The sequence below is a fragment of the Phodopus roborovskii genome, unplaced genomic scaffold (genome assembly GCF_943737965.1).
Source record: "Phodopus roborovskii unplaced genomic scaffold, PHOROB, whole genome shotgun sequence".
In the NCBI taxonomy this organism is placed as follows: domain Eukaryota; kingdom Metazoa; phylum Chordata; class Mammalia; order Rodentia; family Cricetidae; genus Phodopus; species Phodopus roborovskii.
In genome coordinates, this window is record NW_026126482.1 from 10,218,727 (window position 1) to 10,362,376 (window position 143,650).

A 143,650-nucleotide genomic window follows, 5' to 3' on the forward strand; every position below is an offset into this window, starting at 1 on the left:
CTTAAGAAAGAGTTTATTCTGGTGGGAGGTCAAGGAGGCATGAGCTTGAGGTATGTGCTCATTGGTACCCACAACCTTAAAGCTGAGAGTGATGAATGCATGCTGAGGTTTCTAACTCCACTATAGGGTCTAAGATCTCAGTCAGTGGACCGTGCCACCTACAGTAGCCAGGTCCTTCCATCTTAATGGAATTATGACAGCTGCTCAGAGGCCTGTCTCCCAGGTGATTCTACATTCTGTCAAGATGGTAACTAATCCCAACTATCACAGGCTTTGTGCACACACTGATCTTATTGGCTTCCTCTCCCTGGGATTCTGCTGCCACGGAAGGCTGCATCTGACTGTGCTATATCCTCGTGACAGTGGACTACTGAAGAGATGAATGGGCTACTGGAGAGATTTAGAACTGTGTTTTCCTTTGGTTTCCACCTATGTGTTGGATATTGTTTGAGTCTGACTTGTTTCACTTAGTGTGATGATCTCTAATTCCAGTCATTTTCCTGAAAATGACGTATTTCTTCTTTATAGCTAAATAAAATACCATTGTGTGTGTGTTTATGCACGTACACACACACACACACACACACACACACACAATTTCTTTATCCATTCATCTGCTGCTGTACCCTAGGCTTGTCCTATTTCCTGGCTATTGTGAATAAAGCAGCTATAATCAGGAATGTACAAGTGTCTTAGTCAATGTTCTGTTGCTGTGAAGAGACACCATGACCACGGCAACTCTATAAAGGGAAGCATTTTACTGGGGCTGGCTTACAGTTTCAGAGGTTCAGTCCATTATCATCATGGTGGGGAGCTTGGCTGCACACAGGCTGACATGGTACTGGGAAAGAATCTGAGAGTTCTACATCTGCATCCAGATGTAGGCAGCAGGAAGAGAGAGAGCCTAGGACAGGCTTGTGCTTTTGAAATCTCAAAGCCCCCCAGTGACACACATCCTCTAACAAGGTCATACCTTCCCCAACAAGGCCCCTAATGCCACATTCTCTAAGCACTCAAATCTATGAGCCTAGGGAGCCATTCTTATTTATTTATTTACTGTTTAGTCTTTCTTTTTTTCTTTTCTTTTCTTTTCTTTTTTATCTTTTTTCTTTTCTTTTCTTTTCTTTTCTTTTTTTTTTTTTTTTTTTTTTTTTGAGAAAGGGGTTCTCTTTGAAACAATACTGGCTGTCCTGGAACTCACTCTGTACATCAGTCTGGCCTCAAACTCATAGAGATCTGCCTGCCTCTGCCTCCCAAGTGCTGGTATTAAAGGCATGTGCCACTATGTCTAGTATTTTTTGTTGTTTTTTAAAAAATGACTTTACAAAATTTTAATTATGAGTGTGTGTATGTATGTGTGTATGTGTATGTGTGTGTGTTTATTTGTGTCTGTGTGTGTCTGTGTGTGTATGTGTGTGTGTATGTGACTGTGTGTGTCTGTGTGTGTGTGTCTGTGTGTGACTGTGTGCCTGTTTGTGTGTGTATGTATGTGTGTATTTGTGTGTGTGTGTGTAAGTGTGTGTGTGTGTGTTTCTGTGTGTGTATGTGTGTGTCTCTGTGTGTGTGTGACTGTGTGTGACTGTGTGTGCCTATGTGTGTGTCTGTGTGTTTGTGTATGTGTGTGTATGTATGTGTCTGTGTCTCTGTGTGTGTCTGTTTGTGTGTATGTATGTGTGTATTTGTGTGTGTGTGTAAGTGTGTGTGTGTCTCTGTGTGTGTGTCTGTGTGTGTATGTGTGTGTGACTGTGTGTGTGTGTGTCTGGGTGTGTGTGTGTGTGTGTGTGTGTGTGTGTGTGTAGGTATGTACATGTGAGTGCAATGCCCATGGAGGCCAGAAAAGCAGTAGGACCCACTGAACTGGACTGAGTGCTGCTGGGAAGCAAACTTGGGTCCTCTGGAAGATCAGTATGAGCTTTTAACCTGTGAGCCCTCTCTCAAGCTCCATCTTACCTCCCCCTCTCCAAGGGGGGTAACCTTCAACTTGCTATGTAGCTGAGGGTGACTTTGAACTCATAATCATTCTGTCTCTACTTTTGAAGTGCAGGGATTATGTGTGATGTGTATGCCTCCACATCCCTTTTATGTAGTGTTACAGATCAAACCCAGAGCTTTATGGAATGCTAGACAAGCACCCTACCAATGAAGCCATGTACTCAGACCCTGTTCCTCTGAAAAGATCTCAAGTTTTGCCACGAAAGTTGCACTCAGATCTTCTTGCTGTGACCTGTTCCTGCAGGAGCAGGAGAACTGATTGACCACTATGTGACATGTACACAAATAATGAGTGCAGCACAGTGTCCTCTCGGTCCCGTGCTTCCCTGACAGCATGCACTGTGATACAGGCTAACCCGGTATCTCTCTGATTCTGTGGTAGTGGTTTTGTGACTCGGGCGTTGACATTCATTCACACTGGTGACCTGCAGAGTTTGGCGATGGATAACTGGTCATGCATAGCTCAAGTTTAGAGCTTGCTTAGCACATCTTCATCCTCATTCCTTCCTGATTCCCATGGCTCTGCCCCACAGCTGTGTCAAGCTGGGTACCAATATGCACATCTCCTTTATATCAGGTTTCTGAATCTCTTTGAGTTCCCAGTTGGTTTGCTTTCTTGAGTCCCTCCGCATCAATGTGTCTGTGAGCACAGATGGAGCGCTCTTGTGGTCACATGACCTCAGCAGAGTAGGGCTGCTTGTTGCTTCTCACAGCCTTCTTGTGCAGGAGCCTCTCTGGAAAGGAAGAGAACCGGGTTGTGTCTGTCCTTGGAAATCTAGAAGCAGCAGCTGCTCCCTGTTATTAAAGACACAGCAATCAAGAAAAAGAGAATGCTATTATTGTGATGTGGTCTGTGCTTTATTATTCTGCCTACTGATGATAAATGAGGCTTTAGACTGGCACGTCTGCTTAATAATTCAGAGAAGATTAATCCTGAACAGCCCAAAGAGCTGTGGTTATTTGAAACAGCTTCTCAGCTAGCATTACTCACTTTTTGCCCAAACAGACACCTTTGGCTCCTGGGACCCAGGGGAAGGATCAGGTCAGTCATTTCTGATCACCAAACAATCCCAAGCACACACTGTAAATATTCTCATGCTGCCCACGCTCGGACATGCAAAGGACCACAAGTGCTGCTTTTAAAGTGGAGGTTACTTTTCATGTGCTAGCAGTTAAGGACAAAAGCATCTTCTAAACCGAACTTCAATGATCTTGTAAGTTACTGTGGAAGCACCTGATGGGGCTTCTGCACTGCTTTTAAAATAGTTCATTGGATGCATGAGTTCTGTGTTTGGATGTGGGTTTGTTGGAGTTTCTCCAGGTCTCCATGTATTAAAATCTACTCCCCATTACAAGAAGTTTTGAGGATGGAAGCAATCCTACTATGTTTTTATAGGAGGAACCTTGCGAGGTAATATAGGATCAGATAAGATCTCTGTGTGTGTGTGTAGGTGTAGGTATAGTGTGTAGATGCCCACTCCCTAACTTTACAAAATGAATCATAGCAAATAATGTTTCTGATGCTGTGTCTCTATTTTAATTTATTAAACTTAATTTTAATTATTTCCTTTTTAAGGCAGGGACTCATGTAGTCTAGAAGGGCCTGAAACATGCTTTCTTAACCTTGAATGCCTGTTTCTCCTAAACCCTGAGTGCTGGGCTGACAGACATGTGTTCCACCATGCCTGGCTTCTACAGTACAGGAAGCAAAGCAGTCAGGGCTCTGTGTGCTAGGTAACACTGGACCAACTGAGCCTCATCCTAGTTTTCTTTTCTTCTGAATGTCGACTGGGTACTACTTTGTCTTAAGAATACCCAAAAGTAGCTACACACTTTTAATCCCAGCACTTGGGAGGCAGAGGCAGGCTGATCTCTTTGAGTTCGAAGCCAGCCTGGTCTACAGACCAGAGTTCAAGGACAGCCAGGGCTACATAGAGAAACCCTGCCTCAAAAAACCAATGAGCAAATAAACAAACAAGTAAATAAGAATACCCAAAAGTCAGCTGTCTACCATGACAGGCACCCTGCATCAACTTCCAAGCAGCAGCCATTCAACCATGGGACATAGGACAACTGTGCAGGAAAGCAGGGGTTGTTGCTGCTCCCTGCTGCAGCTGGATAGGAGCTGAAATCTAGAAGAAGCTCCTGTCAGGTCTGCAGGGCTTCAGCCTAGTTTAATCAGTGTTCTAACTTACAGACAACTGGACAAGTGACTTCAGGGGATGGCATATGCAGAATGGTTCCACAGCCAAATGACACTAAAGCCGCCGATGGAAAGAAGGGCTGACTTGTTTCCTAAATCATCGATACATTCTGTTGCTTAGAATAAAACCAGGAACACAGAACCTAGTGATCCCATAAAGGGGATCTGAGAGGTGGAGAGTAAACATGTCCTATTGGCCTTAGTTCAAGATAGGAATGTTTGTGTGCTACAGTGTAGGCTAGGAGAATTAAATGATTAATTAATGAGTTGACAGTATTGTGGTTTGCATGAAAGAGACTTCATTTTGATTGGCAGCTTCATCCTTGCCAGAAGCCAAAGGCCAATAATGTTTAGGGCTCTGATTCCTGACTTGCTTCTTAAATGATTTTAGGGCTGTCTTTCCAGAGGGGCTTGTTGTGTTAGAGAAACAATAAAGGCCCACTAGGGAAAAACTCACGGTCAAGAGAACAGAACCTCTGGCCTGGGTGGAGACCCAACATTACATTTGGGTGTGGTCAACCACTCTGTAAGGGGACCACTCTTGGCAGCATTGTAAGTCTGTTTTCTTTTCTAAACTAGTCAGAAGAGGGAAGCTTCTCCTTTTTTCCTTTCTAGTCTTTCCTAGCATGCTTTCCTGGACACTTCTAGCTTCCTCAGCAGTTTGGGCTTAGTTTTTCTCTAAAGCTTCCTTCCTTGCCATGTGGTTGCTTCTCTGTTAATCCCACTGGTCAAGGATAAGACCACTACCACAGTGTAAAGCCAATTTTGAAGCAAACAAGAGGTGGGTGAGCTCTGGCCAGGTCCATACTCAGGTTCCTGGAAATGGCACAGAATAAAATATGGTAAGGGCTTAAGAAGGAAAACCCATAATTCATTGCATTTCCCATAAGGTTCAATCAAGGGCGCATACCTCCTAACTTATTTCCTGCCTATATACCTTCTGCCAATTGGGTGCAGATGGGTGCACATTGGGTGCAGATGGCTCAAACAAACTTGTTTAGGAGAGTGGAAACATGTGGCTTGTTATCTCCCATGACCAATAGTTTTCAGCATTTCAGGAACTATCCGTCCTTGGGCAAGGGACTTGCAGATCAGGACACTGTTGTTTCTTCTCTTAGGGATAGAAAAAAAATATAAAGATATTAATTGCAAAAGCAGTATATATACATGCTGTTCTAGTTAGCTGAGTCAAATTGACTCAGCTTCAATTGAGGAATTGTCTAGACCAGATTGGTCCATGGGCATATCCATGGGGGATCATCCTGATTGTAAACTGATGTGGGAGGACCCAGCTCACTGTGGGCAGCATCATTTGTTGGGCTGTGTAAGGAAACTAGCTGAGCATGAGCCTGTGAGCAAGCCAGAGATCTAGCCAGCAAGCAGTGCTCAACCATGGTTCCTGTTTCAGGTTCCTGCTTTGGGTCCCTGCCTTGACTTCTCTTCATGACAGACTGTGACCCGGGAGTATTAGATGGCATGAAACTTTCTCCCTCTAAGTTACTTTTGGTCAGAGTATTTTTTTTACAAGAACACCTATCTCTCTCTCTCTCTCTCTCTCTCTCTCTCTCTCTCTCTCTGTATATATGTGTGTGTGTGTGTGTGTGTGTGTGTGTGTGTGTAGCTAGGTATATTCAAGAAAAATCTATAGGTAGAGGAAAAATCGAAAAAGAAGCCCTGCTATGTTTCCTAACCCCAGTGTATATTGCATTGGCTACAGCTATTAGATCTCTTAAAAATAATAATAGCAGCTACTCTTAGGATATGTGTCCACATATGCCTTTGATCCTGCAGCACTGGGAGGTACAGACAGATTGTCTACAGCTACTTGAAGTTGGTTTTTAATCCTGACTCTGCAACAGTTACCTTAGTTTTGCAAGTGTATCTTTAATTTTGTTTCATTCACTTAAAAATGTATAAAACAATATAGTTTTTAAAAAATCTATAGGGATGTGTCTTAGTTAAGGTTTTTATTATTGTGATGAAAAAACATGACCAAAAGCAAATTGGGGAGGAAAGGGTTTATTGGGCTTATACTTCCTCGGCACTGTTCATCATCAAAGGAAGTCAGAGCACGAACTCAATTGGGGCAGGAACCTGGAGGCAGGAGCTGATGCAGAGGCCATGGAGGGTGCTGCTTACTGGCTTGCTCCTCATGGCTTGCTCAGTTTGATTTCTTATGGAACCCAGGATCACCAGCCCAGGGATGGACCACCCACAATGGGCTGGCCCCTCCCCCCATCTATCACTCTACCTGCTGAGTGTTTGGAAGACAGCTGTGCACCACCACACTTACTTTATGTGGTGCTGGAGATGGAGCCCAGGGCTTGCTTCTCCAGTACTCCGTGAAGACCTAATTGAGCTAAGACGCTTCCATCCTTTGCACAGTCTTATACCCATTGAGAGGTGAGCCCTTTTGTGTCTCCACATCACCAAATAGTGTTTTAAAAGTACCCAATAAGTCACACCGAGCTTTTCCTATTAAAAAAGGAAAAAACAAAAACGAAAAACCCAAAGACAAAAACAAAACATGTTTTCAGGCCAGGCTTGGTGGTACATGCTTTTAATCCCAGCATTTGGGAGGCAGAGGCAGGAGGCCCTCTATGAGTCTGAGGCCAGACTGGTCTACAGAGTGAGTTCCTGGACAGTCAGAGCTGTTACACATGTCTCAAAAACCAAACCAAACCAAAACTTCTGTCCCCTGGGGTGCTCTCCCCACTGCAAGGCACTATTTTTGTAGCACCCTCTTTCTCCCCCCCCCCCCCTTGAGATAGGGTCTCACCAAGTAGCTCTGGCCAGCCTGTAACTCTCTAAGCACACCAATCTGGACTCCAACTCAGAGACCTGCCTACCTCTGCCTCTCCAGTACTGAGATTAAGGTGTGGACCGCCACTCCTGGCAGCTCCAGTGCTTTTAACAACAGTTTGCTGCAGGCATTGTAAGTGCAATAAGGATAACAAGAACAAATGTGTTTGAGAACATTCTCAGATAGCGGAAAAATGAGCATGTAACAGAGTGGAGGCCAGACTGCAGGCAGCTGGCCCCTCCCCTGCAGGAGCACCATGGAATCAACAGGCTTCATCCTGATCTTGCAGCAACTCAGCCTGGCTCAGCAGTCCTGTACGGTCATTTGTTTTTGTTGATGTGATGTTTGTGAACAAATGCTTTATTCAAAGAGGCAATTATGGGCCTGGCACACCAGCCCTAAGAGAGCAGCACTTCAAAGCCTTGAAGTAGATTCTATCTGTTGGTTTGGGAGACTGATGTCTCAATAGTCAGCGAGAGAGAGAGAGAGAGAGAGAGAGAGAGAGAGAGAGAGAGAGAGACTAACTGAGCTGTCATCTGCTGCTCTATTATGAAAGCAGCAGCTTAGACATTTGAGATGGGAGGTGGGGGATCACGGAGGAACTTTGCCTGATTTGCACTGGGCTCTGTAGCTGCTAACAATGTGACTGTTGACAAAATGCTTCTTATGGTTGCATGTGAGCATGTGAGGCAGGGCACGTGTGAGCACAGATGGTTCAAGCTGCTGGCACTCATTGCATGAGGCATTGCTACAGACGGGGTCTAGTCAGGGCACAGCGGTAGGTCAGCAGGACTGGCTGAAGGGAAGTGGGGAGTCAGCCCTCTGCTGTGTAGTCTCTGTTGGTGTACACCTTGGCAGGTTGAGAATGATGGAGATGGAGTTCTAAATAACCTCTCATACTGAGCTATGACTCTCCCAAGTGCAAGGAGCGAAACCCTCACTGTGTGACTATGAAGTAACTAAGGCTGGGAGGCTCATATGGGTAGAGCCCGACTGTAACATTGTTTGCCCCAAGTTAGGTCTAGCCACTTGTCTTCAAAAGAGCCAAATAAGAGTGGAAAGTGGGGAGCTAGGCAGTGGTGGTGTACATCTACAGAGAGGGTTCCAGGACAGCCAAGGCTATACAATGAAACCCTGTCTTGAAAACCAAAACCAAATCAATAAATAAACAAAAAATAAAATTAAGGAGGTGGAGTTGGGGGAGAAGAAAGGAGGTTCATTTGGAAGAGGAGCTAAGGGCAAAGATCCTGGGAAGCCTCAAACACAATCTAGATGGTCAAGGCTATGACTATTTAAACAGTCCTGTGAAGGTGTAGTCCTGCCATATTATCTGGGTTTGAGTCTCGTCGTGTAAAGTTGTCTAATAGTTGTAGGGACTGCGTGAAATCTCTTTCTAGGAGTCAAGGTTCCACCATGGCCCAGCACCCTTTCCTTCTCCCAGCATGCGACTCCTTAGGGAGAAATTTCCATTTCTTTGGAATTCCATTTCAATCTCAAAGTCAGATTGAAAGACAGGAATCCTCATCTCTGCCAGGCCTGCTACAACAGGACTGCTGCCCTTCTAAGCAGAGGGTGGGGCACCAGGGACAGACACATACAGTGGAGGAGTCATGTGGGGACACAGTGAGAAGGTGGCCATCTGCCATCCAAGAAGATAAGCTCTAGAAGAAAGGACTCTGCCAGCACTTTGACCTTGGATTGCAACCTCCACATCAACAAGGAAATAAAGTCTGTTGTTTAAGACACCTGGTTTGTGGCAGCCAGAGCTGAGTGGACACCCTGTCCTGCCCCCTTTACAGCACAGGACAACAAAGGAGTTAGAGGACAGAATATAATTCCCCCCACCAGCACAAGGGACGATGAATTCCAGGGCTATAGAAGGACAGGGATCCAACCATAGATCTCTGGCTCTCTCGCAACAGAAGAGAGACTCTATCTCTTTTAGGAGAAGCAGGAGGGTGTACTCAAAGGCATATTCAAGTAGGAAGGGTAAAGAGCAATAGGGTTGGTTTCTAGACAGAGCTTTGTGGCCAAATCCCACCCTTTATTTGTTGGGGTAAGTGGGGGAGATGCCATATTGTTCTCGAAGCGTCCAGGTACCTCTTGCCTTTCAGTGAATCCCATCTCAATAGACACATCAGAAGCTGAAAATACCCTCCTTCAAAACTCACTGAACACTTCTCAGGTGCTAAACTTTCCAGCTTGTCGACATGGCACTTTGTCCAGTCTTGCTTGGGTTGCCATGATCCCAGGCTGGGGCGGGTTTGGGGGGGGTGGGGACGTGGAGGGGGATGGGAGGAGGCACATTGTGGGGGGGGAGTTATGCTGCTGCCAGCCTTTAAAAAGACTCAGTTTCAAAGCTGCTTGTTTGTTTGTGTGTGCGTGATTGCATGTGGAGGAGGCCAGAGACCTTACTCGGTGTTGCTACTTCACCTGGCTGGTTATTTGTGCCCTTTGAGATGTTCTTTGTAATAACCTGTAGTGGATTTAAAGCACTTTCCTCGGTTCAGTGAGCGACTCTGACAGAAGACTGTCCCAGGGGAAGGGTGATGGGATCTAATGCAGAGCTGGTTGGTCAGAAATCAGGGAGGCTTGGGAGTTCCATTTGGAGGCCAAGCTGGGCAGTGTAGGGTGACCTCATGTAAAAAGCCTACTGACCAAATAAACAAATGGGGGGGGGGTGTTTCCCAGCACAATGGAGTCTTGTAATTTTATGTTGCCTCTGCATCTGTTTTAAAGATTAATTTAACTCTTTTATTACTGAGACAGAGCCCAGTCACCCTTATACTTGGTTTCCAGTTCTGCCCCCTCCCCCATTCTTAATTTGGTTCATTCAGATGTCTGTCTTCCATATGGGACAGCCCACGGCACTGTCCTAACCCTGTGTGGATTGCCAGGTATGCGGAGATGAACCCTCTGATCACAGTGGGATTCAAACAGGGGATTGCTTTAAATCCACCAACTAGAACTCACAGTGTCACCTGGCTCTCACCCTCAGTCAATCTCTCTCCCTCCTTCCTCCCACTGGTTGGCCTCCTTTTCACCCCTGCGCCTCCTATCTGCCTAGAGACTTCCAAACCAAACTGGAGAAACCACAAGTGGTAACACTAACAATTTCAACACTTAGCAAAAGAAACATTGCTATCAGAAAAAGGATACAACTTAACTTTAAAGAGCAACTTCCTAAGTGGCACTTAACAAAACTCACAGTGGAGGCTGTCTCAAGGTCATGGTCATAGCAGAGGCAGACACTTGCAATCCCACTGGCTCTTTCCTTCTGGATACAAGCCCGGCAGGTGGAACATTGAGGGTGCCAGACACAATGTGTTATATCAGAACTGTATGGCCAGAGTGTAATCTACTAGTCTGGGAGGACTGGAAATACTCTAAAGAGACATTCTGTCTCTCCCTTTAGCTTTCGTGAAATAAGTCCCCCCCCCCCCCACACACACACAAGGAATCTCATGCTGGGAGAAGGAAGACTGAATCTGGGTATTTCCCAGACAATGCCAGGTTAACAACGGGAGCAGGCACACATTAGCCCGGACTGCCTGGCTATGCATGATTTTGTCTCTCTACTTAAACTTGAACTGAAGGACTGTAGCATTATTGAGACTCTTCATCTCTCTTCCTCGTATGGACATATTTGAATCAGTCTCCCATTTCTGCTTTAAACTATTAATTTCAGTGATTTTAATTGGCTTACTGAGGACACGTGGTGATGGAGCCTGGTTTGTTGGAACTCTGAGGACACAAGTACCTACCCCTTACAATCCAGTAACAGTGGTACCATTTGAAGACACTATTCCTAAACTGGCTTTCTCTGAGAGGAAGCTGGAAGAAGCCAGATAGCAGGAACGTCTCAGAAAAGGCACCCTAACAAGTAAGTATCTTCACAGGACTGTCCCGAAGTCTTGGGAGGAGCCCTAGGCTCAGAACTGCAATTGGGCCTGAGCTCTGGCTGAGCTTTCCTTGGGGTGGGCTCTTGTTGGGACACTGTCCTCCAGGAAGTCCCATAGGTGGTTAGGAGGGCCCACTTCCCTATTTGCTGCTTTTCCCTTCACTAACAGGCACATCTAATGACAAGCAGAGGTTCCATGTTGAACTGCACTCTCCATCAATCAAATGTGAGGGAATAGAGCAAATTTGATCACCCTTCTGCTCACTTAACGCAATGACCCTGTGATGAGAGTCATTAATATTGGAGCCTGAGGTCCTGGCAGCTCTGATAGACTAGATTCAGCCACCTGTCTTTAATAGGCCAATTAGAGATTAGCTCAATGTGTCCCCATTGGGAAGAGGAACAAAGGGGTCCTTGTCCCCCAGTCCATCTTCAAGGTCCTGATACGAGGTTTAGGTTTAAGTAGAGGACAAGGAGTATATCTAGCTAGATAGTCCTGGTCAAGGCTAGGTTCCACCCTTCACTGACCCATCATTATCTCCAGTCTGTCCTGCAAGGTGGTCTGACAAGTTGTCACAATTGTGTGACACCGGTCTGGAGAGAAGTTCCTCCTCTGACTGGCCTCAAGGCTCCAAACTGCCCCGTCCCCACTTGGAATTCCGGAAGGAAATTCCATTTGTTTGTGGGTTTTTTAACAGTCTGATATCCAAAGGGATGGTTACATCTTTAGAGTATCTTCCTTACTGCAGGGATGGTCAGTCACAACCCTAGACTATGGCCCAAGGAGTATAGGGAGGCAAATCCTTCTGGAACTTGAGAACGAGTGTCCCTTTAGCGTATCCACAGCTTTAAAGATGTCTCTTCTCTGTGGTGGCAAGAGAGTAATGTCACACTGACAATACAGACCTGGTCCTCGGTAACCACCTGGGCAAAGAGGGCCTGGGCGGGGCCAGACAGCAAGGGGCGGGGTCAGGACGCCAGATACCCGTCGTGCGCGTGCGCGTTTTCAAGCGGGGGCGGAGCCTGGCCGCGGGCGCCGGCTGTAAACAGACAAGATGGCGGCGGCGGCTCCGGGCGCTCTGGGCGCCCTGAGAACGGGTCGCGTCCGCCTGGTGGCCGCGTGCTGTGCACGGCTCGGCCCGGTGGCCTGGGCTGGGAGGCCCGCCCCGAGGAGGGGCTACAGCTCCGAGGTGAAGACGGAGGACGAGCTGCGCGTGCGGTACCTGGAGGAGGAGAACCGAGGTGAGCTGAGGGCAGCGCGGGCGAGGCCGCGGAGGTCGGCCCGGCTGTCACTGGGACCCGAGGGGTACGGTGGCCCTCCCGGTTCAGTGCGCACGGCGATGCTGATCGCGCCTGGGGTCTCTCCAGCCAAGGTCAAGGCCGGGGGTTTTAGTACTGGGCCGGGGTTGCTTCTTGCTGTGTAATAGCTCCTTGCCACCTCAGGCGTCAGTGCAGCGGGGATGCCTTTTATTATGCGAGAGACTCTTAAATTAGACGCATTATTTTTTTCCTTTTGCACATTTTACCTCGGCGAGTTAGTTTTAGGGGACTGCTGCACTCCGCTTAAAGAATTCTGGGCACTTTATTTATTTATTTATTTATTTATTTATTTATTTATTTATTTTTCCTCGCTGAGCTTCGTGGGGGTAAATACAAGATATTCATTTTGTCCTTGGGCTCCCTGTTCTGGGTGGAGACAGTTATATTACTGCATGACAGAGGGTGGGGAGCGATGGAAAGGTAAGATGTAGAGGAATAGTGAGGAAGTTTCTTCTAGTTGCAGTGTTGGCTTAACTATAGGGTGGAGAAGGTGGGACAGGGTATTGCCCAGGAAGGAAGAGAGGACCATTCATTGCATTTTGACGTCCACTCACAGATTGCTGTCATCTGTTACGTACAAGTGGAAAGTAAGTCAGGATGACTGTCTTTTAAGAAGCTCTTCCGTCTATGGAAGGCCAGATGATGCTTGCTTAAAGGCTTGCTGAAAACCCTGCAGGATGCAGGGTTTATCTCTCACTGTGTAACCTAGGCTGCCCTGGAACGTTAGATCCTCAGACTGGAGCTCTGGGATCACAGGGTTGAACCGCTGAGCCCACTCCAAGGCATTCTATAGGCAATGGAAACTGAAGGTTCTGCGGCAGATTTCCCTGCTCTCCAGCCATCGAATGTGTCAAGCAGAAGGATGAGATGAGATGGTTACCGTGCCCCATGAATAGGTAGTCTGTGCAAGATGCTCAGGAGTATGGGGGAGGTCATTGTGTTCCTTGTTCATTTAAGCCATCTAAGACAATGAAATGGTCAAAACGATGGAGATACGTATTTGGGAAGCCACAGAGACAAGTCTGGTATGGCAGAGTAGCAGGAAGCCTAGCTGGGAGCTTAGACAGGCCTAGAATCATAATCATAAAAGCCTCGAATGCCAGTCTTTTAGGTCAGCTTAGTTGTGCTGGTGTTCCAGTTAAGTTGTATGCTCCAATGGTGGTTTACTTATGAAGGGTTTGGGAATATGGCTAGCTGTATGTAACAAATCCTGTGTGCATTCGTGAGTGCATGTTCAACGCAGATCCACGCAGAATATCTTTAAGTTAGGATGTGATCAGACCACAGGGGAAGGTAGCGCATGGAAGATGCTTTTGATAAACGGAAATATTTTCCATCTATCTCAAATGTAAATGTTGGAAATTAGGACGCCTGGGCCTTAAGCATGCTTTGAGGCTTGGCAGAAATGACAGTGCAGGCTTTGCTTTGTTATTTATTTATTTATTTATTTATTTTTACCACTGAGCTAACTGTAAGAAGTGTAAAGGAAACAATGAAGGATGGGTATCACAGGATGGAGTCTCTAAAGGGTTGGTGACATGGGGTTAAGAGAGACACTGAGGCAGATTGTTGTTGTTTTAGTTACTAGAGTTTTGCCATGAACAGACAGACAACAAATAGCATGGCAGGGACTCAGGAGAGTTCGGGTCCTGGCAGCAGAGATGCACAGCTTTGAGGGGGTTCTGAAGAGGAATCAGGGCGTCTGAGGCAGGAGTGGTGGTCTCCTGCAGCTCTTTGGGGGTGGCTGTGGTTTCACAGCAGGATCTTGTACCCAGGCTAGATGATTCCCAGACAGGAGGTAGGGAAAAGGGTGTGGCTCAGACTGTGTTCACCACTACCCGCTGTGATGTAAACTCACCCCTTCTTCAGGCGAGCAAAAGCCTGTGCTCTCAGGAGGGTGCCTGGTGGTACCCAGGAGAGGGAAGGAAAAGGGGCAGCTGCAGGTACTGTGGCCAGAGTGGATTATAACGTCACGTCCTTAAGATCTCCTGGTGGTTTTGTCAGAGTGGTGGGCCCAGACTTTGGTCCTCTCAGCCTTTCAGGAACATGAGAACCCTCTGGGACCAGAGAACACCAAGCTTCGTTTGTAATGTTTAGGCCAGTGACAGAGCTAGGTGTGTGCAGAATACTGCAGACTTGCAGCTGTTGTCAGGGCTGTGTTTGTGACTTGCAGTGGGGTTCCTCAGAGAGTCACATCTCCCTGGTGTTTATTTCTTCTGACGTCTTTGTCCATTCCACTCAGTTTTAGAGTAGCCTAGTGGTCTTGGCTGGCAGTGTGCTGTCCCCTCCCCCCATCTTCAGTCACCCTCCTTCCCGGCTTACTGCTTACTCTTCATGCTGATGTGCTGGGGATCTTCTGCTTGTCGGCCTTCTCCTCCTCTGGGCCGCCTCAGCCCGAGCCCTGCAGCTGCTCCTTACCTTGCAGTTCTGCAGCTCTTGCTGCTTAGGCTTCTGCACATGCCTCCTGGAATGGCTTCTCCCTGCCCCTAGGAACTTTTCTGTAGTGTGGTAAGCTTGGGCTAGCTATAATATGGCCCATTTTGAAGATGTCTTTGTGAAACTGTTGGGACAGTTTCCAGCAGATAGCACCAACAAGCAAGTGAACAGAAGAGTCATTCTTGATGTACCCTCTCCATCCTTCACTCTAGATGCAAAGATCTGATGAGAGACTTCTTTGAAACCTTCCATGGTGTTTATTTATGCCAGTTTTATCCATGATAGGCTGGTAGACACGGCAGAAGTCTGCTAGCACATCTTTCTTCATGTTCTAAAAGCTATATTTCCATGTATTTTATGAATGTGTGAATTATCTCAATAATAAAGTTACAGAGTTTTGAATTATTGAGGTATGATTGACGGGCTACAATATTCAACATATACGGTACATCTTCACAGTTGTGCTTGCTCAACAGAATCCAAATTTAGATCATTTTTACTTTTGTTTTTTAAAAAGATTTGTTTGTGTATATATACACGTTTGTGCATGTGTGCCTATTTGTGCATGTGCGCACACTGCTCGCTGGAGCTGGAGTTACAGCAGTTTCGAACCCCTTCATGTTGGTGCTGGGAACCAACCTCTGGTCCTCCTATAAAAGCAGCAAGTGCTCTTGACCACCAAATCATCATCTCAGCTTCAATTTTAGATCATTTTCAAAAAATCAAACTCAATACCTCTAGTCATCTATAGGACACTTAACTTGCTCTCTTTCAAGACCCCCTGTCCCCCAGGAAAAAATAAAAGGGGACCATGTCTTTGTTGTCTCTATAAGTTTGTCTACACTGACTGGCCCTGTTTTTGCTTCTCTTGTTATGTTACTTTCGTTTTTCCAACTTCTCATTGCTGATATGTAGGAATCCTCTGGAGTTTTGTTCATAGACATTTCATTGTGTGCTTTGATAACTTCTTTATTTGTTCTAATACTTTCTGCATTCCCCATATATGGCATGTCGTTTGAAAGTGTGGCTTTGCTTTGTTGGGAATGTCTTTTTCTTGCTAATTTACACAACCTGATTTACTTCATGCTACTGCTCTGGGTCTGTGGAGAACAGCGCCCAGACTTTGCTCACCCAGTCTGAATCAGTTGAGGAAGCCTCTTCCATTTGTAGATGGAATTTTTATTTTGTTGAATTTTATCAAGCACTTTTTCTGGAGTAATCTTGTTTTTTCTTGCTTAGCTTGCTGGTGTAATGAATCACTTTAAAGGCTTTTCAGTAATGTCCCACACCTCTACCCTGGAGTAAATCCCATGTGGTTTTGTTGGATTTGATATGCTTGTATTTTATTTACATCTATATTTAGGAGAAATATTGGTCTTTAGTTATCTGTTTCTGCAATCTGTATCTGGTTTGATGCTAACCTTGTAGACTGAGGTAGGACATAGTCTGTTCGTTTCTATTTTTCACAGAGCCTGTTGAGAATTGCTCAAGTTCCTTGGTTAGAGGCTTATCATATTACCCATCTTTAAAAAACACCCTTTTGGGGGCTAGGTGGATGGCTCAGCTCAGGTGTTAAAGTGTTTACCATGCATATGTGAAGACTGGAGATTGGACCCTCAGAGCCACCCAGACTCCAGGCAGGCTTGGTGTTGTCAGTATTGTGATCCCAGTGTGTGCAGGTAGAGAGAGGGAATCACAGAGCTCAACTAGACAAAGCTGGCAGGCTGGCTCTGGGTTCAGTGGAGAAAGTGCCTCAATGTAGAGGATACCTGATAGACACGCACACACAGATGCACACATGCACACATGCACACATGCACCATACAGGTACACAAAGGCACACACAGATACACACACATAGATACACACATGTGCACATACACATACACACGGATACCCACATGCACAAAACACACATGCACACAGATATACACATGCACACATGTGCACATACACACAGATACACACACGCACACAGATACACAACAGACACACATACACATGCACACATATACATGCATACACGTACACACATACAGATACACATGCACACAGATACACACATGCACACACGTGCGCACATACACATACATACATGCACACAGATACACCCATGCACACATACACATACACACATGCACACAGGTACACACATGCACACATACACATACACACATGCACACAGATACACACATGCACACAGACACACACACACCCCTTGCTGTCTGGTTGAACTTTTTGTGCTGATTTTTGCTTTTCCACCGTCTTTGATTCTGCCATTGTTTCTGTTGGTTTTCATCTCTCCCTTCCTCTACATTTAATTTGCTGTCCTTGTTCCATTTTATTTTCTTTCTTTTTAAAAAATTATTTAATTTGTTTAATTAAAAATTTATTTAATTAAAAAAAAAAACATGTGCACTGGTGTTTTGTCTGTGTGAGGGTGTTGAATCCTCTGAAACTGTAGTTACAGACAGTTGCAAGCCACCATGTGGGCGCAGGGAACTGAACCCGTGGAAGAGCAGCCAGTGCTCTTAACCACTGAGCCATCTCTCCAGCCCTCACTTTCTTCTCTCTCTCTCTTTTTTTTTTTTTTTCTTTACATAGCTTTGCTGAATAGTTCACCCTGCCTAGAGCTGTGATCTTGTTCAGCCTCCTGAGTGCTGAGATTACAGGAGTCACTACTGTGGGTTAAGGGTTTCCACCCTCAGTGCAGTCTGTCCCACTGATGTGTCCTTGAGCTTGAGAAGAGGGTAAACTGCTGTGGCTGGGTGGATTTCTGCCTTCGGAGAGTAGTCGGGGAAGCTTTTGCAGTCAGTGAGCACAGCTGCAGCTGGGCCTGTGTGGGTAGAAGTGATTTACAGTCTGCACTGGTGTGGGGTGTGGGCTTATCTCTTCCCAAAGCTCTGTTGGTTCTTCTATGAGTACGAGCCCATTAAGGAGTTTGGTAGATGTCTTGGAGGAGCAGGATCCCTGCATTATGGGATGCCCTTTTCTTTTGGGAGGCTTTTCCTTGCTCCGAAGTCATCTTTCTGAAATTATATACCAGCTCTAGCTTTCTTTGATTAGTGCCAGCATGATTTACCTTAAAAACAATAATAACGTGTATCTTTAGAGCCAGCCACTGGGCCTTGCTCAGTATGCACTCTGATGAGTTTGTTTTTTTACTTATTTTTAGGTGCTGGGCCAAATGTAGGGCTGAATTCATGCAGGGCTGAATTCATGCAGGGATAGGCTTTCCACCAGCTGAGCCCTTTCTCTGACCCCTGGTGATCTCTTTAGGTCTTTGAAGCCTAAAGTTACTATTGAGATGATTACTATGTATCATGTCTGTGTTTCCTGTTGTCTAGTTTCTTCACCCTCACCCCATGGTCTTGTGTATTTAGGTGTTAAGTGTGTGCCTTTTTTGGCCTCACATAAAACACAAACAAATTAACAACACATTAAAAAAAATCTATCACAACCAGGTGGGGTTTACTCTGGGGATGCAGGTGTGGGTCATTATTGAAAAGCATTTAAAGTGATTCACACCAGCAAGCTCTGTAGGAAAAAAACACAATTATCCCAACACACGTAGACAAAACATTTGACAAAATTCATCATGATGGAAACTCTGTACAAACAGAAGGATGTTCCGCTACGGATCTGGGCACCAGCAACATCAGGACCCAAAGAATGGGGGGTAGAGAGCCTCACTGAGGAGTCAGCAGCCCTTCAGCTGCACCCCTTGGTCTTCTGTATTCAGGGGTGAAGGTGTGTCCTTTGCTTTTCCCATGAACACCTAGCCATACTTGCATGTCTGTGTACTTCTGCCCCACTGACTTATACTGTTTTGTTCATGTTGCACTTCAGTTACTTTGATGACTAAAATGGCTTTTGTCTGTGCAGTGACATCCAACCCGCACCTCACTGAAAACAGCAGGCAGGCCCTCTGCACACCTTCACTCCTATTTCCCTGTCTGATGGCTTGCTGGCTGCTTTCTCCTCAGCCCTGGTCACTTTTTAGTATTTTCTTGACTTGCTGCATTGCTGCTTTTCAGGTGGATTTAGCACCACTGTGTTCAGAATCAGCTTGTGTTGAGTAGCTGGGAGGGAACTGTTACAAATTACGGCTTACTATATAAGGAAGTGTTTAATTTGTTTAACTGTACTTTTCCAATTTTCAGAATTGTAGGAAGTGTCTGCCGGTAGGATTTGCCCAGATCTTTCGAGGAGTGTCACTTGGTCATCCTTCCAAATGTGATGTCTTCCCCCAGACAGCTTTAAAAACACCCCCTCTCTGCTCCCTTCCTACTAGGTTGTTTCTTACGACTATTTGATTTCATCTTTTAGAGAATGCTTTTTATGGTAGTGGTGTTTTTCATGTGCTTTTTGTTTTTAATTGTTTCTCTCTTAATGTATTGTTAAGTTCCCTTAAGTTGCCTATTAGAAAAGTTGATACAGGGCTGGAGAGATGTCTCAGAGATTAGGAGCCCTTGCTGCTCTTGCAAGGAACATGATGTGGTTCCAGGACCCACTTGGAGGCTCACAACTTCCACAGCTCCAGTTTTGGGGTTCTGATGTCCTTTTTATGATATCCATGACACCAGGCATACATGTGTACAAATATACATGCAGGCGAAACACCCATACACCTAAAGTAAACCTAAGCAAATTTCAAATTGTTGCCTTTCTCGTGCACATCTCAATATTAAGAATCACAGGCACTTGTGTGTTGGACTTGTGGATTGTGACTCCCTTTGGAGTATTTTCCAGACTGTTGATTTTATTGTGGGTATCAAACAGGTTATATCAGTAATTTTCAGTGGTTTATTAACAAAATTTTTTAGTAATAATGATTAAGTTGGAAATACTTTTTAAGTAAAAATATACATCTCCATGATAAAAGTTAAAAAAAAAAAAAAAAAAAAAAAAAGCAAGGAAGCATGCCACATTTTCAGGCACTTTCATCAAAGTGTCTTTAAACCTGCCCTGAGTTCTGCTGTGACTCACAGCATTTCTGGTTATGCTTTCTGAATTACTATCCTTATTTTGAGACAACATGGAACATCAAGTCCCCTTTTGTTTCACATCAAAAGATGTGGCGGCTGGGGTGTAGCTCAGCTGGTGCAGTGTTTGCCTGGCATGCAGGGAGCCCTGGGCTCAGTCCTCATTGATGCAGAAGGTGGGCATGGTGATGAATCTGTTACACCCCTTTCCCCCCCTCCTCCCCACTACATAGTGAGTTCAAGGCCGGTCTGAGCTACTTGACATCCAAGTTGTTTAGTTATGAAGAGTTGTGTAGTTAGCTAATTCAGTCACCATGAGTTTTGTGGTGTATGATAAACCTGTATGAACCTCACGTCTTCAGTTTACCAATGGTGTAGTGTACCGATGGTATAGCTTCCCGTTGTCTTCTTCCGTGATCCTTTCTAGAGTGATACCCACAGATACCTGCTGGTGGATTTTGCTGATCTGTTAGGTATGTCTCCATCCAGCTGGCAGTCAAGATTAACCACCACACATGCATGGTCTACACTGAACTCCTGGGCCGTTGTCCAAGTGAAACGTGTTTGTCAGTTATAGTTAGGTGTTCTGTCTCAGCATGGACTCCATTGGTGGGTTATGCTCTGGGTTTCTACTGAGACACCACGATTCTCTATGCATTCTTGTCGGACCTTACTTCCCTGATAGACTTAAAGTCTGCTTGTTTTGCTGTTTCTTTAGTTTTTACTCCTTAGGTCTGAGTGAAGATTTCCAGTGCTGGGCTGCGAAGTGGAGTTCCTGTTCTGTGGTTTGATGCTGTAACCAAATGGAGTTCTTTTCTAAATTTAATTTTAGATTATTCATTGTTAATGTATGAGGCACAAGCATTGCTGCATTCATTAATTAGCTCTGTACCTTTTTGTGTGTGTGTGTGTGTGTGTGTGTGTGTGGGTTTTGTGGGATTTCCTTCATATATAATCATGCACCCTGTAAGTAGGCAAAGTTTCTCTCTCTCTCTCCCTCTCTTCCTCATCCTCCCTCTCTCCCTCTCCCCAAGTTGCCTTGAGCTGAAGACAGGCTTTTCACCTTGGCCTGAAAGGACATTCTCTGACCTGCACTGCCTTTCTTCACTTTGGTGCTCTTCTCTCCCTGGCCACGGTCCCTCTGTGGCTGCTTTGTCCTTTCTCCTGGGCACCCTCTGCTCGGAATTCAGTCCTTGTGTTACTTTTCCTCTTGACAGAGTATCTGACAGTCATGGTGGAGGTGAGGAAGGGGTCATTTTGGGCTGGTGGTTTCAGAAGGTGCATTCCTTGGTGTTTAGGGCCCATCATGCCTGTGGGCAGAGCACCATAGCGGCAGGAATATGTGGTGGAGGGAGCTGTTCACTTCATGGGGACCGTGAGCAGAGGGAGGGAGGGAAGGCAGGAAGAAACCAGGGTAAGATAAGATACAGCTCCCAAAGACACCACACTCGGTGACCCATCTCCTCCAGCCAGGCCCACCTCCCACCTTTTCCCGTAATGCCATCATTGTACTGAGACTCCATCAAGGAATTATTAATTCATTCACTAGGTTGCAGCTCGTTGGAGTGGTCACAGCCACCCGTAGAGGTGTGCTTTACTAGTTCTCGGCATCTGTCCAGTCAAGCCTTCCCTGTGCATCCAGCTCTGGCTCATCTCAGCAGTGTCTGGGGGAGCCTTTCCTCAGCCTTCTTTTGCCCCAGGCTGTGTCAATTTGGTTAGAGTCAGCATGCACCATTCATGTTGGTATGTGTTTAATGGGACAGCTGAGTACTATACTGTGTCCTCAGCACATCTGGCCTGAGTGACTAAAATGTCTTCACATGGAAACTGAAGCTTGAATGCATGTAGTGGCGCTAGATTTAGGTGTGGCGCTAGATAGCTACCTACTTGCTAATGGCACATATTTGACCTCTCCAGGATAACTGGAACAGAATGGTGGCCACCTGTGGGGTTGCTGTAGGATTAGTGAGCTAGTATACCCAACGCTGTGGGCCCTGGACTGCAGCCTTCAGTCAGTGCGGGTGTAGGCTTCCCAACCTGTCACAGTCACAGTCCCCTGCAAGCTTTTCTCCCATCAGTGTTTGGATGTGTGTAGTTTGCCTTGATTTAAGTGAAAGTTTGTGCTTAGGAGAAGGTTGAGTGCAGGTTGTATAGAACTTCACATCTACAGTTAAGGCCATCAAATCCAGTGGTGAATTTTGTGTATGGGATCGGTTTTAGAAATTTGGTCTGACAGTTGCAGCTGGGATGGAAAGCCTGGGTTCAGATGAGAGTTTGAGAAAACGGAGAGTGAGCAGGGAGAGCTTTTGCTTTAGGGGAAAATAATGAACTTTGTTTTATTTGGGTTGAGTCCACATTGCTTGTAGCTGTGAATGGAAGTGTCATCGGGTTAAGTGTGCTGGGCAGAGGTCGGGAGGAAGCCTGGCATAGAAGTTCTAAGACTCTTAACAGCAAGGAACAGTGAGCTGCCTGTGGCTGGAGCAGCAGCAGGAAGTAGGTAGGTCAGAGGCCTGCGTGCAACAAGGCTATTACTTGTGGACCACTTACTGGACGATGATGAATGCAGTTGTGATTGCTGGTCTCTACTGTGCCCTCCTAGTCTTACTAGTGATTCAAACCCATAAAACCTGCAGATTCCTATTGTGTTGCTTTCAAGGAGAAAAGTTGAAGGGCCCATGACTCTCAGATTCTCCCCTGAGAATGACATATTAAGAAAAATAAGTGCTTGCTTTGAAAAGGAAGCTATAACTGTAAAAATAAAGACCCGGCTTTGTAAGAAGCCTTGATGAAGATGGCAGATTGGTCACATGCCAGGCTAGTCAGCTATGCTCTGCAGGCTCCCAGTGCACCCCACTAACCCACGTGTGTGTACTTTTCTCCCCTCCTTCACTAGGAATTGTGGTGCTTGGAATAAACAGAGCTTATGGGAAAAATTCAATCAGTAAAAATCTTCTCAAAATGGTGAGTGTGAGAATAAGCTGTTTGCTTCTAATATTAAGATACTTTGTTGACACAATTTTGAAAATGATATTTTTTCCCCTTTTTCTTCTTTCCTCTTGCTACTTTGGTTCAGTTTTCAAAAGCTGTGGATGCATTAAAATCAGATAAGAAAGTTCGGACCATTATAATCAGGAGTGAAGTCCCCGGGATATTCTGTGCTGGTAGGTAAAATAATCTGTTATTGTTTTAGATTTATTTTCTGTATGTGTATGTGTGGATCCATATGCCATGTGTGTGGGTACCTATGGAGGCTAGAAAGAGAAGGCTGGATCTCTTGGGGCTGGAGCTACAGGCATTTGATGGAAACTAAACTCCCTTGAAAGAGCATCATGAGGGCTTAACCACTGAACCATCTACCCAGCTGAGCCATCTACCCAGCCTCCTGTAAGGGAGTCTTACTGTCAAACTGTGGGCTGGTCGCATACTTCCTCTGCAGTGGTCCATTCTCTCTTAAGATATTCTGTGGTTTGAACTATTACCAAACACTCATTTTTGTCTCCCTTTTTACAGTTTCATAAGAAAAGATTATTCTCAGTCTATTAGCATTGGAAACACACTTTGGCAACATGTGGATTGTTTTAGGAGTTGAAAAAAAAAATGCTTGGCGCCATTAAGATAATTATTTGTGGTAAATGAACAATCCTTGTGAAACTTCAGTGGGAGAAACCAGGTCTCAGGTCACAGTGCTCTGCTCTGTGCATTTGATTGCTCAGAAACACTCGAATGGCAGTATGTGCCTTATTACAGATACTTGGGTGCAGGCCTGAGCTCAGAAGGTTGCTGTGTGTGCAGTGCCTTCCAGCCCGTGAGTGTGCCTGTGGGTCACAGTGTTTTCACACTAGTTACATGGTTGTGCTTTCTGTCAGTGCCACATTTCCCCAGAATTAGAGGTTGTTATCTTGCAGTTTACCTCTGAGGCCTGGGGTGGAATGAATCTATTTCCCCTAGTAAACAACCGAGGCGATCCTAACCAATAAGCAAGCAATAAAACTAATGTTTTCAGTAAAATATGGACGGGGTGATTCCCCTAATCATTCACGGGAACCATCTGTAGTGTTTCATTCATCGCACGAGTGTTTATTTAATGAGAAGTAACTGCTGTGCCTGGGCCAGCTCTGAGAACACAGGGGATATTTACCGTTCTTTTGGAGGCTCATGCCCTTCACGGTACTCATCTTTACAAGCCTGGCTTCACCCCAAACTACTGTAGAATTTTATGGGATTTGGGCACATCCAGTACTGATGAGTTATGTTTTGACCAGTAAGGTTTTACTACTTCCTTAAAATGCAGCATACCTAAAAAGGTAACATTTTACTGAGTGTGTAACTCAAGAGGATGATTCCTGCCTTTACATATGGGGACCCATTTCAGGCTTCTGTTATCTGTGTGCCTGGGAAGGTTGATGGGATGGCTGGTTCTAGGATCTGTCCCTGCAATTCCTTGTTCTCCCAGAATTCCAGTGTCTGTGGAGCTGACTGTTGTTATAGACAACTGCATAGTGTTTACATGCAGCATCCCCCCCCCCCCAGGTACTTTAAATCATCTCTGGATCACAGTACAACAGCTGTGGAAATAGTGGCAACATGTCATTTAGGGAATGCACACAATGAATTCAGGTGACATTTCCCCCACAAATGTCTCTGTCTTCTCGCTTAGCTGAACTGAGGTTGTGGAATTCGTGAATGTAGGAGACTTGCAGTGCACAGGCCAAGCCTGGTTCCTAGGAACTTAGACCCAGAGCATTTGTTAGGATTCTTAGCTTGTGACCTTCAGGACTAGCTACAGTCTGGGGTGGAGGGCTATGAGGGAATGGCTCCGAGGCCTGCTGGAGCTGTAGGGCAGCTGGTTGGGAGTGTGGAGTGCTCTAGGGCTTTTAAGGCACAGTGTCATGAATTCTAGACTGGAGATGGTGACATTCCAAAGGTAGAGCACTTCATGTAAGCACACCATCCGCTGGTACTGACAAGCCTCCTGATTGCCCCACGGTGATTATTCTAGCCATCCTTGGCTTCCTCTTTGTCCCACATCTCTGGGTGATACTGTCTGGATGAGACTGGTGTTTTGGTACAGTTGTCCATTGCAGGCTATGCAAATACAGTACCATGCACTCACTATTTGTCATGTTAAGTCAGCCTGATTGCTTTATTCAGAGTTAATCTACTATCTGGTTTATGTATCTTAAATGTTTTGCACAGTCAGGGTATTCACATTTTAATTCATAAGTGGTTTTTGTTTAGTTTGGCTTTTGTTTTTCCTTCTGTGTTCTGTCAGATACTCAGGGTTTGTACTACAGACATTTTTGGGGGCAGTTTGTTTATTGTCCTAATCCTCGGCTTTTCTCCAAAGGGCATCCTTTTCATAAACGTATTTGAGATAGTCCAGATGCTCTGTTTGTGAAATACAATTCTGGGTCACCAAAGACATCTAATTGAGAGAATATGTAAGCTAATATAATTGTAAAGTCTTAATTTCAGTCAGCTGTGTTTGTTAGTTATTCAGCATGCACCTTGTACCCCACCAAAGCCTCAGTTACCTATTCTGGAGTACTGGAGACAATAAAACCTAGGATCTCTGCCCATCTGGATGCCCTTTGAGAGCTCTGCCTGTCTGCCCCTCTGGCTGGCGGGGCACTCATCTCCCCCTCCCTGTCCCCTATTCTCTGCTGGCGCCTTGTTCATTTCTGAGGACTTAAAGCATCTGGAGTGGTCTTGCCCCTGGTTTCTGGAACACAGGAAGCTGTCGTCTTTGAAAATCCTGTTTTGTGGTCTCAGGACCCAATCTGACCCTGCATGCATTTACCCCAGCTCATCCCTCTGACTGCATTCATTGACTGTGTGTTTTTAGGGGCTGTTGGCTTGTGTCTGAGACCATGCTCCTGTTTACTGACAGTGTTCCCAGCCGTGGGCATGGTTTTCCCTCCTTTTCTCCTAAAAACTGTGTGAAAGCGGGGACTTACTGCATGCATTATGGAAAGGGTCCCCGCATAACATCAGTGCTTGGGCTGGGTAGTCTTGACTTCCCCTTTAAATCTCTTCTGTGGAGTTGAAACTTTATTTTACTTACATTTCAAATCAGAATTTGAAAAGCAGATTCTAGAGCAAAATAGTGAAAACGTATATAAAGAGAAGTCTTGTTGCCTCACCCTCCATCCCGTTCCCCCTCCTCCAATAGGCATTATTCCATTTTTAATTTTTCTGTTGTATTTCCTTACTAAAGCACACAGATGTCCACGTGTAAATGTGCCAATTAGAATGTTAAGCAGGCACTTAGGGTGATGGCCGAGCCACAGTGTGGGATGCTAACATCGGAGAGGGTGCATGCAGATATCTCTGGCGTTACCCCACCTGTGTGGACTGGGAGAAATACTTTATCTTGAAACTTCATGAAATGGCAAGTTCATTTCATGGTATTAAGCATATCTTTGATGCCAATTACTCTAAATAAAATACAGAGTGTATTGGCGTGTTTTTCTGTTTTGATAACTGAAATTGTGGTGGTAACAGAGTTCCTGAATTGTTGCTCAAACTGATGACGGGAAAGGCAGTGACTGAAGTCAGATAAGCCGTGTGAAGCCAAGGGCCTCTAAGAGTGGGTGCGTGGTGAGGAGTTCTGATACTCCTGTGCTTTGGGCGGAGCCCAGGGCTGTCCTGTCCAAGACCTTGGTGGTTTTCTTTACCTTGACTTCTGACCTAAGACCTTAGGGGAGCAAAGCCCCCTAAGCTCTTTGAGTCCGTGTGCTTACCTGCTGTCCCAGTGGCTCTGCAGGCCAGGCACATTGTGTGCTTCCTTGTAGGTTAGAGCCAAGCTTGTGGGCTTGTGGCTGGCCTCTTTGGAATGTCACCAAGAGATTTGAGGTGGGGGGGGGGAGGCGTGGGGATCAGCCCAGTGTGGCCTTGTCTCCTGTGCTTTACAGGACTTGTATATTTGATTTTAAAGTTCATCTCCATCCCCCCCCCTTACACATGCATAGTACTCTAAAGTCTATTATTTGTAGATGTTTAAGATCTGTTCAGTTTTTAGTAATGTCACCTTTAATGAAATTATGGAAAAATTCTTTAGTCCAGGCAGCAGGACACATAGAGGCTTCCGGGAGCTGGTCCCTGTTTGTCCTTGTGAATGCCTGGAGCTGTTTTTACCATCATGTTCTGAAGTGAAAAGGTAGCTAGCTTCGCCCTTGCCCTGTGGCAGTTTCTGAACAGATGACACTCAGTTCTTGGTAGCAATTCCTCTGTGCAGGAGTCTAAATTGAGTGTTTCACTGTATGACACCAGTGTGGGTATTTTCCCCCAAAAGCCAAGGTCGTTTTGCTTCTGCTTTTGAATTCTAGTAAATTGTGTTATGACTAAGGACTCCTCACTAACATCGTCAGCACACGTTGTTAAACGCTGTGTGTTCAGATTTCATGACGGGAATAGAACGTGGGAGTCTGACTAATGAAGAAATCTATTTAAATGGTTGCTTCAGTCTTTGGCTGTTGCCCTGGTGTGTTAATATAGTCAGGGCTGTATGAGTGAAGGGGCACAGGGTAATTCTGCTGTTTTCTGTTACATGCAGATTTTTACATAAAACATTGCTAAATATTTCAATGAGGCTGTGAATTACTTGTGATGACATTTACCACTTTTAAGTGTGTAATTGATGCTTTAGCCATGATGATACTCGTGGTGTGCTGTGCCCATTTGCATAGCTGTCTTCCCTATGTGACCCCTTAAAAGGCTACTTTGTCTCCCCAGACAAAGGTGTTTGGAACACTGCAGGGGAGGTCATTTGTGTCTGGCCTGTTTGCTTGTGTGCTCCAGTGATTTATATTTTCCTGTTGAGCATTGCTTCCTGAGCTGCTGGCTTTCTGCTCAGCACATGGTATTTGCCTGAGGGTTTTACTTTTTAATTTTCTGTGGACCACATTTTCACCCATCACTGTAATGAAGTAACAGAGATGGTGAACTCTGAAGGAGGAAAGGGTAATTTCTGTTCAGAGTTTAGAGGTTTCAGTTCCATGCTTGGGGGCCTTTGGTTGGGCCTGTGGCAGCTCAGGGCATCATGACTGGGATGGTGTGAAACATCTTGGAGAGAGGTTCACATTTAAACTACAGTGGTTTCTGGAACATTCACAGAGAAGTCTTTGTCAGTGTATGGTTTACCTCTGTTGGGCAAGTACTCAGGGATGGGGTTACCAGGTCTTATGTAACTATGCCAACCATGTACAAGGTTCTCAGTTAGAGGTCAAATCACAAACAAAATGGGACCCCCTCCCAACTAAGAAGTGCTGTGTGTGTGTGTGTGTGTGTGTGTGTGAGAGAGAGAGAGAGAGAGAGAGAGAGAAAGAGGAAGAGACAGAGAGTGTGTCTGAAGTCTTTCTCTCTCTCTCTCTCTCTCTCTCTGTGTGTGTGTGTGTGTGTGTGTGTGTGTGTGTGTGTGTAAGAGAGAAAGAGGAAGAGACAGAGAGTGTGTCTGAAGTCTCTCTCTCTCTCTCTCTGTGTGTGTGTGTGTGTGTGTGTGTGTAAGAGAGAAAGAGGAAGAGACAGAGAGTGTGTCTGAAGTCTCTCTCTCCTGCCCTGAGTCCTGCTATGCATCCTGCCACACACATGTTGCCACTTGGCATTGTGGCTTTAGTCTGCATTTCTCTAATGAGTCTGAGCATCTTGCCTTGTGCCTATTTTTTTGTATAATGCAACTTCAGGTATTTTCTCTGTCTGTCCCTCCCTTCTCCATCACTACTTCCTCTTTCTCATTCATTGTTTCCTTCTGCCCTGCTCCTCCCTACCTCCCTTCCTCCTCCTCATTCATCTTTATAGGTGTGGTCTCCCTGTGTAGCTCAGGCTAGCCTTGACCTCATGATTCTCCTGCCTCAGCTTCCTGAGTGCTTGGATTGTGTAGGTGTGTACCACCGACCTTGGCTTCCACAGTTTTATAGAATGCCTCTTTACTGAGTACAAGTTCCTTATTTATATTTGAAAGAACTATCTATTCTTATCTATGCTTTACAAGTATTTTTCCCCACTCAGTGGCTTTTCTTTTTTCTTTACAGTTTGTTTTTGGCTGAAAACTGATATCAAACATTGTTTAATGATTTGCACCTCTCTGGTGGCTGCTCCAGAGTTACAGCTCCTTCTCCCAACTCCTAGTGCTTCCTTCCCCTTGGGCCTGGGATGGACTCTGAGTTAGGTGTCTGTATAGTGAAGTAGGGGTTGAAGTGTTTAGGGCACAGTAAAACTGTGTGCAGTTTCACTTTGGTTCTCTGTATAGAGCTCCTTGAGACCATGAAAATGCCTGTGTTTGGTCAAGAGGTGGCCTCGGCAGGGCCTCTAAGTGGACTAGAGGGCTTGATTGGTACCCTTGCCTTCATCTCCTAGCAAGTGGATAGGAGCCAGAAGTTGCCTTTAAGTCATTCATTATAGGTGTTTGTGAAAAGGGCCTGCTTCAGGAGACTCCTCCCCTGGAGCTCATTCATGTGGTGAGGGCCCAGCAGTGAAGGATCTGCCCGCTCCCTTCTGTGGCCTCCTGTGCTGATCTGTTTCTGAAGGGCACCTTGATTGTAGTAGAGTTGGGCATTGCCTGAGTTCTTTGGTTTGTTTTAGCGAAAGAGTTTGGGCAGGGCTTTGAGGGAGACCCCACATTTGCATGCTGGTTGGTCAGAAAGTATGAATTTGTCTTGTGATTGGTGTTTGAGGGAAGACGATCTTGGGTTGACACCTGTGTGTGCTAACTTTGGGAGCTTGGATCAGAGTTCAATTGGATTGTTGGGTACTGGCTTAGCCAGAGAACCAGAGTATTGGTGCAGATCCCTTTGAGATGGCCAGTGTAGACTGTCCAGTTGATAGGATTTAGAGCCACCTGGGGTACTAGTCTTCAGGCAAGCCTGTGAGGGATTATCTTGATGAGGTTAATTGAGGGCTTGTGTTCATCCCTCCCTGCTGCCTCTAGCTGCCCCCCAGTACTTCCCTGCTTTTAGAGATTGTGCCCTCTGACTGAACCAGACAAATCCTTTCTCCCTTAAATTGCTTCATCCAGTTGTTTTGTCACAGTGACAAGAAGACGCCAAGAATGCCCCTTCTGCATCTGGAGTCAGGATTTGGACTTGCTCATAGGAGCCAGAGTGTCACTTACCAAGGAAGGTCAAGTTGCTCAGGGCAGCAGGGCAGGTGGGAGTGGGTGAGGGTGTAACGCCTCTACAGCTTCTTTGGCCCTGTCACTCTCCTGATAACACCAGGTGTGCTTACTAGCAAGTCCTGGGCTTAGTGGTATTAGTGGGGATCTTACGTCCTTGCCCATTGGTGATTGGGCACTCACTTTTAGTTCAACACCCCTGCTCATCCCATGGAGTGGGGTGGGGCTGAAAGCGCTTACCATCTAATCACAGCTTTCATTTTCTGGTGACTAGTCCAGCACCGAAGCTGTGTCCTGTCCCAGGAGAGTCGCATGATCAACATACCCACCAGCGTGGTTGGGAAGGACTGCTTTGAATAACCAAGGGCACCGTGACTTCAGAGTTTAAAGTGAGGGGCTCTCTGTTCCAGAAACTTGGAGTCAGGAACAGACACAGTTTTTTATCATTCCACATGTTGTTATTTATTGATCTTTATTTGACTTATTTATTGCATAACCATGCCCAATTTTTCTAGCAGCCATTTGCTGAAACAACGTTTTCTCCCCATCGAATTGTTGAGAGACTTCACCGAGTCTCTCATGAGATGCTGTGTGTGTGAGTTGTAGCCAGGTTCTCTTTGCTGCCCCATTAATGAACTGTCCTAGTTACTGTGTGATGGGACATTGTATTAGTTTATTTTGTTGCTGTTACCAAACACCTGGGAGTGTATCATTTGAAAGGAAAAGAAGTTCATTTAGTTTTGAAAGCTGAAAGTCAGAGTTCTGGCAGCAGTCAGGTGTGGTCTCTTGGTGAAGGTTCCCTTGCTACATTACTTCCTGGTGGATGATGTTATAGTAGTCCAAGCACATGAGTGCCAGGAAACCAGAGAGCTAGTAAGAACCACCAAGCTCGCTGTTTTATCCCACCTACCTCTTGGAAACTAACTGGTTCCGTGAGAACTGTTTGTCCTTTGAAGCTGTACCCCAGTGATCAGTGCCCTCTGGGCTGGCTCCTCTCACAAATGCCCAACACCACTTCTAAGCACCACTACATGTGGGACCCGGCTCCCCAAATATGAGCCCTGGCAAGGTCAAAATTCCAAACCATAGTGGCCATTTGGTTGAATTTATTTTCACACATTGTGTGTTTGATGCTATGGTAGGTGGTGTTTCTTTTTAATTCCACTTCTAGTTTTTTATTCCTAGCATATAGCTGTCCACACCACTGGTTCTCTTGATGTCTGTGTGAAACTCACGCTTTAGATTTAGGAGCCTTTAGTTGGAGAAGCTCGTTCATTGGTTATAGATAGTCACAGTATCTTTGCGTGAGCTTTTCCAGAAGGTTTGCCTTTCATCCATCCTTACTTCTTGGATGGGGCTTTGGAACAGGTTGAGTCAACACAGTTAGGCCTGTCCTTGGTCCTGTACTTGACCTCTGTGGAAGGCTGGGTCACCACCAGCCAGCTTGCAGCTGATGCTGTCAAAAAGAGAGATTAAAGACAAAAACAAAATAAAAAACCCTCATGGGTGTGAATTTCTAAAGATGTCTAAAGAGTTTCGCTTGACTCTTTAGACAGCTGGGTTTTGTTCACCCTGCTGGTGAATGTTAGGGAGTGAGCCCTGGAACAAGGCCTCTTGGTCATGGTGCATTTGGGCAGCATGGGTTCAGTAGAGTCATGATTTGCTAAAGCAAGGAGTAAGTCTACAGTTAGCTTCACCAGGACAGCTTCCCTCTCCAATGCTAGGGTCACACCAGGCTCAGAACGCTGCTTCTGACTTCCTGGAAACGTATTATGTGAATCCTTAGTACTTCTTCGCTGGTTGGTAAATTTACCAAGGAAGCTGCCTGGCCCTAGGTTTCCTTAGTGGGAAGATTTTTAACTGTGTATTTCATGTCATTAGCAGACGTAGCACCGTTCCAGTTACCTGTTTCTTTTGGGAGAACTTTGTTGAGTTTGTGATTTTTTTTTTAAGTACATTGTTTTGTCAAAGTTTTCAAATTTATTAGCATCAAGCTGTTCCCAGTCCTCCCTGTGCTTTACTGTCTGTGGAGTGTGTAGTTACTCACCGTTTGTGTTTTATTTTAGCGTCTCGTGCCTCCTTCCTTAGCTGTAGGGCTGTAGACCTCACCCCTGTGCTGCACCGGTTTCTCTTTCTGCTTGGTGGTGGTTTTTTTTGTGCCAGGGTCTTCACCTTTGGTCTGCATGGTCTTTAACTCTCTGTGCTCTTTCCTCTGTCTCCCAAGTGCCGAGATTGCAGACACGCCCAGCTACGTGCCCACCTTTTTTTTTTTTTTTTAACCTTGATAAATTTTGTCTCTTTTTCTTAAACTATTGTCAAAATAGTCATTTCACCTATCCTTTTAAAAAGCTAGTTCCGTTGCCTTTTTTTTTTTTTCTTTTCTTTTCTGTTCTGTTGGCTTATTTCTCTATGTGCTTTGGACTTAATCTTTCATTTCTCTTAAGATGGAAGGTCAGATCTTGCATTTGAGGCCTTCTTTTATTGTGTGACCTTTCACTGTTAATGTGCCTTTCCTCTCTCCCTTTGAACACGCCAGGATTCCATTAACTCAGGACTCCTGTCGGTTCCAAGGAAGTAATTGATTGGCTGTCATTAACTTCTAACTCTGTTTCCATTTTCAGCAAACCTACTGAATTACTGTCCTAGATTTTGTACATACCGTTTTCATAGCACGTAGGAAATACCTACTAGTAATGACGTTGCTGGCTCATCTCGCCTTCCACCCCTGTTCACTCAGCACTCCCCGCCCCCCAGCCCAAGTGATCTAAGCAACACTGCTCCTGCCCAGCAGCGCTGTCTGGGTGCAGGCCCAGGCCCTGACCTGCCCTTGCCTGACCTCTGCTCTTCAATGCACAGGGCCCCAGCAGATGTAAGTTGCAGATCTTGTGATGGAAGGCTTTCCTGCTTCATCCCCTGGGTCCATGTAAGTAAGATACAGTGCCCCCTAAAGATGGAGGCAGGGGAACTTCAACAGTGTAAAATGATACTGGGAGCCAGAAGTCACAGTCTTACAAACAGAGGGCTCAAGCCCACAGAAAGCCAGTCTCCGGAAACTGGGAGGGGCATAGATACTTAGCTTACCTACCCTGGTGTCTCCAGAATTAAAGTCCTGCCAGCCCACCTAGAGAAAATGGGTGGACGCATCTCCTCTGTGGTCCCTGCCACAGAGTGTTAGGTTTCATGTGCTCTGGCCACACCCTCTTCTGCCCTGAGTCCTGCCTGCCTTCTCTATCATCACAGCCCATGGATCTTTTTCTCTGCCAGGCGAAGCTCATTTTCTTCCCTAACTCAGTGCACTAAGTGATTGGAAAGTGTTGGCCTCAGACCCTACACCTTAGTGGGGTTTCCTAGCCACCTAACCACCCATTTTCCTTCTTCAAAGTTGATTGATGCTGTAGAATTGGCAGTCAAGTTAAGAGCACTTACTGCAGTTGCAGAGCAGCTGAGCTTGGCTCCCAGCATCCACATTGTCCTCTTATCTACCCCAGTGTATGTACTTGCCTCACATGAATTTACCTGCATGCCTGCGCACACGCGTGCGCGCGCACACACACACACACACACACACACACTTGGAAAAAGTAAGTTCATGTTACTGTTGAGGCAGGGTCTTTCCCTGCTGCTGGAGTTCATTGATTTAGTTTAGCTGGTTGGGCAGCGAGCTTCGGGGATCTTCTGGTGCTCCCCCTGTTTTGGAAGTGTGGTGCCAACTCAGATTCTTGTGCTTGTGGGACCTTCCCACTCCACACCTTACTGATTTATAGCTTAGAGTAGCTTGTTTGTAATATGTTGATTGTAGTGGGGAGAGTTCACAACACTGAAACATACAGTCCTAAAAATGTAGTTTTGAAAGGTATGTTATTATCTCCCCTTCGGTGTGGTTGTGTTGCCGTCTAGATTTAGTTTCCTCATTTCATTTTATTTTGAATATATAAATATTAACTTGGTTTCAGAAGTTAGAGCTGAAAAGGTAACATCTTAGGAAATCTGAATTCTTACTGTTGCAGCTTTACTTTTTTAAATTCTTTAATGTTTTCTGAGACAGGGTTTTACTGTGTAGCCCTGGCTGTCCTGGAACTCACTCTGTAGACCAGGCTGGACTTGAACTCAGAGATCCACCTGCCTCTGCCTCCTGAGTGCTGGGATTAAAGGCACACACTACCATTGCCAGGCATGTGTGTTTACTTTTGTCAGGGTTAGGGGTTAGGATTAGGGGTTAGGGTTAGAATCATTCCGAATTCCTTCCCAGGACTATGAAGGTGACCCCTGTGAGTGGGTGAGTGGGAATGGGTGAGTGGGACTCTTTCCAGGGAAGCCCTGGTCAGTGTGCCTGTGGGCGGGGTAATTCATCTTGTGGAGAAGGGAGCCCTGATGTAGGACGGTGAGATTTGGGTGGCTGGCCAAAGCGGAAGTTGAGAATGAGGGCACATTGGGGAAAACCGCAGTGCTGTCCATCTTAGCCTTGAGTCTGGTGGAACCCTGCACCACAGCTGCTCTGTGCTCCAGCTGGGGCCTGCCTCAGGATTTCGTTAGACAGTTTTGTTAAAGATGAAGACTTTCTGTTTAATTAGAGTCTGGAGTGTGTGTCCTGGAGGAGATCCAGGCAGCTCATTCACAAGTGTTGCTGGAGATCTGGTCGGTCACCAGGTCCCACACCAGAAGGTCCCTGAGAGCCTCGCTTTTTCCTTAGCGATATCTGCTTGCTTTCTTTTACTTCATACTGTCTAGAAATTTCCTCTAATAACCAGTCTAGCCTTTAGGACCTCTACTGGTCAAGGTCACCCCCCCCTCTTTAAAGATATTACAAGAGTTTACAAGAGTTTATGTAGCAAAAAGTTCCATATATGCTGTACTATCTCATAGTAAAACAGGCCATTTTGGGGTGCAGACTTGGACCTCTGTGCTGAAAAGCCAGTTATTCCTAGGGTTCTAACACTTGCTTTTGCCTCCTGTGGCCACTGTCCCAGTGTTTTCTGTTGTCCACTAGTGCCAGTCTCCACACACCCCATTTACAAGGTTCATAAAGGGGTCAAAGCCCCTCGGTATTCTCGGATGATGCATACCAACATTTGATTTCAGTGATAACTTCTTGTCCATAAATCTCTTCACCTTGGGAGGATGGACCCTGTTCATGGCAGCACTTGGGCAAGTGTGGGCTTGGCTGTGAAGGAGGGGCAGCTGTGACCACAGGCCCTGCGGCTTATGGTGACATCTACAGAGGGGAGATAGCATTTCAGTGGAACCAAGTTATCACTGTTTAACTGACATCTGGTAGGTGATGAGCTTACAACATCCTGCAACAGAAAAAACTCACAAGTGGCCCAGAAGTGTGGCCATCAGGTTCCTAGAAGCTAGTGACTCTGAGTTGGGTCTGGCATGCCTTCACAGCCACCAGAGATTCTAGCACCTCCAGGCCTCATCCACGTGTGCTCTGTTGATAGAGTATGTTTTTCCTACCATAGGCCAGAGCCTTCAGGCCACTGGATTAGCTAGCCAGGGCCTACCCAGGGGGTGTCTTGGGACTGGGGGCTCTTTATATTCATACTCGTGGTTAAAGAACAAGGTAAGCAAATGGGAGCGAAGGAGGGGAGGGGATGGGAAGGAGGTCCCTCCCCTAAACTGTCTACCTGAGGGCCCAATTTGAGGGCTGGGGCAAACTGTGGAGTGCTTGTCTGCCATGTACAAAGCTTTGCTTTCTTCTCATAGTGCATTCCCATAAGCCCAGCAATTGGTGGAGGCAGGTGGTCACAAATTCAAGGTCATCCTTGGAGCTCAGCAAATCTGAGGTCAGCCTGCGCTTCATGAGACACTGTCTCAACAACTCAAAGGGAAGCCTGTGCTGAGGTTGGAGGACATGTAACATTGGGAAGGGGCCTAGAGATTCTTGTAAGTTTCCATTTCTGAGTTTTGTAAATTTTATTTACTTCCTGAGTCTGAAGAGCCTCCCCAGGAGGGGCTACTTCAGTTCTGTTGCCAAGCAACAGAAATGTATGGCTCCTGTGCATTCTTTCCTAAACTTCCCAGCTGCTCAGTAGGTTACAGGGTTGAGCATGTTCTTTCTGAGTTGCCCTTCTTCTACAAAGGAAGTCAGTTCCAATCTGTGCTTTATTCTCCAGGGAGAGGGAAAAGCCTTTGAGTTCCTGAGGGAGGCCTTACAAGTGTGACACTGGACACTTCACTGGGGTCCTTATTCTGGTGATTGCCAGTCCTCCACTTTTAGCATCACTTACAGTATTGACATGGCCTGTCAGGTATTTCTTGATGGCTGTATGATTATTTCCCCCAGCAATCAGTTGAAGGGTCCTGCTGTAATAAAACTCCTTCCTGCTGTACTGTGGAATGTTTTTCTCAGCATGAGTCAAATGGAAAGTAAACCTTGCCTCATTTTAGCTAGAAATGGTTTCCATACAAAGAAAACGAAGAAGCGAGACAGTGGGGAGATGAGATAATGAGAAGATGGGAGATGGTCCCCAACAAGATGCATTTTAAAACACAAAGTTACACTTAGTCTCCAAGAGTTACTAGGTCTGTAGTTTCTATATGATGTGGTCAGCTGTATTAATAGTATTGGTGATGGAATTCAATCAGGAAGAACTCTCATTAAAGCTACAGGGAATTAATAACACTTTAGTACATGTTGGCTGGCAAAGAATGTGATGGAGTTATGAGTAAAGATTTCCAAGCATCAAGCCTGATTGTGTCAGCAAATTTTTAAACTGCTATAGTGTGACTATGCTTTGTGGGGAATTTAGGCTGGTGGGGATGCCACTGTGCTGGTGCTGGTGGCCTCTCTAGATTATTGTGTCTTGGCAGGGGAATGCCTCTCTTCCAGAAAGGGTTCATTCTGTAGCATCGAGGGCATCTTTGCTGAGGGCAGGCTCTGAGCAAAGGGGCCTTGCCTGGTCCTTACACTTCCTGCGGGCATAGTGGGCACCATGCTGCAGTTGTCTCTGTTGCTGTTTCTCCCTTTCCCTCTGTTTCTTGATACAGGTAATTGATTGTGGTATCAGCTATTGACAGAGGCTCTGAAAGTTGCTTAGCTGTGATGATGGAGCTTTGTCACTTTCCTTCCTGACATATTTCCTTGATATACTTTGGGGGCTTCCTTGCTATGTGAGTCAACAGCTTAGATGGATGGATGGATAGAATGATAGATAGATGATAGATAGATGGTTGATAGATGATAGATTGTGTGTGTGTGTGTGTGTGTGTGTGTGTGTGTGTGTGTAAACTGGCATGCATTGTGGAAGTTGGTTGTCTCCTTCCATTGGGATCTAGGATTGAACTTGGGTCATCAGGCTTGCTTGACAAGCACTTTTACTCACAAACTAGTAGATTATCTTACTTGTTACAGAACAGTGACCTTTCTTAGTGTGCCTTTTACCCTTTATTTTAGCTGCTCTTTATCCCTATATTTTTTAAGCAATATAAAATAAGATTGGCCATACATGGGAACTGGAGATGAAATTTACTATTGATGAAGACATTATGACATTGTTGATATGACAACACAAGCAAGTTTCAGGACTTCTTAGTTGGGAACGCAGTATAGGGTCTGTGAGTTGCCCTTGAAAAGTCACCACTCACATATGCAAAAGCAAGAACATTTATTTCTTGAGAGAAAATTCCTGCATGCAGGGATTAGCTACACAACAAAATGTAACGACCCTGAGAGAAGCTTGCAAGCTTCTTTTATACATGGCTAGGGAGATTCCAGGGACAGTTAGGTCATCTCCAGCAAACAGGATTTGCTAATCAAGGAACAGTTACATTAGTTTAATTATGATTGGCTGTGGCACCTTTGGACATGTCAGGGCAAGCCTGGACAAGTCCAGACATGTCTTAGGGTGGGAGGTTGCAGGAACCACCCTTTTCTGGTTGGCCATCTCCAGCCCGTGGTCCCTCCAAGAAATGCCAGCGTGGCCACAAGAAACACAGGAAACAGAAACTAAAGCCCAGTCCACTGGACCATCACTCTGAGGCCGGTCATGGTGCCCGCCAAGCCATGAATGGGCCAGCTCCTCAGCCATCCCAGGGCCAGAATGGGGTAGACTGGAATGGCCAAGTGGCAAGCCAGAAGTGGAGCTGGGGGCCTGTGCTAAAGACTGGGCCATGACAAGAGGGAGCTGCTACAGTAACCTAGGGTACTCTGCTTCACTGCAACTTGGTATAGGCTCTGCCACCCCAACCTGCGGCAGTAGCAAAGTTTGAAAAGATGGGTCATGTGGGAACCCTTCTTGCTGTGGGTAAATGCTGTAAAAGGAACCCCCAGGCAGGACTAACTCAATGAGGTGAATTCCCTTCAGGGTGTCTTTAAGAAAGGAAGCAGAATCAGGGATATCACTTCAAGCTGGGGGCCAGCCTGCTCTACACTCTAACTCTCTTTCTCTAAAAAAAAGCCTTGACCATGAGCAGCTGCCATTTTGATGAGTTCACAGCCATCGGTACTCAGCAAGGTCCACAGGTGGGAGGAGTCCACCTTGCTGAAGGTTCAGGTGGTTATGAACAGACATCACCTAAGACAGGCATATTGAGATGCTCTGGGGTCCTGGAATCCTAGTTAGGGGCAGCAATAGAATAAAGGACAGACCCACTAGAGTAAGGCTAATGTCAGATGGGGTCCTAGAAAAAGGGTTAGTTAGAAGACGAGTAGTCTCAGGCTGTCAGCACCCAGGAGGAAGGAGCTGCAATTGTTAGTCTTTGCTGAATTGGTCATTTGTTTTCATTCCTTATGAGTCTTGTCTTTATGAGTAACAGAATGGCCAGTTTCCCATGGGTCCAAGACCTTGGAGTTCAACATGGCCACACCCATTTCAACAGTGCACATTCACTCAGAACATCACTCACTTAGGGTTTCCTCCATTCCCTACCTTGTGATGGGATGCCCTTGCTTCCTCAAGAAACTATTACAGCACCCATAGCTTCTATATGCACCAGGAAATTAAAAACATCCATGCAGTCTGCTTTGTGTGAGAGTCAATCTGCTATAGCGGTCTGGCAAAGAACCCACAGTGTTGCTGAGGTAGAGTAGTGGTTGTTGTCTTTGCCAGCTTCTGTCACTGACAAATCCCGGAGATAGTTGTTTATGAAGAGAGAGGGTTGTTCTGGCCCCGAACTGTGGAAGTTTTCAATCCATGACTGGCCCCGTTGGGCTGGGTAGATGGGCTGGCAGCCGGAGCTTATTGGGTTCCTTCAAGGGTATCCTCCCAGTGACTTAAGGATTTCCTGGGCAGTGAAGCCTTGTCAGTGTATATCTTTGGAAAACTCCATAACCCCCTAAAACTCTTAACCCCCTAAACCACAGCAGTTAGGTAATGTCCATATTAATGGTCAGATTTAATAACCTATTCCATAGTGTTTATGTACTTCAGAACATCATGTCATGCATGATAAGTATGTATAATTTTACCAGGCTAAGATAAATTAGTTAAAACTACAAACAAGAATGTAGTTTAGGGATATAAAGCATGTATAGTGGTTATGTAGGGTTGGTACATTCATCTGTAACACTGTACCATTAGGATGGGTATGTGTATTTGTCATGTGGGGTTGGCGGGTTCATCTAACAGTACACTATTAGGATGGGTGTATGTCCCCTCAGGGCCACCTAGACTATTGTAGTACTTAGGGTTGGGTAGCATGTGCTCAGTCAGGGTTGGTCTTGAACCATTTTTGGATGCCTGATAGATCTTCATAATTAATTTTTCCATGAAGAATTACAATGTAACCAGGAAGAAAAATATTAGCAAGGTCTAAAGATGGTTAAAGTGATTCATACATTTGCTAAAGTAGGAATGGGTGGCCCAGTTCAAATGTAAGGTGTTCCCTGACTCTTTTTGCTGGTTTGTGATTTGTCAGTTGCTGGAGCTTTGCTCATCTCAAGTCTCTGTCATGCAGCTTCCTCAGCCTTCCCAGAACTGGAAGAGACTAGGGGCTGGCTGTGGTTTGTGACTTGGCCAAAGGGAATGCTGTAGCTGCTTTGATCATTATTGAGACCTGTAAGGTGTACGGTTTTTCCGCCTGCCGCCGCTGGTCTTGTCCCGCCGCCACGCCGCCAGCCCCAAATAATACACAGAGACTCTGTATTTGATACAATACTGTTGGCCCGGTTACTTGTTTCTTATCGGCTAGCTCTGCCTTTAATTATTAACCCATTTCTGTTGATCTATGTATTTCTCTTACCAGGGAGCCGGCGGCATACTGTTTTCTTCAGACTCTCCATCTTGACTCCTCCTTACTACTTCCTATTTCCTCCTTGTCTCCTAGTCCCTCCTATCTTCTTTTCCTATTGGCCAACAGTGCTTTATTATTAACCAGTATGAGAAACATATATACATAATGGCATCTCCCATCAGAGACCCCTAGAACTTTCTGTGTTATGTGCAGCAAGGCATTTTGCTCTTTGGAGTCTCAAGTAAATTCCTCCTTTGCACTAGCAGCTTGGGCTAACTGATGTAGGAGGTCAGCTGTCTGTCTGTATTCACTATAGCTTTTCCACTAACCTTAATCATCTCTGGCCTTCTAAAAGCATTCATTTTTTATATTTTGAGTGCTTTACTTGGTTGTGTGTATGTGTACTACAAGCATGCCTGCTGCCCACAGAAGTCAGAAGATGCTTTGAATTCCCTGGAACTGGAGTTGCAGGCAGTTGTGAGTCAGCATATAAATATTGGGACCTAAGTTCTGGGCCCTTTAAAGAGCATTAAGTGCCCTCGACTGCTGAGCCATCTCTCTAGCCTGGTTTTTGTTTTGAAGTTGAGAGATTTGTGTCTCATCTCTTTACTAGGACATTTAGAGGCTCCCATAGAGCTATTAATTGGCCTCATTTCACAACTGCATCTAGATAAGTTCTCTGTGTTACCTGAGCATAATTCATGGTAACACAAAAACTGTTTGGAAGCATCGAAGCTCACTGCCTTTTAAATTTAATTTAGTGTGTGTGCTCCACAAGCATAAGGACTTAAGTTTCGGTCCTTAGCACTCTTGTAAAAGTCTAAGTGAAAAGATGCCTGTGCAGTCCTAGAACTGGGGATGTGGAGACAGGAGGATCCTGAGCTTGTCCTTGCTTTATTGAAGTCCCTTTCATAAGCGTATGTTCTAGGTCTGTTAGCCATTTGTTAGTGCTGTTTAGGTCCTTCCCAGTTTCTCTCTCGCTTTCCTTGTGCTGCACTGTGCAGTATTGCCCATCTCCCTGAGATCTGTCTCAGTGGCATGTGTCCCCCGAGAACTGGGGGGCTGTGAGGCCAGTGTTGAGCTGATTCCAGTTCTCCCATGAGGTGCGTGCCCAGCTCCCCTGAGTACTGTGCATGGTTATAGTCTGTAAGGAGAGAGTGAGCAGCCATGCCAATGCTGTGGACTTTGTTTCATTGGGACAGCTTTTGGTGAAACCATTTTGTTGAACTCAGAGTGAATGACCCTCTGAGGAACTCCTGAGGTTTGTTTTTAACTGTTCCAAACTTAGCATTGTGTGTTAAAGCCATAATTATGAACTCATCACTTGACTTTAGTCCAGCATTTCTCAGGTTGAGTTTATAGTCACCATGGTGTGTGACCATTGTACTTTGCCATTATCACTGCTTTGGCCATGAGTCTAGGGTAGAAATGGGTAAAACTCTAGCATGTCTTCAAGATGCAGGTGCCAGCACCAGTCTGAAGTCATTTGTGATGGGGCTGTTGTGTTTGTGACTTTTTAGTGAATGAACGAGTACTTGGAAGGCTTCTTAGCTTGAGTTTGTGTAAAGCAGCAGTGGTCAGTGGGTGTAACATGGTCGTTTTCCAAGTGCGAAGGGTGCCAAGAGCAAAAAGCTGCAGGATATTGCTGTAGACCATCTGATCAGCATGGAAAAACAGGCTGCCTTTCCCACCAGCGGGCATCACTGGGAAGGACATGTAGCATATAACTTCAGTGGGCCTTCACGTGGCACTAATCCTGAGTAAATGTCTAATTTTTTGCTTTACAATCGTGCTTATGTCATCATCTTATTTGCAGATACAATGTCTTGCAGGTGCTGACCTTAAGGAAAGAGCCAAAATGCATTCCAGTGAAGTCGGTCCTTTTGTCTCCAAGATACGAGCAGTGATCAATGACGTTGGTAAGCACAGTCATGTCCCCTCCATATGCTTAAGGTGGGCTTTATGTCACAATTGTTTCTGTGCTGTGGTCAAATGCACAGTTAGATAATCATGAGCTATGACCATTTCAGCACTTTATGTATTTTACTTAAAAGATATGTGGGATGTGAGGACTTGAGTTTGATCCTCAGAACACACGTGTAAAGCTGGGTGCCCACGTGTATGCCTGTGATCCCAGTGTCAGGAGGCAGGACCCGCGGGCCAGCCTAACCTAGGTGGCAGTCTCCAGCTCAGTCAGAAATTGTGTGGAGATAACTGGGGAAGACACTTTGCCATGATCTCTGGCCTCCACACAGCTGTACACACACCGACACTTGCACAAATTTGTACACTCATGGGCATGCAAACACACACACACATACACACACTCACACTCACACTCTTCCTCTCTTTTTCTCTTCTTTAAATTTTTGACCTGTAGATTATTAACCAAGAGTTAGGCCGGTGATACAGGCCTGTGGAGTGAACATTCAGGGTCTGCATGAGGCAGGAGGATAGAGAATTACAGGTGATGCCAGCTGAGGTTACAGAGTGACAGCCCACCAAACCTCTTTCTCAGAAAAACAAAACCAAAGAAAAAACTAATGACAGAAAGATAAAGAAGATTGCTAGTTATTGCTCTTAAAACCATTTGTCTCAATATAAAATTATACACGTTGACCAATCTGGCAGTATTAGTAAAATTAGCATTGCTGGTATTTTCATCACTTTGCTGTGAATTCAAAAGGACAAAAACTGGTAAATAACTTTAAAAAAAAAAAAATAGGGACCTAAAAACATGACTGGCAAGTTTGATTGAATAAATTCAACCCTAAACCAGAGAGTATATATCATTCTCACAAAATCTTTGTAAAAATATGTTGAGCCAGAACCAAAATGCAGTTAAATTTTCAGAAAATTGATACATGGAGACGTTGTTCTTGGTTCACAGTACAGTTAAGTTAGAAACAAAATAAACAGGTTTAAGGCTCATATACTTAGAAATTGAGGAATTTGGTCTGAGTTACGAGTTAGAGGAGAAACGATGAGGCTTACATGACTGTGTCCAAATTCATGAGACTTGGTGTGAAACACTCGAGGGAATTCTCAACCTTAAGTGTGGTGATATATTGTTTATGATCTAGTAAAGCACTGGGGATCAGTTAGCAAAGCCAGCCACACTAGTTAACTATAGAAACTAGGTAGTGGTGGCGCACGCCTTTCCCAGGAGACAGGCAGATGAATCTGTCTGAGTTCAAGGCTACCCTGACCTACAAAAGAGTGACGAGTAATAGAGCTCGTATCTTTGATCCTAGCACTTAGGATCACTCGCTTTTAATCCCAGCACTAGGGAGATGGATACAGGAGCGATATGGCTGGGCAGAGAAAAGAGTATAAGGAGTAGGAGACAGGAATTCAGAGCTTTTGCCTCTGAGGACTCATGGAGACAGGATTGCCATTTCAGCTGGGTAGCGGTAAGAGCTACTTGCTTGGCTGCTTTGTTTTCTGATCTTCAGCTTGAAGCTTGAACCCCAGTATATCTATCTGTCTCTGGTTCTTTTCTTTTTCATGCTACGGTAAGTCCATCTCAGTGAGAGAAAACCCACTGGTAATAAATAGTCAGGCATTAGCAAAGGTTAAAAAGCCAAGGCAGAAGTTTTAGGAAAGCTGTAGTGAAAGGGCTGGAAGTTAGTGACACACAAAGAGTGACGGGCTAGGTCCAGCCGCTCCCGAGAGTGTGGTGTCTACTAACATCCTGCATATGGACCAGGCTTGACACCGAGACTGCAGAGAATGTGAAGTAATGAGAATATCATGGCAAAACTTGATGCCAATAGATGTGAAAGAGGAAATTGAACCAGCTGTTAAGTTCCATGACCCCTTTCCTCAACCTCTCATCCTCTGCCATGCCACACCCACAGCAGGCTCAGCTTAAATGTCAGGGATTTATACCTCAGATGTCATGGAGATGTTGGGAGGAGTCTTTACCGCCCTGTACCAGCCTTTCCACAGGACAGTACCACTGGAGTCAGGTAATGAACTCACAATAGTGCAGTTTTTATGCCTAAACCCAACAAATGGTGGAAACAAGCTGATGTCTGAGAGTTTGGATAAGACCTGCATATTGAGGGAGAAGATGAAGTTTGGTGTTCCTAGAAATGTAAGGGTGGTTACCATTGGAAAAAGCCAAATTTAATTCATGACATTAGGCAATTAAAAAAAAAAGCATAGTTCACCTTAGTATAGTGAGAAAAACATTTGAGAACTGTCAGTTTGTATTCATGGAAAAGCTTAGGAAATGGGAATAGGTTCTTTCAACCCGAGTCAGTATCTGTTTCTTTCGTGGTAAATTGTTTGAAGCTGTCCCCTGAGCTGAGAAGTAAGCTGGGAGAGACTGTGGCACACTCTGTGAGCATTGTCCAAAGTCCTGCCATTGGGGAAAGGAGGGACAACCAACACAAAGACTGAGAAAGAAAAAGCTGAACACCGAAAGATCAAGTATGAAAAGGGAGAGTTGTGTGGCAAGCTGGCAGGTGCGGAACCTGTATGAAAAACAGTCACTTGTCTCCCCTGTGTCAGCAGGAGGCAAGAGCTGTCATTGTCAGCGCCCAGAAAGATGGCATTGGCTCTAGAAGTGGATGTAGGAGCACAGAAAGCATGCAGTGACAAAGCTGTCTTGTGAGGCACAGGAGTGTGTAGAGTCTGTTGTCCTCAGAGCCAGGGCCCAAGTCCCTAAACAGAAAGGACAAGGAGCCTTGCTGAAGTTACCCTGCAGACCATTCACTGTACACAAGTCAGCTGCTGGGCTGCTTGTTTTGGGCACAGGTGGCCAGACCCCTCCAGGTGGGGCAGCAGATGGGACTTACTGGGGAATGGCAGACGGTTAATATGCTCAGAGAAGAAACTAAAATTTAAGATGGAGTGAGTGAGTCTCTTCAAAAAGGGAAGAAAAGGTGAATCAGTTCTGTCAACATTAAATGTAAGAATGTCAGTTTATTAAGATGTGTACCTGGAGAAGTACTCGAAACAGCTGTCAGAAGATATGTGTGTGAGTGAACACACACACAAGATGGACAGACAGCCTAGAAGCCTGTGAGAGGACACTGGTTTGCAATTTATACCTGCTGGGAGAGGAACAATCAGTTTTCTATAGTGGCGTGTCACTAGGTATATGAACCATACTCCAGGGCAGCCGCTATGCCCAGGAATTGTTAGCCAACACAAAATAAGCTAAGCTCCATGGTCTGTTGATCTGCCTGCCTGCCTGCCTGCCTGCCTGCCTGCCTGCCTGCCTGCCTGGCTATTATTTGTGTGAATGTTTTATTTTGTCATTGTTCTTTGTCTTGCTGTTTTTTTTGTGGGGGCCTAAATGGGGAAAGAGTGGGAGAGTGTGAGCATGAAATTGGGTAGGTGGGGAGGATCTAGGAGTTGAGGGAGAGGAAAACATAATCAGAATATATTGTGTGAAAAAAAGAATTTTAATAAAAATTCCCTCACACTCTAGGACAGTGGTTCTTAACCTCCCTAGTGCTGTGACACTTTAGTACAGTTCCTCATGTTGTGGTGACCCCCACCATAAAATTTATTTTTGTTGCTACTTCTTCATGGTAATTTGCCACTGTTATGAATCGTAATGTAAACATTGTTTTTTCTGATTGCCATAGTGTGTGCTGAGAGTTACTTGGTGAAGAGAAGTTTTGAGTTTGCAGACTGATAGTTTTTTGCTCACCATGTCTTCTGCTTGTGTCTGAGGGCCAAGGAAGAATCATGGCAAGGAAGAGCAAGCCTTTAGGAGTTACGTAGCTTGTTTATGAGTTGCTAGCACCCTGTCCTGTTGAGTGTGCTGGGTGCTATGCACATTATAACTCTAGGCTGTGAACCCTTTGCTTTTTACTTTATTTTCATTTCTTCTGTCTGTCTACCTACCTGTCTATTAATTTAATCTAATCTATTGGCATGGTTTCTCTGTGTATCCCCTGTTGTCCTGGAACTCACTCTGTACATCAGGCTGGCCTCAAATTCACAGAGATCCACCTTCTTCTGCCTCCCATGTGCTGGGATTAAAGGGGTACACCACTACACTCTGCTGTTTAAACCTGAGCCATGGGTTTAACTGTTAACTTCTGCCATTCCAGAATACCACTCCAGAATTTGTCATGGCCAAAAAGGGAATTCACTTCAGTTCTCATGAATTTTTCTGCACTTCTAATCTCATAAGCAACACCTGAGGTTGTGTTGACTGTAGGCTTCGGTAATTTCTCAGCAGATGCCATCATTCCTGCATGGGTGTGGTCGTTGCAGATGTGCTGATTTACTGCACACATCTTTAGACCTTGCATTGTTAGGGTTCTAGAGGTTTTCCTCTGGGCTTGGCTGCAGTATCATATGCGTGCTATTGTCCCCCTGTCCTGTCCCCCCTCCCCTTCTCTGCCTGTGTCTGACTCCTTCCTCTCTTCTGGCTCAGGTTTCTCTGTGTTCTGTCTCTATATACTTTCTGGTTTTGGTTACATTTTTAAAGACATTTTTATTTTGAAATTGTGTGTGTGTGTGTGTGTGTGTGTGTGTGTGTGTGTGCGCGCGCGCGCGCGTGCACATATCAGTGTAGGCACCCTGAGTCCAGAAGAGGGGGCTGGGTCCGCTGGATCTGGAGTTCCAGGCAGTTGTAAGCTACCCAGTATGAGTTCTGGGCACTGACCCGGGGTACTGTGCAAGAGCAGTACGTGCTCTTAACTGCTGAGCCATCTGTCCAGCCCCATGACTTTATATTTTGAAAATAATTAAACCTGGCTTAAGTACTTTTCTGGTTTGCCCCACATGTGGCTAGGACCCCTGTGCCTGCCAGGTCTCTCTGCATGTCATCCCGCAGTGGCATCAGTCTCTCTCTCCTTGTCCTTTGGCTTGTTTTGCCACATTCTTATGAGGTTTATCCCTCCATCTTTCTTGGTAAGACATCAGTTTACTCTCTTACTTTCATGTATAGACCCAGCCTGGACACTGGGCTGTGTGGAGGGAGAGCTGGGCCCTGCCGGGAGGTGGCTGCTAATGGAATGGTTCCTCCAGGGGCGGGGGGGGGGGGGCACTGCTGCTCCCTTCTTCACCACAGCCTTCCAGGGCAGTCTCCCTTTATTTGGATTTTAACCCAGTCTTAGCGTTTAGGTGTCGCAGGAGTTTGCCTGTGACTAAGGGCTAAGGTGGCTGAGACTTCTAGTCTTGGATCTGGTGTCTCCCACCTGAGGGTGGTGGCGCTCTCCTCTGCAGTCCCTGCTGGCATCCAGCTGCGCTCTGTAGCAGTCCTGGGCCAACTCCCAGCCCAGTCCAGCCTGCCAGCCTCCAGGAGAGCCGCAGTGCGCCACCTGTCATCTTTATTAAGGGACTGGCCGCTTTGTTCTGTTCTTGTGGCTTCTTCAGAATTTGGAGGGAAGGGAGAAAGCACTGTGAGTCAATGTAAAGTTTTAGCTGGATCTAGGAATAATTAGGAATTTATTGTGGTTTGTTAATAGAGATTTTGTTTCCGTGCTTCATTTTGGTATTCAGACTTTTCATCACGCCGAGTGTGGACCTTTCTGTTAAAGTAACAACTTTTCTGTTTTGCATAGCAGTACTAGATTTCTAGCTGTTTACAGTTACATTTTATTATTTATTTTGTGAAAGTCAGGGTGTTAGCTCTCTGCTTCCACCACATGGGTTCCAGGAGTGGAACCTCAGCTGTCAGCATTGGTTACAAGCGCTGAGCCAGTGAGCCATCTTGCTGACACCGAATACTAGTCCTTAAGCCGAACCAAGTGTAAAAGACACCCAGCCCACACTAGCCTTCTCCTTTAATCAGATCATTTGCTTTTCTAGAGGGTTACAATTAACCTCTGCCTGAGGAGCAGAGAGGAGCCTCACCACCTCCAGTCCTGCACTCACCCCAGCCCCACTGGACCTGGCTATGCTGCGGGCTGTGAGGGACACCACAGGGCCTGCCATGCTTCCCCTTCTCAAAATAGATCACCTCTCTAATTATTGCTTTAATTATATTTTTAGGAGCATTTCAAAGGATTATTATCTTCCTTGTCATACCTGGCTCACTTCCTGGAATGAAACTCAAAATAGTATCTGATCCCACTGTTGCGTAACACACTGAGTCATGGTTTCTTGCTGGAGCTGTGGCCCTGGCATTTCGTTTCCTGCCTCAAGTCCTTTGTAGGCATGCACACTGCCCTCTGCGTCTTCCCTCAGGCCTCTGTGCGGAGAGCCTGCCTTTCCAAGAGTGTGTAGCCTTAGAATTATAGTATTGTAAAATATTGAATGGATTAAGCTATGCTAATTAAATAATATTTTAGTAGGAAACATTTTATAGCCAGCCTTCTACCACATGAATTTATGTTAACTTTTGAAAGTTTCAGGAGGGATGTGGACACAGTTATTCTTCTTCGTGTCCTCTTTGGGTTTCAATTTATTGCCATTCTGTATTTCTTAAAAGTTGTAATGCTAAATTTCTTGTATTCCCTTTGGAAAATTTAATTCCTCAAATTTTAAATGCCAGATTTAAAAATAGTTTTTATTGATTCTACAGTGCATGGTCCTAATAGGAAAGTGTTAATAGTTGTACCACCTGACTTAGGTCCTATGTCTGAGGCCAACCTCTTCACTCTGCCTCTTAAGCCGGACTCCTGGGCAGCCTGTCATCATGTCTTGCTGATATAGTCAGTGTCTTACACCATTTCTTACATTGTGTGATTGGGGACTGTACTTACTAAGCAACATCATGTCACATCTGTCTATTACTGTGTGAGATGCTCTGGCTGTGTAGATAGGCTACCTCAGCCTGAGATCAGGGCCAGCAGCACCACATTGCCTGTAACTCCAGCTACAGGGGGCTCAGACACCTCTGGCCTCTGCAGGCAACTGTACTCATGTGCCCATAGCTACACACACACATAATAAAAATAAAGCTAAAAAAATTATATGCATGTATGAACTTGTCTGCTAAAAAAGAGAAAGAAAAGAGTGTTCACTAGTGGAAAGGTTTGTAAGTTATAGCAGAACAGACTTCATTGTTAGTTTCTTGTAAAAAATGACTCCTTCCTAGAAATCATATGAAAGAAAATGTTTTCTTCAGACCGGGAAAGAGAAGTAAGGCTGGCTCCTTCACAGTGAACCGAATGGACTGGTGAAGGCCCCAGCGTCACCTCCCACCCCCAACAGAGGCTCCCTTCCTGGCTCTTCTAAAGTCTGCTAGCTCCTGAAGGTCACCGAGTCCCACTCATTCCCGTGTGTGGGACTGGCGCCACTTGCTCTGCAGTCTCTGAAAGGGTTTGGAGGAAGGCCGTGCTTCCTGTGCACTGTGAGAACTGAGCGAGGGGAGGCGTGTCCTTGAAGGACAGGGCAGGCTCACTTTGCTGTCCAGCACACTCTGTGGGGAATATCAGACAGACTTGTCACTGTCTTCAACAAGGGATGGGTTCATAGTACAAGTGTACTAATGAATTTCACCTGAAAGGAAAACGTGATGACGAGGGCCGGTTAAATTAAGTCCCTAAGGTGATGCTCTTCCAAGTGAAATAGGTAGTTGTGAGCCATCTAATGGGGGAATGGGGGTTCTGGGAATCAGACTCAGGTGCTCTTAACTGTGGAGTCATCTCTCAAGCCACCATATAATGGTCAAATCCACCCTCATTTCCTTCCTTTCAACTCCTTCCCTGTTGCCTATAACACGAAAGCTAAAAGACCCAGAGACAGTTCAAGTCAGAAGAGCAAAGCAGTCAGCCACCCGCTCCCACCTCTACCTCAGGCTGAAAGGGCTGATCCACGAGCTCTCCCAAGCCTCAGACTGTAACCTCTCCTCAGCGTGGCTGGAGAATCCTGAGACTTCAGTGTCTTCCTGTCCTCAGTGTGGCTGGAGAATGAATGTCTGACACTGACTCCTGAAGAGCCTGCTCCTATCTTTTATACCCTCTAGTGTTGGGATTAAAGGTGTGTGATCCCAGGTGCTGAGATCATCTTTGTGTGAGCTGTTTCTCTTTAGGGCTGGATCAATCTTGTGTATCCCTGGGTAGGTAGCCTTGGACTCACAGAAATCTGAGTTTTAGGATTGTAGGTGTGTACCACCATCTCCTAGCTTCTGGCTGCTGGGATTAAAAGTGTGTGCCTGGCTTCTATGGTTTGTGGCTGACTTTGCTTTCTGAATCCTCAGGCAAGCTTTAATAAAGCATAAATAATTTATCACCACAATTCCCTCTCTTTTCCTCTGTTTCGTGTGTTCTCCCCACCCCCTCTTGGTGCTGTCCAAATGTGCATGGGTAGGGTCACCTTCGGGAACAGGCCTTTCAGGGTTATATCCCTGAAGAAAACTGACCCTCCCTCCCACAGGCAGTCATCAGTTGGTAGAGGTGGGACCTCTTCCCTCTCCGTGCTTGGAATTTGGCTAAAGGTGGGAGTTCTCCTCCTGTCTGTACTGGGACTTGGCTAGATCTTGTGCAGTTCATGTGTGCAGTGGTCCTGTCATGTCCAGTGAATGTTTTGTTGCAGACATCCACGTCCCCTGGCTTTTATAGTCTTTCTGACCCTTCTTCCACAGTGCTTCCTGAACTTTGAGGGAATGCTATAGATGTTTCTGTTGGAGTCTTATTCTCTATACATTGACCAATTGTGGGTCTCTATTAATCTTCATCTGCTGCAAAAAGAAGGTCCTCTGATGAAGGCTGAGAGATGGGCTAACTTCTGGGTATAAAGATAAGAATGTAAGGGACAGCTTTTTATGATGTCCATTTAACAAATTAACAGTATTAGCTGCTCCCCTATGGCCTATGATCTAGCCAGTCATAAGTTTTGGATCTGGTTAGCAAAACCTGGCCTTTATTCTCTCTTGCCGAGCAGGCTTCATCCAATCAGGGTATTATTTACTGCAACAGCATTCATGGCACTATTGCACTAGTGGGCCTGTCTTCCCAGGCTGGTTGTTATTGGGGCTCACAGATTTAATTAACCCTGGGGAAGATTGTTGGTATGTGTGTTTACATCAGAATACCCACAGAGGTCCGTTTTCCTTTCAGGGAAAGGGGGAATAATGGAAGAGTTAAATAGGTGGGAGTTGGGGGTAGTAGGGGAGGGGTAACAGAGCACCTTTGAAAATGCCATAAGGAAACATGCTACTGTAGAAACTTCTAGAAATACTCTCCTGTAAGTTCTGTGAATGCTGCCTCTCCTCATGTCTACTTCTGGTCAGGATCACAGAGGCAGAAGGGACTGTGGATGGACCCTTTGTGCCACCCTTCCCTGGTGGTGGTACCCGGCCTGCACCCTGTAGCCCTCTGCACTGTGTGCTTCTTTGAGCAGATGCCACGTCTCCAGGTAGCTTTCTGAGCACCAAGCCATCAAGGGTCAGGAGTTCCAAAGTGCTGCATGAACTACCCCAACTTTAACTCTTATGAACTAAACACCTTGTGAAAGACTAGGTTCTCAGATTATGAAGTTACAGAATTCAATAAAATAACCTTGAGGGTAATTCAGGGGATAGGATGGTTCAGAAGTGTTCCCCATCTATAGATGGGCTGTCTAGACTCATTACATAAAAGTTTTAAAGAACATTGAAGATGCTTGTGTTTTAGTGAAGACGATAGAGGCATAAAGTCTGCATATGACACCCTGCTTAAGAATATGTTCTGAGTGAACCCAGTTAAAGCTGTGGCTTTGAGTGAAGGATAAACTCTCTCTGTTTCAGCTAACCTCCCTGTGCCCACGATCGCAGCCATAGACGGACTTGCCCTAGGAGGTGGTCTGGAGCTGGCTCTAGCATGTGACATTCGAGTAGCAGGTGAGAATTTATCCTGCTAATATAAGTTTTAAAAGGAGCTCAGGTTAAAGAATTATAAAATGGTGTGATTTGCATGAAAATCAGTGAATTTGGAGAGTCATGTGTTTGTTGAAGTAAGCCCAACTCAGAAAGACCGTCAATTTCTCTTACATGTGGAACCTAGACAAAAGCAAGAAGGCATGAAAAGGAGATTTGGGGATGAGGAATGGGGGTGAGCGGGATGAAGAAGAGCAGTGAGGGAGGAGCAAATAGGATCTAAGTACATTAAGGACACCATGAGAGTCTTGTAATGAAACCTATTTTGTATGATGAATATGCTAGCGAAGCCTGGGGTCTGGGAGGATAAACCCTGGGCTTGACCCTTGGTGCATACACACGGTGGCAGTGGTGAGCGCTGCACACCGCTTAGGCCCAAATATTTTTAAGCTCTGCTTCCTGTTCAGCAGGACATTATAAATTCGCCCCTGGAGCCTCATGTTTGCAACTCCTATGTAGGAAAACTGGTTTTTTTTTTTTGTAGCCTAGCATTTGAAATTCCTACTCAGGAAGCTCTTTTACCATCCATTGTTCAGCCTTTGTGAAAAGAGACACCTGAGTTTGAGTCAAACATCTGATTTGGGATCCTAGGGCTTCTATTTAAAAGACTAATTTCCTTCCGTTTCAAATAGAGCTCATGACCGTAGCTGTGCATCTGGCCCATGGAGTCAGTAGACTTGTTTGGTCCAGCACTTAATGACTTTATTCCCATAGTGACGACTTCATTCCCTTCAGGTTCCCTCTTTTTCCCTGATCCTGAGCATGTGTTGAGAGAATTGTGAAACGAGTTGGTACTAGCCACTTGCTGGATGCTGACCAGGGACCCCTCCCTCTGCTGCCCGCAAGTCTGTGAGGTTCTGTGGGGGAGGCAGGAGCAGAGAGGAGGGAGTGGGGGAGGGAGCTGGGATCCGAGGCCAGGCTGAGGCAGCACAGCCCATGCTTTTGTCCTGCACCCAGCAGGTGTGCACTCTGTGTGAGTTTTGTTCTGGGCAGCAGAGGGTCACCCAGTCCCACTCTCCTTCATGCTGTCTCTCCTGTTGTCACTGCATGCAACCTCTGTGAGTTCAGTTCGCCTTTTCCTGACTTCATGTGGTCACACAGGTTTTGGGGCACGAGGGTGAGGTGCTGCTTTCTGGGTCCCCAAGTTCTTGTGATGATTCCTTCCTGGTGCTGGGGTCAGGTGGGTTTTCAGTTGAGGAGTCAACTGAGTGTGCAGCCCACTCATACAGGCAACAAACGGGGGGGGGGGGGGCAAGGTTGCGGGAAGTAGCCCAAGGGACAGTCAGGCTGTGGAGCCTTTAGTGAGAAAGTAACTGGACACTTGGCCTTGAACTTTTTTTCTTTTTCCTTATAGCAGATAGAGTTGCTTGGTCTGGGGATTGTATATGCAGCCAAGGAATCTGTACTTGTCAGGAGGTCTCTCCCTTGATCCTGACTCGTTAACAGGATCAGGCCTAAATAAGTTGATAACATCACATCCAAAGATGGAGTTAACACTCTGATCTTTGATCACTGCCAAGAAATTTTGAAAAGAAAATGTCATGTATTCTCCTGGGGGGTTGGGTTAGGGTAGAGGGTCGTTTAGCATGATTATGTGTTTTCATAAAAAAAAAAAAACAAAAACAAAACAAAACAAAAACAAAAAAAAACAAAAAAACTTTTGAAATAATTTCTTAAAAAATCGTGGCATCAATTTAATCAATGAACAATGTTTTGAGAGAATCTTACTTTACTTTTTCAAGTTGTCATATTACATACGGTTGATACGCTTTGCCATTTAATTCTCCTTATTTCTTTTTAGCTTCCTCTGCAAAAATGGGCCTGGTTGAAACAAAGCTGGCAATCATTCCTGGTGGAGGTATGAGTTCTTCTCGCCTGTCTGTCGGTGTCCCTGACTTGTCCCAGGTTCGGGGTGCAGTGGGGGAAGAGGCAGATGCTGTGTGGCTGAGCGCTCAGCAGAGCCCCACCCAGCATCCATGCTTGGCCTGTATGGGTCGCGATCCGGGATCAGCCTGCACTTGCTTGCTTTCTGTGCCCTCTTACAGTCTGTGTGGGTATCACTGCTTGAATGGTCTCCTTACAGAATCACAGATGGCTTGGAACTTCTCTGTGCGCCTTTGAACACTCACCCCAGAGTGTCATATACGGTAAACAGGAAATGGTGTTTCTTTTGCTCAGCTTTGTTTCTCTGTGACACAGAGGAAGGGTCGGTTTGGGCTCACAGTTTCAGACGATTCAGTTCACTTTCGTTGTTCTGTTTTTTTCCCACCTGTGTTGGAGCTAAGCATGGTGACCAAAACTCACGCCGTGGTGAGGAACGAAAGGGGGTGTTGAAGAGGGAGGGACAGAGGGACCTGGTCCCTCTCAGTGTCTATATCTAGGTGGCCCCTCCTCCTACCTCCTCCTTGTAGTGCCTCTCAGGGGCCAAGGTTCTTGGACGTTGTGGGACATTTTGGGTTTAAACTCCCCTAGGTTTTTGAGCTCCTGCATGTGCACAGTGGGGTGACAGCTGGTGTTGGAGGGAGCTGCACTGCAGAGCTGTGTGTGTCAGTTCTCGGGTGTGTGGGGTGGGGCCCTTTCCTTTTTAAAGTCACTTCAGAATGCACTGTGCCCACATTGATACTGAAACACCGTACCCATCCTCCCCCCCATATCTGAGTGCTTTGCTGTGGTGATTCAGAGAGTCTGTACACATTTGCATTTTATGATGTCATTCATCAAGGAGGGTGTCATTTAAGGACGGATGCATTACACTATAGTACCCTCCTTTGTCAATGTTCACATATAAGGACAGCTTATTAGCATGTGAACGAAGCGACTAGATTTCAGATGTGTTTATATCAGTAGGTCCTCTGCCTGCCCAAGCTCACTTGCAGAGAGTGAGATCTGAGGATGGGGAAGTTGGAGTCTTTCCAGATCAGTCACTGCACCAGAGCCTGTTCATCCCTGAGAACAGTATTCCTGCAGCCTGTGTGCCTGCCTGCTCACACATGCGGCCAGTGTGCCCGTCTGCTTACATGTTCTGCCATCATGCCCCCCTTCGTACATGTGTGGCCAGCGTGCCCACCTGCTTACATGTGCCTGGTTTATGTGCTTGCCTTTCTTACAGTGAACAGCAGGAAAAGGAATCATAAGAGAGTGAGTCTGTCTGTAAAGAGCTATCCGATAATACATGAAATAAAACTGAATTAAGAAAATGTGATCTGATGTCTCTGACTTCTCTTTTCATGGTGCTGGAGACAAACTTGGTGTCCAGAGCATGGCTGGGAGAGAGTGAGGACTGGCTGTGAATTAGGATGTGACTGATACTAGATGGCTAGTGTGTGACTGCTGTGTGTCCACCCCCCCCCCCCCCAGTGTGTCAGCCTGGAACTGCAAATGTGACCTCATCACATGGAAATGAAAGGTCTGGAAATGAAAACACAGATATGTGAGTGAGCTCTACATCCAGTGAGTGATGCAGAGTGCTTGCAAGGAGCACAGAAGGAAGTCCCACAAAGACAGTGGTGTTAACACCCTTGAGCCGAGGGTGGCGGGCTCCAGAAGCTGAGGCAGAGCAGGGAATTGATTGTCCCCAACCCTGAGCAGCACTGTCCACTTTCTTTCCAATGCCCTCCTCCACCCCTCCTCCCTCCTCCCTCCTCCATCCCTCCTCTCTCTCCTCCCTTTTCTTGTCATGGTCTTGTGTGTCTTAATTTATGTCTTGTCTTTCAGTGAGCTATTTGTGTCCCTGACAGGCTGGCCTCAAATCCATGACAGATGCCTGCCTCAGCCTCCCAAGTGCTGGTCACAGGTGTGAGCCACCATGCCCAGCTGAGCTTGGTGCACATTTCATAAATCCATTTCAGAACTATGAGGGAACACTTTTTTTTTTGTTTTTGTTTTTGATTTGTTTTAGCACTGTTTGTGATAATTTTTCCTAGCAGTCCCAGGAGACTGGCGGTGATCCCCAGTAATGTATAAGGACCATGTTTGATGGGCCAGTAGCTGGCAGATGACCCTGGTGGTGGGGGATGCTGATTTGGGCATTGCCTATATCTTGAACATGAAGCGCTTTGTGAGCACAGTATGAGGTGGGATCGCTGTGTGAGTGTGACTCCTTATGGACTGGCTACACTGACAGTTCAGAGCCGAGGAGACAGTGTGTGATGCCTATTGCCTCCTCACACACTGCCTGCACTTAGCTGGAGACTGAGACATTAGACTCTCTAGTACACTAAGTTCTTTCAGGGAGGGGGGCGCAGCCTGTCACAGTGGCCCCACTGATCAGAATCTGCTTTTGTAGATTTTGTTGAATTTGGACTATGTTTTCTCAGAATTAGTTTTCTAACTTTTTTGATGTTTTTATTTTTCTGAGACAGGGTTTCTCCATAGCCCAGGCTGTCCTGGAACTACCTTTGTAGACCAGGCTGGCCTCAAACTCACAGAGCTTCGCCTGCCTCTGCCTCCCGAGTGCTGGGACTAAAGGCGTATGCCAAACCTCTTGGCTAGTTTTCTAACTTTTACTACATACATTCATAATAAAAACTAGAGTGCACTGGCATGTGCCCCATCTCCCTGAAATAGACGGAGGTCTGCTGTTTTATTTTGTAATTAAGTCTGAGGATTGTTTTTCATCCGTTCCTTCACCTCCCAGCGTGCTACAAGGGTGCAGTTTCACATTGAATGGGGTTTGTTTCTTCTTGATTCACCAAGACCTTGAGCATGGCCCAGGTGAATTACTGTTTTGGCTCTTAAAACAGGCACTTTCTGGTTTAAGCTGCGGAACAGTTCATTTCAAATAAAACTTGTCTTACTAAGAGGGCCAGTCTGAAAGCTTGTGAGGGAATTGTCTCCTGCCGTTCTATCAGTTCTTGTTTCTCCTCTCCACTTTCTTTCTCATGGAGAGATTGTTTAAAACACCCTGGGGCCCTTGGGATGGTTCCTCCTGTAAAAGCCCTTGCTGTACAAAATTGACTCCTGAACTGGATCCCAAAGTAGATGGAGAGTAACCTCTGTCCCCTGGATGTGTGTGTGCACACATCACTGGTAGATAAAATACATTTTCTGGTTCTAAATTGGTGAATTTTGCTGCATTTGAGAGGTTCTGAGATACCTGCTTTTATGATTATTCTGTTAGCTGTTAAAACTGTGTACATTTTTTTTTTCTCTTACTTAGTGGCTAAAAGGTTTCCCTGGCCTCCACAAAAAGTGTGTCCAGTGCGTGGGTCTCCCGGAAAGACCTGGCTTCAGTGTCTTTTCCAGACAAGCGCTACCAGAGACCAAAGGGACAGTCCATCTGTGTGGGAGTCTGGGGACATCACTATGGGAAAAGTAAATGTCTCATCACTTTCCTTTTTAATGCTTTGCAGGAAGTGAATGTCTTTGAGCAAATATGTGAGGTGCATCTGGTGTAGAAGTGTGTCTGATAGGTGGTGAGATACGCTTCTCTCAGTTCCTGTAGGCCCACAATTCTGTGTAGACCAGCACTTGGAAGTTTGTCCAAGTGAAACTGTGCTTCCCGTTTGGATATTTGTATATTGGGTGGAGTCGGGAGAATTAGCTTCTGCTCTTGCTGCCATTTGATCCCGCCTGACTTTTCAGTGAACGCTCACTCACTCGCTAGCATACGTGGCTGATCACACTAGCATTTGGTTGAGCTTCAGCCTAAAAAGCAGTATGATCCTTTCTAACATTTTATAAATAAAAGGTTCAACCATAAAATGATTGTTCCTGAGAGACCATGATATTCCTAATGAACCACTCCTATCATGTAATTTAGATTAGAATTCTTGAGCGTAGTTTTTATTGTGATTATTGTTTGATGTTATATTACTGTTGTAAGTATATAATTTAATGGAAGGTGAAAGGAATGTGAATGCATGCTAGAGTAAGTTGACCCCTGTAGTCTTGTTGGGTCAGATGCATTCCAGAGATAGAATACACTGTCAGGTACCCACGCTAGTCCAGGAAGTTAGAAAGGTGGTGAGCTCCTCATCTCTGTCCCCTCTGAACATTTGACTCTCTCTTCCTCTATCCAGCCTTTCAGAGAACATCTGGAAGTGCCGTCCATGCTGTAGGCAAGCCTTGATGATCACCCATGCTGGTGCACTGTCACCTGCTGGGCTGCGGGTTTATTCTTGTGTTGCCAGCATCCTCACAAAAGCCCTTTCTGGTCCAGGATGCAGACCAGATAACGAAATTCTCCAGTGTATTACATATTTGCAAAAACGGGTTTGCCGGTCCTTTCCTGTGTGTCCTGGTGACCTTGGCAGTGCCTGACAATGATCTTACAGGATCTCTCAGTTAGTTCAGTTTGTGTGATGCTTACTCCAGAGTAAGTTGAACTCTTTCAGCGTTGGTAAGAACAGCTACACGGGGATGGTGGGCTCTTCCTAAGGTGTCTAGGTGTCTGGTTATTGTCAATGGTACTTTTTTTTTTTTTTGTTATTTAGCATGGTCAATAAGATGTTTTCCTATTGTCTTAGTTAGGGTTTCTATTGGAGTGATAAAGACTGTCCAAAAGCAACTTAGGGAGAAAAGAGTTATAAGTCTGTCATAGAGAAATCAGGGCTGGAGCAGAAACCACAGAAGAACAATGCTGACTGGCTTGCTCTCTGTCCCTTACTCAGCCTGCTTTCCTATAGCACCCAGGACCAAGGGTGATGCCACTCATAGTGGGCCAGGCCCTCCCACATCAGTCAAGAAAATGCACCGGCTTGCTCAGAGGCCAGTCTGGTGGGAGTGCTTTCTCATCTGAGGTTCTCTCTCCCCAGATGACTCTAGCCTGTCTTGTTGTTGTCTTTGTTGTTTTTCCCTAAGACAGGCAGATTTTTCTCTGCGAAGCCCGTTCTGTCGACCAGGCTAGCCTCGAACTCAGAGATCTCTGACTGCTGGGATCAAAGGCATGCACTGCCACCACCACAACTCCATCTCAGGCTGATGTAAAACTCATCAGCCCGTTCTTTTGTGAGATTGTCACTTCCCCTTAAAAACTGCACATATTTATGTTCTATAATACGGATGTTTTGATGTCTGCATAGATGTTGTATGACTAAGAAAAGCTTACAGCATTTACATCATCTTGCTGTCCTCCCTTTCCCCTTGTCCTTATCCCATGTCTCTCCCCTCCCTGGCACCTTCCCCCCCATGACAACATTGAAGTCTATCCCCCTGTCAACTTTTAAGGCTTTATGTGTTATTAATAGCTTTTATCTCCAGTACCTCCTTTTGTCTCTAGTATCTTGCTGGCCCAGAGCTTACTGTTTAGCCTGTGCTGGCCTCAAACTCCTGATCGCCCCCCTTAGCCTCCTAGTGCTGGGCCTGAAGGGTGAGCTGCCACATCTGACTCAGCTCACACCCTGGTTTCAGTTGGCATTCCCACTTGCTTGAGTTTAGGATGGAAAGCCTTGCTGCAAGTACTGAAAGGTGACCATGTGTTGTAGTTGGTGCATGGTCACACGACAGTGTTTGTCTAGTCTACCTTTGGAGAGCTTTGTCACCTGGTGAAAGTATTGACTAACTGGGTGTTACTTGGAATTCTCTCAGCAAACGGATGGGGGTGAGGCCATACTGTAATACTCATTTCCACAGAGCCAGAAAAAGAACCGCTCCCAGTTCTGTTCTTTCTGCTGTCCAGCATGAGCTCCAGGGCCTCTGGGTTGCTGTGTACTTGGCACATTTTCCAGGAACTCCTATGTTAAGGCGTGTCTGTGAGGTAATGACTGACATTTAAATCCTGTGAATGTGTTTTGTTGCTGACACAGTTCTGATTTTGGAAGCTCTGTTTATAAGCTTTGTTGAAATTCCCTTAGAATTTACATCAGAATCTCAGCTTATCTTAGAGCATCCTCAGCCATGAGTCATCTTCATTCTGGGAGCCTGAGCTTGATTTTCATAAATAGCAAGAGGTCTGTCTGTGCCAAAAGCAATGGATAAGGTCATTCAGGAAGAGGAAGGAGAGCTGTGTAGCAGCAAAGTAAGACCCAAGAGGCTTAGTAACAGTCGGCCTTTCCTGAGCTGTAAAAGGTGGGCGGCCTTGCAGGCCTCTCCTGTGTTATGAAGGGTAGGCAACTTAGTTAGGGTTTCTATTGCTATGAAGAGACACCATGACCACAACGACTCTTAAAAGGAAACATTTAATTGAGGGGGCGGGCTAACAGTTTCCGAGGTTCAGTCCATTGTCGTCATGGTGGGGAGCATGGTGACCTGTAGGCAGATGTGGTACTGGAGGAGAAGTTTAGAGTCCTACATCTTGCCGGCAGCAGGAAATGGACTGGCTCATTTGGTGATATCCTGAGCATAGGAAAACTCAAAGTCTGCTCCCACAATGACACACTTCCTCCAACAAAGTGATATTCCCTATGAGATTGTGGGGGCCAATTACATTCAAATTACCATAGCCATCTTGCAGGCCTTTCCCATGTAGTGAAGGGTCAGCAGTGTTGCAGACCTAGTGCTGGTGTGCTGTGTGTGTGTGTGTGTGTGTGTGTGTGTGTGTGTGTGTGTGCCTTTCTGAAGACTAGTATAGAGGGGTCTACATGTGTCCTCTGGGGTCACTTCCTCAGTACTGGGGCTGGGGGGAGGGGATGTGGTTCCTGACTTCCTGCTGTGCTCAGGGATGCTGTGGAGGAAACTTCTCTTCTGTGGGACTTCTTGTTGCTTTGGAATGCATTTTCTGATAGCAAGTAGTGAAGCGTACACATGTGCCCGCATGTCTGACTGCCCGATTGTGATAAAACTTGCAACCAAACAGAAAAGATGAAATGTAAAACCAGCAGTTTAATGAAGAGTCAGTTGGTAGTAGTTGACTAGGCCAATATGGCTCCCTGGCCTCTTCACCTCATTGCACTCGCTGCATGTGCTGAGCATATTTGTTCTCGTCATTAACAGCTCTTGGGTCCTGCAGTGTTGGCTGTACCCATGAAGGAACCAGCTAGAATCACTGAGAACCTTCCTTTCCAGCCCAGGGGCTGTTGGCAGGGCACAGTGGGAGCCTGTCCCACTAGAAAGTACCCAAGGGACAGGGTCTGCGGAGGGTGCAGCTTTGCAAAGAGCAGAGTCCTTCCTCACTGCTCACTGAGAGGGTCCCACAGGAGTTAGACTTACAGCTTAGAAGATCTGAAGAATGTTTTAGACAAAGACAGGGCCCAACAAGAAAGCTGAGGTGGGAAAGTGTTTGCAGCCACAGCAAGATGCACAGCAGGGTGAGGCCATCAAGGGATTTGTCATGGCACAAGGACTTCAGTTTCAGCCCAAAGAGAAGGGGCAGGAGAACCAGCAGTTTTAGAGGCTTCTTGTCAGTGTACTGAAAGTAGAGAACAGTAGGCCCAGGCTAGAAGCAGTAATCCAGAGCCTGTGGCCTCCTTAGGTATGGCATGGCCTTGGACTGGGATGGTTTTGCTGAATTAGGACTGTTGTCAGATTCTGGGCATATTTTAAAGACAAGTCTAGGAAAATCCCCTGGGGTTGGATGGGGCTAGAATTGAGAAAGGTGTGTGGCTAACAAGCCAGGGGTTTGGGGAAAAAAATTGGCTTCTCCTGAGATATAGATTATTAGAAAACAATTCTGTTCTGGATACTATTGTTTGGTTAAAAATGGTTATTAAATATCTAAATGCTGTCTTAATCAAATGTCTGCTTGGTTGCACAAATGCCAAGAATAGGGGCACAGTCTGGGTTGGAAGTAAACATAGGGGATTTGTTGATTTCCAAACAATCTTCTAAAGGAACCTGAGCTCAGAAGTAGATACCCTCCTCCCCCAGGATGGAGAACTTGGTAACAGCTTGTCACAGTCACACACCATATGATGGCACCAAGGACGTGTAGGCTGTGGCAAGAGGCTTTAGAGGTCCCCCCAGAGCACATGCCTGGATTGTTGGAGTCACTCTTGGGGTTCTTCTCAGTGGCTAAGTGAGGAAGAACTCCCCTGTCCTCCTAGAGGAAGGGAGCTTGCTTATCTCAGGCCTTGTCATCGGAGACAGTGGGCAGGACTTAGGGTTGACCATGGGGTCCCTTTAGCTTCTTCAGCTGCTGAGGCAGCCATGCATTTTGAAAACAGTGAAAACTCCCTGAGATGTAGAAAAGCTTCAGAAAATAATGAAAGGTGCAAAGTATCAGTTGAGTATCTCTTAGCCAAAGTGGTGGAGTTGGGAGTGTTTGAGAGCCTGTTTTCCTGATTGTGGAGTGTTAAATCAGACTCCTGAAAATCTGAAATCCAAGATGCCCCCAAATCTCAAAGTCTGATTCCCCTCCCCCCAGGGAGTAGGGTTTAGAATGGCCATACATTTGTGCCAGCAAACAGAAATGTTAGGATTGAGAAGGCTACAGCAAGCCTGCTGTGTAGACTGAGGTGCGGCATGTAGCTGAAGGAGGAGAGTTTGAGGTATAAATAGGCAGACAGGTCTGCATAAATTTATCCAGTCTGAACAGCACCGGAAAAATAAACAAAATAGAATTAAGAAAGTGAATCACAGTGATACTGAAAGGGTTAATGTTTATGTTTCCAAAAGTTCTAGAAGGAGAAAGACGAAAGGCAAGGCATCATGACTGAAAACTGAGAAATTGAGTGAGAACAGACAAAGCTAAGAGGTGTGATAAAGCCCGGTATCCACTTAAAGAGCCCAGGGCAGGGGGCTCCAGGGTGCTTATAAAGAAGCAGTGATTCGAACGGCGGGTCCCTCATCAGAAACGGAGTCCAGACACCGATGGAAGCTCTGTGCAGTGCAGGAGAGAGCCCTCATCCAGGGTTCACCACCCGGACAGCATGGCTGGGCCAGACCCAGTAGTCAGGGTTCTGAGGCAGGAGAATTGTTATAAGTTCCAGGCTGGTTCTCAACACCCCTCACTCCCCACCCCCGAACTAGTGAAGGTGAAGTGAAGTAATTATCAGGTCAGGAAAACCGAACAGAATGTGTATTTCAAACTCAAGGCTGTTAGTAAAGGACTTGATGGCTGATAAAGCCGGGGGGGAGCATGCTTTAGTTTTGGTAAAAACAATAAAGAACTGTGATTGAGCTCTGAAATCCATGCAAGAGTGAGCTCAAAATAGAATGTTGCTGTAAGACTACCTGGAGTTTTTAAATCCCCAGAAGTTGCACACTTGCTCCCCAGTTTGGAGGCCAAGGGGCTTGGCCCCAGGAGCTCACATGAATTCTTGCCTGTGTGGACTGCACTCCCAGAAGGCAGGGTGCTGTTTGTTAGTATCTACCGTCTTCCGAATTCTTTGCTTTTTGTTTTCAACAGCTAGTAACTTGCTGCTTTAAAAGCTGGATATTTGGGCCAGCAAGATGGCTCAGAGGGTAAAGCACTTGCTGCAAAACTCTGACTACTTGAATTGAATCCCAGGAACCCATGCAGAGGCAGACAGGGACCCGAATTGAATCCCAGGAACCCATGCAGAGGTAGACAGGGAGAGCCAACCCCTCCAGGTTACTCACTGGAGCACACTTGTGTGTCTGCGTTTATATGTCATACACCTAAAAATCACAAACATTCTGTGAGCACCGCCCCCCCCCCCCCGTGTCATTCCACTTGTCCAGCTGCGACCACAGCAGCCTTATTTGCATATCCACACAGCATAATGTCTATGTGTCAGGTTAATAAATGGTCTTGAGTATTCTGAAGTACAGTAGAAAGCAGATGTGTGAAAACAAGCTTGTTACAGTAGGTAGTCAGGTAAAATACTTTTATTAGTGACTGTTAGTAAAATAAGGTTACATTAGTTGTACCTGCAGCTGTCCTGCCTTGGTGCCTCCTGTGTTAGGCAGGTATTCTGTCAGTGAGCTAATCTGCCAACCTTTGGTAAATGGGTCGTCTGATTCTCTAGTGCCTCTAATGTGAAACCGGTGTGAGCCGGGCAAACTTAGCTCAGCGTGGTGCTTAGGTGTGTCCGTGAGCATTTCGTCTGAGAACTGATGGTAAGCACTCTGACTTGGAATAGGGGGAACAGGAATACATTGCTTTCATTCATAAAACCAGCACATAACACAGCAGCTCGGCTGTCACATGCTTTACTGTCTGACGCCCAGCCTGCCGCCCCCAGGGTGATGAGAAGTAAGGTCCTCACCCCTGGTGTGCTGTCACTATTTCCTGTGTTTGTTTAGGGTGTCATCGATCTGGTTTACAATGTAGTCACCAGCTTCTATACCAGGTGTAAGGAGCATCGTGCTTGTCCCGCATCACACATTGAAGACTCTCTTCTCTGTCTTTGCATCTCTAAGGTGTCCATGTCTCCATGAATTAGGTCAGACTGGCATTCCGTCTTAGGAATGTCTTTGTGAAGCTTGGTGCCAGTGCCACCTGGTGACTCTTGAAATCACCTGAATTGGTTTCTCAACCTTTTTTTTTTTTTCTCCTGCTAGTTGTGTTTCCACAAAGTTTAGAATCAGTGTCAGTTTCTACAAGTTCCTCTAGCTATGATTTTGTTTTTTGAAGGTGGAGCTCGTTCTTTTGAGGGGACTGGATGATGCTAGCGATTGAACCGATTACTTGTTACATGCCAGAGTCACCAGTCTTCATTCTCCTATCAAAGGACAGAGCATGTCACCAGACCTGCTGTTTAATGTGTGTTCAGTCTTGCCAAAGTGCTGTTACGGTTTACTGCCTTCAAAGGTGAAGTTAAGCTGTGGTGATGACGTCTGGGGAGCCCGACTGTGGTCGGGGACTGCCTTTCCTTTGAAGTGGACTTGCTGGCATCTACAGTTGTCACTCAGAAGTGAGCACTGTCTGTCCCAATCGTGGCAGCGATCAACAGGCACCCTCAGTGCTTGCACTGTGTAAACGGCGTTCGGGAAGGAAGCCTCACTGTGCTGCCTGAAGATCCATCTGGGGAACCAGAACAGCCTCTCATATTCGCATGCCTGATTTTCCCTTTTGTTCTTTCTTTCTTTTTTTTTTTTTTTCTTTTCACAAGAGAGGGACCTTGAATGTATTTCTGGGCCCTGTGGGTCACTAGACATGTCAGCCTGTGGCAGCACAGCTGTGTACAGCCTACATAGGTCCTGTGTCCGTCTGTCGGCATCCTTTCTCTGTCCCCACCCACTTCTGTCTGCCCTGCTGCCTCCCCAGCTTGGAGACCTTGAGTTCAGGATCATAACCTTAGCTAAAAAGGATGTGGTTATGATAAACTCTGCTTTGAGGTGCATTTATAAAGGAAAATATGAACCAACACATGATAAGAAATATAAAGCAACAGAGGGAGATCATTATGGGAATTTCAAATTCTCATTTATCTTTTAGTAAATAAAGATGTGTTTTATTAGCATTCTTTTGTTAAAGACATAGTGTTTCTCTTCATTCCCTTTCCTAGTAAAGGATTTCCTAAAAGTATTTGCCTGTGTTGGCTGATGTCACTTGATTTTGGTTCAGAGAACAGAGAAACGTTAGTTGCGATGAGTAAAGATTGTTAATAGTTTAATACTTGGATTTCAAAGTTCAGAGACGCAGCCCTTCTCTGTTAGTATACAGGTGTATTTCTTATGTGTAACTCAAATACTGAGATGTGTTTTACCATCAAAATCTTTCTGATGTTTTCAGCCTGAGACATTCCTCTTCACTATGATAAAGAAATGACATGATGTTAATGTTAAGAAATTTGATACTTGAGTTACGTAGATAGGCTTTCTGTGACAGACATCTCTGTTTTCCTGGGTGAACCCTACTTGATAACCCTGTGTTACTCTCTAGAGCTAAATTGTAACTCTGGATTTTCTGTGCTTATAGTGGAATCCATTTTTACAGATGAAATGAGCGTTTTGTTTTTCATGTTGTGCCATCTTAAAAAGTATTTGGAAGAATTATTGTCTGGTCTCCAGAGTACTGAAATAGCACTGGAAACACTAGTTCCTTGCAGTTTTATATTAGGTTTTACTTGTATCTTGCACTTTGAGATTTCCTTTTTAGGGTTGGTGCCTCTTGGAAAGCAGTTTGCCCACATTCTTGGATGTGTTAGCACTGACATTTGAGTAGCATTTCCTGATATTCTTAGGCTCCCTCTGTTGTCCCTTCATAATCCTGTTTCACTTAGGCCTTTACCTCTTCATTAATTACGTTTTTATGCATAACCTCTCTCCCCTCAACAAAAGTAAAAAGCTGTGACGGAGCTGAAACTAGGAAAACAATTATATCTTGTAGGTAGACTTTTCTGTCGCAGCAGCCAGCCCCCACAACCACACAGAGACTAATTATAAATGCTCGGCTGATAGCTTAAGCCTGTTACTAACTAGCTGTTACAACTTAGATTAACCAGTGTTTATTAATTTATGTGCTGCCATGTAGCCAATGGCTTGTTACATCATCTTCTACATGTCCTCTTTCCTCTGGTCTGACTGGCAACCTGCCCTTCTTGTCCCCAGTGTTTCTCTGTCTGCCTCTCCTGCCTAACCTCTTGCTGTCTAGGTATTAGCCAGTTATCTATTTATTAAAGCAATTTGAGCAACACGTCTTCACAGTGCACAAAAGGATCATTCCACAGCAGTTCGTCTCTCTTATTTATTTGTTTATTTATTGTTTTTAAGACAGGGATTTTCTTTGTAGCCCTGGCTGTACTGGAACTCACTCTGTAGATGAGGCTGACCTTGACCTCAGAGATTCCCCTACCTCTTTCTCCCTAGTACTGGGATTAAAGGCATGTACCACCACCACTCGGCTCATATCTCTTATATTTAGTTTTTGTTTTTGTGACCTGTCCAGTTAAGAGAGGTGAGTTGAGGGGCTCATTATAGCAATTCCTTGTTTCTTGTGAAGATCCTTATGCCATCTCACTGAAGTGCTTTTGTGCCTGCTGTGGTCTAGTCTTCTGTGATCACTGTCTTCAGCATTGATGAACCTTTGGTTCTTAGAAAATGTTTTGACCTGTGTTCTCCTTACTGACCAGTGCTGTGACTGCCTAATTATGATGTATCTTTATCTAGCCTTTATTTTGTGGGTCTCTTTGAGACAGTCTTGACTTGCAGCCCAGGATGGCTTCCAATGCTGTCTTCCTGCTTCAGCCCCTTGAGTGCTGGCCACATGTACAGCTGCCTAGCTATTAGTTTCCACCTCTGAGCTGCAGAGGTGTGTGTCCTGTGATGTGTTCAGGATTTGCCTATGCTGTGTAGTGCATCCTCTCCAGGTGGCAGCTACGTTCCTTACTTAGGCAGAAAGACGTGTGAAAAGAAGCTTTGAGTCTCAGTTGCTGCTGGCCTGTTCCTTACCTCTTGTCTGCTGATGCTATTGGATTAGAGGCTCTTACAGATACTTTTATTTCTTATTTTGTGTGTGTGGTGGTGGGTGCCATGGCATGCCTGTGGAGGTCAGAAGACACCTTTGTGGAGTTGGTTCTCTCTTTCTGCTGTGGGTCCTGGCAATGGGACTCTTGTCAGGCCTGCATGGCAAGCACTTTGACCTTCGGAGCCTCCCCTGTCCTGCCTTGGAGGCTTCAGTGTGCACCTTGCTTGGATGTCTTCCGTTACTGAAAATGAGTTCTGTCCTTTCCATCCTTTTTCGTTGTGGTTTTGTTTCATTGTGGTGTTTCTCTTCAGATGCGGCACTGGTCCACCAGTGACCTTGTTTGGGTTTACCCTGGCTAAGGCTTCATTGTTAGTCATCCTCAGTTGCTGTCCACCTTGTTTTAGTGACAGTGTCCCACTGGGCCTGGAGCTCACTGATTGATTGGTCCGGCTAGCTTGTCGGTCAGCTCCAGGGATCTGCCCTATCTGAGCATCCCCGAGTGTTGGTTACAGATGTGCACCACCATAGCTGTTAAGTGGATCTGGGGGTCAGAACTCAGGTCCTTATGCTTATGTGGCAGACACGACGCTACCTGCTGAGCCATGTATCTTCCCAGCCCTTCTCTTGAGTTTTCTGACCTTTTTTTAAATTTTAGCCATTTTAAGGCTACATTGGGATTTAGTGTGAATTTATACTAGGGTTGTTTGGGGTAAGTTGAATGCTTGGTTTTACTTTGTTCTCAGTTTTTATAATCTCTATGATAAAAGTCTTGCTAATTCTTCTTCATGGCTTCCCCACAGCTGTGAGACATCCAGGGAAAGTAAGCATCACGAGTCAGAAAAGCTCAGGTTCTTCCCCTGTACATGTGTGTAGAGCATGTCCTTTGACACTGAACAGAGCTCAGACATCCTGCTCCTCTAGAGAAGGTGTCATGCAGAGGCATGTGAGGGCTCTGAGGAGTGTTCTCAGGGCACTCACATAGAAACTGGGAGGGTGGGGCGTTTGGCTTCTGTTTCTGCAGTACTGTAGTGCTCTTAAGTGTGAGCGCTTAGTACTGCTTGAAAGGAATCAAATGATTTGTCCGAATTTTGTTTTTCATAGGACCTTTAAGAGGCATTCCTTGGAATTCTCTGTGTATTGTTGGGGCTTGTCTTGGTGCCCCATTCAGTCATGGTGTTGTGTGTCCCATGCAGTCATGGAGATGTGTGTCCCATGCATTTATGCTCTCTGTTCACTGTTTTCCTGGTAGCTTGCTTGCTTGTGAGCAGGCATGGCTTCCTGCCCTGCAGGACCTTGTGATTCAGATTCTGGGAACCTGAATCACCTTTTCCCCTGCTGTGAGAAACATAGATTGACAGGCTGTTTCCTTCCTGCCTCAGTTGGTCCTTGCTTGCCAAGGGAGAAAGGAGCAGATTACCATTGTCAAGCTCAGGACTCAGTTTGGTTTCCAGCAGCTAACAGTAGGGGATCCAATTCCATCGTCCAGTTTTTTAGGGTAACTGCACGTATGTGGTGCACACACACATACACACAGACACATGCAACTTCCTTTCCTTCTTTTTTTTTTTTAAGATGAATATTCAGGATCTGTTTATGTATTTGTACCTGCCTAAATTTCAAGGGGGGATAAAAAGCGTTAGTCAAAGGTGGCAAAGACTGTTTTAAAAAGCTGGCTGATGAATTTTTATAAGTCAGTGATTGCTCTGAATCAGTCATCCCCTTCCCCTCCCAGTGCTTGTCATTTGGAGTGCTGATTATTATTATTATAATTATTATTATTATTATTGCTGATTTGCCTCGAATGTGCACATATGTGCATTAATTAACTTATAACACATAAGTTATAGCCCTTTGTGTGTGTGTGTGTGTGTGTGTGTGTGTGTGTGTGTGTGTGTGTGTGACTTGAAGGTATCATTTCTGTCTCCAGTTAAAACTGCAGAAGACTAACTTGCTGTTTATGAGTTGTGGCTTTTCCAGCCTGTTTTCAGTTGTTGTCACTTACTGTGCTAATTAACAGCCACACATCCGGCACCCTGGTAAGAGCTAGTGGACAGTGTCCTTTTGTCCTGAAGCCCCAGGAGAGCCCTGTGTTATAGGAATGCTGAACAGGGTCTGCTGACACCTGGCTTCCTCTTTGAGTCTCCCGGCCTGCTGTGTAAGTTTGAGTAGCTGCCCACAGAGTTTTTGTGACTTTGCGTCTGGAACAGTGTCTGTGGCAAGGCTCTTCCTGCAGGTGTGAGACACATTAGGGTGCAGTTCTTCTCATGGAGTCTTGTGGTCTGTCACAAGATTCTTCAGCATTCTTTTTGGTGTTTGTGGAGCTGCCCAGTCTTTTAAGTAAAAATTTCCTGTCAATCATCCAGAATTGCTTTCCTTAGTAGCAGAGTAGTAGGGTGACTGATGGTTGTGTGCCCTGGGTGATGAATCAGTACATGGGCCGTAATGTATGTCCTCTTGTAGAAGTATTCTCCAGGACAGCAGTGGCTGCAGCCCAACAGGAAATTGTAAATTTACTTCAGTCACTATGGGGTTTTGTGTGATTATTTTCCCCCTTGTAATTTAATGGTTCTGGAGCATGAACTTTGAAGACTTTGTGGATGTCAAAAGGTTAGGCACACCTGCTAGAATGTTCTGTGCTGACTCTTAGATTTCTCCCTGGTCCTTTGGCTGGTAAGTCTGGGAGACAGGTGTATGTCTACTGAGTATTTGATTGAATACCATGTGTATAACAACCTTTTCTATGTGGGTGGGCTAGAGACACAGACCTCGACTAGTAGGACAGAACTGTGGTTGAGCCTGTATTCTAGGAGGCAGAACGTGGGCAGAAGTGATTGGGGTGACTGGAAATGAGCATGGAGGACAGGAGTGTGAACAAAGCCCTGCTTCGGTGGGTGTGCTGGAAGGAGCCGGTGGTCTCAAGTCAGAGGTGGTACAGAGTTCAGGGTTCTGTTCCCATCAGGGGGCCCAGAGCCCTGCCATCTTCCCCATGACACTCTGGGGGTTTAGAGCAGTGTTCGGATAGCATGGAGCAGAGTGTGGGAGCAGCGCAGCTTCCCCTGAGCAGGTGCAGGTGGAATGGGGTTATACTTGCAATTGCTGTAGAATAGATGTGGGGTTTTTATTTTGTTCTTTTGAGACAGGGCTTTTCTGTGTAACAGCTGTGGCTGTCCTGGAACTCTCTCTGTAGACCAGGTTGGCTTCAAACTCACAGAGATCTGCCTGCTTCTGCTTCCTGAGTGCTGGGACTAAAGGGGTGCGCCACCACCTCCTGTAGAATGGAGTTGAAGTAGCATGGAGGTGTAAATTACATATTTACTGAGAAGTTTAAGCACACGCACCGTGGACTTTGCTACATCTGGGCTGTGTGCTTTTACACTGGTGTCTGTGTTAGCTGGTGCCCGATGTACAGGGTCTGCGTGGCAGCGCCAGGCTTTACTGTAGTTGCCTCAGCAGCAGCCTCTGTGCTTCTTTATTTAGCACACAAAGGTATTTGACACCTGATACGTGCAAATGCTGATGTAATATATGTAAGAAAGTGTAGGAATTGTAGAAAAATAAATGCAGATTGGGGAGTGTGCATTTCTTTATGGAAGGGCTAATAGAATGCTATTATGCAGTAAACATACTTGTTTACTAAAATCATTATCATAGGAAAAGTCCTATCAAATGCTCTCCTATACTTTTCACTAAGTGTCTGATGACTGTTTATTTTTGTCAACGTGAATATTAAAGAAAAGCTAAGCAGAAGCAATCTTAATATCTTGTTGATTACATTCCAGGGAAAAAAAAAAAAAGGCAGAACATTAAGCCTGAACACCATTTGCTGTAATTACTCTGAGTGAGATGTTACTGGAGCTGTCAGGCAGTGATTGAGACTTACTGATGGTTGACACCAGCTGCATGCATTAATTGTCTCTGCAGCAAGCACACTCCCCACAGCCACGGTTTGGAGCACACACTGTCCCATTTACTGCATTATAAAGTGGCTCACGATGGAGTGAGGGTGAATGTTGCTGCCCCCAGATTCCGTTTCCTTCCCTTCCAGCACAGCAGTCCTTGCAGCCCCTGTCCACGCGGGCTCCAGACTCTGTGCTGCCGAGGGTCTGGGGCTGGTGGGGATTTGTGCTTATTTCAGAGGAATATTTGGAAGTCAGTCAGTCAGTCAGTCGGTCAGTCATTGTCTGTCTCTGTCTCTGTCTGTCTCTCTTTCTTTTGTGGTAACAACTCTGACTGTCCTGGAACTCACTTTGCAGATCAGGCTGGCCTTGAACTCACAGAGGTCCACCTACCTCAGCCTCCCGAGTGACTGAAGGCGTGTGCCACCACCACTGCCCACCAGAAGTCTGTTTCTTTTGAGGTTTCTTTAAAGGACTGTGAGCATTTAACTCTTCCCATGTACATGAATTCTAATATATACATTAGTATTTTTAATGGGCAGTCTGATAGTAAACCATCTATTTCCTTTTTCACCCAACTTCCAACTGGGATTTTCTATAAATATTTAATTTTTGCAAGATGTAGGTAGGCATTTTCAGACTCATTTTGTCTGTGTCAAGTGACAAATCCCAATTTGCAAGTCATCTGGACAGTGCACATGTGTGTTTGTATGGGTGTGTCACTGTGTTTGACAGCGTGGGCAGGCTGTGCCACTCTGTGGAGTAGAACCCTTACTTACATTTACCACAGTCTTACTTGAGCAAAGATTCCATGTATGTATATATATATGTATGTATGTATTTTGCCTAACATTGGATATCTGTTTTAAATCTTGTGAATGTGGTATTTGTATTTCAGTGTTGCTGGCTGGTGGCTGCTGAGGTTCTCTAGCTGTCTTTTGGAGTCCCATATCTGTTACCATTCCTGGAAACGCAGTTTTCCTGTAGCACAGGCCTGTTTCTGTAGGGATGGGATCAGAGCCCATCTGAGTCTTCACCTGGTCAGTCAACCTTGCACTCCTCCATCCTGGCCCTTTGACCTTCCAGGGGGATGTCCTGTGGTGGCAGAGGCCTGTGGGATGCTTTGGAACTCCCCTGAGCTCTGTTACTTCAGATTCTGTGGACCTCCCATAAATCCTCTCTTCCTTATGCTAACTAGAGTCAACATACACCTATTGTTCATACACCTTTGAAATAATGTAATTGGTTTAAGAAATTTGTGCTTCCACAGTCAGGGGGTGTGAAGTACACACCTATAATTCTGGTGCTCAACGTGTACTACACAGTGAGTTCCAGGCTGGCCTGAGCTATGTTGTATGTATGTATGTATGTATGTATGTATGTATGTATGTATGTATGTATCTTACTTACTTTATTTTTGCTTGCGATTTTCAGGCATGCATATGTACAAACTGATCAAGTCTATCCCCATCCTCTCCTGTCTAATTCCTCTCCTATTTAATTCCTCTCCTGTCCCCCCACCATTTTTTTCCCTTTCAACATCATGTCATTTTTAGAATACACCCCATGGAGAGCACTTCCTGATGATGTGCATGGGCTTGGGAGCATCATCTACTGGAGTGTGGGCCGCTGGAGTGATGGCCTCTCCTCCCAGCAGCCATCAGTTGCCAACAGCTCCTCAGCTAGGGTAGGACATCAAGAGCCTTTCTCCTTCCACACTGGGAGCTGGCTTGTTGTTAAACACAAGAAGCCAGCCTTTCAGAGTCTAGTGCGGTTTTAGTTTTGTTACCCATGGCCTACTGCCAGACATGATGGTGCTGTCACAGGGACAGGTCTTCCATAGGCAGGTGTGTCCAGGCAGGCGCTCACCACCACTCTCTCCACTTTGGATTTGGAGGTGTGGTTTGTGAGATCTGGCTAGTGTTGCTTTCTGGTAGCCTGGCATGGGAAGCTACAGCTGCTCATTGGATGCTGGCTGTGTTTTATAAACAGGTAGTCAGACTTGAAAAGCTTGTCGTGCACTGAATTTTTATGTGGTGAAACTTGATTAAAACAAATCCAATTTCCTTTTCCCTCTTGCTGTGTTATTTAAGGTGACCCTGTCCAGGTCAGGAGAAAATATTACACTTAAAACATTACATTCTGAAGTTCATTCAGAGTAAAATACATAGTTACCTCTGAAGGCACAGGTTTTCTACTGTAAATACCATTGCTGGTAGAATTATGTATTGAAAAGAAACGGACTGTGCTTGTTGGAGGACGAGTGTGAGCTAACGTGGGAATTGTTCATTAACACTGAGGTCTCACTGTCTGGGGTTTGTTTTGAGTCACTTCCTGTCTTTGTCAAGTCTTCCTACCTTGTATGGATTCTGTTGGCACTGAGCGTACCTCTAAATTCATCCATTGTTTGTGAGGGAGTTCATGAGAAGATGTCTTCTCGATATGTAGAAAATGTTAGCACCTAAATCATAGTGTCTCACAAGGATACATCATTCTGTGCAGTCGTTTAGATCCGCCCTTACATGGTGTATGAGGCATCATGTCCTTGGTATGTTTAAGACTGCCACAATAAAACATGCAAGGCTTTCTTTAAGGAAAGGTGTTGATAAAGCTGCAGCTAGTAGAGTGCCATTAGAACTGGAAGGCTTTAGGGGTCTTTACACTGTCTTGTCTCTCCCAGTGGCTGTCATAGTTGCACATCCTCAGTGCTTACCAATGCCTCCCGTTTTGTGCCTCCCTTAAGGACTGAGTCGTGTGTCCCTTTTAAAAGTGTCTCACAGGAAGGGGTACCCGGGGGTAGTGCTTTGGCTAATGTAGCTCAGTGTTTAGGTAGTGAGCTTTCTTGCAGAGCTTGCAGAGGTGAACAGGACCCTGAATGGGAAGAGTGTAATAACTGCTGGCCCTTGTGAGAGGTGGCGCCATCATAGACTTTTGAGTCTTCCTCCCCCAGGCAGCCTCCTGGTCACCTAGAGCTGACATCTGAAGCCCAGTTTGGCCCTGTATTGAAGGTAGAAGTCAGTGAGTCAGATGTGTGAGTATCAGGCCATCCTGGGCAGGACAGAGGGGCGGGAAGCCACAGGGCCATACTGCTGTTTTTCTGACAAGAACTTGTAGTAGCCCCAGAGGGCAAGGGAAACCTCTCTGTGCTGCCTGCTGGCTGCACTCAGGACAGCAGATCCCTGACGCTAGATCTCGGCTCCTGAAGCCAGCAAGGGGCATCGCAGTGGGATGCTCTGACCTCCTCCGTTGAGTTATCATTCCCACTTGTCTTCGTGGGGTGGCAGTAGATAGGACCCGAAGGAGTCAAAATGTAGAGAACTAAAACACAAATCAGCAAATTGCAAATAAGTCTCCTTGGCTGGCTGTTCATGTAGGGTAAGGCACCATGGTAAAGGGAGCATGTCAGCAAAGGGAAAGTGGGACTTGCTCTATTCTAGTGAAGGTTTAGAATCACAGGGACTGGGCTGAAGGACATTTATTGGTTGAGCGGCATGTTGTACTTGTGGTGATTATTTAATTCTCTAAAAGGGAAGCTCGATCTCACCCATATAATAAGTCCTTTAAGGTTGACTGCGTTTTCCCCACAGCGCCAGGTTCTGACAGCACCGTGGTTACATGTCCTTTTTGCATATGTGCTACGTATGCTCAATGTGTGGCAGGCATCTCCTTAGGCTCCAGGTTGGCGCTGATGCTTCATTTCGGTACTGTCTGGACCTAAAGTCAGGAGACGGGCTCTCGTGTTGCTTCTCAGATACTGGACTGGAGCATACATGGTAAAGTGGGTCAGAGGTTGACAGAGGATGCAGGGTACTTTGTGTCTCTATCACACAGCTGGGAGCAGCTCTACTCTCAGATGAAGGTGCATCCCATAACATCACAGGTACCAGAAAGATTGATGGGGGCCTTGTTTAAACATTAGAGATAGAAACAAATAGCTATACTATGAGAAATACTTGCCTAGTGGTTCTTTTAATTAGAAAGTTAGTAGGAATACTGGAAAACCTTTAAATGAAGTGCAAAGACTGTGTGTATGTGTGTGTGTGTGTGTGTGTGTGTGTATGCATGTGTGTATATATATATATATATATATATATGTATGTATATGCAGATATTTTAGAATTAAAATACAGATTTCAGCATTTGACTTAAAAGTCAGTGATAAGGAAAGAGAGGGAAGGAAATAGCATAATAGTGAGACAATGTTCTTCCCAGAGATGACAAAGACACCTTTTTAGTCACTGAAGAACCCAAGGCTGATGCAGTTAATGGGAAGGAGACATTGCGTGTATGAAGCCACTGAGAGAAGAAAAAGCAGGTTGCCTGTATTCAAACTGCCAAACTTAAGTACCATTGATGTCATCTGCAACACTGGGTTAATGACCTAACTGGAATGGTGTATGTATTTGAAACCTCCAAGTTCACCCCCAGTGACATACTTCCTCCAACAAGGCTCTACCTCTTAATTCTTCCTAAACAGTTGCACCAGCTGTGGGGACCAAGCATTTAATATATGAGTCTATGGGGGCCATTCTTATTCAGACAACAGTAGCTATTCATGCTGAGCCAGGAATACCCAGGACCCCTCAGGACAGAGCTTGGGCTCCCAGGAAGAGGAGTTACAATATCCTAGGCAGCCTCCCCTTGTGAGGAAAGGCTGTGCTTTTAAGCAGTATGCATGAAAAGTGTCTGTAAGCTAGAACCATTTTAATTTCCTAGAGAGGCCAGGTTGTTGGTGTGTGCTGATCCACCACAATATAATAATAAATATTATATTAAAAAACATATTTGGCTAAAACCATCTCAGTTGGGCAGATGGTTATTTAAACTACCGGTTGAAGATGCTAAATACTGATGTCTCTAGATGTGGTTCCTGAAGATTGTGTTCGGATAACTCGTTCCTGATTGAGCAGTGTGAGTGGAGTGGGCAGTACCCATGGGTGTTCTTCTCTGTTTACTGCCTCAGCTGAGTCCCTGGAGCTACTACTACTGACCTAGTCATTTTCCATTCTTCATCAGAGAGAAACTCCCCCTCATTCTAGTACATTTCAGAACCCCAGTTTCTTCCTGTCAAGAGCACCCTTTCCTTTTGTCTAACCACATTGAATTAACAGACCAGATTTGCCTTATACCTTAAATGCCTAGGATTTATAAAACATCTGTTTTCAGGTATTAGACTACATATATTACAGGCCTGTGATCCAATAGGAAGTCTTAGAACCCCTGCACATTTCTGCACACTGCCTGTGTACAGCAGGCCAGAGTGCTTTAGGTGGGCTCCAGAAATTTAAACTGGGGTAACCTTGAGTTTGCTACTGAATCTTAGGATGCATTGCTGTATGTCAAAGTCTGCAAGTCCAGGAAAATACAGTCAGGGAACCGTAAGAATAATCTGAGTCCTCCAGCGTGAACCAGCTCTGATGTGGCTGGGGAAACCTGTATACAACATACTGGATGAAGGGGAGAGACAGCAAGTGCTCTCTAGGTATATTCCATCAAACCATAAAATCTGGAGGCCCCACATGCTCAACAAAGAATTTAACTGCCAGTGGTATACCAGCCAAATTGCCTGAGGAAATATAGCATAACCCAGCACATAACAAAGTCATGTACTGTCCACCCCAGTTAGCTTTGCTGGTCAAATGTGACATAGCCTAGAATCTGCTAGGGGAGTTGTAGTTGAGGTGTCGCCCAGATCATACTAGCCCCTGAGCATGTCTTTGAGGGATTATCTTGATTGTTAATTGGTGGAAGAGGGCCCAGCCCACCGTGGCAGTAGCATTTCTTGGGCAGACAGTCCTGGGAGCTAGATAAGCATGAGCCTTTGAGAAAGCCAGCAAGCAACATTTGTTGCTATGTGGTTTCTGCTTCAAACTCCTGCCCTTAATTTCCCTCAGGGAGGGACTGTGACCTGGAAGTTCAGGCCATATATATCCTTTGCTTTGCTATGTTGTTTTGGTCATGTGACCTTTGATAAAGATAGAGAACCAACAGGGGTGGGCTGAAAACCTCAAGGGTTTAAGAGCAGAAAGAGGGAAGCAATAGATAGAGTCATATGGAATGCCCAGGGCTGAATGAGCAGTCTTTAAAACAGACCATTTGCAGAGTAGAACCGAAAGCAGATTAGACACTGCAGAAACAAAGCTTAGTGAATTTGAAGGCACAGAAGCGGAGACTGAACAAACATAAAGGAGAAAGCTGTAAAGGAGCAAGGGACAGAGCCTCTCAGCTGTGACCATCTGATGGAGGGCCTTCAGAACTAGCGTCACAGCTAGTGAAAGTAGGGAATTCCGACCAGCCTTTTCCAAAACGGGCAGAAACTGATGTTTTATGTTTTAAAGACTTACAATGTACTCAGGTTATTGTGGGTGGTGTCTCTGGGAGATTTAAAAATACAGACATACCACTTTCGGTCAGCTTTGTTTTTCCACAAAAACCCACTGAGAATGATACTTGCAGATTGACTACTAAAAAGCAGAACAGCAACAACAAAAAACCCCAAAGAACAAAACAAAACAAACAAACAAAAAACAACACCAAAATAAAATCATATCATATAGCTGATAAGCAGTCAGTGAAGGCAGGATAGGATGGAAAGCATGATGGACAGATGGACAGATGAAAATTCACTAAATGTAATATCCTACACAATGCAGTTAAAAGGGAGAGGTCATCAGACTGAAGAACACAGCTCAATTATGTGCTGTTTCCAAGGGTGCTATCCAGATTAAGCAGGACAGGCTACAGGTAAGAGAATGGAAGGGTGTGTGCCACGCTGTTGACACAGAGGGAAGTTGTGGCACGAAGGTGACTCTCCATAACAGAGAACAAGGGTGCTCTCAGGGATGAAGGGCGACATTTCATAGCAACAGAGCATAGCTGTTAGGAAAACACAAGCCCGTGCTCAGGCAGCTATAACAAAGTGAAAAAAGAGAATTGGGGTGTGGGGAGGAGAATTTGTTATGAGTTTGAAGGCAGCCTGGTACACAGTGAGACTGTTTCAAAGACTAGAGAGGGAGAACACACTACTTTAAAGTTGGTGACTTTGTAGTCGCTAGAGCAAGACAACCTTTGAAGACATAGGAAATGGGCTGCTCTGTCTGGGCCTGGCTGCATCACGGACACCCCACACAGCACCGGAACTCAGACACATGAGATAGTCATCAAAGCCAGTTTTAAACTGAAGTCATGCAGAATATCTCCTCTGACTCCAACAGAATCAATGGCAGAAAGCAATACGACACAGCCCTAGACTCCTAGAAATGAACACACTTGTTAGTCACCTATGAGCCAGAGAAGAATTCACAAGAGAAGTGTGAAGATATTCTTTGTAGTGAGTGAAGTGAAAACAGTAAGCTGTTTTGGGTACAGCTAAAACTGCTTAAAGCAGAGGCTCAGCTTTCAAAAGCCTTTGGTGGGAAAGAAGTCTGGCCTAGAGTGAGAAAGGAAGAAGCAGCAGCAAGGAAGGTTCTCGTTAGCCCTGCCCATGGGAGGGTGATAAGCAGAACAAACTGTGGAAATGGTAGGGAAATTAATAACCCAAAGCTGAGTCTACTAAAATGGACAAGGTGCCCACATTGGGGGAGAGAGAAAGAGACTGCAGTGTGAGGATGGAAAGGCAGCCACCTCCTCACATCTCCAGGGCAGAGGAATACTCTAGGGGGAGTGAAGCTTGCAGGGTACAGGCACTATATTGTGCTGTGGAGTGCACCAGCTCCTAGGGCACAGGTACCAAACCAAACTGAGAAGCAGAGAGCGTAATACCCACACTGTTAAAATGAAATCTCAGTTTGTAGTTAAGGGTTTTCTCACAAAGGAGACCTCAGGCTGTGACAGCTTCACTGGCGAGGAGAGCCTTGAAGATGTGCTGGGTTCCCAGCACCCAGCAGGGTCTTCACTGCCTTCCTGCCAAACGCAGAGAAAGCACATGTAGTCCATAACTCTGAAAAGGTACAACTCTGCTACGTTCAGAAATCATTAAATCTAATAACATGGCATTCACAACACTTAACACTCAGCATATTAACAAGAAAGGACAAATGGTTCAATGATCCCAATATTTGCAGGAAAAGCAATAGATAGAATTCAGTATTCATTAAAAAAAATTCTTATAAGCAACTTCCTTGGCCCACAAATGTAGGATATTTGATTATGCAAAGATCTGTTGCCTTTGTTTATGTTTGGAATATTTGTTTAACTATGTAAAGACGTGTTGCATTTATTATGTTAATATGTGTTGCTGGTTTACCTTGCATGCCTAAGACACCTGTTTGGTCTGATAAAATGCTGAACAGCCAGTATCGAGGGAGGACATATAGGCAGGACTTCTGAGCAGGAAGAGTAAGGAGGAGGATGAATTTAGGCTTGGGAGAGTAAGAGAGAGAGAGAGAGAGAGAGAGAGAGAGAGAGAGAGAGAGAGAGAGAACAGGGAGATGCTGGGGGTTAACCAGACATATAGGAAATTAAGACATATAGAATGAAAGGAAAAAGCCCCAAGGCAAAATGTAGATCCATAGAAACAGGTTAAATTAAATAAAAGAGCTAGTGAGGAAAAACCTAAGCCAAGGCCAAGCATTCCTAATTAACAGTAAGTCTCCGTGTCTTTATTTGGGAGCTGGTTGACAGTCCAAAGAAAATGCCGACTACACACAAGCTGCCCAAGCTGCCCCTCAACTGCTGCTCTGCTGGGAGTGGGTGGGGGTGTGGTGTGTCCTGCTGCAGCTCCTAGGGCAGCGCTGAGTCTGTGAGGTGGGAGCCCCTGTCTTCTCTGTGGTGGGGGATCCCTGTCTCTCTCCATAATGCTATCTGCCTCAGCCCTGGCCCCTGTGGCAGAGGCTGCTGCTGTGCAGACCCTGACTCTTCCTTCTTACAGCAGCAGCACTGGGACACGCCCCTGACATAGCACAGTGCCAAGCTTTCTCGGCCTCTCCACAGCATTGGGATGGCCCTGTGACACAGCTGGCCTGCACAGCCGCATGCAGTGAGAATTTGATGGGGGTAATGTAACCTCAGCCCCACAAATGAGTTCTCATGTTTCTGGGAGCAGAACTCCTAACCAGTAACTCTGGAGTACCCCACAGCCAGTCCTGGGTAGAGGTTGGGGTCTGGAGCACACTTTTGGGCTTCACTAGGCTAGGGTAGCTGTATTATCTGCTTGTCTTCTCAGAGTCATCCTGGCGGTATCAATGTGCTATTTCAGGAGAGATTTCGTGAAGCATCAGTTATGTACTAAACAAACTATACATGTGATTGCTGCGGTCTGAGCAGATGCACATTTGGTTATAGTCTAAGCCTCACTGACTGATTTAATAGCTCAGCCGAAAGCAATTTCAAACACTTGCATGTACTACAAATGATCAATCTTTGTTGTTTATAAGATAAGATGAAACTGAAATAAGATGTTTATACAATATTATTTAAATTTGATTAAATTCAATTCCTGTAAGATGGAAGATAAAATGCCAGCACTTAGAGCCGGTCCTCTAACAGCCACATCAGTGTGCTCCAGTTCCCGAGCAAGTGGCTGATTTTCCAATGTGAGAAAGAAAATGACATTTCCCAAAGCTCATTTATATTATACTTGGTTTTACATAAGAAAGGTCATTACTAAATGATAACTTTAGTATGTGCCAAGTTAGCATTTGATTAAAATAAAAATGTCATTTTATGGCTCCATTAAGCTTACAGGGGACATCTGAATATTCTGTGCTTTAAGAGTGTGTAAATGCACAGCACGCCCAGGCTTGCTTAATCAGAGAGATTGTGCGTCAGGACAGATGTAGGCGTGTCCTCAGAACAGTTTCCATCTTCTGTTTCATACGTGTGTCCATTACTGTGTGTCTTTATCTTAATCAGCCCGTTCTGTGAGCACAAGCTGCCCTTTTATCAGCAGCCTTTCTTGTATGGTGAAGCTCAGATCTCACATGCTGAGGCCAGATGAGCTGCTGAGGGTGACGCATACACACTGGTCCCTGCACATCAGGGGATGGCTCCCCGCACAGTTCCATTGCAGGTGCTGAAGTTTTAAAATTGTGATCAGAGCTGCATTAGGAAATGTAGCTCGGCATCTCAGGCAGTTTTGAATACAGATCTTCTGTTTGCACACTACCTTCAGCCACACTGTGTATTGCTCCAAGGATAAAATACCAATATGTTGTCTGCTGTAAGGGTTGATGCAGGTATATGAAGGCTGCAGCAAGGTGGCTGCCGGCGCTGTGTGACTGGGGGGGGGGGGGTGGCACTGGACTTGTGCAGTCTGTGTTCGCAGGCTCTGGAGCAGGCCTTTGTGTTCAAGATAGCACATTTACAACATTTTTCCTGCTGGTTTGTTAATGAGTGAATCTTTATACCAGAAAGAACACTGGTTCTATTACCATTTTAATTAGCTAGAAATGTTATTACCTTCCCTTTTTCTTAGCTTCTTATGTTAATTTCTTCTAACACATTTCTAGTTTGTCTAGGTGAGTCTTGCTGAATTCCCTACCATTAATATGTGATTGGTAGGGGCTGGAGTCATGGCTCAGTGATTAAGAGCACTGACTAATCTTCCAGAGGATCTGGGCTTAATTCCCAGCGCCCACATGGCAACTCACAACTATAACTCAAGTTGCAGTGGACCCACCTCCCTCACATAGACATACATGCAGGCCAGATACTAATGCACACTAAAAAAAAAAAAAGAATGTAAGACATCCTTCTACTTAAAATTAAAATAAATAAATAAAAATAACAAAACCAGGCTGTGGTGGTAAATGCCTGGGAGGCAGAGGCAGATGGATCACTGAGTTTGAGGTCAGCCTGGTCTACAGAGTGAGTTCCAGGACAGTCTGGGTTACACAGAGAAACCCTGTTTTGAAAAGGAAGAAAAAAAAAAAAAAAAAAAAAAACTAAAGCAAAACTAGTGTTCTAGTGTTTGTGGCAGAGGATGGGCAGTTCTGAACTCTGCTGAGGCCCACTGTGAGGTGATATGCTTAGGTAATCTTAATCTGGAAGGTTTGCAGAGTCCCTTCACAAGGAGATGCATGTGAGGGAGAAGCCTTTTCCTCAGTGTGAGGCTCCTGGCTGTAGTCTTCCTCCGGTCCTGGGATCTGAGGGCCATGCAGACACTGCATGAGTAGGAGCAGAGAGGCACTTCTCTGTGTTAGAGGCCTGACTGACTAGCACAGTTCGACCCCAGTCTCCTGAATTAACATCCTAAGCTTGCATCTCCTCTTGAGGGTTTTGTTTATTTGCTTTAGATTTTAAAATGTGTGTGTATATCTGTATGGCTATGTGAGTTTTTAAGTACACCACATGTGTGCAGGTACCTGTGGAGGCTAGACTGTTGGTGGATCTTTTCTGTCCTACCTGCCAGCTACCAAATAACTACATAGAGACTTCTTATTAACTATGAAAAGCTCGGCTATAGCTTATGCTTGTTACTAAGTAGCTCTTACAACTTAAATTAACCATTTTTATCAATCTATTTTTTGTCTCATGGCTTTATTACCTTTATTCTGTATTGTCCACACTGCTTCCTCTCCATCTGGCTGGCAACTGTACTGCCTCTGTCCTCCTTCTTCCCGGTGTCCTCTCTGCCCCGAAAATCAGCCTAGCTATTGTCCATTCAGCTTTTATTAAACCAATAAAAAAAAATCTTCACAGAGTACAAAGAGATTATTCCACAACATTAGGGTTGGATCCCCTGGAACTGGAGTTAGACTGGTTGTGAGCTGCATGATATGAGACTGGGACTCAAACATTGAGCATCTCCAGGCCTCACGAGGTTTCAGCATGAGCAGAACACACAGTTAAATACTGAGCATCTCCAGGCCTCACGAGGTTTCTGCATGAGCAGCACACACGGTTAAACACTGAGCATCTCCAGGCCTCAAGAGGTTTCAGTTGCACACCATAACATGCTTCCTGCTTTTGTAGGTGCTCTGAGGAATACATCTGCACTCCCAACAGAAGAAGGTATTCCTCATAGGCCTGGTTTTTGTAGTAGACGCCAGGGATTTAGGATGATTGTTAGAAATCAGAGTGTCTAATCCCAAAAGCTCTAGTTACTTGTCCACTTCATCTGTACTGAATAGAATTCCAACCTTGGACCCCTTTTCAAATAGTCACTGTAAATGTGGTATCACACATGTATGGATGCTCATGGAGCCAGAAGAGGGCATCAGATCATACTGGAGCCAGAGTTCCAGGTGTGATGAGAGCCACGTGGGTCCTCTGCAGGAGCCGCACACACTACTCTCTTGTTTCCAGCTCCTCAGTGCATGCTATTAAACATGAGACGGTGAACCGCCAGATTAGTTTTGCCAGTGTCCCTTGAGTGGTGGCTCTTCTGAGGTAGAAGTGTTTAATTAGGCACATGATTGCTAGCATGGCCCTTACTGAAAAGAGTTACACAAGGGGCCAGGAAGATGGCTTTGTCATTAGAGTGCTTGCTTTACAGGGTTGCTACAGCATGCTCCTGTACCCTTAGCACTGGGCAGACGCACTAAATCAGCCCAGCTGTGCTGCTGGGCTCCATGCTCAGTAAGGGACTCTCTCATTCATATCTATCTACCTACCTTTCTTCCTTCCTTGCTTCCTTCCTTCCTTTCTTCCTTTTTTCCTTCCTTCCTTTCTTCCTTTTTTCCTTCCTTCCTCCCCTCCTTCCTTCCCTCCTTCCTTTCTTTCTTTCTTATTTTATATATCGATCTCAGTTCCCTTTCCCTCTGTCCCTCCCTCCCATGCCTCCCAATCCCCCTCCCACCCCACTCCCATTCCACAGGGAGGGTGAGGCCTTCCAGGAGGGATCATCAAAATCTGTCAAGTCATTTGGAGTAGGGACTAGGCCCTCCCTCCTGCCTCTAGGTTAAGGAAGTACCTCTCCATGGGGAATGTGCTCCCAAAGTCCTTTGATGCACCAGGGATACATCCTGGTGCATAGTGATAGAGGAAGACATCTGGTGTCAGCCTGTGGGTGTGTGTACACCTACATGAATAGTTATCACACCCATGTGAATACATGCATACTGGCCACACTCATACACAGAATAAAAATCTTTTAAAAATGTCATGATGAATTATTTTTTAAATAGTGGATCCCATTTTACCTTTTAACATTCATATGTTTGATCTATCTGATTCTCAGTCTGTCCTTCTGCAGTGTCAGTATGGAATCCAGGGTTTGTACATGCTAGGCAAGTGCTCTATCACTGAGCTGCAGCCAAATCCCCTACATTGAATTTAAAGGGATAAAAATAAACAAACAAAACAAACAATAACCAAAAAAAAAAAAAAAAGAGGAAACAGTATTAATAACTACAATGGAAATAGGAAGCTTTGCTTATTCTAGTTACTTTCACCTCTGTACCCCATATCACCGCTGTCCAGGGGTGAAAATAGCAGTTGAGAGTATTTGATACCTCAGTCTGGAAAGATCCCACCTCCACCACAGACTGTGATGTTTGGTTTAGTCAGTGCATGTGTGGTACCCGCCCCTGGTACTCAGTGGTGTGCCCTTCAGAGGGTGGACATTGGCTGCCCAGTTGTCCCCATTGTGTTCTCAGCCCGGTGGGTTAAAACTCTGCAGGACAGTTTCAAGACCATGCCATTCTTAGATAAGAGGTAGCATGGTGGTGACTTGTGAGTCCTAAACTAACATGCCTACTGCCGGGGCCCTGGACTCGGTGTGGGTGATGGGTAGGTAATGTAGACATTGGTCATGTGCATAAAACCTGATACATGTAATAAAACCTGATACATGTAACTGGCCACTCGTCCTTCCCCATGGCCTCTTTTTCAAGGTGGTTACTTCTGAGCCTCTGGCCTTACTCACTGGTGAACATTGGTGAAAAGTGACTTAGGGAAGAAAGAAGAGAAATGATTGGTAGGTGCATAGGTTCCTTCAACAGTTTTGGTAGCTCAAGTGGACATACAGAGGATGCTGGAGGAACTGGACCAGAAATGCCATACCCAATCACCACACATTATGGTTGTTCCCAGCATTTGCTAGAGGTTGCTTGCAGGACAGCCTTCCCCTATGGAGACCACAGCCTGAGGACCTCACAGTCCTCAGCAAAGAGCGTATGTACATGTTACCTGCCTGCACCCTCCCTGTCCTATAAATCACCCCTAGTTTGCTGGTATACAGACATTGTGCAGATGTCTGCTAGGCAGCATTATTCAGAGTAGGGACAAGGACAAACATCTGTAATATTTTCAGCCTGTGGGTGCTTGAGTCTGTGGGTCAACCTGTGGGTAGATGTGTGGGGTAACTACATACAGTCACATCACTTAGGGGACAATGGGGAGCATCAATTGCTTGGTCAGTGTAAGAATTTATCCCTGTCCTGAGTGGAATGCACAGAGGCCATAGGGTTATCAGGGAGCCAATGAGCATGCTCGGGAGTAAATGGAAAGTCCCTCTGCCCTGAGTGGAATGCACAGTGGCCATAGAATTGTCAGGGAGCCAGAAAGCAGACTCAGGACTTAGGACAAAGCAGAGACCCTCTGTCCTGGCTCGTACTCCATACATGGCCCCCTTTCCCTTTTTCTTTTACAGGCTCTTTGAGAAGCCACACCTCTGGCTTTTGTAATGAATACTTGATCAGCCATGATTGACTTGTATTTCCCACTCTCCAGTGGCTCCTCTCAGAAGCCCAGCTCCTCTGTAAGTAGTGCAGACCCCACAGGCAGTTTCTTCCCGAGCTCTCACGGAAAACACAAAGCAGAGATTGTGCTTGCCCAGGCAACTTCTGCTTGGAGGAGAACAGATAGGAACATGTGGAAGTCCCTCACTGAGCAGGGTGGGCTGCAAGTTAGGGAAACTTGGGAGCACTTAACACTGACTATGCCAGGGCACTGCAGATATTAGGAGACACCTATAAGGTGGCGGGGGGTGAGGGGACGGGGGGTGGGGCAGAGCACTGCTGTTGTACCTAGGGCACAGGCAAGGAGAGAGAGTGGCTTCATGCATTTTGGTGTGGTGACTTCGCTCTAGCTGACCCTTCTGCATTCATAGCAGCCAGAGTTACGCACCTTCTCGAGCACAGGGAGCCAGTTCCCGTCTGTGTTAGAGTGATGTCATCATGTTCAGTCTGATAGCCTTGTCCATCTGCTGTTGTAAGAGGACAATATCACAAGCAGGACATGGTGGCAGTGCTGGGATCCCTGGTTAATTCAGAAGCTAAATCTGGAGCATTACTTGAGCCCAGGAGTTTGAGAGTTGCCTGGGCAACATAGTTCTGACTTAGATTATGATAGGAAGGACAGGGGTAGTGGAGGACACTATGATTCTTGTCTTAGGTAGGGTTTCTATTGCTGTGATGAAACACCATCATCAAAGGAACGTGAGGAGGAAAGGGTTTATTTGGCATATACTTCATCATAGGAAGTCAGGAACTCAAGCAGGGCAGGATCCCGGAGGCTGGAGCTGACGCAGAGGCCATGGAGGGTGCTGCTCACTGGCTTACTCCCATGGCTTTGCTCAGCCTGCTTTCTTATAGAACCCAGAACCACCAGCCCAGGGATGGCACCACCTACAATGCACTGGGGCCCTCCCTCCCATCTGTCACTAATTAAGAAAATGCCTTATAGCTAGATCTTTTAGAAGATACTTCTCGATTGAGGTTCCCTCCTTTCTGATGATTCTAGGTTGTGTTGAATTGACATAAAACTAGACAGGACAGCTATGTATTGGAAACCTGCAAACATCTCCTATCTAATAAGCTTGCAAACTCGGTGGCTGTTTTTCAGAGAGCAGAAAACAGTGTCTTCTTGGCTTCTTGCTGATTGTTCTCCAGTAGTCACTTTGTGGGTGGAAAATGTGAACTTTTTTTTTTTTTTTAAAGGAGATGACATGAATTACCAGGTTGTTTCTGTTCACAGTAGTGGTCCATGCTACAGTCAGAACCCAGCAGCGGCTGGGAAAATGGATCAGTCTGTTGTTGAAAGGAGATTTTCTCTGCCCACTGGGTCTCATAGCAGTTTAAAAAATAACCACTCTGAGACTTAATATACATTTATAATTATTTGGTCATTGGCTTAGGCTTCTTACTGGCTAGTTCTCTCTTAATTATTAACCCATTTCTATTGATCTATATATCTCCACATGGCCTTCACTTACTGGTGATGTCTGGGGATCCTGCCTCCCCAGTGGCTAAAATAGTGATTCTCTTCTCTCTTTCTTTCCCTGCCTCTTTGTTCAGAATTCCTGCCTAGCTAAATTCTGCCTGTCTATTGGCCAAAACAGCTTTATTCATCAACCAGTAAGAGAAACGTGTATTCACAGCATACAGAAGGACATCCCCATCATCTCTTTTTTGTCTGAATAAAAAGGAAGGCTTTATCTTTAACATAGTAAAATTTTATATATAACAAAACAGTTATCAAAGCAAGAATTACAGTTACAATATTTAGTCTGTTTACATTTGGCAAAAATTTAAAGAAAATATTTAATCATCCATCCTATCTTTGTGAGTCTAAAGTTTTATGTGTGACTTATCTTTTATTATAACTAAGGAAAACCATAACTATCTGTCTTCAATTCCATCAAAGGTCCCAAAAGTATATAATATAAACTCTAGAACTGACAAGAGATATCTCGATGCCTGGACAGTCACCCAAAGTTCCTCTGTAGTGTTGGGGCATCCCTCTTCAGCCTAGGCAGACTTTTGGATGAAGCAGGAACCTTGAAGGGCCATCCTGTCCCTGGGAAAGTCCAGCAGTTACTTTCCTTTGTACCCTGCTTAATGAGGGCGGACTAAGGAAGTCCACCAATGCCTGAATAAAAGAAGAACAGATATGTGTTTGGGGAACATTCACACAATGAAAGTAAATAGCTGCCATGGTTTTCTACCCCTGGAGGCGCAGGAGGCTGTGATGCAGGATGCTCGGACCACAACCCAGGAGAGAGAGCGAGAGACCCCTCCTCTTCCTTATAAGGGATCACACCTGAACACCAAAGCCACCCGAAGGCAGGTAGCTCAAATCTGTTGGTGGAAGAAATTGTCACTATAGTTGATAGTGCACATGTGTGAGCACCAAGCTCAGTTCCCAGTTCCCATTTCAAAAAGCAGGGTGTTTTGCCATGTGTTTGTCATCCCGGCACTGGGGAGACAGGCAGGAAGATTCCTTGGAGCCTGCTGAGTATCTGGGAAATAACTGTGGTTGAAGCTACAGGGTGTGTTCTAGTCTCTCAGGTGAACACAACATCAGGATCCTGACTGCAGAGCACAGTGGGCTTGTGGAGTGATGGGGCCAATGGGTCCCTTGGCAGAATAGTTAAATGTGGCTACATGGTTAAAATAAATTTCAAGGGGATCAGCAAACCTGCACCCTGGTCTGCCGGTGTCAGTGAGAGTTGAGGCGAGTGTTTTCCTGGGGACGCCACAGTCTGAGTGCTTCCTTCCAGCTCCAGACCTGCCCCCCCCCCCAGAGCAAACCCAGGACGGTTCTCTGACCTTCTGCTTGACCTAGAGCAGTGGTTCTCAGCCTGTGGGTCATGAGCCCCTTGGGCGAATGACGCTTTCACAGTGGTTGCTCAAGACCATTGGAAAACACAGACTATCACATTACAATTCATAGCAGTAGCAAAATTAAAGTTATGAGGCAGCACTGAAAGTAATGTTATGGTTGGGGGTCACCATAACATGAGGAACTTATTAAAGGGTCACAGCATTAGAAGTCTTTTAAAAAATTAAGGAGGCAGTAATTGAAGCATGTTTTAAATGCAGCTCTTGTACTAAATGTAGGATCGGCTTCTTGTGTGTATCATGTCGCTGGCCGGACATTACTGCTGCAGGTCACTGTGTACAGTCAGCTGACTGCATCAGCCCAGGTGAGAGGATGACACCCAGGGTTCCCTTAGAACCCCCTTCCTGTGCCTTCAGCCATGATGTCTGCCTGGATCAGTGTTCAGAAACACTACATCCTCAGCTTTTTGTTTTCTCTCTGTACCATTTAATTGGAGTGCCCATTCCTGCAGGTAAGCAAGCTTTGTTCCTGAGGGCCATAAGCAGAAGTCACCCAGTTGACAGTGGTGTGCTCAGGTGAACTGCATCTAAGCTGTTGAAATGCTCATTCACTGACTGGCACTGGACTCCCTTGCCCAGCCCTATCCACCATTCACAGAGCCTTGTTAGACTCTTGTGCTGGTGTTTCCAATAATTGTAGGCATTGTAGAAAGAGAAACATCATTTTGAGGCATTTTGCTCCTTCCAAGACAAAAATAATAACTAATACAAACATAAACATTTAAAACCATGTCCTGGTACAGAGGCAGCTCCTTGGCAAGGGGTCCTCATCTACTCATTGTCCCCATGAAGATTAAACTTCAGTCTCCATGTCTCACCACAAATCAGAAAAACAAATGTGGATCGAAGAGCTAAGTATAAAAACCCAAAGTAGAAACTCACAACAAAGTTCAGAGGGGAAAAAAGAAATCTGCTTTCGAGTTAGGAAGTAAGATTTCTGAATTACCAGGCACCAAAAGCGTTATCCATTTAAGAAGGACGTAGAAACACAGTGGCTCTCTGACCTCAGAGTTCATCATCCATGTGTACATCCAACCTTAAGCCAAAAATATTTGGAGACTTTGTTCTGAGCATGTGCCTTGTCATTATTCCACAAACATTAGAGCACATCCTTCATGCATAGTGTTTATGTTGTATAATTATCTAGAAAAGGCTTGTGCTTGTGCAGGAGGATTAACATGGACTTGTATGTACTATATTGTTTACATTAGGGACTTGAGAATTTATGGGCATCTAACCCCAGGCGTCCTGAGACCCTTCTTCCCATGACCTCCAGGATGACAGCCAGATCAACCTAAATGAAAAATGTGTGTTTTCAGAACCCTATTAAGGTGGGGTGGGGGCATGTGTATGATATGAGGACATGACTGATGGAGGACTTTGTGCCTGACATATATAAAGAACCCTTGAAGCTCAATAGAAGGAAAACTAAAGAAACCAGTAGGACCCGGTGGGGGTAGGGGAGATATTAGAGATTTCCTTGGAAACCAAAGAAACCAATTGAAGAATAGAGAGATTTGAGCAGATTCCTTGAGATGTGGAGAGATACTGAACATGGGCAGTCTTGGGCATGCAGACTTAGCACAGCCAGGCCTGAGCCCCACACCCACAGTGATAGGCACTGCTGTGGGTGTGGAACATTTGCAGCTTGGATACTCTGTATGTGAAATGATAGACACAATGTAGGAAACACTTTGGGATTTTCTTTAGAAGGTTAAGCACCTGCCTACACCTGAGCACTGTGCCACAGCTGGTCTGTGATGGCATCCGTGAGTGTCTCCTGCAGTTACTTTTACAGCTGCATGTACACCATCTGTTTTCTTCATCGTTGCTGTGTCCATCCACCCTGCTCCCTGTTGGTACGCATGAACTTGCTTCTTTTCTTTGTTATTAAAATAATGTCACAAGGAAAGGTTGCACGTGGTGTCATAGTGTGCCATGTAAGGTTCCCACGACTGGAATAGCCCTGTCTCTAAAGGGTAGGTATTCTGCGGGGCCGTGACATCCTTCTTGCCTCTTCCTCCGACCTTAGGCAGTTGCTGATCTCACACACGAGCAGGGCGTCCTGAGTTCTGTGCCTCGAACATCTCTTTTCTAGCCAAATTGACATTTTAATGTCTACTTAAGGCATTGCCCTCTTTACATTTCTAGCCTGCTTGTTTTGATTTCAGGAATTTCTAGTGCATTAGGAATCAGTTCCTTGACTATATTTCTAGTTGGCAATGTTTTTCTTTTGTTTGCCAGTGTCCCCCTTTGTTTTCTTAGGCTTTACAAAAGTTTTTTAATGCGCAAACATGTGTTCCTGGTTCCAGTCACTTATGGGCAAGTGCTACAGGGCAGGCCCACTCACACATCTGGTCAGCCAGATTGGCTGGTGCAGGGACAGCTGGGTGAGGTGGCCTTATTCCTGTGCCCTCCATCCTCCTGCAGGGACAGCCCACTCCGCACAGCCCATCCCATGCTGGGTCTGGAGAAGGATGGGGACATTGATGGCCTACACACATGTATGTACTTTCAGGCTTGGCTGGAATGTCATGCTGCCTCTGTGAACAGAAGCCAGAGCAGCCTGGCCAGAGAGGGCCATGACAGTCTCCACAGTGGGAGCTGGGCGGGAGCGTTGAGAGAGAAGTTCCAGGGCCCAGGCTTTGCTCACTTAGGCTCTCGTAACCACCTGAGGTCTGAGCTGTGCACATTTCTCACCCAGCCGCCAGCCTCAGCTGTGAGTTTAGTGACTGAGGAGTCCACTCTTAGTTTTATTGGCACACATTCACTGTACATGATTAGGGGTTTTGTTATGACACACGATCTGATCTAACACACAAGCAGGGCATCGTGAGTTTGTGTACCTCACAGATCTCTTGCCTAACCAAAGTGACATTTTAATGTCGACTTTAGCCTACTAGTTTTGATTTTAGCAGTGTGTTAGGAATGTGTGTTGTATGCTTTGATCGTATCACTCTTTTGTCCCCTCCCCCTTCCTACTTGTCTGCTTCCTCCTCTGAAGTATTTTCCCTTCCACATGTTCCCTGTCTTTAGAGAGAGAAAGGGGGAGGGAGAGAGGGAGGGAGGGGGACAGACAGAAAGAGACAGAGAGAGCAACATTTGTCTTTTTGGGGGCTAATATTTCAGCCTTCCTCATGGCTGAAGAGTACTCCAGTTTATGTACATTGGAGACCTTCTTCACCGTTCATCTGCTGAAGGGCACCTAGGCTGACTCTGTAGCCTGGCTGTCATGACTGGCACTGCAGTGACAGATGTTCAGGTGTCTCTCATCTGCTCCTTGGCTCCTGTGGGTGTACCTGGGAGTGGTGTAGCTGGACCAGGGGGTGGATACAGTTTGTTCCCTGCAGATGCTCCACACCGATTCCTGTGCTGGCTGCACTGGTTTGACTCCCACTGCAGTGAGTTCTCTCCAGCTTTTGATGTTGTTTTGGTGACTGCACTTCTGACAGGTGCATTTCTGTAATGACTATGGGCATTTCTTCGTGTATTTATTGGCTGGTTATACTTGACTTTCTTGAGCCTATTCACTTCACTTGGCCTTTGTTGAATTATTCAAGGTTTTTGTATCTCAGTTCATTTTTCCGTTCTGTATATACACCCCCAGATGTCTGGCCGAAGATGGCCTCCTGTTTAGTCATTATTTTTCTTTGCTGTACAGAAGCTTTTAAAATGTGATGTAACCCCACTTGTCTGTTCTTGTTCTTATTTCTGAGTTATCCAGTCCTATTCAGAAAATCCTTTCCTGCCTGGATCCTGAAGCCTCTTCTAGTAGCTTTAAAATTTCAGGTCTTACCCCCGTTTTGAGCTAATTTTGGTTCAGTGTGAGAGGTGATCTAGTTTGCCCACATTTGGATATCAGCTTTCCCAGCACTTGGTTGAGGCTTTTCTTCCTTCAATTATAATTTTGGCACATTGTCAAAAGTCAGATGGCTATAGATGTATGGGCTTATTTCTGGGTCCTTCGTGGTACTTACTCTGTTGGTCTGCATGTCCATTACCGTGCTGTTTTATCACTGTGTCTCTCCAGTATAATTTGAGATCAGTTATTGTGATACCTCTGCCATTGCTTTTTCTACTCAGGATCGTCTTGACTATTCTGGATCTCTTGTGCTTATGTATGGGTTTCAGGGTTGTTATTCTGTGAAGAATATCTTTGGGGTTTTGATGATAATTACATCGACTCTGTAGATTGCTTTCAGTAGCATAGACACTTTGACTACATTGATTTTGCTGATCTTCGAGCATGGGAAGTCTTTCCACCTACTCTGTCTTCTTTCGTTTCTTTCTTCTGTGTCTTCAAGTTTTTCTTACAGAAAGCCTTCCCTCTTACTGGTTAGGTTTGTGTCTGTGTATTTTATTTGTGTGCTCATCCACTCATTCATTCTTTTGTTCATTCATTCATTTCAGAGCTATTGTCAATGGAATTGCTTTCCTGATCTCTTTCTCAGCTTGTTATTGGTGTTCGGAGAGGCTGATGATTTTTTTTTTTTTTATGCCGGTTTTGTTTCCTGCCACTTCACTTAAAGTGCGCACCAGATCAGAGAGTTCTCTGGTGGTCTTATGGTCTTTGAGGTATAAGGTCATGTCATCCCAAGTGGGGATACTGTGACTCCTCCTTTCCTACTCGTGTCCCTTCTGTTTCTTTCTCTTGCTTATTTCTCTGGCCACCAAGCTTGTGTGAGTAATCAGAGATATTAATAGTCACCTTCGTTTTGTCCTTGGTCCCTCTTTTAGTGTAGCACTGACTCTAGGTTATATGTAGCTTTTATTATGGTGGGGGAAATGTTCCTTCATTTCCAGTTTTCTGCAAGACTTTTATCATGAAGGTTAAGTGAACTCTGTGGAAAGTCTCCTTTATCTTTTGAGATTATCATGTGATTTTTCTTTTATCCTTGGACCAGGCGGTTGTAAATTTTTTCTGGCTTTTCCTTTAGTTAGATAAAAAGCAAAGTGCCCATCTCCACAGCCTGGGGACACCTAACAAGGAGGGAAGGGGCTGTGCTTTGGAATCCCAGCTTGCTGTGCTCTGGCTTGATTGCCTGTCCCGTGCCTCCTCTGTTGGCCCGTGCCTCTTCCTCTTGAGGGCTGTCTGCCCACACCGCCCTCACTCCCTTCCACACCTTGTCAGCTAGTGTGTTCATAGACCTTCAAGAGAGGAATGAGCTTACAGTCAGTGTGCGGCTTTCATTTGCAATACTGGCAATGGGTTAATTATACACACACGGTGTGCACACACCCTGAAAAATGTTTGCCTTCCCTTAGATGTTACGTGTCACGGTGGTGGCAGACACCCATGTTCTCTCGTGGAAGCAGTGAGGGCCAGTGTCAACCGTGTCCCAACAGTCCCCTTAATGTTCTCCTGGTCAAGGCACCTCCGTCCTCCAGGGGCTGTAGAACTCTGGGGACAGGCTGGTACTGTGACAGGGATGGTACTGCCCTGTGTCGCAGGCTTGTTACCGTACACTCGGCAGTATAGTTAAGGAGCTGGCTGTGAGATGGGTAGAATGAAAGTGTGTTAGCATTTGACAGGTCAACTTCCAACTGTGCTTTGAGACAGTTTGAAATATCGGCGTGCAGCACTGTGTAAAAACATGAGTGTTAAAACTCAGCTTACGTGTCTGTTTATTTATGAGCAATCTCTGAGAAGGAAGTCTGTGGGTGGCCAGTGCTGTGGGGTTCCCCTACATTTCATTATGACAGCTTTGATCAATGTACTGTAATAATACTGTTAATATACCTGTTGCCTCTATGGGAAGGGCTGTGTTCTAAGATCCCCTGTGTATGGCTAAAACAACAGGTAAATTCTGTCCACTACCTTCCCTCTAGTTACACACCTGTGATGGCATTGAATGTGGAAACCAGGTGTAGATGGACACTAACAGCAGTGTAGACTGTCCCCGGCTGCCTTAGGGCAGTAGTGTACACACGTCTCAAGTACGCTGAAGAAGAAATCATGCCCTAGGCAGGACAGGATGGAGAGGAAGATGTCACCAAGCTGTATCAGTATAAATCTATGAACTACTTCTGAGTTTCTCACTAGACTGCACACATCTTGGGGAACTGAGCCTCAGAAAGGCAAGCATTGGTGGCTCCCTGTTAGCTGTGCAGCCTGAGGGGTAGGCACAGTAAGCCAACACCGGTTTATGCTGTGGATAGTTTTTCTTTCTGGCTTGTATGGGGATTAAGGTGTTTTATGGTATATTTTGTTTTATGTTTGATTGAACTAGGGGATTGTTACTTGTCTTGCTTTTTTGTTTTTCTTGGGATATGACTCAGAGTGTGAAAAACTGACCAGTAGTTGGATGTGGTTTACGAAAATAATTTTTTTCCAGTAAGTTAGAGTTGCCTCATCTTGCTGGGCTGTGCCCAAGAGAGTACTCATCCTTTCTTAATGTAAAGCAGTTGTGGCCTAGCTTCTCTAGGAGGACTTTCCTGTGCTGGCATTGACAGAGTGCCACTGGTTTCCCCAGTGACCAGTAATCTAACTGCTGAACTCTCAAGCATCATGCTTGTTTAAATTTTGCTCATTTTTCTGTTTGTTTTTCCATCTTTAAAACCCACCCCCCCAAAAAAAAAATAGTGGGCAATTCCACTTGGGACTGATCCCAGGCACATGACCTCAGAGTTCATGGTGATGGTGTAACATTGTCCAGGCCTTAAAACCACAGGCAGTGGGAGATGTATCCATGGCAGAGTGAGTGGGAGACAGCCCACCCCCAGGAGGCACAGGTGACGCCCCTCTTCCCTCCAGTAGCTCTTGCTGGCTGAGCTGAACCCTGCTCTTCTAGCAGATCTTTCTGCCACTGTCAGTGCTGTTCTCCAGGTGACATGGTCAGTTTCATATTTTCATTATACTCATGGGGTAGGGAGTTGGGAGGCTGTGGCCCCTGCTGGTGAGGTAAGGTGGGCGAACTGGTCTACCTCCATCCAATCATGAATGTGTGGTGTGTGTGTGTGTGTGTGTGTGTGTGTGTGTGTGTGTGTGTGTGTGTGTGTGGTTTGGTCACTGCAGTTCTGTGAAGCCAGGGTTTCTAATTTGATTTAACATAATGTGGCATCCTGGGATTCTTGCAGACATAGTGTTACGCTGTGTGGTGTGTAGACAGTTCTCAGTAGATGCTAGTTGTGTATTCATGACACTCCTGCCATCCTAGAATCTTGTGGTTCTCACCGTGTGACCTACTTTTGTTAGGAAAAATAAAACTTTTCATGTCTGAGTCATTGGTTGTATTTTGGAAACATTAAATGTTTTTCCATGTCCTCCCCCCCCCTCAATAATATTTTGCTAGCCGGTGGTAATGGTGACATTTGTGAGAAGAAAGTATGTGGTCGTTGGGTTTGAGACACAGCACACATCTGCCACTAGAGGCGCTCCGCTGTGTGTGAGGCCCTTAGGCCATCACTGAATGAAAGCTCCAGCTCCAGTGCCAGCGGGGTAAGGGCTCTTGATTTGTACTCCTCACTGTCAGGGCAGGTACCGTGTGCACTCCCTGTGATGAGCTGTCCAGAGCAGCGTTTCCATGTTGCTCTCTCCCCACTACTTGGTTGTGTTTTGAAGATGAGTCATGAACCTGTTCCGTGTCCCTCTCCTCCTCAACCTGGAAAGACGGGGATGATTAGAAAGAAATGTCTGTGCTCTGATGACTTTCTAGAGAGATGTAGGAAGGGATGCAGTGTGTACTACATGGTCTGCACCATTCCTGCCCACTGGCTGCCACTGACACCCCTCGGAGAGGTCAAGACTGTGTCTTCCCTCTCCTGTCTTGTCTCTCTCGAATTGCTCCACTGAGTTATGCCATGCCAAGGGGAGCCATCTCATCTGGCTCACTGCTGCAGGACCTAGAATGTTAGCCAGAGGCAGAGGAAGCCTGCAGTGAAGGCCTTGGTCAGTGAGGCTCAGGCAGACAGTAGGCATAGGCCTCGTGGGCCCGAACCTGTGAGAGGGAGCCGTTGTTGTGATTAGTGGGGTCCTTCGCAGTGCTCACTAGCTGACTACTGCCCTGTCACCCTGTCATAGGATGGCGAAAGCTTTTCTTGGTAAAGAGCTTGGTGAAGACACTGTTACCACCAAGCTGACTTTGGAAATACTGTTGCATAATTGGTTTTCAACATGTATGATATAAGAAATGTCTCTGTGTTGTGGGGAGGCGCTGGAGAGATGGCGCAGAGGTTAAGAGCATAAGCTTGCTGTTCTTGCGGAGGACCCAGGTTCAGTTTGCAGCAGCCAGAGGGTGGCTCACAGCCACCTGTAACTCCAGGGGATTCTCTGGCCTCTGTCCACTTACACACACTTTTTTTTTTTTTTTTTTTTTTTTAAAGTAAGAAAAACAGAACAAAGTGATAAGCAGAGATCCTGGAATGTCTTGGCTGTGTGACAGCTCCTGCTAGTTGTTAGCTGACGGTCCTCACCGTCAATGTGAAAATGGTATTTCCAGCAAAGCCACTGTATCAGAGTGCCTCTCTCTGTGTCCCTCTAGCCGCACAACTACATCATGTTACACACACACAGCACCTGTTCTATTAGATAGAGGAGGTAGTCACAGAAGGAGACCCAGCTTTTGGTGTTTGTGATAATCTATTCCATGTTGTTGGTATGAATAGGGGCTGCAATGGAGGAGTGCCACACGGGAGAGTAGACGTGGTCACAGAGAGTGTGGTGGCATGGGGGTCTGAGCGTGCTCGCTGGTGCCATGCAGAGCTACAGGGCTTGTTGACGCTTTCTTCCCTGCAGCCTCTTCTCTGGGTTGCCATTGCCGTCACCATCAAGCTGACTTGGGATGGTGTGTTGATGGGTAGTCTCTGCTTACAGGAGACTTGCAGAGTCCACTTGGCCTGTGTGGGAAGCTGCTATTGGGAGCTGTCAGTCATTTCGTCTTTGGATCCTCTCAAGACCCCCTTGGAGTTCAGCCTGCAGACTGCACACAGTGCAGAGGGTGGCTGTGCTGCTGGTAGCGGCTGGAGATGGTCAGAGTGCTCTTTGGCTGTCTTCCCTTAGCTTTTTAAAAGGAAGACTGTTCATCTGCTCTGCAGTGATGTGCTTCTAAAATGTTAAGAGGCACTGGACTGATTACAGATAGGGGTGTAGCTCAGAGGCAGGGAGGGCTCTTAACCACAGTTAACAAAGTCCTGGATTAGAGCCCCAAAACCGCAGAAAGAGAAGTTAAGACATACAGTGATATCCGAACAAATACTTTTTGCTAAAGAAAAAGAGTCCATAGAAACATTGAAAAGGCATCATTTTGTTTGCAGTGGGTGAAGCTTTAGCATGTCTTTCACTAACAGTGTGTAGGGCACTAGAAGAAAAGGCTTTAGTAATTAATCCCAGAACTGAAAAAGCTGTATTAAGTGTCCTAATTTGCTGCCGGTTGCTTAATTGAGCTTGTGAAGATAATTGAGTGTCTAACCTGTGCCTTCCTGTCCAGTCCTTAAACTGTCTAGCTTCTGCTAAGTGAGGCGGCAGTGAGAGCCGGGCAGAGATCTTCCTTCCGGGTTCAGCCAGTTGATGTTTCTCCTCATATGTTCCGGTCTCGGGCTGCCCACCCCCCACTGCTTTACAGTGTACCAAAAGCGAGGGGTGGGGAGCATGGGGACACTCTGGATACCCCTGTGGCTTTTGTGGGATAGTGGCATGGCCTGTCTGCATACTGTGAAGGAGATAAAGTCAGGTGTGTGAGCACTGGACCCTGATCTGCCGAGAAGGCTGGGCCCAGAGCCTCTCACACAACTCTCAGCGTCTGTTGCCTGAAAGGGCATTTACTGCAGTGCAGAGCGCTCTGCTTAAGAGAGGGGGTTTATAAGGAGTTCCTGGGGTCACAGATAACTGCTAATCCTCTAGGTAAAATTCCTCCCTATGGCCTGTGTAGCTGTCAACCGAAAGTCTATGTGCCAGGCGTCCCCTTTTGTTCGTGCGGATTCTTTTTCCATGAAGTCAAGAGGGTGGAAAGATGAAGGACAAACAAACCAGATCAAGCTTGGTGCTTTCTGCAGTTTGCATTTTGTACAGGATGGCCCAAAATTATGTTCAGTTGTTTACATATTATGCTATAATCGATTATGAACGTCAAAGCTTTCTAAAGGGAAGTTGTGTCTGTCTGCTGTCTTCTGCCCTTAGCCTTGTATTTCTCCTGTGTCAAAAGCTGGCTCTGCCTGAATCCCTGCCTGTTTTATGTAGCTTACCGTCAGAAGGCTATTATCCAAGATCTTTTGATGCTTTCCATTAGGTTAAGTAACACAAAGTGCATACCAGGTCAGACATTCCAGTATACTTTCACCCTCTTTCTTCATTTAACACGTAAATGTGAGATGCAAGTGATGTTATTAAATCCGCTTTGCCCATTTAGTCTGTGACTGCTGATTGTCAACCCACTTCCACTCTACTAGAAACAGAGGCCCAGTTGAGTTCCTCATGCTGTGAGACACATGGCAAGGAGAGCCCATTTCTGAGCCCCTGTAGCTTTAGGAACTAACCCTAGCCAGGGAAAAGTCACAAGAAGATGTTACTGGCCAGTGCTTAATTAAGGTCACCAACGAATGGAGTACTTTTTGGCTCTTCCCCTTTCTTTCTGCCCACTCCATGGTTTGCAGTCATGGTGGTAAGGCCTCAGCAGCACGTTTGGACCCCTGAGCTAACATAGAGACTGGACGACACAGAGTGTGGATGATAGCAGAGGAGAAACATGGAGAGAGTCTGGTTTCTGCCCATATGGAAGCTGTTTGTCATCATTGTGCATCCTTGAGAAAATTAGTCCCTCAAATTTTTGTTTTTGACTTCCTGGGCTTACATGATGTAAGAAACGCTTACATCAGCATGGTGAGATGTATGCCTCACTGGCGGAGCTGCATTTAGTAAAGTGGACGTGGGAATGTTGGAGATCTGCTGAAATCACACGGAAGTACCGAATAGACAGAGCCCCCTCCTCTGGCTCATTAGTCAGTGCTCACCCTAGAGGCATAAGCCTCAACTCAATGCAGGTATTTCCAATACTCGGAGCGTGTGGCTGTCCCACATCTTCAGCGCCACAGAGCACGAGTGTGTGAGCATGGATCAGGACCTTACTAGAGCTGACAGGTTCCCACCATCCCACAGGGCCTGGCTCCAGCCTCAGGAGGAAATTCTTAGTGTTACCAAGAAACTCTGCAAGTTAGGGATGATTTTCAAGAATTAAAAAGTTGTTGGTTGGGGCTGGAGAGATGGCTCAGTGTTAAGGACTCTTACAGCTCCCTCATCACAAGATCTGCAGCTGCAGTAGCTCCAGGGAATCGGGCTCCTATCCCCAGCCTTTTCCCCAGAAGATGCTGCAGTAGATTTGTGTGTGGATGGAATGTGTTAGCCTGTGTCTGCTCTTGGAAGTGAAGAGTTGCTGAGGTACTGACAGAACTAAGAGCAAGTGTGTAGTCTGACTGCAGAGCAGTCTTCCTCAGTAGAGAATGCATCTGAATGAGGAGGGGGGTGAGTGAATGAGTGAGTGAGTGAGTGAGTGAGTGAGTGAGTGAGTGAGTGAGTGAGCGAGTGAGCAAATGAATAAGTGAGTTTGTGAATGAACAACAGTGAAGAAGTGAATTTGTGAATGAATAATTGAGAGAGTAGATGCGTGAACAAATGAGTGAATGAGTTTGTGAATGAACAACTGAGTGAAGAAGTGAGTTTGTGAATGAATAATTGAGAGAGTAGATACATGAGCAAATGAGTGAATGAGTTTGTGAATGAATAACTGAGCAAGTGAATAAGTGAGTTTGTGAATGAGCATCTTCAGTAGTGTAGAGGCTGCAGAAACAGTGAATGGTATAGGACAAAACCAATTTTCATCATAGTTACTTTCATTCCTGCTGAGTTAGAGTTAGCGTACAGTTCACACACCATCAAGGATTCTCACAAGTTGCTTGTTAGAATTTGTTAGAACTTGTTAGAATTTGGTAAATTTTCCTAGACTGGAATGGAAGCTCAGTGGAACTGTTTCTGGTAGGTGGATTCCTGGTAGTCCTGCTGTCTGCTGCTGTCTCCTGGCATGGTATTGACTTTTGCCAGTGACTGGCCTGTCCTTGTAGACCTGCCTTGGCCTGAAGAATATGCCAGCTGTGTCCAGGTGCCCAAGCCACTCCATGACATGACATTCTTAGGTCTTCAGTGTTATTGGTTATGTAACTTAGAACACTGGAGTCTTTCTTGAAGTACACAGATGTCTCTGGCCCTGGTTTATTTTTAGGAGGGAATTATTTCAGATCATCACATGCTGTTCCTCTCCCTTCCAACTTTCAGGAGGGACGCAGAGATTACCACGTGCCATCGGGATGTCCCTGGCCAAGGAACTCATCTTCTCTGCACGAGTTCTTGATGGTCAAGAAGCCAAAGCTGTGGGCTTGATCAGCCACGTGTTAGAGCAGAACCAAGAAGGGGACGCTGCCTATAGGAAGGCACTGGACCTGGCCAGAGAGTTTCTACCTCAGGTACCTGTGAAGCACCTGTGTCCATCTGAGACCACTCCATGACACTAGCATAGAGCGTCACCCATCTCACAAGCTGAGGTGGCCCTGTCCTGCCTCTTGAGTGTAGCAGTTAAAATAAGATTTGAAGGTAATCTGAGGGTTGCACTGGAGACAGACATACTGCTACACACCTACACACACACACACACACACACACACACAGAGAGTAACTTCCCAGCATGTTGTTTTAGCTTGTTTACCAACTTATACTCTAATAATCTCTGTAGAGACAGTGATAGATGGGCTACCACCTCATATGAAAGTGTGTAGAATGACCCGGTATCCCACTGAGTCAGGAGACCGCATGTGCACACTCGGGTGAGGGCCAGGGCTTGCTATTGGTATCTTGCTGTTGGTATCTTCCTCCAATATTCTCCACCTTATATGTTGAAGAGGGATCTTTCTTGGGCCCCAAGCTTTGTAGTTCAGCTCTTCTGCCCAGCTTTTTAGCTGTTTCTGCCACCTCAAGTTCTGGGATTACAGGCCGGCTGCCATACCGACCTGCCATTTGTGTGTGTTGGAGACCTGAACTCACAGGAAGCACATTACCCACTCACTGAGCCCCCTCCTCAGCCCCACTGTGTTGTGTGTTAATCTAAAAAGACTATTTAATTCGAAATACAGCATCAAATTGACACTTACATCCTATAGACAGATGTAAGCCATGATCAAAGAACTCAGTGTGTCTGCAGAGTCTGGCCATCGCTAGTGTGGTGATGCCAGCTGAGTTTCCACAGCATGTGAATGTCGCCGTTGTTCACAGAGAGGGAAGACATCTAGTCCTTCCCTCCAGATACACCTGAGAAGCTGTGTCAGCCCACCATCGCTGCAGTCAGCTGTCCATGCTGAGAGGACACGCCTGGCCAATCCCTGTCCCTGAGGTAGCTCTCCATGCTGCAGGAGAGAGGTAGCGAATACATAATTGATGGCACAGAGCCCCAACCTGACAGCCCCAGTTCATCTCCAGCCCAAGCTTCGGCATTGCTACTGGTTATTGTGGTGCTGAGCCAGGCAGACTTCCTGTGCTCCCCTCTGCTTCACTTGGAAGGGCAGTTACTGAGGAGTGTTGGACATTTAAAGGACACATGCCTCCTGCTGCTATCAAGATCCAGTTTGATCAGTGACAGCCTCTGTGAAGTCCAAAAAGCTCAGAAAATCAGTTTCTATCTAGCATCCCAGTTGTTGTTAGCTTATCTGAGGATGATTTATATAAGTTTAATTAAAGCTTGTTTCTTTACTTTGGATTTCAGGGGCCTGTTGCAATGAGAGTGGCCAAACTAGCAATTAATCAAGGGATGGAGGTAAGTGTTTCGGGTACTGCAGAGGAAAGAGGTCGTTCCTCAGAATCAGGCTTAGATGTCTGTGTTCTTTCCTAATGCTCCGGAATACAGCTGCTCCTGTATTGACTGAAGCTGCTAGGATTCCTTTCAGGGCCATAGCTGTAAAATTTCAGTGTCCCGGCAGCCTTGTTCTCTTTGATATGGCGTTAGTGGGGTCCTTTCCTGTCCCGGGGGAAAGACTCCTTAGCCAGACCACATTCTGTTGGTAATTCAAGGAGAGCCACCCAGCACCATGCAGAGTATTGCTTTCTACCTGGAGTCTCTGGGTGTTCAAGGGGAAGCACTGAACCCAGGCTAGTGTGAGTGTGTTTGTATCACACTGGAAAGAAACATGACTGCAAAGGAGAAGAATCCTGGGCTGGGGGAACATTGGTCAGTGCAGATTCTCATAAACTTTGGAATCTAGTATGTGCATGTGTCCATGTGCAGAAGTCTTCATTTAACCTTCACTGTACCCTTACTTAGTGAGTACTGCAGCTGGCACCTTGTGAGATGTGTCTCTGAAGCAGAGAGAGGTCACATAGCTGTCCCCAGTTACATAGCTCCAGATGGTGGAGTCAGGCTGTGACTTCAGGAGCCTAGTCACAAGTTTCAGGTTGCACATACTTCTGAGCAGTTGTGCTGTGTGGAAGGGTTCTGTTATTTCAGGTTGGGGCTATCTGGTTTGAGTTTACGTCGAATCTTCCTTATTCTGCTAAAATACTTTTTTATCCTCAGGTCGACTTAGTAACGGGGTTAGCAATAGAAGAAGCCTGTTATGCTCAGGTATGTAACATGGTCACAAGTTCAGTGAATGTGCACATTCCAACTTACATTCATGCCAAGGCATTCTGTGTCTGTGTGCATTCCCATCCCCAGCGGGCTACACCCTGGTTGGAAGAAGTTGCTCCTGAGATTTTGCAGGGTGCCCTGCCACATACTGATGGTATTTGTGGCTCATTGACTATTCCTGGGATTCTGAACCTTCTGTCTTCATTGAAAAAGAAAACTATATGATCATATTCATGCCCCCACCCCCAAAGCAAAAGTCTTTTTCAATCTGTGAGCAGAGCAAGCCCTGTGCTGACATGGTCCATACCCATCAGGGTCAAGGTGGCACCCTCTCACTGTCCCTTGAGCATTGGGTTAGGAGCCATGCTAATGCAGAAAGACGACATTGAAAAGGTAAGAACGAAACTACCCGGCAATGGAAACCCTCCTCATAAGTTACAGCAAGGTCACACTAATCCTGACTTCAGCAACAAGGGAAATGTATGGCTATTATCTTAGTAGCCAAAACATCTAAAAAGTATACACAAGCTCTAGAAAACTAGTAAACACGGTGGCAGAAACTACAGTCTGTATCATTGGATGTCTGTGTTCGAGGGCCAGCGACTCAGTGTCATTGAGAAGTGAGCCCTGCAGGGTGTAGAGGTGCACACCTCTATGTCAGTACTCCAGAGACAGAGGCTTGTGTGAATTCCAGGTCAGCCAAGCCTACAGAGTGGGGCCCTTGTTCCCTATCAAAGACAAGATATGCATTTAATTCAATCACAGCAAGCATCTTGACTCCTTACTTAATGGATAAAAAGTTGATTCTGAGTTCAAAGATATCAAACCGATAGCTCAGTGTGGCCAGCAGATAGATCCAGGAGACCAAGAGTCACCTGTGTCCAGTCTTTGTGATGATGCTGGAGGAAGAACAGGAGTCCAGGGGCTGACTTGGGAGCCCCACAAAGTCGAGCCATGGACACTTTGACAAGAGGACAGCAGCTGCTCAGTGGAGAGCAGATGAGTGTGAAGACAACAGCACAGAGCACATGGGCATCCATGCACATGCAACCTTACCCATTGCACAAAATGTGGTGAGCTGTGAGAAATGAGCAACCATAGCATGTATAGGTGGTGCAGGAGGAAGTTCGGCCTTGGTTTTGGCAAGCCTGCAAGAGAGAAGATGGGTGGATTTTTGACACTGCTAAAAGGATGGAAAGGGGTAAGCTGGAAGTCAGTCTTTTCAAAACCTGAGTCTGATGAAGGACTCACATCCAAGATACTTCAGAACTGTGGACTGCACAGTAAGGTAGTGAAAACCCACTTAAGAGTGGACAAGAGGGGCTGGAGAGATGATGGTTCAGTGGTTAAGAGCACTGGTTGCTCTTCCAGAGGTCATGAGTTCAATTCCCAGCAACCACATGATGCCTCACAACCATCTGTAATGAGATTTGATGCCCTCTTCTGGCATGCGGGCATACATGCAGACAGAACACTCACACCTAAAACAAACAAGCAAATAAAAAAGAATGGACAAGAGATCCCAATAGGCACCTTGCCGCAGTAGATGGGCAGATGGCAAACAGCCATGAGTCCATGCTGGAAGTACCTGTCATCTAGAAACTGAAGACTATGCAGTGTGTGTTGAGTGATCAAATCTCAGAACAGTGAACACCAGCACTCACCATGACTGCCGGGGCGTTAGTAGCTCTTTGGCTCCAAGAGAGACAACAGTTTGAGGTGAGCGTGAGTGCTCTCTACCATGATGGCCAGCAGCTGTGTCCTTTGATGTTTACCCAGATAAGGTGAAAGCATGTCTGCCCAAAAATCTGCAGCTAAGATTTATTCACAGTTACTAATTTAGAAGCAGGCATAGTGTCTGTCCTTCCTAGTCAGGCCTAGTGGCACTGACTAGTCTTCTGTACCTTGGGACTTTGAAGCTGACCTCCACTACATACTGAGGCCTTTTCTCAAGAATAAGTAAATAAAAAGATGTTCTTCAGTAGTGAGTGGCCACTTTCATGAAGTGGAATATTACACAGTGATCAGAAGATAGGACCTTTCAAGCAAGAAAATGGGGTCAAGGAACCTTGAATCCGTGGTGCTCAGTCTGAAAGTACTGAGTGATCCCAGACAGTCCGGTGACATTCTGGAAGAGGTGTTTGACAGATTGGAGATGATTGTGTGGAGAACAAGGAATACTTGGGGCAGCTAAGCCATCCTGTGTGTACTCTGGTGATGAGCAGATGATGTTGTGCCTCTGTCAAAACTCAACGGACACACAAGTGCACTGACTCTTTGCAGCTGTTGAAACTGGTGGACTAGAGGGAGCACCGGGGTCTCCCCATGCTGAGCTTTTCCTTTGTTTAACCTCTGAAAATAAAGTGTCTCACTTTTTAAGCGTATTCGAAATGGAAAAAAAAATGTTTGTCTAAAAATAGTTTGGCCACATACTTAGGAAATTTGTTCAAAGGACAAGTGGCCTTGCCAGCACCTGCTGGTGGCTTTCGTAGTTAATGCTTGATGTACTGTTGTGTTTGTAGGTTTTAGTGTTTCGTGTTTTGTCTTTCCTAGACCATCTCAACAAAAGACAGACTGGAAGGTCTTCTTGCTTTTAAAGAGAAAAGGCCCCCTCGCTATAAAGGAGAGTAGGAGGAGGCAAAGCCAGAGACGCCCTGTAGTGCTGGAAAAGCCCGAGATGCCGTGTGGTGATGGAAGCTCTTCGGATCAGATCCGTGTCTGGCACGGGGAATCTCAGTGACCAAAGTGGAGAGTGTGGGTTCTCACTACGCCTGGAGCAGGCCCATCTGTGCTCAAGCCACTGCGCCATGTCGTATTTATTCAGATTTATAAAGCTAGCAGTGTCTGTGGTCAATACATTCAAATTAGGTGTATGTTTTTAATATTTCCCGCATATCAGGCTTTCTGTCATTAATTTTTTAATGTGAATAATTTATATTGCACACTCTAGGGAATAATTGATTGTACATCTACTTGCTGCATTAAGAAAATAAAACTATTTCTGTATACCAAAAATGTGAAATTATACCAAATACAGTTGCTGAGTAACTATGTACATCCTAGAGACATATGTCTATAACCCCTGAGGACCGGGGTGGACATTCTGAGTGGAACTCCCCATTGTCAATAAAGTCAGTGGAAGGTCATTTGAGAATCTGCCTCTTGCCCATTGCCCAACTCTTCAGAATGGATTGCTGTGTGTTGAATTTCAGAGGAAAGTTTCTATGCTGATTTAGTCAAGGAACCATGTGACATGGTCCCAGAACAGGAGGTGAAGGGTCAACCCATTAGGGGGGCTTTGCTTGGCTTAGCCACAGTCAGTGTCTTCTGCAGGCGTATCCAGGGTTGAGCCTTGGTATGCTCAGATAGAACCTGATGCTTGCTGAAGACCTCAGTGGACCTCTTGTTCTGTAACCTGCATGCAGCCTGCATGCCCCTGCCTCTTCTCTTGAGTTTGCATCCTCATCTTGTGGCTGCTCTGCTGTTTGAGAGTGTACAGATATGATTCCTAAATTCTCATGAGAGACACAGTGCACTGACCACCACCCGGCCTACAGTTGCCGCCTGCCCCGTTAGTGTGGCAGCCGAGATCTTCGATGCTGCCTGTGGGCCAGCTACTCCCTGACTACCTCAGCCACTGAGGCTGCAGACCCACATACCTACCTGGTAGCTCAGCTAGCCAGCTGAGGAGCTTAGCTTTCCAGGGCTCTTGTCTGCTGTGCACACCTGACCCTCGTGGGGTCCTGTTTGGCGTCCATACATGTTTACTGAGAAAGCTGCTGAGCTCTTCGTCTCCAGCCTGAAACCTTGGCCAGTGGAGTGAGTGACCTTGCTTGGTTTCTTAGCCCTTTAGAGATACTGTGTCCTGTCCATAGCATGCTAAAAACGTCTCTTGTATGCTAGCTAGGCTGGAAATGGCACTGTTAATGGGAAAGGGTGGGGATTTGTAGGCCAGGCTGTACTTGCTTGTTGGTCACCATTTGATTTCCTAGTAAGTTTCAAGGCTGAAAGCAAAGTCCTATAGCAGCTCCAGATGGGGAAGGAGCAGGAGTGGGGTGCTGGCTCTTGGTGGTTTTGCCTCGCCTGGGTTGTCTTGCTGACACTCCCGAGGCCAGCCATTGTGGGGGACTAGCTTACACTCATAACCCTTGCTGCTCAACTCCGAGTGTCTGTGTATGTTAATGGTCACATCCATTCTGTTTGTTATAGTCTCTGTTTTGACATAGCCTCAAGTAGCCCAGCCTGGCTTCCAACTTGGCCAGGGTAGCCAAGGGTGGCCTTAAAACCTGTGATCATGCTGCCAAATGCTGGGAGTGCAAACGTGCTTCGCCCACTACATCCAGTTGTCTGCAGTGTCCCTGGGCGCCATGTATACCAGGCAAGCATGCCACCATCCCAGCTACAGCCCCAGCACCTGGAGCAGCTGAACCATTGATATGTCTCTGTGTGTGGGTTAAAGAAGGCATAGAAAGGGACTAACGGGATCCAGCCCAGTTGTCCTCCAAGAAACAGAAGCAAACGAGCATTTCACTTAATCTCAGTGTAAGATCTGCTGGTTCTGAGGGACTAAACCAGTAGAACACAGGTCACCTAGAGACTGTTCACGAGTGTAGAAACATGCTTGAATGCCTAGTACTTGAGAAGTGGAGGCAGGAGAATCATGCTTTTGAGGCCAGCCTGTTCTCCACCATGAGACTGCTGCAAAAGCAAACAAAAAGGTGTTAGAGAGATAGCAAGCAGAACATTTAGTGTTCTTTCAGAAGATCTGAGTTTGGTTCCCAGCACCAACAGTAGGTAGCTCACAACTGCCTTTAATTCCTGCTCCAAGGGTACCAGTGCCCTCTTCTGGCCACTGTGAGTACCTGCACATACATGCACACAGACATACATAATTTTTTTGACAGGGTGTCACTGTGTAGCTCAGCTGTCCTAAATCCCCTACTCGAGAGATTTGCCTGCCTCTGCCTCCCAAGTAATGTGATTAAAGGCATGTATTATCATGTCAGGTCCAAGATTTATTATTTCTTAGTGTGTGTGTGTGTGTGTGTGTGTGTGTGTGCTTGCTCATGCACATGCATGGTAAGGATTATGTACAAGTGTCAGTGCCTGTAGAGACATTGGATTCCCCTGAAGCTGGATTAGCAGGTTGATTGTGCACCACCCAGGTACAAGTGTTTAATCCCAGCACTCAGGAGGCAGAGGCAGGCAGATTTTTGTGAGTTCGAGGCCAGCCTGGTCTACTGAATCAGATCCATCACTGCCAGGGCTACACAGAGAAACCCTATCTTGAAAAACAAAGCAAATGCTAGGAGCTCTGATTTTCTCTCGTTATCTCCTTGACTTCAAGGATCATCTCGGATTTTTGTTTTCTACAATGATAGGTCTGTTTTCTCTACCAGTCAAGACTTACCCTTTTTATCTATCAAATACACCTTAACAGGCAAGGCTATTTTCCCAGCAGCACTGAGGATAGTGCTTTCCAGTGATGGGGTGTCTACTCTTGGGTAAAGGACTTTGAGAAAATGTACCTTTTGGATGGCTGTCTGTGGTCCTATCTCATCTCTCAGTTTGACCTTCATGTCTACTTTGGTGACCTGCCCTCCTCTGGCTCTTATTTGGAGTTCAAAGATCCTGACAAGCTGACATTTTTAAATAGTAAGCTCACTGTTTGTCTGTTGATCTAGTTAAAAGTTAACTGACAAGTATGCCTGTGTTTATTGGGCTTTATGAAAAAAAAATTCAGATTATTTTCTTTTAGTATATTAAAAATAACTGTGTGGTAGACGTGTCATGACACAAAATACTTGAAAGTTATTAATTATAATCTGGAAACTTAAGAGATATTTAACGTGAATAAAACACAGGTTGTGACTGAGGGGCAAGGAGGGTCATTTAAGCCCTTTGCTCAAAGTATTTGTGCTGCAAGCCCTAAAATTCTAACAGATGCATACCTTGGTGTTGTTACAGCCCCTCCCTCCTGGAAAGTTCAGAACTTGCCCCCACCCCTCCCAAGCTGGAGGACAGCACTTGAACCTTAGATAGCTGGTGTTTGTTTTCTAGATTTTCAGGGCAACAGGAAAACATCATGGACCTGACAGGGAAGGAAGATGGGGTGATCCAAAGACAGTGCACAAGGATGCCATGGAGGGGCCACCCCGTCTCTTTCTTGTCCACATTTAGAAGAGGTGGGTGGTAAGAGGGACTGCCCTTGGTAAGTGACAGATCTCTTGAGGACAACTGCTCACAGAAACCAGGATGGGTATTTGTGAAATCCTACCATACAAACAGCATTGGCCAGACAGTGTGACTAAGTGGTGGAGTGCACACTTTAACAGCTCCCAGGACCACAAAAGACAGGTAGGAATATTGACATATTGTCATGGTAATGACTGAATTAGGAACCTACCCAGTGCTTTCCAGGCACTGTGTGACATTCCTTCAAGGACTCACACTGTGGGCCTCCTGTGGTGCCTAGAGGGGCAGGCGCATTGAATCAACCCAGAGCTGATGACTCAGCACTTTTGCATTTGCAGACAGCCGGATAACAGAACCACACTAAGGCTGCGGTAGGTGGCCTGTCTACACAGGGACATGTGTCCTTTGCCCTGCTTGTTCAGTCATCTCATGACTTGGAGAGATAAAAGAGGTGTGTTTATCAAATGGTGGCCTGGCCCGGGCAGGCAGGTGGCAGAGTTGACACTTCTTGGCATTTCCCTGCCCCAGGTGCTTTACATACTCTAGTGTTCCCCAAGACCTCGGAAATGCACATTATCCAGTTTAATGAGCAGGGTCGGGGGTGGAAGCTCTTCTGGGTGGGTGTGTCCTGACGCATAATGTGGTAGATGATAATGTTCACTTGGCCTCTGCTGTAAAGCCTGGTGACATGGCCTTACATCTGTCTCATTGTGCTTCTGGTCCACCTCAGGACAGGTGTCAGGGCCCGAGAGCCACCCTGGGCACGTTTTATCAAGGCTGACATGCCTCAGTCCTCCACCCTGGTCGTGCTGGATGCTTTGCCCACTTACCTCTCTCCTTCCTTCCTTCCTTCCTTCCTTCCTTCCTTCCTTCCTTCCTTCCTTTCTTCCTCTTTCTTCTTCTCTCTCTCTCTCTCTCTCTCTCTCTCTCTCTTTTTATAGCTCTGTTGGGCTTTGAACTGTCAGAGATCAGCTCACTTCTCCTCAAATGTGTGAATCACCATGCCCAATCCTGTGTCCAGTTTAATGCACTAGCTTTGGGGTGATCCTGGAGTCACTGATTTTCTGAGGGCACCCAGAAACTCTGGCAAGCTTTGGTGTACAGATACCAACAGTGAAGCCATAGGCTAAGCACCTCCTTTTGTATGTGCACGTGTGGGGGGGGCGTGGGGGAGCGGGCAGAGGTCAGTAGTTGCTGCTCTTTGTAGAATCCCAGTCACATTGTACCAGTCTTTATAGTTACTACAGCCTCAAGCAGCTCTGTTGATGGTACTTGTATTTCATATTTCAGAGGTGACCAGCTGGGCGGGGAGGTGGACTTCACCGCCATAGCCAGTGTAAGGATATGTCTAAGAACAATGGCCCTGGCAGCAATCACCACACCTCAGTGTATTTCTGCTTCCCAGGGCCCAGCAGGTGACAGGATTGGGGGTAGTCAAGTCTTAGAAGTAAGAAAAATATTCATGGTCCAGGAGGGGTCTGATTGGCCACTATGCTCTGTGGGGTAATCCATAGTGCAGGGAGTTTTAGTGTAAGAATTGGCATCATTGTGGGTGCAACAGTCCAGTGGGTAAAGAGGGCCTGAGTTCAAGTCCTGGAACCAATGTAAAGAAAAACAGGATGTGGTGGCATGCTTCTAGCCCCAGTGTTGGGGAGTCAGGGATGGGGGAAGCCTTTGGGCTCTTTGGCAAGCTAGCCTGGCATTTTTGATGAGCTCTAGGCCAGCTAGCAACCCTGTCTTACAAAACAAGATGGACAGACAGTGCCCGTGGAACAATGGTCAAGATTATCTTCGGGCCTCCACATGCATAGATACATCTGAACACAGACCTGCATACTCATGCATACTCCTGTACACACATGTACCTGAATGCCATGTTTACAGTGTCAGTTTGGGGGCCTGGGCATATGGATTGCCTTGGAGAAAGCACTGAATTTCTCATCAGCGGCTAGCTTTCATATGGCTGTCCTGCAGTTTCTGTTGTCTGGTGGGCCACCAGAGCAAGAGTTGAGCTGGGCTCCGAGCAGGCCGGTCTCCTTCCTGCCTAGGGCTCTGTCCGTTCGTGGATCTTGCTGCCAAGATGGGTTCAAATGCTTCAGCCTCTGAAATATCTGAACATCTCACGGCTCTGCCTGCAACAGTGGGAACCCTTTCAGAGCAGGCTCCTGCACCTCCCACAAAAAGCTCCTGTGTCGTCAGGTGGCGGCTGACGACCGAAGGCGTCCGGTTGGTGGTGATGTTCACCAAGAAGGTTCTAGAGACAGTTGAAAGTTGGCAGCTGCACCCTCTTGACCCTTTTCAGAAGTAATGAGTCACTTTCACTTTCAACCTCGGAATGGGTTGAATGAATCTCTTGTGCAGTGTGCAGAAAGAAATGTGTTTGGGCAAGCAAGCTAAGTCCAGTTCTGAGCAGCCTCTCCCTCTTTGAGTAATATTTCTTTTAAGTCGTCTGATAAAAGTGCTTATTAAGAGGGCCATCGTTTGAATGCATGAAAACGTAACTACAAAATTTATGTGACATATTGTAAGAGACAGGCAATGGCGGTGACATTTAACTTGACAGGAGGAAATTCTGGTGATGGACAGCTATGACATGGTGCTATAATCTTGTTTGGGGGACAGGATCACTTGTAGCCTGCACTGTCCTTGAACATACTGTGTATCAGAGGATAACCTTGAACTTCTGATCCTTCTGCCTTCATCTCCCCAGTGCTGGAATTAGCAATCTTTCACCAGCACTTTTGGTTTATGAGGTGCTGGGGCTCAAATCCAGGGCTGTGTGAATGCAAGGCAAGCACTACACCAACTAAACCCGTTTCCAGCCCAGCATGCTCATCCCTAGCACCCCACACTGACTGGCTCTGTTTGTTTAACATGGAATTCCTTCTTTTCCTCTCCAGTCCTTTTAGAGATGTGGAGTGTGTGCCCTGGGATGTCAATCTGCTGTTGAGAAATGATGAATGCAGGATGTTTATCCTGGCCCATCAGTGACATCAGTGTTCCCAAGAGCAGTTGTGATGTGACCACACACACCCCCTTGCTCACATTACTCCCCATGACTGAGGTTTCTGTATGCCCAAGTGAGCATCCTGTACACAGACAGATGTGTCTCTTGAATTTCCTAAAAAAGCCGAACAAGTTTAGAACTTTAAATTGTGTTTGAAATGCTCCAGGCATCAGGGCCGAGGAGCTAAGAAAAAGAAGCCGTCTTGGCCCTTCTCCAGCCCTGCTTGGCCAACTCTGTGGTCTACTGCAGATGGAAGGTGGGTGCCACTTGTGTGCAGCATGGTTCTGTGTGTCTGCTCATCAGACCTATCACAGGGTACCCAGGCCTGAGCCTGCTGGACTTGCATCCTCCACGCTCTAACCCCACCTACCATACCCTGAGTTCAAGGTAGAGGAATACCCATCTCAGTTGGAGTTTCTCTTTTGACCAACTCATATTTGACAAAAGTCACTACCTAAGTGTACAACTGAGTGTTTGTTTTAAATAGATTCAGGGTTTTGTAACTGTGGTCACGACCCAATTCCAGGATGTTTTCTTTGTGCCCCAAACAGGCTCTGGCTAAGACTCCAGACATTGTATTGAGTAATAGTAGAGATAGTGGGGTGTGCTTGTCTTGTTCCTGATTTGAAAAGAATGTTCCAGTCACCTTGACTTTTGAGTTGAACTGTGAGCCAGAGTAAACCTCCCCCCCCCCCTTAGCTGCTTTTTATCACAGTGACAGGGAAAGGAACCAAGACAGCTCAGAAAATAGCAAGCGTAGACAACTAAGATTGCGTGGGATTAAAATCCTCCAGACAGACAGGGAAGCCCTGCCAGGTGTGTGATAGACAGGAGAGTGGAGACCATTGCTGCACACCTGATGGATTAACAGGTGGGGCATGAAAGGAACCAGATGATCCAGTCAGTGAAGGCCAGTTGAAATGAGCAGGTACTTCTCAAAAGGCAGAGTACACTGGTCAGTAAATACCCGAGAAACGCTCAACATCCACAGCCCTTAGAGAAATGCAAACCAAAAGCACACTGGGATCCTGGCACCCCCTGTGATGGCTGTCCTTAAACAGCAGTGCTAGCAGGAGTCTGGGACAAAGGGGACCGCACTGCTCATGAGAATGTAGGTAGGAACTAGTATGGAAGGATGTCCAAAAACTCAAAGTAGAGCTACCTTATCTAACTGTAGCAGTCCCAGGTAAGCCCGTGTACAACAGAGCTGCTGCTCGCCCGTGTTTACTGTAGCACTTCTCGGCAGCCACGCTATGGAGTCCACCTTTGTCTGTCAACCCAGGAAGGGGTACAGAAAGTGTGCTAGCTATCCAAGACCGTTCACACAAACAAAATGACATTAGTCATTTTAAGGCTATGGATTGAATGGGAGATCACTGTACTAATCTAAGCAAGCCAGATTTGGAAAGGCAAATGTTGTGTGTTTCCCTTCATATTCTTCAGATTTTACACACACACACACACCACCACCACCACCAGCAGCAGCAGCAGCAGCAGCAGGAGGAGGAGGAAGGGGAATTGCTTGGGAAAGGGAAGGGTACTAGTAGGAAGAAGGAGAAAGACAGGGTGAGGTAATAGATAATACCAAAGTACATGATGTATTTAAACAGAATATTGTGAGACCTGCTGCTTTATACAACAAATGCACATGATTATTTTTTAAAAATACATATTTACTTTTTACATATGAATGTTTTACCTACATGTTTGTTTGTGTACCACATGTGTGGCCTGGTGCCCACAGAGGACAAAATACTGCATTGGGTCCCCTGGAAGTGGAGTTACAGAAGGCTGTGAATTGAACCTGGATCCCCTGGAAGAGCAGCCAGTGCTCTTAACTCCTGAGCCATCTCTCCAGCACTTAAACTATTTTTAAAGAATCAAAAATCAAGGAAAATTTCAAGTATTCAAAACAAAACAACAAACACCAGTTGTCAGAAGCGGGCTCCTCTATTGACATAAACTCGAGTGAGTTCTTTGGGGTGCAATGAGGAGACTCTAGAGACTAACTCACACTTACATGAAAGAAACTAGCACCAGTAAAGGTGCACAATGCACAAAAGACAGTGTGAGCAGTCTTCGTGTGTGGCTTCCTTTCCTCTAATCGGAATAAAGGATGATGTCATGAAGCAGGCTCTGTGCTGCTGTTCTGATGGCCTCGCAATCTGTGTAACCGGGAAGCACAGAGGAAAGGGAGGGGAGGGCTACAAAGCTGCCTACAAGCACAACTTTGATGGATGGTTGAAATTTAGTAGGCATCAATCCAAAGCAGATTGTTATAACCTGAAATGGTAATTGTAATTCCCAGAAAGCTCATTCACAAGTCAAGTATGTATAGTAAAAGAAATGATAGAGAAATCAAATGCTATATTAGGAAAACACAGACTGCAGAAATGGGGATGAGAAGGGAGAGGAGACAAAAGGAATAATGAGGGGGGGGGAGAGAAGAAAAGAAGGAGAAGGGAGAAGAGGAGGAGAGAACAGTAGTCACGGCTGTGACATTTAGGTATACAACAGCGAATGAGTGACACAGACTGTCAGCAGAGTGTGTGGAGGGATGGGAACACGTAGACATCTAAAAGCAAAGATCTAACACATGTGGAAAGATGGCTGACTGATGGGGAGGGCATTGGCAACTATTTATTGTTGAGTTGTAAACTAATAAGAAGACTTCACTAGCTCACTTTCAAAGGCTGCTGGACCTGGGCAGATTGACAAGGAAAAGATGAAACAGTAGATGCCTGCTGAGCAGTCCATCCAGTAACAACAGGACAGGGCCTGCAGCCTCCTCCAGGACAGAGCATGCATCAGCCAGCAAATGAGAGTCCTTGAGAAAGACCGGAGCCCACCCAAAGGATGCTTGTCAGCTCTAATGAGGTGAAATCTGAAAGTTTTGAGGAAAAGAAAATTGGAAATTCACAAATACAGGATAAATTTAATCCTTACAATTTGAGAATAATAGAAACAAAGCTACCTGAATTGGAGGCCCCAAGATCGCCTTCAGCTCTGGTCATCTTCTGAAGTTGCAACATGTACTCACACTCATGGCGGTGACCCATTACCGATGAACACGTTGCCCAGCAGCACTGAAGGAGGCACAGGACAAAGGTTAGGGGAGAAAGGCTGCATCCAAGGCTTCTCTGGGGAGGTCACATGGGTTTGTATAAATCTGTGTGAAGCACTGCCAGCCTCTTTGCTGGATGTTGAGAGCCCAGGAGTCTTGGTGGGAGCATTATACACACAATCTATGGAAGGAACACCACAGTCCAGCTTCCTAAAAAGAGAGGGTGGTATTAAATACATTATTTGTACAGTTAAACATAGATCCTCTTAGAATTTTGAATTTTTTTTTCTGGTATCTCAGTTACTTCCTGATCTATGGTTTCAGTTAACAAGAAACTATGGCTGGACTTAGAACATTTTTTCTGTTTTGGTATCTGTGTCATACATGATCTGTGTATCTGTTGGGCTGAATGCATCCTTATTTTTCCATTTTCTTTCCCCTTTCTTTGTATGGGTCTTCTTAGCTGGTAGTCTCCACTTGGGATTATGATCCCCATAGACAACTGTATCGGGAACACTGATTAGACAACGATCCTGGTACTAAAATGCAGAATGAGGCAATTGGGAACTTTAATGATATTACCATTAGTATTAGGAAGCAAAGGAACTCAGATTCTCATAGGATAAATGGAGTTGAAAGATTATTAAGGCTAATGTTAGGTATAATTAAGTAAAAAGATGGGCTGGGGAGCTAGCATGGGGTTGAAGAGTGATTAGTGCTCTTGCAGAGGACCTGAGTTTGGTCCCAGCACCCACACAGCAGCAGCTCACAAACACCTGTTACTCCAGTTCAGGGGATCTGATACCCTCTTCTGGCCTCTGAGGATACTGCATGAAAATGATGCACATTCTCTCTCTCTCTCTCTCTCTCTCTCTCTCTCTCTCTCTCTCTCTCTCTCTCTCTCTCTCTCTAAATGAATGGATAAATGGATGGATTTTTGTTTGTTTTTTGAGACAAGGTTTCTCTGTGTAGCTTTGGTTGTCCTGAACTTACTCTGTAGACCAGGCTGGCCTCAAACTCTGCCTCCCAAGCGCTGGGATTAAAGGTGTGTGCCACCACCACCTGGCAATGGATGGATTTTTTTTTAAAAGGAAGAAACAAGAAATGAGAAGAGAAAAATATAGGTTAAAGGTAAGACAGATAATGGAGGTAACACTCATAAAACCTTATCAAGGACGATCAAACTAAAAGCAATAAAAAACACAGCTGTAAATTTAAAATGAAAATGAAAACTAACTAGAAATAAAATTACTAATGAAAATAACCTTACTAATTCCTTGTGCTGGGATGAATGTAGGGAACCCCATCCTCTCGGTTGCCTTTTACAGCCAGCTCCAGGAGAGCAATCCACGTCTCCAGGTTCAAGCTCATCAGATCCAGTGGGCTGTGTGTGAGTTGTCTTCTCCTTGTTTTGCTGAGGTAGGTTCCCGCCCAGGGATTGGCCTTCTACAGGCTCCCAGCCCTCGCATGGAAACTTGTGCAGGGAAGAATTTCATTCTTCATTTCCTGCTGAGCACAGTGCCCACCCCGACAGCTCTGATCCCCTCTGTGCTCTGTGTTCACACTTTCACCAGTGGGCTTCAGGGTTCTTGTTCCCATTTTACACCAGTGGGCTTCAGGGCTCCAGGCTCTTGGGAACTGAATCTGCACTGATTTGCTGGTCTTGTCTTAACAGGGTTCAGGCTGCTGTTCTGGTGGTGTCCCAGAAAGTGCCTGGGGATATTTCACTAATTTGTTTGTGTCAGGGTGAGCTTTCCTCTGGTGTCTGTGCTGTGGTTCCCAGGATTGTCACTGTGCTCCACAGATGATGATTTGGGCTCTCTGTCTTAATTTCTTTCTCTCTCTCTCTCTCTCTCTCTCTCTCTCTCTCTCTCTCTGTGTGTGTGTGTGTCTATATTTCTCTCTCAAACAGATGGAAGGAGGGAAAGAAGGAGGAGGGAGGGAGGAAGAGAGGGAGGGAGGGAGGGGAGGAGGGAGGGAGGGAGGAAGAGAGGAAGGGAGGGAGGGAGGGTATAGCTCAGAGCCGGAACTCAAAGCCTCACAAGGACAGGCAGTACTCTACCACTGAGCTATGTGTCCAGCCCTCTTTTCACTTGGTGATAAAATCTCAATAACTTGCTCACGACCTTGAACTCGCTCTGTAGTCCAGGCACAGTCTTCCTTCTTTAGCCACCTCCCAAGTAGCTTAGAATACAGGCCTGCCTGCATCCCGTAGGCATGCATGCCCCAGTTTCTCCCATCTGAGCTGAGTGTGCCAGTCCACTGCCTTCAGGCTAGCGGGTTTCCTTAGGAGAGGGACAGTCACTGTCTCTGGAACCCCTTGGGGATCACCCTGTTGCTCTGAAGACCTCTCTAATTTCTGCCACCTGCACTATATATAGGGCATCTCAGCGTGCCTTTCTGACTGGAGCCTGCTTTTCAAGCTTCTTGGGTGTGTGGTTTTAAATCTGTTGTTGAACTTGGGGACCACTTGGCCGTTATCTTTTCAAATGTGTTCCTAAACCACCCCCTAGGACTCCCATGACCCATGCTGGCATAGTCAGGGAAAGCCCTCGGTTCCCCGAGGTGTTTGTGTTCCTTTGATTTGATTGTCTTTAGATTTGCTTGCTTCTCCTGCAGTCTCCAGGCTTTACCGCCCTTTCCTGTGCTGTCATCACAGAGCTGCCGAGGCCTCTTAGTGAGCTTTCCACTGCAGCGCTGTAGTTTTGATTTTAGGAACCTACTTTGCTTCTTCCTCTCCTCTGTTTCTCTGTCTTCCTGTTCCTTGTTTGATTGGACACCATTCACACACTTTTTGCCCAGCTTCTTGCTCATATACTTAAAAACGTTTTTTTAAAGCTATGTGTGTGCACACACAGCACCCATGAGTGCAGGTGCCCACAGAAGAGGGGGTATCCGATCGCCTGGAGCTGGAGTTATAGGTAGCTGTGAGCCACCCAACATGGGTCCTGGGAGCAAAACTCAGGTCCTGTAAGAGCAGCAAGCCTTAACCATGAGCTGCCCCTCCAGCCTCTATGCACACACCGGAAGTAGCTGATTTGAAATGCTTGTGGTATATGTAGTTGTAACTTCAACTCTCAGGCTTTCTCTGGTGTGGTTTCTTCTCAGCATTAACAATTCTACACCGATCGTTCTTTCCATAGTGTGTGTGTGTCTGTGTGTGTGTCTGTGTGTGTGTGTGTGTGTGTGTTTGAATAAAGGATTTTAAAATAATGCAATGTAGCAACTGTGAAATCGGGATTCTGTGCCCCCTCCCCCCCAGCCAGCCAAGGCTGGCAGTTCCCTTGCCTTTTGCTTACTAACTTCCCCATCTGTATTTGTCTCTTGATGGTTAGTGATGGGCCATATATGCGCATGTGTGTAGAGTGTATGGGGGGGTCAGAGGTCAATCTTGGTGTCATTTATCAGGGGCTGTCTGTCTTGTTTTTTGAGACAGAGCCTCTCACCAGGCTGGAGCTCACCAAGTAGGCCAGGATGGCCTATCAGTGAGCCCCCTATCAGTGAACCTCCTGCCAGTGAGCCCCGGGTCATCCGCGTCTGCTCCTCCAGCACTGGGATTACCGTGTGCGCCACCATGCCTGTCCTTTTATATCAGTGCTGGGGTTGAACTTGGGTTCATGCTTGCACAGCCAGCACTGTATTGACTGAGCTGTATCCCAGCTCCTGAGATGTCCTCAAATCCCTTAACTAGCAAGAACCCAGCTCTTCTGGGGGTGGAGTGTGTGTGTGTGGGGGCGGGGGTACTCTGTGGCATACTGAGACACTCTTTCAACCCTTGGGCTGACAAAGACAGCTCTGCATTTGCCTCCATTTCTTCCCCAGTAGAACCTCCAGGACAGTGGGAGCCAAGAGCTGTAGCCTCCTGTGTCCTTTAAGAGCCTGTCCATGGTCCTCACATCCACAAGGAGGCCTTGCCTCCTGAAACTGTCTGAGCTGTCCACAGCCACTGATTTTCCAGTATCTTCTCTGAACATTCTGTCAGTCTCTTGTTGGCCTCAACTATTCTTATGGCCTCAGACAGCTGATTACAGTACTCTTTAAAAATATTTATTATTATTATTATTGTTGTTGTTGTTGTTATTGTTATTATTGTTGTTATTATTATTATTATTATTATTATTATTATTATTATGAGTGCAGGTTCACTGCAAGGCTAGAGGCATCAGAGCCCCCTGGATCTGGACTTACAGGGGGTTGAGAGCCACCTGATATGGGTACTGGGAATTGAACTGGTCCACTGGAATATCAAGATATGCTCTTAACCAGGGCCTTGTCACCAGCCCCATATCATGAGCTCTTACTGATCAACTTAGGTGCAGAGTAACTTTCTGATGGAAAAACATGGCATTTACTGAATCATTGTTTCAGCTGAAATGTGAACATGTCCTCCCTCCCTCCCTCAACATGAAAGGTTGAGTTGTGGTCAAAGGATGGGACTTGCTATGTATTTTCTTTCAGTGACTGAAGATGGGTACAGGAACAGCACAGTGCCCACCCAAGAGCTCTGCTTTGTAAGTTCCCATGGCTATGAGGTGTGCATTTGTATTTGACCCTAGCGGCTCAGCATACTGCCAGGGAGAGAGCAGAGTGAGCTGAAGCAGAGCGTGGGTCAGTGAAAATGAAATGCTGGTTGAAATCTCTGCCTTTGTTATGCTTTGCCTTTCTGGAAGCAGTTCGTTTAGGCTATTGACTTCATGCTCCACACTTGGTGCTTCAGACCTTGACAGGACCAGTCTCTGATGTGACCTGAGTAGACTTTGGGTAGGGTTCCCAGGCAGAGGTTTTGATGTGGTAAAATCCAAGGGTCCTTTTGGCAAAAGAAGGGGGTGGGTGGGAAAGGTAGGGAGAAGAGGGCAGGGAGGGAAGGAGAGGAAAGAGGAAGGAAGGAGGGAGGGAGGAGAAGGGAGGGGGAAGAGGAAGGACGGAGGATGAGGAAGGAAGAGGGAGGGAAGGGGAGGAGAAAGGGCAAAGAAGGAAGGGTAGAAGGAAGGAGAGGTTTGGTGCCATTTGAGGGCCCCTTCTTTCTGATGTGTTAGAGAGTTAGAGCACACTTGCTGCTTGGCTCTGAAGAATTTTCAGGCAGAAGTATCATGGAGAACATGGCCTGTAGAGGCCTTGAGCACCGCCCCTGCTGCTCCCACACACACGGGGCTGCTCGCGCTTGCACACACACACACACACACACACACACACACACACACACACACACACACACACACGGTGCATTGTTGGTGCTAATTACGGTCCACTCCAGTGGAGCAGGAGACTGTTGATGTTACACTCACAGTTTATGCTTGACAAGCTCCCTGTGCATGTAATAATTACAGCATATTTGTCTTCGGTATTTCGCAAGCGTTCTTTCTGGAGAATACTGGCAGGATTAAGTAACAGCTTCTCGGCCAGGGCCAGCATGGTTGCTCAACAGCACCAAACAGGGACCAAGGGTTATGACGCGCACAGCCCTGGCTCCCCCTCCCCCATCTCTGACCTTTTGCTTTTCTTACGTATAAAATAATCTATTGTGAGGCTGTGCCTATTGTTCCCAACACAGATGCCAGGAAGAACTTCAGCAAAACATTTTGCTTTGGTGTTAAAGGACAGCATTTACAGTGGTTTGGAGTTTGACGGGCCGGGCTGGCAAGCCACCAGGCTGCCAGCAACCAGGGACTTGAAAGTCTTCCTTTGGGAACTGTGGGGTAACTGACATTTCTGCTTTCCTGTTCTCATCCAGCTTCATTATTGGCACGGGCTCCTTGGGGGTGGGGGCGTGGTTGTGATTCTGTCTTGGAAAGGTCAGCAGGAGATGTGACACTGGCTGCATTGTGTAGCCCCACACTCGGATCCCAGACTCGTGCGTGTGCGCAGGAGCCCGTTATGCAACACAGCCCACGGCCTCAAGGCCATTTGCACAAGTTTCTTCTTCCCCAAGTTTGCAGTCTCCTGAGATGATTAACTCATGACATAATTCTCGCCCACAAACACAGGGCTGCTCGAACAGAGCAGAAATTCCAAAATAAAGCACTTCAGAAATAGCTAAGCATTTTTGGACTTTTTACCCTGCCTGCACGATTCACAAATGTTTTTAAACCTCTGAGTGAAACAGAGAGACCGACTCAGGGCTTTCTTGTTTAAACGTGGGAGTTGTATGTGAGAGGGTTCCTGTGGGAACTCTCTCTTCTACAGTGTTTTGATTTTACCTTTCTGTGCCCCAGCTTGCTGCTGAAAAGCCAGGCCTCCCTCGTCTGATGAGCGAAAGACTGATGTATAGTGGCTTTGATGAGTATTTTCAGAGTCATGAGGTAAGGCTGGTCTTGTTTCCACATACAGTGGAAAGTTACTGTCGTGGCTGTTACGGAGCCCATGGAACCAAAAAACTAAAAAAGTAAATGGCACACTGTGGCAGGTGTTTAATCTTATCAAGGGAGTTTGCTCTGTGGAACCGATGTGTCAGGATCTTTGTTGTGAGTGGCACAAGTTCAAAGTGGCCTGGATCAAAGAAAATGTCATTGACCAACAGCCCTCAGCAGGAAAGGACAATAGGGCCAGGCTCTCCGGGCTGGAGGGACAGCCTGTGTTTCCTGTCATGCCTGGTGTTCATACGATGGCAATTGGAGATTGGAACTCAGGTCCTCGGGCATGCAAGCATTTTATCTGTTGAACAGTAACCCCAGACTCACTATCTTCCTCCATTTTGTCTGTGGAGTACTAAGGGTGGCCTTGTCTGACAGCAGAACCCGGAAGCCAGAGGGGAGTAGAAAGAGGCCTGGAAGTATAAAGTCCTTTGGTCCAGCAAGAACCGAGCTGAGCCAGGATCTCCAGCCACTGTTGGAGCAGTGGGCCAGTCACGGGGACAGAACTGGAGTCAAAACATTGGTGGGTGGGGATGTGCACAGACATGGTTTAAATAGACTGTCTGGAGAAAGGGAGTACCAAAACCCAGCACCCATGGTCCAGTTTTCCCTACCTGCTGGAGAGGATGCTCCTGCCCGTTCCCAGCCTCCGCAACAGAGGGAGTGCTATTATGACTTCTGTGGAGATAACTGAAAAGGACATGAACTGGTGGGGTGGGGGCATGCTGTTATGGGCAACCCTAGTCAGGCCTCTGACCTAGATCAGGAGGACAGTGTGGGAGACACCCACCATCCTTAACTTCAGGAGGACAGTGTGGGAGACACCCACCATCCTTAGCTTCAGGAGGACAGAGTGGGAGACACCCACCATCCTTAACTTCAGGAGGACAGAGTGGGAGACACCCACCATCCTTAGCTTCAGGAGGACAGAGTGGGAGACACCCACCATCCTTAACTTCAGGAGGACAGAGTGGGAGACACCCACCATCCTTAGCTTCAGGAGGACAGAGTGGGAGACACCCACCATCCTTAGCTTCAGGAGGACAGAGTGGGAGACACCCACCATCCTTAGCTTCAGGAGGACAGTGTGGGAGACACCCACCATCCTTAACTTCAGGAGGACAGTGTGGGAGACACCCACCTTCCTTAGCTTCAGGAGGACAGTGTGGGAGACACCCACCATCCTTAGCTTCAGGAGGACAGTGTGGGAGACACCCACCATCCTTAGCTGTGGTTCTGTCAGCAGCCCAGTGTGTCCAGATCTCCCTCTGGGCAGGAAAGTACTTGACCATTGTCTGCTGTCATCTCTGTTGCTACCAAGACAACAATTCCCCGGGCACACCCTTACTGTTTACCAGTGTTTGGGGAGCTGTCAACTTTTGCACAGTTCTGATTTACCCGACTCTAGGTAGTTTTATGTGTTTTCTCTGATACCAATGTTATTTATTCTCATTATGATCTCTTTGGGGGAAATAGGAGCCTGGTTTTTAGGGTTGGGGAGAAGTTCTGGGACTTTCTGGGGCAAGATAATCTGACCCCATGAGTGAACTTCTGCTAATACCGTGGCCTGTTTCCTAAATAAACTTCTGAGGAAGAGAATTCAGGGCTCCCTTTCTTCTGAACAGTTTGCATACCCTAAAACTGTTTGAAGTAGGAAGTGCCCATCTCCCCTTTCCAGAGACCCTGGCCTCCGTTCTTTGCTTCTTAGAACAGGCCTCCTGGTGTTCTGATTGGTTTCTCAGTCTTGGGGTGTGCAGGTAGAGAACAGGCTCTGCAGTGTAAGGGCCAGAAGGCCCTAGCTGCTTCCTGTCCCCTCCCTGCACATGTATCTCCGCTTCACAGCAAGTGAACACTGAGGGCTCCCACCTGCCTGGGCTCAACTTCCACATGCCGGCCCCACTGAAGGCCAGTACCGTTGTCACACATTGACGTTCGAACCACCCTCGAGAGACCTACATTCCCGCTCCCCATAGCTGAGATGTTTGGCTGTAGAGTAAGAAGAGCAAACCCCCTTAGCTGAGGCTGTGTGTGTACGACCCTGATAGCCGAGGCTAGCCCATGGACCGGCTGCTCTGAAAGGCCAGTGACAGATGCCAAGCTGCTTCCAGGAACACACGTCCATGAGAAGTCGTGAGCCCATGAGCTCTTGGCCAAGACTGAGACCCACAAGGCTCTCGTACTTTCACTGGAGAATGATTCTTGTCTTGACTTCCCCAAGAAGGAAGTTTGTAGTGTGTGTGTGTGTGTGTGTGTGGTATGCTTGCACATACATATGATGTATGTTTTGTGTGATGTAGTGTGTGATGGTGTTTGCATGCTCATGTATGTGTGCATGTATTTGCATATGTGCGTGTTCGTGTGTGTGTGCATGTATGAATTGTGTATTGTAGAGTGTGCGTGGTTTCCTTTCCCAAGCACAACAGCTAGAGGCTCCAGATGGGTGGTCTTGGAGCCTCCTGGCACTCAGGGAGGGTCTGTGCTGAGGAGGCACTAGGGCACTCACTATGTGGTGGCAGGGGTTTTGAGAAACTCCTGCCGTGTCCTTGCTGCCTGAGGAGCCGCTCACAGGAACAGTTTATTATCTGGGTTGTAAAACAATAAATGTCCATCATTAGCAATTTCATATGCAATCTGTGTGTATTAGCATCCTCACCCAGAGGAGAAACATGGCGTTTCAGATGCAGGTTATTCAGGAAGGCAGACAGAGCTAAATTTAGAAGAAGCTAAAAGTGACCTAGACCTGTGGCTAGGGGGGCAGGCTTGGCTGGCACCAAGAACTCCCGCCCTGCCCTCCCAGCCCCATGCTGTCTGCCCCTAGCGTGAAGAGCCCCTACCTTTCGGGGACAGAGTGAGTCTTCTACTGTTACTCATATGTCAGACTGCTGCCCTCCTGCTGTATTTCAGGCCCTCCTGCCTTCCACAGAAGAACATGAATCACTGCGGAGGCCAGAGGGAGGGGGAGGGGCCCCGGTCACCGGAAAGAAGAGTGAAGCAAAGGCCTTTTCATAGCTTTCTGAGTAGGCCTTCTTTTCCATGGGTTAATTCTTATCTGAACAACCCAGATAAGGTTGGATGGCCTTTTTACAAGAAAACTATTTAAATACAAGGGATTGTTTGAACAGCTTTTTAAAAGGTCAAGGGCGTGTGTGTGTGTGTGTGTGTGTGTGTCTTTCAGTTTATAAATACCATATATCAATAGTTAATGACAGTTCTCAATAGTGTGTTTCAGTGCATTCTCTCAACATCAATTTTGGAGCCCCCCAAACACCTTCTTGTTCTTGTCCCAGGGGACTGACGCCTTGTGAAGGTCAGGTATGCTAGCCCATACCCTCTGAGACCCTGTCCTGTGCTCCAAACAGATGGTGATTTTTCAAACCGAATGCTATTCTGGTGTACTGACTTAGGAAAATTATCTTAAAATAGACTTAAACGAGCAGAGCCTGCAAAAATAAGCTGTCAGCTTCTTTTTTACTCCTGTGGGGTAAAACAAAGCTGTCAGCGATTTCCACACATTGAGGAATCTGTGCGCTTTCTTATTTTAGAGAAAGCTTTTTTTAGTGGGACTGTAATTGAGTCCCCTTACGTCTTTGAGTGTCAACAAATTACCATCTGTTCTAGAGACACTCAGTTGTGGAGACCGGCCTTGCCAAATACCAAGGAGCAACTGTTTGCCACTGTGAGTGAGTAGGCTTAGCATCTGGACCAAGGGACGGTGGCCAAGGAGCTGGTCTGCTGGACTCAGGTGTGATGTGAAATCTGGGGCCTGGACTCTGCTAGCCCAGCTTTAGGGGCCTTTGGCAGGGAGGGCTTGACAGAGGCCTGGAGTATATTCAAAGAACACTAAGAAGGTGGATTTGGAGGTTCTGGGGTGAATTGAGAGGTGACCTCAGCCCAGTGCAGTGGGTGGGACCCCAAGTGAGTGAGTTGAGTACACTGAGTGGCTGTAGCTCAGTGTGTTGGGCTAGAGGGAACACAGGAAATTCTCAGTTTGCTCTGTAAGGTAGTATCTACCCTTCGGATCCTGGGATTCAGTCAATACTGGGTTGAAATCAGTTCTGTCTGTAGTAATACTGCAGACTTTTGTCCTATCCCTATCACGTCTTCCTGAGATATAGTAAAGCACCAATCTGTTCAACACTGATGCCATTTGAAGTATTACAGGCTGTCTGATGATGAGTTAAGGTCTTCAGGAGGCTCCGCACAGACTAGGCTTACAAGGAAGCAACATATAAGGATTTACATACTCACACACATGGTAAAACCACAACCCCAGCAACAGCAAGAGACACCTGAACCTGACACAGGCTTTGCGGCAGGAAGCGTGATGGCAGGAACAGAGGGCCGTGGTCCTCGGCCTGGTGTGTCAACAGTGTTTTCTATGAAATGATCTCAACATGACGAGGGGGCAGTGATCCTCAGAGAGACGCTGAGTCCTGAGCTCCTCTTGGAGAGGAGCCTCTTGAATATGGAACTCAAGGATGACACCTCCCTGCATAGAGACTGGGGACATACAGTTCCCAGACTTGGTCCCCTTTGAAGACTGAATTGACCATCCAGGCTGCCCATCCATCCCAAGCTCTTCTAACTCCCAGATGGCTCTGTGCACTCGAGTGAAAGAGGATGGCCCAAGCCTCCTTAAACTGGAAGTTTAAGTGTCATGTAGCGTGTACCTGTCCCCAGAAAATGTGTTCAGTGTACACGGAGCCAGCCCTGGCAGCTCCTGCCGGTGTCTCCTCCAAAGCAAATGCCAGATCCCCCTCCCACCCCCCGAGACTTTGACTTCTTTCCCTGATTTCTGACCCTGCCCCATGTTTTATCAAAGTCAGTGAAAGGGACAAGTGTGCTGCATGCACAGGCATGCACTCCACTCCTGGGCTGGGCAGAGTGACATCTCTGAGGACAGAAAGGAAGCAGAGGCCAGTGACTGCATGGGTCTCCAAAGGACCAGGGTCTCAGAGGTGTCCCTCAACCTGAACTTCTGTCAGCCACCAGCTTCGGAAGCCGAGTCACCCAGGACATGCTTGGTAGTGGGGGCTGCATCTGGCAGCTGCCCTGGGTGCCTTGTCTTCCACCGTAGACGGTCCTGCTATCTGAAGGGCCCAAACTGAAGCTGTCATGAGGGGTGCTGATGCAGGAGGGGGGGGGATGCGGGAGGGGAGTGGGCTTCACCAGGAGGGTTTTCCCAAGGCTGAGTGGGCACGGAATCCACTGACCGCCTCCAGCCTCACACCTTTTCCGACACAGCCCAGGAACTACCAAGAAAAGCCCCCAGGTTCCTGAAAAGCCACAGTGTGTTCTGGGCTCTTTCAGTCCCTAAGGATTTCAGTGGCCACCTCCTGCACCTGTGTGTGACCTCTGGCCTAAAGCATGTCATGGAATGTAAAGCTCTTCGGTATTCTAGAACAGTTTACAAAAGGACTCGGTCAACAAATTCAGACTGCACATATGTTGTCTTTAGAAGGAAAAACATTAAGGAATACGGATACAATACCTGTGAACTACAGTGGACAGACCAATGATGCTGTGACGAAAAGGCCCCGAAAAGGCCCACGACTTAGGTGGGCTTACCTGTGGGCCAGGCAGCTCTCCCACTCATGCCTGAGACAGGAGATGGGTGCCTGCGTCAGGAATGTGACTCTCAAGAAATAGTGTGGCAGTGGAGGGAGGCTTGGAGAGAAAAAAAAAACCACATTATTATGGTTTTTAACATTGTGACATGACATCGTCATCCACAGCACATTCTTGGGGTGCATTCACAGCTGTTCTAGGATGCCTGTGGACCATAGGCTGTGGGTCAGATATGCTGCTTTAGATGGTCTGACTGCTTCCTAAGAGTTCGTGTGCAGAGACCTCTGTCCCCAGATGTTGGCATGAGAAGCTGTAGCGCTTTAAGAGGTGAGACTTGGTAGGAGATGGTGTGCCACTGGGAGCATTGTGCTGGAGAGGGGCTAGGGACCCCAAGTTGTTCTCTCACGAGCTTGTTGTTAAAGAGGACCATACCTGGTTCCTCCCTGGTGCCCTGCCTTCCTGTATAATTCCTCCTTCGTGTACTCCTTCTGTGAAGCCATGTGACAGAGATCTATCCAGCTGGGAGACTTCCAGAGCTGCCACCATACTGTCCGGGCTCTCCATCCCCAAAACTGAACATTAAACACACCTCTTTAAAAATAACCCCAAACTTTCCAGCCTTAAGTATTTTGTTGGAGCAACAGAAGCAGCTATGCTTGGTGGCACCAGTGTACCATCACTGCTGGTGTGCTCTGTAGTGCGCTGTATGGTACCCTAAGGGTCTGCAGTGTGGGCAAGGCTCAGCTGGGATGCTCAGTGAGGCAGGAATTAAGTGGGCAGTTATTCTGCTCCGGCTCTTGTCAACAAGCTTGTCTGGCTACATTCATCCCTGACCTCTCTGGATGGGACTGTTCAAAATGGCAACCTTCCTCCATAGCCTCCCTGTTCCTCTGCAGTCCTGTCTATCCCCAGTGTGGCCTGGAGGTCCTAGAAGCATGGGGAAGAGCGTCACAGCTCTGGACTAAGGCGGTGCAGAAGTTTGTATCTCCCACACTTTGTTGGTCAAAACTGTGAGGAAGGGGATTATTCTGAAATTGTGAGGTTTAAATCGGACATGTCTGGACAAAGCGGAGTAGCTGCCTGGTGTCCTGTAAAAACACAGACGACATCTGCCTTGCTGTAAGCCAGTGGTTCTCAACCTTGCAAAGGCTGCGACCCTTCACTACAGTTTCTCGTGTTGTGGTGATCCCAACTGTAAAAGAATTTTCATTGCTACTTTGTAACTGTAGTTTTTCTACTGTTATATATCATAATGTAAACATCTGTATTTTCCCATGTTCCTTGGGAGCCACTGTTGTAATTTTTAAAAAATTTTTAAAAATTAAAAAAAATAACACCATGCAACAGAGTTTTTTATTAAGGGAAAAAGATTGTAAAAGTGGGAAAGGGGAGCGGGGGACCAGCCTCAGGGGACAGGAGTAGTGGGAAAGAGGAAAGAGAGTGGGGAAGGAAGGGAGGGAGGGAGGGAGGGAGGGGGTCAGAGAGAGGAACAGACAGAGAGGGAGAGAGGGATGGGAGGTGGGCAGGGCCCTTTTAAAAGGGGACACAGTGAACAGGCACAGGTGGTGCTCTTAGTGGCAGCAGCCGAGGGCGTGTCTCATCAGAATCCCAAAGGCAGGCCACTAAAATGCCTTAAATACTAACAGTCATGACCCACAGGTTGAGAACCTCTGCTGAGCTAATCGCCTAAGGTGCATCCACCTCAAATCTACTCTGTCCTGGGAACAGGTGTCACTACAGAGAACTGTCATTTGAGGCACTACCCGAGATCAAGGCCGAGTCAGAATTCAGCAGCTCCATCTGGAATCATGGTGACCCTTGCCCTCACAGTTCTGTGTTCCCCTCAGAGGTTCAGGGCCCAGTTGCCTGGACCAGTCAGTTTGTATGTGTGGAACTTCCCTGTCATGTATGGTATTGACTGAGAACATGAAACCCAGTTCTACCCCCGTCCCCTGCCCCATGAAGATGTAGCCTAGGACTTTGTCCAAGGCTGGAACCCTATCGTGTTATGTTCTTGGGCCCCTGAGAAGTGGAATAGGTATTTTAGGGTCCAGATGCTGTCTAGAGGTCATCAACTCATTCTGAGTTTGTTCAGGGTTTCATTCATCCTGGTTCCTCAGGGTTCTTAGGCATCAGGGCATCATCGGAGGCCAAGCCCCACCCCCATTCTTGACCAAAGGGCTTCCCTGCCCCTTGCTTGCTCCACACTCCCGCCTGGCTCTTTCTGGGAAGAGTGGGTGGTTTGTCCTTCTTTTCTTGCTTAAGACTCAATACCCTCCTCCCACCTCTCTGCCCTGGGGAGTTCCCTAAGGCACTCCATTTCGTAGAGCTTGTGTAGGCATTTCCTAAATAAATGAAGGTCTGTGGCTACTGGTGACCTCATACATTTCAACTACTTGAGCCAAATGCTGAGGTGGGGGCATCCCCAGGGACATTCGCCCAGCCAGCATCTCTCTGAAAGGAATGGATATGCACAAACCTCAGACTTGTAGAAATCAGTTTTATTATCCCTGTGACAAAATGCTGGACACAGTGCAGTTTAAGATAGGAAAATATGTTTGGGCTCATGGTATCAGAGGTGTCATTCCATCATGGAGGGCTGGGTATTGTCGAGCAGAGCTATTCACAACCTGGTGGCCAGGAAACAGAGTGGATCAGCAACAGGCAGGAACTAGGGCAAGAAAGAGCCTCGAGGGCTAGCCCCCAGTGACCTGTTTCTCCAAGCAAGCCCCACCTTCTACTCTTCACACTTCCTGATTGTTCTGTCCAATTTTGACTCCCACAGATGAATCATTGAATACCCTCAGAGATAACATGGGGGTGGTCTTTGCCAGTACCCTAAGTGTCTCTGAGCCCAATCAACTTAACCTTGTGGAGGATAGGAGGCCAGGCCTCCACTAAGCTAGGTTCCTTAGACAGAAAATTGCACACAACTAAGATTCTGGCATTGTTGTGTCTTAGCTACTCAGGCAACTGAACCGGAAGGAGCACCTTTTGCTATGACATTTGAGAGCAACCTGGACAGCACAGTGAGACCTTACCTCAAAAAATTAATTATTTAAGTTAAATCTAAAAATAAAGAAACGCAGGCTGAGGAGTTAGTTTCCTCCATGAAGTGCTTGCCGTGAAAAAGCATGGGGATCTGAGCTTTACTCCCCAGAACCCACAGAAAAAGCCAGGCATGGTAATACATGCTTGTGATCCCAGGCCTGAGAAGGCAGAGAAGGGACCTCTGAGTTTGCTGGCAGGCCAGCCTAGCATATCTGGCTAGTTCCAGGCTATCCGATGACCCTGTCTCCAAAAACGGGGGGGGGGGGGAGATGGCACCTGAGGGACCACATCTGAGTTGTCCTCTGACCTCCACACTTATGCACATGCTTGTTCGTACACTCATGTATAATACAGATGCAGACATGCAGACAGACAGACACACACACACACACACACACAGAGGAATGTGTATTTATTCACTGCTAGAAGTGGAATGTCTAATTAAACGTGCAGGGGTCAGGGAGAAGACTCCTTGGGCAAACACTTGCTCTCAAGCGTGAGGACTTGAATTTAAATTCTTAACACCTACATACAAAGTCTGGCGATGCTGTGGGATAGGGTGGCATGCAGGGGATAAGGTGGAGGCAGGAGGATTCTGTGAGCTCACTGGCCTGCCAGCCTAGCCAAGGCTTCAGATTTCCAATTCTGTGAGAGACCCTGTCTTCAAGGAACACCTGACACTCTCCCCCAGATTCTGAATGCAGCCCCCTCATGCACACGCCCCTCCCCAACACCAAATAAGAAATCTGAAACTAAAATGCTGGCCTGGACCAGCAGGTGTTCTGGTCTAACCTCTGACACTGTGGGCTGATTTAGGAGCATACGAGCCAAGAAGCTGTCTGTACTCCCTTGTGATTGAATCAGTGCCGGCCAGGAGCTACGTGGAATCCTTGGGGCTCATTCTCCAGGTGGAAAAGCTGAGATCATAAAACCAGACAGCTCTCTCTTTCTCTCCCCTAATTAATGATGGATTACAGCATCAGGGTGTGGGCTGGGTGTACCCCTCTTATTTTTTGAAGCTGTGTTTGATGGCTCTGGGATCCAGGGATTGCATCAGGAGCTCAGGTGCCCTGCTCAGGTGCACTGTTGTTCCCGAGAAGTGGGCTGATTGTGTAACTGCACAGTCACATGGGCCATGCCTGTTCATGGAGTCCACATGCACCAGCTCACCTGGATAGAAACAAGGAAGCCCAGGGTCCACCTCGGCCGCAAGGAGGAAGAGACAAGACTGGTTGTAATAGATGCGTTACGAAACTTCAGTATAAAACTGCCTTAAAAAGAAGAAAGGCAAAAGAGGAAAGCAAATGAATGCCCAGAGTCCGTTCACTTAAAGTGTCGGGCAGTGTGCTTTCCTTCCTGCCCCGAGTGTGTGCAAGCACATGTGTGGGGGCAGGAGGTCAATCCCATTGTCTTCTCTTGAGAGCCACCCACCTTGGTTTTTGAGACTAGGCCACTCACTGGCTTTGGGGCTCACCAGATAGGTAAAGCTAGCTGACTGGTGAGTCCCAGGGATCGTCCTGCCCTTTCTTCCCCAGTGCTGGGACTACAATTGCACGCCACACTACAGTGGCTTTGTATGTGGGTTCAGAGTCGGGTCTGCACGTGCTTGCAAGGCAAGCGTTTTATTGACTAAGCGACCTCTGCGGCCTCTGTGCTGCCTCTTGCAGTGTCGCATGTCTCATGACAGGCTCACTTTGTGGCCCAGTCGTGGCTAGAACTCCGTCTAGTCCAGGTTAGCTCTAGGCTCCACCTTCCACTTGCTGGGCTCACCAGTTCAAGCCACCTGCCCCGCTGACCTTCAGGACTTTAAGTCTGCCAGAGAAATAGGGTAGATAGTTCCGGTCATGGGCTGTAGGTATTGTTGTCTGGCTTTGGAGTCAAATGGGTCAGTTGGCCAACCCTGCCTCAGTTTCCTGGCCAATTCCGTGGATGTCATGAAGATTAGAAGCATCTGGTGTGCTAGCTGCTTGGTGTTCTGCCCAGATGGGTCTGTATCCGCCAGTACCCTCATCACCATGGTACTGCTGACCCCTCTCTGTGCTTACAGGAGCAGACAAATGCACATCTGTACACATACATACATACACACACACACACACACACACACACACACACACACACACACACAGGTCAGCACAGGCTGCTCTGCAAAAGCCCTGGGGTAGGGCAGGAGACCTGAGATTCCCACCAGGGTCCCCTCATAGGGCTGTGATGGAAGTCACAAAGAAGTAATTGGCAGTGAGACTATGGTAATGGCCCTCATTCCTGATGACCATGTAACCACAGGTCAGGACCAGCAGATAGTGCCTCCAAAGAACCAGAACTTTTTATCAGACAGGGAGATGGAGCCTAAGAAACATGCTCTCACATCAGTACACAGGGAGTTAGGGACAGTCAGACCCACCACACACCTGCCTGCTTCCTGGGGATTCCCAAGGTCATCCTTGCATCCAAGGATCCCCAGTGTATGATTATGTGCTAGCTGGGATAGCACAGCTGGAGGAAAGCAAGTCTTCAAGGTCTCAGGACTTCAGCCCTAATGGAATTCAGTGATACCATGTCACTGTGTCTGTAACCCCCCAGCCTGTCAGTGGTCATATGCTGAGGCTGGGATCATGCCTCAACCATCAAGGATTCAGACTCATGTGTGACACACGGACACAGGGCAAGATGTCCCATAGGAGAGCACTGCACTGGAGATAGGCATGTCCTTGGGGTGGTGATGGACAGACATGAGGTTTCCGTGCTGTGACAGGAAGGCACGAGGTTCCAGTGGCCTCTGCTCCTATTCCCCACCAGCTTCCAGCCTGCCACACTGCCATGTGTGAGTTCCCGTGTGTTCTCATCGTTAGTCCCTCACTGGGTGAGTAGCTGGCGAACACTTCCTCTCAGTCTGCAGGCTGGCTTTGCAGCCTCCATCCCTTCCTTTGTGGTACAGGAACTTCTTGGCTTGCTGTTGCCCAATCTGTCCACTTTTTACATTTTTAAAAGTTTATTTATTTGAGGTGTTGGAGAGATGGCTCACCATGGGTAAAAGCACCCACTGCTCTCCAGAAGCCCAGGGTTCGATTCCCAACACCCACATGGCAATTTATAACCGAATGTAACTCTAGTTCCAGGAAAGCCCAACGCCCTCTTCTGGCTTCCATGGGTACTGCATGTTTGTGGCTCATAGGCACAAATACAAGCAAAACAGTCATACACATAAAATCATTAAATCATTCATTCATTTATTCTGTGGCATGTGTGCATACACGTGTGTGTGTGTGCGCGCGCGCGTGTGTGTGTGAAAATTGGGCATTGGGCATGCATATGTGAAGGCAGAGGCCAACCTTGGACATTGTACCTCGAAAGCCATCACCCGTTCTATTGAGAGACGGCCTCTCAGTGGCACGGAGCTCTCAGAGCGGAAAGGACATAGCTCACCTCTAGGCTGGGCCAGGGCTGTGGCTCAGTGGTAGAGCTCGTCCTTAGCACACCCTGAGAGATGTTGTCACAGACAAATGGGCAGAAGAAGGCTTCTGTGGCTTCTCCAAGCTACCCGGCTTGTCTGATGAGACCCAGCTTGCCTAAGTTACCTCTGTCTGATGCTCTCTGCGGCAGTGGGAAACAAAGGCACCAGGCTGGTTCAGCTAGGGATCTGTGTTGGCCTCTTCACCAAGAGAAGGGAGACCCTGACCCTGTGAAGCATAGAGGCTGGGTAGGCAATATGGTGGGGGTGGGTTGTCAGTGCAAACAGGAGGAAGACAACTATCGGGGTGGATGTCACCTGGGAGGAGATGGTATGAGTGGATAGGGTACAGAGTGGAACACAGGCCAGGAGAGTGGCAGCAACCAGCGTCTTCCTGGTGACATGTAATGGTAGGATCCAGACCTAACAGCTATGTGGGCCACAGAACCCGCGGGAGCCCCTCCCCTCTCACCGATACCAACAGGCCCCCTACAGACACAAAGTAGCTAAGCGATTTCACAGGCCAGGAGTTCTCACCTGGGAAGTGAGTTCCGGTCAAAGGTGGTATTGGTGGCCACACATCCTGCTCCCCACCCCTTCCCTTGCCTCCTGCCTGGGAATCCAAGAGCCTGATTGCAGAATCTTGCAGTGAAACCACCCCCATCCTCAGAGAGCTAGCATAAGGGACCTCAGTTCTTCCAGAGACCCCCACACACACATATGTCCGTCTTTGGCACTGGGGCCTGTTATGAGTTGTTGTCCCACCAGCCTGGCCCCAGAGCCGCGCCAGCCCCAAATAACACACAGAGATGCTGTATAAGATATAAAGCTGTTGTCCTGTTACTAGTGTTTCTTATCGGCTAGCTCTGTCTTAAATATTAATCCATTTCTATCAATCTAAGTATTTCCACGTGGTCTTGACTTACTGGAGAGAGGGCCTGGAGTTCTGATCTCTTGGTCCTACATTTTGAATCTCCTCCTACCTCTTCCCGAATCCTCCTTGTCTTCTAGTCCTGCCTATCATGCTTTCCTATTGGCCAGCAGGGCTTTCTTCATTAACCAATAAGAGAAACATATTTACAGAATGACATCTCCCATCAGGGGCCTGAAGTCTTCTCAGAGTCCCCGCCATGCTGTTTATTTCCCCGTAGTGTTAAACCCCCTGAGAGACCTTTTTCCCACAACAGTCTGTCTCAGGTCTCAGGGTCCCTCTTGAACACCACATCTGAGACCTTGCATGCCGTGGTCCAGGCTTCTGATCCTCTGCGCTTGACCGATCTGAGTCACTTTAGAGAAGTAATGTTGACAGTGACTCGGGCATAGCCCTGAGTTCCTTTCAGATGACTGTCAGCCTTGGGAAGAGCCCAGAACTGCTGGGACACACACAGGTATCCATGTCGCCCACAGGGAAGGTCCTCTGTTGACTGGCTTGCTTCGGAACACCCCTATACCTTCACCAAGCACAGGCAAATGGTAGGCTTAGTGGGAAAGGAACATTGGGGGGGGTGCGGCTGGTTGCCCTTCTGGCTGCCTGTGAATGAATATCCACAGTGTGGCCAGCCAGCTGGAGGTGGCAGTGGGACAGTGTACCTCTGGGTGCCCACACGACTGGCCTGTGCACATGTGACAGCTTGCCCTGCTCTGCCTTAGGCACAAGTGGCCCAGGCCAATGAGCACAGGGCACTGTGGGCAGAATGTAATGGGATGGGTTGTGAGTTTCTAGAGCTGTCCAGATAGAACCAGCCACTGCCAACACCCTCACTGACCGTGGTTGGGCTGTGCCGGTGTATGGCTCCTCATCTTGAAGTTCAGGGCCTCTTGAGACCTAGTCAGAGGGACCTTCTCATGTCTGAGCTCAGCTAGCCCATTCCCAAATCTTTGTAGCTCAAACGTTCCCCTGAATAGCCACCAACAGGAACGGGAGGTTTTCTAGCCCAGACAGACTTGTGTCCTTCCCTGAGCTAACAGACTATTAAAACAATGTCCCCAAGGACCTGGAATCTCCCCAGGAATCTCCTGCTGGAGGAAGGCAAAGGCTGCAGCCTGGTGCCAGCCAGAGGAACTTGGCTCCTGGAAAGACAGCCCACAGTTATAACCATTATACAGGACAAGCTGAATGATGGTGGTGGTGGGCAGGACCATACTTTAACCAGGACTGTGAGGCTATGCACACCTTCTCCCGTCTATTTAAGTCTACCCCTCCTGCCAGGACCCTGAAGAGGGACTAGGGGACAGGGGAGTTGTCATGGAAATATCTTTGTTCATCTTCCCAGTGTAGTCTCATTGACTATGTCTCTTTTCCCCATTTGTCATGGTTTCTGATCTCTTGAGTTGGCACGTTGAGGACCAGTGGCGGAGCCTGTGTTAGTGCTGCCAGAGACCCAGCTCTGACCTGAACAACCCCAGTGACAACCAGACTCATATCTTAGCCAACACACCTTCAGAGATGTGCTGGGATAGCCACCGGAGGGGCTTCCTGTGAAATCGCATGGATTTTGACTTTCTTTGCCAAGGGAGGGACAGTGGCATTGTGTGGTTCAGAGGAGCTTCCCGCCCTCTGGAAAACAGAAATTAACCCATCACTGAGTACGTGACCATTGGCTGCTGGGGCTCCAGGTAGCTCTAAAGAGATCGTTTCCAGTGTGCATCTGTGGATAACCACAGAGAGGCCCAGCTCCAGGCTGACTCAGAAAAGCAAAACTGTTTCAGGAAGGCTGGCGAGATCTGAGCAGAGATAAGTCCCTTGCACTTCTGTCTGCCTCCTGAGTGCCGGGATTAAAGATGTGTACCCCACACCTGGGTTATTTGGTGCTGGGGATCCAACTCAGAGCTTCCTGCATCCTGGGCTGAGCTACAAGCCCTATTCCCAATTACACAGTGCAGTCTAGTGCTGTTTACTGTCAGGCAGCATAGTACATAGCTGGAAACCAAGCTACTTGTGACAGTTGTAGGGGCTGAGGCAGGAGGATTGCCCAAGTGCAGGAGTCTGAACAAAGTATTGAGATTCTCTAAAAGAAAAAAAGAATAAGAAAAGGTGGGGGGGGGACCCAACACAAAACAAAAACACATTCAAAGCCATCAAGCCTCGGGTACACTATGGAGCCACTGTGCTGGGACATGGTGTACAGTGACAAGGACGGGCTCTTCTTCTCTTTCTAGGCTTCTCCTTCTTCCCCTCCTCTTCCTCCTCCTCCTTTCTCACCATCTGCCTCGGACCAATGCTTTTGTACAGCACAGTCGACATGGATTCTTCAAAAATTCTGTCGCCACTTTGATGTGGCAGGGGCGTGCAGTTGCATGTATGTTCTGAGTTCTCAGTTTCTCTCAGTAACCGCATCAGGGGCTGCTTGTAGGTGTCGGGTCCACAGACCACCCTGGCGCAGGCGGGCTGTCCGAATGACATGCTCTCTAGGCCAATTCACATTTCAGACACTAACATCATTGCCTTGTTCCCTTCAACAGCCAAGGCTGTCAAACTGCCAGCCAGAAAGCTCTCACTCAGGCCGAGCCCGAGCCACCAAGGCCTGCCCATGCTGTTCTTACAGGTGTTGTGTGCCAAGAGTGAAGGGTCTTTACTAAAGTTCCTCAGGGACCCTGGGCACCAGGGAACGTTCCTGTGGTCAGGAATCTGGAATTGAGTTCTGTCCTCCACGTAACACCCTGATCTGTCCTTCCTTTCCTCCACCCACTGCCCTGGCTCTTGGGTGCTCTGAGTGGAACCCAGCACCTCCTGCCTCCTGGGAAGCTGTATTCCAGCCCAGAGCCCTGATTCTTAATCATTAAAGACACTAGGAGGGTTCCTGAGCAGTGCTTCTTCTAAATGGACAGGGCGGGACCTTCCTCAGGGTCCCTGTGCTCACTGGGGCAAGTCCCCATATTCCCCAGGGCAAGGTCCTCCCACCATACCAGGCAAGTGACTGGGGCCATTTTTCTCTGTCATCCTTCCCCAGACTCCTCTCCAACACAGTTTCTCCCAGATCTTAGTTACTATCTTTGGGTTTCTGCCAAACAAGTAGTTTGGTTTTCTATATTCCTTTTACCTCCTCCCTCCCTTTATTTTCCCCTGAAAAAGTGAACACACCAGCAAATGTGGCAGGCTCGTAAAACACATCATGGAGTGAAGTTTGACACTGCGAAGCTGGCAATCTCAGCAGTCCATTCGTGCTGGCGCGGATGAGTCTGTCCGGTGTGGTGACAGCTGGAAGGAATGCTCCAGGCTCTTGGGAGGGTGTTAACCCATTAGCTAAGGCTCCAACAAGTCCTGTTTGTCTGGCCGTGTGCTGTTCTGTTTTGGTGTGAGGTTAAGCTGATCCTATAAAACAGTGGGCTGTGTTCCATGTCTTGTTTCCCGGAACAGTTTGTGTACTGATGGCTTTACAGTTTCTTTTAACATTTGGTGGAGATTTTGTGACGTCTCCAGGGCTGGAGTTCTGTTGGCTAGAAGGGTTATGGCAACAGACTTCACTTCTGCAAAGAACAACGCGATCTTCTGATGTTCCTTTCCATCTTCTGTCATCTTTGCAAATTACACTCTGCTGGGAATTGGTTGCTTTTATTAAGTTGCCAAATTGATTAGCTTAATAAGAAATGAGCTTAACCATCCTTAATATCTGAAGTTAGAACTCTTGAGGTTTCTGTTTGTGCTGTTACTGTTTTTCTTGATCGATCAGCCACAATTTTATTCATTTTCTCACTTTTAAAGTAAGACTTACCTTTGTAATTATTTTCAAATGTTTTCTAGCTGTTGATTTCTCTGTGTGTGTTTGAGTATGTGGTGTGTGTGTGTGTGTGTGTGTGTGTGTGTGTGTGTGTGTGTGCATGCACACACTTCTGTACATCTGTAAATGGAAATCAGTAGTCATTCTGAGTTATTGTTCCTTAGATGCCATCCACCTTATTTTTGAGACAGGTCTCTACCTGAGTAGGCCCGGCTGTTGACCATCAGAATCAGAGTTCCAGAGATTCCTCTGTCCCCACCTCCCCATCCTTGGGATTATAAACATTAGGCACCATGCCTGGCTTTTTAAAAACATGAGTTCTGGGAACTGAACTCTGGTAATTATGCTTCTAAAGTGAGCACTCTGCCTACCGCTGAACTTTCTCTGTACCCTGTCATTAGTTGGAAGCAGAGCCCCTTTGTGTGACTTCAGATGTTTTAAGTCATTTAAGAGTTCTGCCATAGCATGGAGTTTGTCTCAGTGGGCTTCCAACAAGAAGCCATGAAGTGACATCTCCACAGCAGCCAGGTTCACAGCTCACACACAGTCCACTCTTGGTTGGCTGGCATTTTTCCTAATTGCCTGTCAGATTGCTGAGAGTCAACCTCACTGCGATGGTGCAATTGATTTTACAACAAAGTAAGCAAGAGCTTCTTCTATCTGACAGTGGTGTCTATGGAAATCCTAGATCAAACAGGGCACTTCCTGTTGAAATGTGTGCTGTCTGAGATCAGGAACAAGATTACCCCCACCCCACATCCCTCCCTCCTCCCCCCCCCCAGCATTGTGCTGAGAATTTATCACAACAATAGGCCAAAACAATGCAAAGGTTGTAAAAGGCTAAAAGGCAAACACACTCCAGAAAAAGGGTCAGGCTCTCTAAATATATCAGTTGTTTTATTATTTATTTACATAGAAAAATCTCAAATTTACACTAGCTTATTTTTAAGGATATAAAAATTCACTGTAGCCAGGCCATAGTGGCACACACCTTTAATCCCAACACTAAGAGGCAGAGGCAGGCAGATCTCTGTGAGTTCAAGGCCAGCCTGGTCTACAGAGTGAGTTCCAGGACAGACTCCAAAGCTACAGAGGAAACCCTGTCTTGGAAAGACAAAAACATTTACATGTGATCAGCAAATAATTAGAAAATGAAAAAAGTTCCAGTTACAATAACCCCGAGCACAGTGTTTCGAGATACTTTTAAGGGAAAGTATGAGACACCTACAGAACGATGCTATCTGTAAAAGGCATTTCAAAAGGCCTGTAGAGTTTGGAGAAATGTGTTCTGACTCTGACTTGGATGGGAGGCAAAATAGTACAGAAACATAGGCTGTTCTTCTCAGAGTAAACTTCGGATCCTGTGTGAACTTGAAGAATATTCCAGCAAGGTTTTGTGTAGAAGCTGAGACTAATTTCTCACTGTCAGAATGGGAGGGTGGGGATGTGAGCTTACTGGGCATCACGGAGAGGTGAGGCCAGCTGATGTCCCCAGATCAGCTGTTCCCCACCACTGAATAACTAAATTGGGGGGGGGGGGAGGGAGTGTCAGCCTCTCTTTACTCTGTCCAAATTCTAATTCACTCAAAATGATCACAGATGGGAAACTAGAAGAAAGATGTTTTCTGTGACCTTGAATAAGCAGACTGTGTGTGAGCTTGTGTGTGCATCTGAAGGCCAGAGGAGAAAGTAGTTTCTTTCCTACCATTCTCTGCCTTGTTCTCTTGAGATGGGGTCTCTCACCAAACCTGGAGCTAGTTGTTTCAGCTAGTCTAGCTGCCCATGAAGCTTCAGGGACCTGCCTATCTCTACCACTACCAGAGCTGAGGCCTCAGCCACCAGAGCTGGGGTTAGAAGCCAATGTGGACATGCCCAGATTTTTACGTCAGTACTGGAAGTCTGAGCTCAGGTTCTCTAGGAAGCTCTCTTATGCCAATCTGTTTCTTCAACCCACACTTTTAATTTATAACACACACACATACACACACACACACACACACACACACACACACACACACACACAAAGGATAAAGTATAAAATGGATAAAATGAAGTTTCTTAAGGTATAAACTTACAAATGATACTTTTATTTTTATTTATTTATTTATTTATTTATTTATTTATTTATTTATTTATTTGCCCTGGCTGTCTTGGAAATCACTTTATAAGACCAGGTTGGCCTCAAACTCACAGAGATCTATTTGTGTCTGCCTCCTGAGTGCTGGGATTAAAGGCATGTGCCACCACTGCCAGGCCAAATGACACTCTTAATGTTGGGCTTATGGGGGCTGGGTCAATGCTCTGGAGTTAAGAGCACTTGGGGAGCCCTGGCTCACTTCCCAGTACTGATATGATGGCTTTAAGCCACCCGAAGCTTCAGTGCCAGGGGATCTGACGCTCTCCATTAACCTCCAAGGGCACTGGGCACACATACATATAGGCAAAGCATTCATTCCCATAAAAAATAGAAGTTTTTTTTTTTTTTTAAAGTTGGGTGTGTGGTTCTGTGCAAGCTTGCAGGTTCAGCCCGCATTTGGAATAGTGAGTCTGCAGACCCCGAGTAACAGAGCTGCCTGGGTTCCAAAGGGAGATGATGTTTATAAGAGAGCAAATTAAGAAAAGGGATGAGTGACTGATAGGATGGGGGAAAATGTCAGCAGCGCTGGTGTCTGACAGGTCACTTGCAACCTCAGTAGGCAGCTAGCTCAAAATTCGGAATTCAAACTCAAAACTCACAGTGAAAAAGGCCCAAACCACCATTTGCAAGTAGACAAGCCATTGAATAGACAGTTCATCAAAGAGGATCTGTACAGGGCCATCAGAGACACAGGAGATGCTTGATGCTGTCAGCCACTGGGGCGGCAGACAGAATTACGGTGAGCTGTCATTGTACATCACTGAATTGGGAATAACACCGCCACCACCAGCAGCAGCAGCAGCAGCAACAGCAGCAGCAGCAGCAGCAGTAAGACCTCCTGCTGGGACTGTACATGTTACAGACACCAGAAAACTATTCATGGCAGCTTCTTACAGCGAGCATGCATATCTATTAGATAATCCAGTTTTTCCACTCCTTGGTCTTCGCCAAAAATAAACAGAATGTACGTTTACACTAAGACCCGTGGATGAATGCTCAGAAGTAGCTTCCTTCCCAATAGCCCAGATTGGAAACACCCTCCACACCCCCAGGAGGCAGACAGATAATTACTTCCTGACATGTTTACGTAGAGGAATATTACTCAGGAATAAACAGAAATGAAACATGTAAGTATGGTGGCATAGGCTTGTGATGCCCGCACTGGGAGGGAGAGGCAGAGACAGAGGTTCAGGCAGAGACTGAGGCCAGCCTCAGCTACATAGAGAATGTGAGGTATCTTGGGTTACACCAGAACCAAGATATGAGAATGAAAAAAATAAAAGGTATGAAAAACACTTGTATACACATGCATATACGCATATATGGAAGCAGTCACAAACAATTGTGCTGTGTGGGAACTACATAAAAAAAAAAAAAAAAAAAGAAAGAAAGAAAGAAAGAAAGAAAGAAAGAAAGGGAACTACAGTACATTCCCTTTGGTTTCCTGGCTCCCATTCCCAGCCATGGCAGGCAGTGTTCTAAGCTATCCCCTAGGACTTGTGCCTCCTGGAGTTAACTTCCTGGACTGAGAGATTTTGAAGCTAGAAAGCTGTTTACCTGGTTGGTTTCTCTTGACTTCTTGACACAGCCTAGAGTCAGATAGGAAGAGGGAAATGCAACTGAAGAACTGTCTAGATCAATGGCTGTGTTTATGGGACTTGGGTCTTGACTACTGATTGACATAGGAGAGCCCAGCACACTGTGGGCAGCGCTGTCCCCAGGCAGGTGGTAAAGCTGGCTGAGTGTGAGCCACAGAGGGAGCCAGGAAGCGGTGCTCCTCCATGGTGTCTGCTCCGGGTTCCTGCCTTGAGTTCTTGCCCTGACTTCATTCCGGGTGGGAAGTGTGAGCTGAAATAAACCCCTCCTCCCCGCCCCAGATTGCTTTGGACTGTGGTGTTCATCACAGCAACAGAAAAACAAACAAAGACACCAGTGAACCTAAACCTGGGGAGATCATCTGATGGACCCCAGATAATCAGTGGTCCCACGTGCAGCATCCCAGGGACGGAAGGCCAGCGACGTGGACAGTAAAAGAATCTCCTCCAGAACACAGCGGGCGAGGAGAGAAGATCTGTTAGTCTGGGGTGGGGGTGCAGCAGAGAGGCGTGTGTGAATGTGCCCATGCAGGCACCACACTAACGTGTGAGATCAGAGGACAACCTAGAATGTTGGTCTTCATCTTCTCCCATGTTGGATAGGGTCTCTGTATTGTTCAGTCTTGTGTGCACCAGGCTAGCTGGCCCGTGACTTTTTGAATATCTCGTCACCAACTCGACTATACTTAGCTTTACATGGGTCTGGGGGATTTGAACTCCGGCCCTCATGCATGCACAGCCAGCACTTTGCACACTGAGCCATCTCCCCAGCCCCTGCCATTAGTCTTTCAAAAGCCAAGTTTCTTCTAGCTGGTAACAGAGAGATTTGAAAGGGAACACATGTGGCTAGATTTGAGGTGGGGGTGGGACAATGACCCGACCCAGAATGACCTCAAGGGACTGACAATCAGTGAGAAAAAGATTTAAAGGCCCAAATCTGACCACCAGTGCGAAGGGGCTAGAAATGGTGGCTCCCCCTCAACCCCCCACCCCTGAGCCTCCAAATGTAAGCACTTGACTTTGACCTTGTGGCACTCTGGGCAGAGACATTAATTGACCCACTTGGACTTCTGACCCATAGCACTGTGAGATAATACATGGGTGTTGTTGAGGCAGTAGAGTTTGCTATGTGGCAATAGACGTTTTTTGTTTGTTATGGAGTGATAAGGACTGAATACACGGCTTTGAAAACATAATCCCAGCCATAAACTTCTGTTCCTTCCCATTTTTATTGCTGATTCCTAGGAAAATGAGTGTTATTTGATTTTCAGGAATCAAATGTGTGTGTGTGTGTGTGTGTGTGTGTGTGTGTGTGTATGCACGCATGCATACTCTCATGTTTGTGTGCCATGGTATGGGTGTGGGGCAGAGGACGACTTGCAGGAGTCAGTTCTTTCTACCATGTGGCTTGCAGGGATCAGTTCAGGTCTTGAAGTCATTAGGCATAGCAACAAACTCTGGTGCCCATGGAGTCACGTCATTGGGTCCTCAATCTTGTTAGCTTTACTTTTGGTTGTGAATAAGCTCCTCTGTGTGTGTGTGTGTGTGGTGTGTGTATAAGTGTGCACACACACGTATACTGTGTGCATGTGAGTAGGTACACATAGGTATAGGTGCATGTAGAAGCCAGAGA

General features: G+C 46.4%; 1 protein-coding gene across 2 annotated transcripts; it reads left to right on the plus strand.

Annotated features, from left to right (window-relative positions):
* Window positions 1–11,940: 11,940 nt before the first annotated feature.
* On the plus strand, window positions 11,941–105,896 carry Auh (AU RNA binding methylglutaconyl-CoA hydratase). Of its 2 annotated transcripts, XM_051194276.1 has the most exons (10): window positions 11,941–12,141; window positions 22,534–22,601; window positions 22,714–22,801; window positions 41,754–41,840; window positions 51,566–51,658; window positions 53,496–53,552; window positions 100,544–100,731; window positions 102,021–102,071; window positions 102,828–102,875; window positions 105,435–105,896. In XM_051194276.1, the coding sequence occupies exons 1-10, from the start codon at window positions 11,955–11,957 to the stop codon at window positions 105,510–105,512; spliced, it is 945 nt and encodes a 314-aa protein (XP_051050233.1). In that variant the 5' UTR covers window positions 11,941–11,954; the 3' UTR covers window positions 105,513–105,896. The 2 variants fall into 2 exon arrangements, with proteins under 2 accessions (XP_051050233.1, XP_051050234.1); XM_051194277.1 differs by lacking the exons at window positions 22,534–22,601; window positions 22,714–22,801.
* The last annotated feature ends 37,754 nt before the right edge of the window (window positions 105,897–143,650 follow it).

What these genes read in the sequence shown, in the direction of transcription:
- Auh (XM_051194276.1), top strand. Translation starts at nt 11,955, where the DNA reads ATGGCGGCGGCGGCTCCGGGCGCTCTGGGCGCCCTGAGAACGGGTCGC. An exon ending in CCTGGAGGAGGAGAACCGAG is followed by an intron (nt 12,142 to 22,533) that starts GTGAGCTGAGGG and finishes CTCCTTCACTAG; the next exon opens with GAATTGTGGTGCTTGGAATA. An exon ending in CCAGAGAGTTTCTACCTCAG is followed by an intron (nt 100,732 to 102,020) that starts GTACCTGTGAAG and finishes TTTGGATTTCAG; the next exon opens with GGGCCTGTTGCAATGAGAGT.